General features: G+C 32.6%; 9 protein-coding genes and 1 long non-coding RNA gene across 28 annotated transcripts; 8 read left to right on the forward strand and 2 right to left on the reverse strand.

Moving 5' to 3' along the window:
• Positions 1-31,452: 31,452 nt before the first annotated feature.
• Positions 31,453-40,465, forward strand: LOC133783328 (uncharacterized). Of its 5 annotated transcripts, none has more exons than XM_062222933.1 (11): positions 31,453-31,700; positions 31,827-31,903; positions 37,063-37,305; positions 37,992-38,177; positions 38,304-38,430; positions 38,543-38,623; positions 38,731-38,927; positions 39,624-39,719; positions 39,819-39,912; positions 40,027-40,146; positions 40,237-40,465. In XM_062222933.1, the coding sequence occupies exons 3-11, from the start codon at positions 37,114-37,116 to the stop codon at positions 40,338-40,340; spliced, it is 1,197 nt and encodes a 398-aa protein (XP_062078917.1). In that variant the 5' UTR covers positions 31,453-31,700; positions 31,827-31,903; positions 37,063-37,113; the 3' UTR covers positions 40,341-40,465. The 5 variants fall into 5 exon arrangements, with proteins under 5 accessions (XP_062078917.1, XP_062078916.1, XP_062078918.1 ...); XM_062222932.1 differs by having other exon boundaries at positions 37,080-37,305; XM_062222934.1 differs by having other exon boundaries at positions 37,085-37,305.
• A 1,775-nt stretch (positions 40,466-42,240) lies between these two features.
• LOC133783325 (mediator of RNA polymerase II transcription subunit 32-like) lies at positions 42,241-45,334 on the forward strand. 10 transcript variants are annotated; one of them, XR_009870853.1, is made up of 4 exons: positions 42,374-42,933; positions 43,142-43,774; positions 43,876-43,924; positions 44,100-45,334. XR_009870853.1 is itself a non-coding variant. In XM_062222926.1 (3 exons), the coding sequence occupies exon 3, from the start codon at positions 43,158-43,160 to the stop codon at positions 43,605-43,607; it is 450 nt and encodes a 149-aa protein (XP_062078910.1). In that variant the 5' UTR covers positions 42,278-42,367; positions 42,873-42,933; positions 43,142-43,157; the 3' UTR covers positions 43,608-43,826. The 10 variants fall into 10 exon arrangements, 6 of the variants coding, with proteins under 6 accessions (XP_062078911.1, XP_062078910.1, XP_062078909.1 ...); XR_009870854.1 differs by lacking the exon at positions 43,876-43,924 and having other exon boundaries at positions 44,100-44,275; positions 44,768-45,334; XR_009870855.1 differs by lacking the exon at positions 43,876-43,924 and having other exon boundaries at positions 44,100-44,208; positions 44,768-45,334.
• Positions 45,335-48,664: 3,330 nt separating this feature from the next.
• LOC133783326 (serine/threonine-protein kinase D6PK-like) lies at positions 48,665-52,372 on the forward strand. Of its 3 annotated transcripts, XM_062222930.1 has the most exons (4): positions 48,665-48,834; positions 48,934-49,062; positions 49,647-50,698; positions 51,296-52,372. In XM_062222930.1, the coding sequence occupies exons 3-4, from the start codon at positions 49,782-49,784 to the stop codon at positions 52,167-52,169; spliced, it is 1,791 nt and encodes a 596-aa protein (XP_062078914.1). In that variant the 5' UTR covers positions 48,665-48,834; positions 48,934-49,062; positions 49,647-49,781; the 3' UTR covers positions 52,170-52,372. The 3 variants fall into 3 exon arrangements, with proteins under 3 accessions (XP_062078914.1, XP_062078913.1, XP_062078915.1); XM_062222929.1 differs by lacking the exon at positions 48,934-49,062 and having other exon boundaries at positions 48,665-48,933; XM_062222931.1 differs by lacking the exons at positions 48,665-48,834; positions 48,934-49,062 and adding an exon at positions 49,078-49,225.
• A 6,349-nt stretch (positions 52,373-58,721) lies between these two features.
• Positions 58,722-62,507, forward strand: LOC133783329 (SEC14 cytosolic factor-like). Of its 2 annotated transcripts, none has more exons than XM_062222939.1 (11): positions 58,722-59,046; positions 59,141-59,166; positions 59,772-59,855; positions 59,955-60,008; positions 60,134-60,211; positions 60,444-60,497; positions 60,717-60,776; positions 60,881-60,976; positions 61,462-61,563; positions 61,684-61,764; positions 61,867-62,507. In XM_062222939.1, the coding sequence occupies exons 1-11, from the start codon at positions 58,992-58,994 to the stop codon at positions 62,185-62,187; spliced, it is 1,011 nt and encodes a 336-aa protein (XP_062078923.1). In that variant the 5' UTR covers positions 58,722-58,991; the 3' UTR covers positions 62,188-62,507. The 2 variants fall into 2 exon arrangements, with proteins under 2 accessions (XP_062078923.1, XP_062078922.1); XM_062222938.1 differs by having other exon boundaries at positions 58,723-59,046; positions 59,138-59,166.
• A 946-nt stretch (positions 62,508-63,453) lies between these two features.
• LOC133783330 (uncharacterized) lies at positions 63,454-66,996 on the reverse strand. Its single transcript, XM_062222940.1, has 5 exons — positions 66,447-66,996; positions 65,148-65,233; positions 64,707-65,012; positions 64,463-64,546; positions 63,454-64,181 (listed from the first exon to the last, which is right to left on the reverse strand). The coding sequence occupies exons 1-5, from the start codon at positions 66,837-66,839 to the stop codon at positions 63,725-63,727; spliced, it is 1,326 nt and encodes a 441-aa protein (XP_062078924.1). The 5' UTR covers positions 66,840-66,996; the 3' UTR covers positions 63,454-63,724.
• Positions 66,997-70,272: 3,276 nt separating this feature from the next.
• Positions 70,273-74,658, reverse strand: LOC133783331 (WEB family protein At5g55860). Of its 2 annotated transcripts, XM_062222941.1 has the most exons (4): positions 74,282-74,658; positions 74,041-74,101; positions 72,808-73,018; positions 70,273-72,310 (listed from the first exon to the last, which is right to left on the reverse strand). In XM_062222941.1, exons 3-4 carry the CDS (start codon positions 72,979-72,981, stop codon positions 70,520-70,522), a joined length of 1,965 nt encoding a protein of 654 aa, XP_062078925.1. In that variant the 5' UTR covers positions 72,982-73,018; positions 74,041-74,101; positions 74,282-74,658; the 3' UTR covers positions 70,273-70,519. The 2 variants fall into 2 exon arrangements, with proteins under 2 accessions (XP_062078925.1, XP_062078926.1); XM_062222942.1 differs by lacking the exons at positions 74,041-74,101; positions 74,282-74,658 and having other exon boundaries at positions 70,273-72,356; positions 72,808-73,020.
• An 11,216-nt stretch (positions 74,659-85,874) lies between these two features.
• On the forward strand, positions 85,875-93,187 carry LOC133783332 (protein GAMETE EXPRESSED 1). Its single transcript, XM_062222943.1, has 9 exons — positions 85,875-86,562; positions 87,586-87,614; positions 88,546-88,623; positions 89,865-90,384; positions 90,841-91,428; positions 91,518-91,644; positions 91,740-91,926; positions 92,009-92,156; positions 92,728-93,187. Exons 4-9 carry the CDS (start codon positions 89,903-89,905, stop codon positions 92,993-92,995), a joined length of 1,800 nt encoding a protein of 599 aa, XP_062078927.1. The 5' UTR covers positions 85,875-86,562; positions 87,586-87,614; positions 88,546-88,623; positions 89,865-89,902; the 3' UTR covers positions 92,996-93,187.
• Positions 93,188-97,173: 3,986 nt separating this feature from the next.
• LOC133783333 (cellulose synthase-like protein E6) lies at positions 97,174-104,130 on the forward strand. Its single transcript, XM_062222944.1, has 8 exons — positions 97,174-97,504; positions 100,826-101,150; positions 101,529-101,669; positions 101,765-101,896; positions 101,984-102,196; positions 102,305-102,529; positions 102,624-102,971; positions 103,398-104,130. The coding sequence occupies exons 1-8, from the start codon at positions 97,197-97,199 to the stop codon at positions 103,941-103,943; spliced, it is 2,238 nt and encodes a 745-aa protein (XP_062078928.1). The 5' UTR covers positions 97,174-97,196; the 3' UTR covers positions 103,944-104,130.
• Positions 104,131-106,037: 1,907 nt separating this feature from the next.
• Positions 106,038-109,838, forward strand: LOC133783335 (putative disease resistance RPP13-like protein 1). Its single transcript, XM_062222945.1, has 2 exons — positions 106,038-109,441; positions 109,539-109,838. Exon 1 carries the CDS (start codon positions 106,116-106,118, stop codon positions 109,398-109,400), a length of 3,285 nt encoding a protein of 1,094 aa, XP_062078929.1. The 5' UTR covers positions 106,038-106,115; the 3' UTR covers positions 109,401-109,441; positions 109,539-109,838.
• Positions 109,839-113,849: 4,011 nt separating this feature from the next.
• Positions 113,850-115,852, forward strand: LOC133784507 (uncharacterized). 2 transcript variants are annotated; one of them, XR_009871374.1, is made up of 4 exons: positions 113,850-114,191; positions 114,407-114,550; positions 114,646-114,730; positions 114,808-115,852. It is a non-coding gene; the product is annotated as an uncharacterized LOC133784507 (long non-coding RNA). The 2 variants fall into 2 exon arrangements; XR_009871373.1 differs by having other exon boundaries at positions 114,813-115,852.
• The last annotated feature ends 28,327 nt before the right edge of the window (positions 115,853-144,179 follow it).

The raw sequence follows: 144,179 nt of genomic DNA on the forward strand, positions 1-144,179 counted from the left end.
TTTTTTTTTGGACTCTGTGCTTTTTTTATTACTTGTTTGGACTCTGTGTTTTGACAAATTATTTTTTGGACCTTATGTTTTGTAAAATGGTTAAAATAGAACCCTAAACCCGATTTTGGTCAATATTTTCTCAACTAAAATCATAAATAATTTACCAAACTAACAATTCAAAACAAAAATAAAATTATTCTGCTTAAAAACGGTGTTGCTATATTCAATTTTTTCTTCATCAAAATTGAGTTTAAGGTTCTATTTTAACCATTTTACAAAACATAGGGTCCAAAAAATAATTTGTCAAAACACAGGATTCAAACAGATAATGAGGAAAAACACAGGGTCCAAAAATGTATAATTTTTTTTTTATATTATTGTTATAGCATGTCTGCTATCAAATCTATTTTTTAGAATTTTTGAATAATTTATTATGTTGAAATTATGGTTCAAACAACATATTTTACACCAATATAAAAAAATATATATAAAGTAAGTTGTTTTAATCATAATTTTAGCACAATAAATTATTCAGAATTTTCTAAAAACTAATAAAAAATTTACTATGTACATTGCCATTTAAAAAAATTATAACATGTCCACACATACTAAGACATAAAGGGGTACATAGTTGGTCACTTTTTGAGGTTACCACTTAAAAATTTCCTATATTATTATATAAAAATAATAATTATCGTAATGGTATTAGTATTTTATGATGTAGTACCCAAATTTTTTAATACATGTTCGAATAAAATTTAGATTTTATTTGAAAGCCAATAAACTCTTTAGATTTTATTCAACAACAATTATTGTGGTAGACCAATATGCAACTTGATGAAATTAATTTTACGAAAAATAAGATAAGATTCAAGATAATGAAAATCAAGTATAACCACCAACTAAGGTTGTACATTAGTTGGTTTGGCCGAGTTATAGTTTATTTTAAGTAATCAAATTAAATATTGGATTGCAAACATCCAACTAATGATTTTGATAATTTAGTTGGGTTAACCTGTTTAAACTAATCTTTAATGTTTCTTTTTTCTTTTTTTAATTTTCAAATAATCAAATTCAATAAACTAAAATTATAGTATACATCTTTCAAGTTTAAAAATATTATATTCTAAATTCATTGACATTTCTATTTAAAAAGAAATATAATTTATGTAATATTATATAATATATATATAAACAAACTCTTATTTAGTTTATTTTGATGGATTGGAATATTTTCCAACCCGCCTAATTAATAATTAGATTGGGAGGTTTGAATTTGTGTTGGGTTATTTGAGTTTTTTACTGGGTTATTCGATTTGGTTTTGGTGGGTTATTCGATTTGGGCGGTTTGTGAAAATTATTGAATCGCCCGACCACCAACTACTTGGCTACTAAGACAATACTCCCTTAATTTTCATTACTTATAGGCACTACAAAAAAAAATTAGTTTTAGTCACAATAAATTTTGTGACTAAACATAAAAAAATTGTGACTAAAGGAAAAATCATCTTACCTATGTTATCACTAAAAAGTCTATGACTAAAATTATTAGTCACAAAAATCACAATTTGTTGTTACTAAATGTATTTTTAGTCATAACAAATTTTATCACTAAAAATAATAGGTTGTGACTAAAACTACATTAGTGACAATTTATGATTAAGTATAATTTTTTATTGTTACTAAAAGTGACATTTAGTGACACAAAATATAGGCTATCACTCAAAAAAAAAAATTATAAGTAAAGTTACCTTTATTTTTAGTGAGGACATATCAATTAGCAGTGAATCATCATGCTACAAACCCCAAGAATTTCACTAGTTTATAGTTGACTATCATTTTGAGGACAATTTTTTCTTCAAAGTTTGTTGGAAAATAAAAAGAAAAAAGTCATAATAATAAATTATGAAGGAGTCATTCAAAGGTCAAAATAACAAATAAAACAAAGTGTATCCACTATACTTGCCTTGGTGGGTCATGTTATGGGCATGTGTTTAAATAGGACCAAGTTGTAAAATAGTGAAATGGACAAGACCTAAAGTTTGGGATATTTTTGACTAAATTAAATAAATACTTCTAGACATTATTGACCTATTGTGATACATGATTTTTTATTTCAATAATGCAAAATAATTCCTTAGATTTAATGGGTGAGGTGAATTATATATATATCCTTCTTTTTTATGATAAGATAAGACACCAACAATATAGACCATCATTTTGGATACAACATGTGTAGTGGATTGTAGTGTGAAATGATATGAGTAATGCTATTAGTGTTGAGTTGAAAACTTTGAATCCATTCATAACCAATGAACAAAACAATGAAAGATAAGATTTTTATTCATTTGTTTTGTTTTGTTTGTTTCACTCCAAAAATGATTCATGGTTTTTGTTCACACTTTAGCAAAAATGTTTATGGATATCTACTCCTAAATAGTTACATAAATTTAATAATTATATATTTATACCATGATTGTGATGTTTAGTAGTCTTATAAAAAAAAAATTAATGAATTGTGATAACTTAGCAACTCGAATTAATAATGATCTTTATTTTTAATGTAATCATATGGTGGAGATGTAATCTTTGAAAATAATTTGTTTGTGTATGTTTATATGATAAGTTTTGACTAAATATAGATGTAGATACAAATTTATAATTGATGCTTAAAGTAGTGATTCTGAATATATGAGCCATGACCCACTTTTGACTTTGATTTTATAATTGTATAACGTATTAGAAATTATAATACACATTAAAAATTGCTCAAACTTGGAAAATATACTTTTATTAAAAATTGAACAATTTTACTAACATCACGTGTCTAATGGACTGTGTGCATGAAGCCCATTTTTATTTAGAGATGGAATATTGGGCTTTGAGCCCCTACTAGTAGGTATCCCTAATAATAATAGATAAATTATAGTAAATGATGCAAAATAATAGCACGAAGAAGGTAATGTCTTTATTTTTAAAATTGCAGAAAAATGATATTTTTATATTGTTGATTACCTAAGTTATCATTTTGCACTAAGCCCCAAGTGAATATTAGGGTTTACCTAAAGCTAAAAAAGTTAAAGAGGGTAAGGGTAATTGTAGAATTTCTCTATATTAATTTGCTGTATTGGGTTGTTTGTTGATTTTTGTTTTAAAGTGGGATATTTATCTAAATAGTGGTTATTTTGGGGGCTATTTTGCTCGTTGCCCCATAATAATATGGGGAAATTATATTTTATATGATATTTTTAATGAAGTTTGTAAAATTATTGTATTTTTTCAAAAAAAAAAAGTTATTTTATGGTTTTTTTTAAGAATTTTCACTTTTATGAGTTTAGTTTCTTATATTTTTGTACAAAAGTTGGTTTATGTCATATTTTTACTTTTAATCAAGTTTTATTAATTTGGAAAGGTATTTTGGTAATTTAATTTTTTTTTTTTTTGCTTATTTGATTTTTTATATTAATTTTATATAAATATTTTAATTTAAAAATTTTCTTTTGGTTGTTTTGCAATTTTTTTTAATATGGATTGTGTTTATTATTATTTTTATTTATTATAAATATTTTTTCCTTATTTTTAGATTGCACGTTTTTTTTTTCAATGTCTAGGTAAGGTAACCAGTTACTTAATTGATATTTCACTGTTATGTAAAAAAAAAAATCATAGATCTAGGTTAAATAACATGTATGAGGAGGGGTAACCAGTTACCCTGAGAGGAATAACATTCTGCCATAAGAGACCTAATCAGTTACCATAAGAGGGGTGACAGGCTACTTATATTAAATGCGAAAATAAACATTACATTTGAAGGGAAAAAAGACATGATATGATCTTATAACCCAGAAATATGCACACATATCAGAACGTGGAGGTAACCAGTTATCATAAAAAACCCAGAAATATACATACTTATCAAAACGTGAAGATAATCGGTTACCATAAAGAACTCATAAAAATACACATATCAGAACGTTAAGGTAACTAGTTAACTATTACAGATCTGAAGATAGAAAAAAAAAAACAAAAAAAACCTACATGGCTATCGACGATCTCAATCGTCGGCATCAACTCGTATCGCAGCTTTAGAGGCTGGCAGTAGCCGTTGTCGAACAACTCGAAGCTATTCCTCTCTCCCTCACCCGAACCACCGCCACCATGGGTTGAAAATGGATCGACAATAAGACCCACGGCGAACCTTGAGCGAACTCGAGAACCCTGCGCAAACTCGGTGAAGAGTTCTACAGATAAAGAAAAGGAGAGAGAGAGAGATAGAGGAGTGTTTATTCTCTTGCCCGAGGGGTGGTTGCTTGAGTTGTGGTTGATCGAAACTTGAGATGACGCCAGAGCTGGGGGGGATTTGCTGGCTGGGTTTCGAGAGAGAAGAGGGTTTGTGCGTGGGTTTTGAGAGAGAAAGTGGGTTTGGGAGAGAATATTGGAATGCTAATTTACAATAGTACTGTTTAACGCCCAAAATGTGACTACACTAAGCGATAGTTGTAGTAAGATCGGGCGGTCGATCCACAAGGAGGTAACCTAAAATCAAAAGGTTAGTAGAAAATAGCACAAAAAGTTAGTAACAAGAAGTAAATAAAATAGTAAATGGAAAGATGTTTGAGATTTTGGTATTGTATTTTGATAAAGTGATGAAATGAGATAAGTGAAATAAAGGTAAGATGTAATCAAGAGTTTGAGAAAATGAAAGGTTTCAAGAATCATCCATATGCTTGTTTAGTTACTTGGTTACTTGATTTACAAAAATACACAAGTAAATAGTTCACATCCCAACATTTACTTGGAAAATCTAACATTAAAGTCCATAGTTTTTCTAACAAAAGTTCATTTGAGTTATAAAGTTCTTTACTTTAAAAGCACAATGTTAATCTTATGAAAAATTCTAAAAATGACAAAATACCCAAGGGCAATAATGCAATAGAAGATTAGACATAAAATTATGTATCAATATTACTTTTACTAATTAGAAGCACATAGAAAGAGCATGACTAATCCTATATACTATTAGCATAAGTAAATAGAGATAACAAAATAAAGATAGAGATGAAAGAACATAAATAACTCAAATATATTACATTAAGAACATAGTAAATCAAAGTAGCAAAATAACATCACTTGCATATGGAATCATCCCTAACCTTCCTAGGAAGATTAGGCCATTATGCTCATGATTCTCACAAAATTCTAAGAAGAAAATATGAGAAGAAAGTGAGTGGAAATTTTGCTATAGTTTCTCTACTCTAAAAATTACATATCAAATGTGAAGAAAGTGTCCCTATTTATAGATGGGGAAAAGGACTAAAAAGAAATTAAACAACAAAATGGGGTTTACAAAATAAATCTGAAATATTAATAATAAAATATGATTTTGAAAAATCAAATCTTATTATCAATATTACCCTAGCTATTTTTGTGTATAGTCAAAATGCTCTTTTTCTAAAATACCACAAAAACATAATCTATAAAGCTCAAAATAGCAATTTACAAAGCCCAATACCCACAAAACATGGCTGGTGACACAAGAGGGTTTTGACCCATTTTCAACCAATGAGAGAGTGCCACGTAGGCAGCCTTGGCTGAAGAAAATGCCTTGGGCCTTGACTGGGTCATTGGGTGCTTTGGGCCTTTGGTGATGAATGGCTTGGGCCTTTGCTGAAGGAGAGTAGGAGCTCACGTTGGAGCTTTGCTGAAGGAAATCAAATATGCATATATGCATATATGTGGATTTGGTGGCTTGCGTTGGCCTCAGCAAAAGAAGGTGAAGGCAAGATCATGTTGTACATGATATATGATATGCATATATGTGCATTTGGTGGCTTGCGTTGGGCTTCAGCAAAAGAGAGAGCTTGTGCTGGGCTTGGGTCAGAGCTTCATTTCTTCCAAAAATACCACTTTTTTTCTTTTCTTTTTCAGTTTTAATTATTTCTCTATTCTCCATTTTTATTAGTGCCCAAATGCAATTTATTTCCTGAAAATTAAACATAAATTAAATTAAATTAATATTTTCAATTATAAAATATATTACAATAAATTCATGAAAATATTAATTAAAAATTAATTTATTTTACACTTTAAAACTAATAAATTTGCATTTTTGAGCACTAATCAGGTGGCAACCTTGGCAAATCTTCTCGAAACACATCTAGAAACTCACATGTGTATTGCGGGATAATGCCCGGACATGGTGGGAGGTAGTATCCCAGACACAAGATACAGCTGTGATGGACTGGAAAGAGTTTAGACAGCTGTTTAATGAGAAGTATTATTGTGATGTAGCTAAGACTGCCAAGATGAATGAGTTCCTGAATCTTGTTCAGGGCAATGCGTCAGTGACTGAGTATGTTACTGAATTTGATGAGTTGGCCAAGTTTGCCTTAGACATGGTACCCACAGATATGGTTCGGAAGAAAAGGTTTATTCAGGGGTTGAATCCTGGAATAGCTCAGGGCATTAGAGTTGCCCCAGTGCATGAAGTCTTTACCTATGCTCAGGTGGTAGAGAAGGCTCTTGCTGTTGAGAGCATCAGAGATGAGGAAAAGAGTGCCATGAGGCATGGAGCTCAGATAGTGGTACCTCCACTTATTGGAGCAAGTAAGAAGAAAAGCTGGCAGACTCGTCCAGTATGCACGCGGTGCAAGAGGCGGCATTTGGGGGAATGCCGAGCAAGGTCATGTTTTGCTTGTGACATGGTTGGGCATTTCAAGAAGGATTGCCCAAGGCTAAGAGAACTTGAGCGAAAGGGGATAGACAACTCGACTCCAGCTCGAGTGTTTGTTCCAGGGCAGTCAGAATCTGAGACCGAGACTAGTTCGTCGGGGATGACAGGTCAGTCTTTTGGTTCTGAATTATGAATTATGCTGGTTGGTTTTGGTGCCATGCTTTTTCCTTGTTTGTTGTATATAGAGAGGCATAGAGTTGCTATGCAGATCACATGGTTATGATGTGATGAGGAATGTAATACATTATTGGTGATCCAAGGGACGAGTTAGATTATGGAAAGGACTCATCGTTGGTTTAATGAGTTAGTTATGACTGGCTATGGTTGATCTAAGGTGTGGATCGGTTAAATAATTTTAGAACAGTTTTGAATAGCAAGGAAAGTATAGTAATTCTTGAGCTTGTGAGCAGAAAGTCTTGTGACAATTGGCACTGTGCATGGATTCAATATATTTATGATATCGGATGTGAGGGCTGAAGTTTATGCAGGGAGGTGCATGAAGCTCTTAGCCAGTGTGGTGGATACCACCTAGATTGTGTTAGTGAGATCAAGACAGACTGGACTAGTCTGTGAGTTTTGAATGTGTTCTCAAGTGGTCTGCCAGGGCTCCTTTTTATGAAAAGGGACTAGAATGGTATTTAATTCAGTGCCAGAGATGGAATGAGATGTAAACACAGTTTTGAGTGGCTCAGTGGGGTTGTAAGAATTAAAGAGTTAGTGGCTGAGTAAGATTGAATCCTTTAGGGTGGATCTTGGATCTGGTTAAGACCAGTTACAGACCAGAGTGAGAAAATTATGTAAAGGATTGTGCTTGTATCAGATTAGAACACTGTGAGTGCTGAGTATATTTTGGGAATTGGGTTGATACTAAGTGTTTGTGGATCAGATGAATAGTGCATTCAAGGGTGGATTTGAATGGAATTTGAGATCGTCTTGGACGATGGTATAGTGGTGTTTTCTCTGTGGAGAATTGCCAAGAGTGAAAAATGCCTTGGGGACAGGAGTGTCCATGAATTGGAAAGATATTTTAGGTGCCTTGGGGAGAAAGTGCTGGGTCTTTATAGACCAGAACCAGTTAGTGGGTTGTTATGACCTCCTAGTGGCAGAGAAAAGGTGATTGCCTATGTAACATGTTGATTAAAGAATCAGACCAGGACTGGATAGAGTTTCTGGCGGGCCGAGTGGCCAGTTTATTGTGTGAGATTATTATCTCAAGAATGATAGAAAGGAAAGATAGTTGAGTGAGCCACAGACGGGCAAGATTGAATGGAAAGCTTTAGCTGGATTAGCTAAGGGTTGTATAACGACAGACGTGGATTTATGGTGGTATAGAGATCGGACTTGGGATCCGATGGACAGTTAGATTAACTGGGAGATTCTGGATGAATCTCATGCTATTCTTTTATTCGTTTCATTCAGGCATCGTGAAAGGGTAACATGATATGGAAATTTTATAGTGATGGCCTGAGATGAATGGGCATATATCCAGGCATGTATAAAGTTCTTAACCTGTTAGCAGGTCGAGACAGTGTGTCAGGAAACAGCAAGGCCATTGCAGCCTTTGGGTGTTTCATAGTGGGAATGAGTGAGCATCGCTATGGGTTTCGCGGTGGGATTCCCAGGTTGATGGATTGAAATGATTTGGCATTAAGTCATTGTGGACTGGTAGTCCAAGTGAGTCTAGTGTATCAGTAAGGACAGGGGAAAAGTATAGCTGATCTATATTTGAATCTCCTTGTGAGAAGGATAGAGAGCCTTCGTGAACTCAAGGTCTATCTTATCAGATGAAGACTCTAATGTTACTTCCAGGTTATGGAAGGGTGAGAGAAGGCAATGAGTATATAAATAGAATTTTGTACAGATCGTTATTCTCGGGCTGATTATAATCAGAGGGAGAACTGTCCAGTGTTGAAAGGGTACCTTATGAGATAAGGTATGGTAGAACATGTTCATCACATGTACATTGGAATGTGATGGGTGAGATGTTACATCTGGATCATGAGATGGTTCAGGGGACCATAGAGGTTACTAGAGGTTGGAGCAGGGATGCTCATTTCTCAGAATAAATGGAAAGTGATACTAAACTGAAAAGCAGGAACATGGAGTTCCAGGTAGGAAGTTATGTCTTCCTAAAGAATCACCATGGTAAGGGGTGATGAGTAAAGGCAAGTTGAGCCTAGATTGGTATGACAGTTTAAGTCCTGGATAGGACTGGTCAGATTATCTTTTGTTGGACCATAGTTTGGGTTCCGATAGTTGTACATTGTTTTGTGCATTTCCATGCAGTGGACATGGGTTGAAAGAACTCATGAGTTGAGTTATGAGGTTCTGAGGAACAAAGTATACCTTGATTTAAGGTATGTTGCAGAAACAGTGAGGTCAAGAGAATGACCTGGGAAACTGGAATTGGTTGTGCGGAATTCTTATTCCGGGCTGTTCAGATAAATTTCGATGACGAAATTTCTGTAAGGAGGGGATAGTTGTAATGCCCCAAATTTCCTAATAAGGTTTAGGACCTTGATTAGGAGGCCGGGAGGGCCATAATTGATTTAATATGTTATAAAATGAACATATGCATGTTAATGTGAATTATATTATTATATGATGATAAATGCATGTGTATGGGAGTATTTAAAATGATAAGGGCATTTTGGTAATTTGGCCTATTGGGTGCATATTGTAATATGTGAATGAGATTTCATTATTATGGAGATATATTCGAGCTATTCGACATGAGACGGTCATATATAATGGATTAGCGGTTTTGTCATAACGGGGTCAATTTTGGGGTAATAGAAATGTTTATTTGGTGATAGATTGGGAATATTTGAGATCAGGGTGAAATTCTAGAACTTTTGACTATAGTGTCCCCGGGGGTGTTTTCGGGACCCCGAGCACTAGGTTTTATTTAAGGTTACTTAAGCTTGAAGTAGCTTGACAGATAAGAACATACGTTAGAAACTTCTCGTTCTCTCTCAAAACAGTCCGTTTTACCGTTTGAGCCTTTTTGAGGAAATCTTGAGTTCTAGGAGTCGGAATCAAGCGAGGGTCGAGGCATAGCGATCCTAGGAAAGATTAAAAGCTTCTTAACCGAAGGATTTGACGAGAAACAACCCAATCGAAGGTAATCTAAGTTTGAAGTTTTAAGTCTTTAAAGTTTTAAAGCTTAGAATTGGACTTTGTGAATTGTTGAGTTTTTGGTTGGTTTGAACCTTGGGTTTTGGAGTATTTGGAAGCTTAGGAACTTTGATTTGATTATAGGGGAATGTTTGGGTATGTTTTTTGAGGATTTGGAGTGTTTAAAACGCGTTTGGGAATGGCCCAGGGTTGGGGGCCGCGGCCCTGTTCTTGTGCGCCGCGGCCCTAGTTCGAAGAAGCAGGTGTCAGGAAGTGAGCCTTGCTGGGCGCCGTGGCCCTAGATGGAGGGCACCGCGGCCCCAGCCTCAGAGAACCCTGGGGGCCACGGCCCAAGGTGCTAGGGCCGCAGCCCTTGCCCTGTTTTTGCCCCGTTTGCTCGTTTTGACCCCGGGAACTTAGTTATGGGCCTCGGGAGTGTCCCTACTACTTGGATTAGTTTGGATTGATCTCTTGAGGGCTAGATATTGGTGTGGAACCTTTGATTATCATGTTATTAATGGTGTTCCATATATGGTTATGATTAGGTGACCGCTAAGGACTTAAAGGTTGATCGTTCTCAAGGATCGTTCTTATATTGGTACTAGCTCGAATTTGAGGTAAGAAAACTGCACCCTGTGTATATGTGACATGCATGGCTATTATGGATGCATGTTGGTTGATTATTGAGCATGACATGCATGGATATTATGATGCATGTTGATTGGCTATTGAGTATGACATGCATGGCTATGATTGATGAATGTTGGACGTTTAAATGTAAACATTGTTAGCATAATGAATGCTTGGCAAATCTTGCCCATTTGCATATGACTGTTGTTGAGGCATGTTGGATAATTAAGTGTGATGCATGTAATGCACGAAAAACATGTGATAGAGCATGCCATGAACGATGAATATGAGATTGGTCAGAGCTTGAGTCTCTGAGTTTATGCATGATCATGACTGTGCTAGAAACTGTTTAGTAAGCATGCTGAATGCCCTATTCTTGGATAACTGGCATATGATACATATTGATAGCATTGCTTACTTGTGTATGGACCGAATACAGAATCGACAAAAGTGTTAGTATCAGCTGTGAGGCTGTGACTTATTTGTCAGGCTCGGCAGTGTTACTGGACACAGGTCAGGAAGCGCTGACTTACTTGTCAGAACGGCCTTAGCGTGAATCACGCAAGCCAACAGAGATTAGATCTAATCGATTACTAGCATTGAATGACTCAAGGAGCATTAATGCCTGACCGACCCTGAGGGTCGATGAATAAACAGAGCTTGAAGGCCAGTGGCTTACCTATCAGCCACTCTCTTGCTAGAAAACAGAGCTTGAAGGCCAGTGGCTTACCTATCAGCCACTCTCTTGCTAGAAAACAGAGCTTGGAGGCCAGTGGCTTACCTATCAGCCACTCTCCCGCTAAAAGACAGAGCTTGGAGGCTGGTGGCTTACTTAACAGCCACTCTCCCGCTACGAAACAGAGCTTGGAGGCTGGTGGCTTACTTAACAGCCACTCTCCCGCTAGAATCATGTGATGTGCACCCATTGGTTTGAAAGCTTTATATTAAGTGTGATTATAATGATAATCATTTGATAATGTTTATGAAAAGTGTTATGTTTTCTTGCTGGGCTTCGGCTCACGGGTGCTATGTGGTGCAGGTAAAGGCAAGAGGAAGCTGGACCACCCTTGAGTTGGAGAGCTTAGGTGATGACGTGTACATATGCAGCTGCTCGTCCATCACGGCCGAGGTTTAAAGTGGAACTAGGGTTGAACCCTGTTTTGCCGCTTAGAACGGCCTGTTGTAAATATTTTCTGTAATAAACTCTTAATTGTATTTTCGGGATCCCAACGTATATGTTAAACGTTCTAGTGAAACGTTATATCTTAACCAAAATGTTTAATCCCTAAACCTCTAATCATACTTAGATCACGATTTTGGCCAAATGTCTCGATTAGCGAGTTTAGCACTATTTACAAGGCACACCGTAACGGTCCCAGGAGTTGGGGCGTTACAAGAAGCACATAACTATAATAGAAATTACAAACCAAAAATTACAAACATAAATAGGAAAATTTGGAGGAGAAACCTCCAAATTTTCCCTCTAAAAACTCATAGAAAAAATGACCAAAAAGAATAAAAAGATTAAGAGAATTGAGTGATCTTAAAAGTGTAGAAATTTTGTAGTGTGACATCCTCTTCAAAAAATGGTCTTTAAATCCCTTATTTATAGCAAAAAAAGGTCTTCAAATTAATTAAATTTTAAATGAAGAATAATATGGCATGTAGGGGTAAATTTTAGGGTGTAATGGTGAATTTTGTAGTAAAATATGTAGAAAAGTTGGGTAAAAAAGTGACATATTTGGACATAAGGGGACAAGAGGACAATAAAACATTTGTTGGGCTCAAGAGAGCCAAAGCAAGTGGCTGGTGGCTTCTGAGCCTCGTACTGTAGCGGGAATAGTACTCGTGTAACTGTAGCTTGGGCTAGGCCGAAGCTTTTGTTTTCAAATTTGCCATTTTTTATTTCTTTCCTTGAAAATGCCACTACTTTCTTCATCTTTCTTGCTTTTCAAGAGCAAAAATGCAACAAATTCTCTACAAAATAAACATAAATTAAATCATAATTAAATATTTTCAATTATAAAATAAATCATATTAATTCTTTGAAAATACTAATTAAAACTTAATTTAATTTCACATTTAAGATCAATAAAAATGCATTTTTTTTACTTCTAACTTAACAACAATAATTAAAATAATTGAACTATAAAAACACACAAAAATATATAAAATCATGATAAGACTAATAAATTCAAAATTACTTAAAAACTTAATAAATTAATCAAAAACTTAAGAACTTAACACTAATTAGCTTATAAATAGTGGCAAAATAACTCTATTTTGTAGAGTTATCGGTCATATTTTGTAGAGTTATAAAATAAATCATATTAATTCTTTGAAAATACTAATTAAAACTTAATTTAATTTCACATTTAAGATCAATAAAAATGCATTTTTTTTACTTATAACTTAACAACAATAATTCAAATAATTGAACTACAAAAAAATAACTATAAAAACACACACAAATATATAAAATCATGATAAGATTAATAAATTCAAAATTACTTAAAAACTTAATAAATTAATCAAAAACTTAAGAACTTAACACTAATTAGCTTATAAATAGTGGCAAAATAACTCTATTTTGTAGAGTTATCGGTCATATTTTTTAAAATTTCACAATAATAAAATAAAATAAAAGATGTATTATTAGGGATTATAATTTTTTGGACTTGTGTTTAGTTCTATCACTTGTTTGGATCATATATTTTGACAAATTATTTTTTGGACCATGTATCTTGTAAAATAGTTCAAATAGACTCTTAAACCCAATTTTGATCAAAGTTTTTTGAATTAAAATTACAAATAATTCACCAAACTAACAACTCAAAATATAAGTACAACTATTATGTCTAACAACTGTGTTGTTATATTCAAATGCATATGTGATAAATTAAGAGGTATGAAATAATCATACTTTATCAAATTAAAAGGTGTAACAAAATCATACTTTGTCAAAATGTAACATTTATTTGAAGAGTACAAATTTGGTTATAAATTTGTAACTCTTGTAATTCCTAAAAAGAATATCAATTAATGTGCATAATAAGAGTTACACATTTCTAATTTTGAATTTCATGAGCTATTATATTTAATAGATGTATAGATGTGATTTTTACTATCATTAGGTGAGTAGAAGTTACAAAATCAGAAGGAATTGAATTGGGACGTTTTTGTGGGAAAAAAAATACAAAATCGGGAGGTTACTCAGCACGTCCAGGGGGAGGCCAAGAAAGTTTTAGGGCACGGCCTTGGAGGTTGATAGCTGTTGTGAAAATTATATGCACAAGTATACACAGTTCAACACAAGTAATACAATGATAAGTGAATCGTCTCCACAAGGATTGTTATTAAAAAGTTTAATGTAAACACCAATTACTTGCAAAATTTAAGAATTGAATTTAGTGGTAGTTGAAACTAAAATAAAATGGAAGAAATTAAAATATGCTTAAAAGTAACCACAATTTCCAGAGAAATGACAGCAAGAAGAATTATCAATGGAAAACTTGAACTTGAATAGCTAAATCCCCCTATGTCAAAAACTGTCTAGAATGCTATAGCATTAAATTTAGCAAAATGCACTAGTGTTAACTAGAATTCCCAATATAGTTCTACCATCCAATTAAATATATTCCTATATCAAATCAGACTTAAGAACACAAATACACACACCAATTCTCAAAAGTTATGCAAGGTCAGTAAAATACTCATATTCTACTCACTAAGAACAACCTAACAATGGTTATACTCTTGCATCATTCAAGTACAAACTACTACATTCAACCTTTCCAGAATTAAATCTAGCTTAATAATTTGCCATTGTTGGCCAAACAATAATCATGACAACACTTGAACGAACAATGGTGATTTTACACAAATATGCATTTAAACTTTAATAACTGTGACATAGGGTTCTTTAACCATTCAAGTCTCAAAAAGTTTAGCTCATAGCTAAATTAGTATCTAAAATCTGAAATAGAGAATTGATATCCATGGGTTCTAAAATAGCTATTTGAAATTAGAAAATACAAAAATTAAAGAAGAAGAATTAAGACAAATCCGATATATATGATGTGTGAATCCTTCTTGTCCTTCTCGTTCTCCTTCAATGGTTGTACTTCCTTTTTTTCCTCTTTTTTTTTCTGTACTTTTTTTCTTCTGATGATAAGTCTTCAATGGCTGCCACACTACCAAATACGGCTGGTACTTCTCCTCTCTCCCAATTAGGGTACAAAGTATGATGCCTCTCAAAATTAGACAGCCCACCTTCTTTTTCTCCACTTAGGCCCACTAATTTGGACCACCTTTCTATCCAAAACACTCCAGTTGGCGCCACTATTGGACCCCTGCCACCTTGGCATGAATTAAAAGAAAATGACACAGCTGGCTTTAATTTTCCACGTCAGCAAGTGAGCTCCAGCATGTTGCAGCATGAATTTTAGCAATTTGGAAAATTTCAACTTTTGCTTCCAAACCAAACTTCCAATTTTTCTTCTTTAATCCTTCCATGGATCGCTTGATTCATTTTTTACACAGAAAACTAGAACAAGATTAGTTAGTTAATTTCAATTTAAACCCAAAACATTGTAAGACTCCAATATTAGATAAACTAATTATATAGATAGATAACAACTTAAAATTAACAAACAAACACCAAAATCATCACTCTTTTTATGAATAATTAAGTTTAAAAGTCAAATAAATAACTCTATATCATAGAGTTATCACACTCCCAAACTTAAGACATTACTTGCCCTCGAGTGATGACTCAAAAAGAAAGAAAGAAAAGACACAACAAAATCGACTCAACAACACACACACACAATTGAGAGGGTGTGTGTTCTTAGGATTTAACTTAGCAAAGGAAATGCTCTCAGAAATTTATTAAAATGATGGAGGAATATGATGATCATAGTGACGAGTGCCTCTTGCCAATGCTTTCAATCAAATCTCGAGAGCTAATGATGCCACAAATGCATATGTCAAGTGTTCCCACCAATAGAATGTGCATAAACCTTCCCAAACAATCTTGATTCCCTAGAAAAAAAAATACCTCGATCCTAAAGCTTAATGCTTGCTTCAATATGTTGACTTAGTGAGACCCTCTCCACTAATGTAGACTAACACTACACCTAAGATTAATAGGACTTTAACTAGCTTATAATGTTTGGCTTAGGTTAGGGTAGGATAAAAGGTAGTATCTTTGGCTCACAATACCCTAAACATCTCAATTTATCTAGGATCAGTTACAAGCTCACAAACAATTCCCCACAGATTCACCCACAATATTATTGACCTATTGTGATACATGATTTTTTATTTCAATAATGCAAAATAATTCCTTAGATTTTATGGGTGAGGTGAATTATATATATATATATATATTTATATATATCATTCCTTTTTATGATAAGATAAGACACCAACAATATAGACAATCATTTTGGATACAACATGGAGTGGATTGTAGTGTGAAATGATATGTGTAATGCTATTAGTGTTGAGTTGAAAACTTTGAATCCATTCATAACCAATGAACAAAAGAATGAAAGATAAGATTTTTATTCGTTTGTTTTGTTTTGTTTGTTTCACCAAAAATGATTCATGGTTTTTCTTCACACTTTAGCAAAAATGTTTATGGATATCTACTCCTAAATAGTTACATAAATTTAATAATTAGATATTTATAACATGATTGTGATGTTTAGTAGTCTTATAAAAAAAAATTAATGAATTATGATAACTTAGCAACTCGAATTAATAATGATCTTTTTTTTTAATGTAATCATATGGTGGAGATGTAATCTTTGAAAATAATTTGTTTGTGTATGTTTATATGATAAGTTTTGACTAAATATAAATGTAGATACAAATTTATAATTGATGCTTAAGGTAGTGATTTTGAATATATGAGCCATGACCCACTTTTGACTTTGATTTTATAATTGTATAACGTATTACAAATTATAATACACATCATTTTGCTCACACTTGGAAAATATACTTTTATTAAAAATTGAACAATTTTACTAATATCACGTGTCTAATGGGCTGTGTGCATGAAGCCCATTTTTATTTAGAGATGGAATATTGGGCTTTTTGTGAGGCCCTACTAGTAGGTATCCCTAATAATAATAATAATAATAATAATAATAATAATAATAGAGAAATTATAGTAAATGACATAAAATAATAGCATGAAGAAGGTAATGTCCTTATTTTTTAAATTGTAGATAAATGATCTTTTTATATTGTTGATTACCTATGTTATCATTTTGCACTAAACCTCAAGTGAATATTAGGGTTTACCTAAAGCTAAAAAAGTTAAAGAGGGTGAGGGTAATTGTGGAATTTCTCTATACTAATTTGTTGTATTGGGTCGTTTCTTGATTTTTTTTTAAAACTAGAATATTTATCTAAATAGTGGTTGTTTTGGGGGCTATTTTGCTCGTTGCCCCATAATAATATGGGGAAATTATATTTTATATGATATTTTTAATGAAGTTTGTAAAATTATTGTATTTTTTCAACAAAAAAAAAAGTTATTGTAAAATCCTGGTTTTGAGGGATTTGTTTCTATTTTTAGTTTATTGGCATTTTTGGTTTTAGTCAAAATTAATATTGTATTTATTGATTAAATCATGTTTATTGTGTAATATTCTCTGCTGTAAATGTCTCTTTCTGTATATAGAATAAATCTGGAATTATCTTGGAAATATTCTTGTCATTTATTCTCATTGTCTCGGTTAGGAAAGTCTGGGTATCTTTTGTTTCAGCAGAATCCGGTTCTGTCGAAACAGATGGATATTTACCTTATTTAGAATTATCTTGTGCATCAAGTAATCAATGGTGAATATTATTTATTTATGCTTTTGTTTCTCTATAAAAGCTTCTGTCCTGTGCGATTAGGTCATCACTTCAGAGATTGATTTCATATTTTGTTGAAGTGCCGTTTTTCATGTGCAAAGAGCTTTTGTTCTAGAGCTCTTTGTGTTTTGTTTTCTGTTTTTCTTGCATATGTTTTGTTAACTGTTTTGCAGGTAAAACTCTCAAGGACACCTTGTTTAAGAGCTTCGGGAGAAGCTTGTAGTGTGAGTCACTCTTCGGGATGATTAGTGCACGGACCAGAAGTTGAAGGGAGTTCAAGTTTCTGAGTCATTTGGAAGTGTTATTAGGAAGTGTCAAATTGCTGGGATTGCGACAATTTAAAGAGGGAGTCTTTAAGATTGTATAAGTCAATTGGTGATTGTAATTTGAATAATTCTTATCTAATAAACTTCATTCTCTGGGCGTGGCCCCGTGGATTAGTAACAACCTGCAAAGGTTGTTGATACCACGTAAAAATTCGTGTGTCCTTTATTTTTACGTTTCTGATTAAGTAATTATGTTTACACATATCATACATCTGTTTAAGCATTTCCGCAATCTGTTAAAACGTGTTTTACATACATTCTTGGATTAATTATTTGAATTAACCAATTAATTTAATCCAAATAAGGGAATTTCAGTTATTCTATGGTTTTTTTTAAGAATTTTCACTTTTATGGGTTTAGTTTCCTATATTTTTGTACAAAAGTTGGTTTATGTCATATTTTTACTCTTAATCAAGTTTTATTAATTTGGAAATGTATTTTGGTAATTTAATTATTATTTTTTTTGCTTATTTGAATTTTTATATTAATTTTATATAAATATTTTAATTTAAAAATTTTCTTTTGGTTGTTTTGCAATTTTTTTTTTAATATGAATTGTGTTTATTATTATTTTTATTTATTATAAACATTTTTTTCCTTATTTTTAGATTGCACGTTTTTTTTTTCAATGTCTAGATAAGGTAACCAGTTACTTGATTGATATTTCACTGTTATGTAAAAAAAAATCATAGATCTAGGTTAAATAACATGTATCAGGAGGGGTAACCAATTACCCTGAGAGGAGTAACATTCTGCCATAAGAGAGCTAACCAGTTACCATAAGAGGGGTGACAAGCTACTTATATTAAATATGAAAAGAAACATTACATTTGAAGGGAAAAAATACATGATATGATCTTATAACCCAGAAATATGCACACATATCAGAACGTGAAGGTAACCAGTTATCATAAAAAAACCCATATATATACACACATATCAAAACGTGAAGGTAATCGGTTACCATAAAGAACCCATAAAAACACACATATCAGAACGTTAAGGTAACCAGTTAACTATTGCAAATCTGAAGATAGAAAGAAAAAAAAAACAAAAAAACCTACATGGCTATCGACGATCTCAATCGTCGGCATCGACTCGTATTGCAGCTTTAGAGGCCGGCGGTGTAATGCCCCGAATTCTCCGATGTATTTAACGGCGTGAACAGTAGGCCGGGAGGGCCGTACTTACTTAATTATGTTATTAATTGATTAAATGCATGTATATGCTGATTATATTATGATATGATGTGAAATGCATGCATATGTGTCCATATTTCTTTATATAGGGGTGTGATGGTAATTTGACCCGTTGAGGGTAAATTGATTATTTATTCACATGTTGGTGATATAATTTGAGACCACATTATAATGTGGGTTTGTTCGAGCTATTTGGCATGAGACGATCAAGGAATGTTAAATATCGGTTTGGTCATAACGGGCTTAAGCTCGGGGCTCGGAGTGAATCTCGGGGTGCTTTTAATGTTTAGAGTGTTACCGGGTATTAAAGGGTAACGGAATGTGAAATATTGGTGTTTGAGAATATTGAGATTAACGGGAATTGGGAAGCGTTAATTATCATTGACGGTGTAGGTGGAAAATGTCAAAATTGCCCTTGAGTGGTTTTAGAGACTTTCAAAGACCTAGGGGTATTATGGTCTTTTGGTATATGGATATATATGATGTAAGGAAGGTTGTAAAACAGAACCCAAAACAGAGTTCCCTCCTTGTCTTTCCCGTACCTTCTTCTTGCCTCTTCTTCCTTGTGAGTTTTGTGAACTTGTTGAAGGTTTGAGCTTGGGAGCTAAGCCTTGATACTTTGGGAGAGTGTTCCACAATGGAAGAGCACCATAACTTGAACTTGAGGTAAGATTTAAGCCATTAGTTTCCATGTATGCTCTGTTTTCGTTCATAGCTTTCAGCTTTGGATTTTGGTATGGAAAGTTGGAATCAAGAGGAGTTCTTGGGATGTTTTACTTGGGTTATGATGAGGGATAGTTATGAGTGATGTTTGGAGGTTTCAATGGGTGTTTGAGAGAGGTTTGGGTGGTGTTTAAATTGGGTTTGAAGGGTTGGTTTCAAGGGAAAACGTAAGGGAAGAAAAACAGGGGTTTTGGCTGAAATGGGCATTGCGCCGCGGCATGGCCAGGGTGTGCCGCGGCCCTTGGGAACTGCTGGGTTTAGCCGCCTCTGTTTGAGGGGCGGGCCGCGGCATGGCCAAGGAGGGCCGCGGCCCTTAAGGCATTTTTGGCCAAAGAGAGCTTTTTGGCTCGGAGATGCAAGCCTAAGGCCTCGGGATTGAACCTACTACCCGGTTGAGTAGTGTTTGAGGTCCCGGAGGTTAGGTTTTGGTTTGGGAACCTTTTATTGTTCATTTTATTGATGGAATCCCATGATTTGGTTATGACCAGGTAACCGCTAAAGGACCAAAAAGTCTATCGTTCTCAAGGTTGTTCTTTTATTCGTTCTTGCTCGAACCAGAGGTAAGAAAACTGCACCCCATTTGTGACATGCATGGTTATGTTTGATGCATGTTGGATGTTGAAATGTAAACATTGATAGCATAATGAATGCTTGGCAATCTTGCCCATTTGCATATGATTATTATTGAGGCATGCTGGTTGGTTAAATGTGATGCATGTGATGCATGAGAAACATGTGATTAGGGCATGCCATGAATGATGAATATGAGATTGGTCAGAGCTTGAGTCTCTGTGTTTGTGCATGATTATAATTATGCTAGCAACTGTTTAGTAAGCATGCTGAGTGCCCTACTCTTGGATAATTGGCATATGATACATATTGATAGCATTGCTTACTTGTGCATGGCACTGACTTATTAGTCAGGTTTGGCAAAGGTGCTAGTATCAACTGTGAAGCTGTGACTTATTAGTCAGGTTCGGCGGTGATACTGGGCACTGGCCACTTTGTGCTGTCTCACTAGACATGACAACCCTAGTGAGTAGTGCAAGCTATGTCGATTGGACCTAATCGACCCTCTGCATTGAATGACTCCAAAAGCATTAATGCAGGACCGACCTCAAGGTCGATGAATATAAACAAGCATTTATCTAGCCGAAGGCTAGTCATCTAGAGCCATTGCAGGAAATGGGCACCGGGCCCCTAGTGACTTGGTTGTCAGTCACTCAGTGTGGTTTACCAGAACCTCAAAGTGATATTCACTCATTTGATCAGAGCTATGAGCTCTGCATGATCATTTTGATCATCATATGCATGGCTTGGGCACTGGGGCCCCAGTGACTTGCTTGTTGGTCACTCAGTATGGTTTACCAGGACCTGTTGAAGGTTAGAGGCTTACCCAACAGCCAGCCTTCCATTTGAATTAGTGACGTGCTTGTCAGTCACTCAGCATGGTTTATCAGAACCTTTAGTGTTACGACACTCATCTGATTAGGATTGACTTGATAGTCCTCCAATCAGAAGGCCAGGATTTCTTATCCTGGATACCCCAGCATCTGTTTGAATTCATTTGCATGCTGAGTAGAGCTATGAATGCTAGGCATGCCAGATATGATTTGATATCATGATATGACTGTTTATGAGCATATGAGTTTTCTTGCTGGGCTTCGGCTCACGGGTGCTTTGTGGTGCAGGTAAAGGCAAAAGGAAGCTGGACCATCCTTGAGTTGGAGAGCTTACGTGATGACGTGTACATATGCAGCTGCTCGACCAATGCTTGGGCGAGGTTTGAAAGTGGAACTAGGGCAGAACCCTGTTTTGCCGCTTAGTACGGCTTGTTGTAAATAATCTTTTGTAATAAACTCTGAAAATTATATTTTTGGGATCCCAATGTATACAGTAAACGTTCTAGTGAAACGTTACACCTCAATCGAAGTTTTTAACCCCTAAACCGCTAATCACACTTAGTTACACGTTTATGGCCAAATGACTCGATTAGCGAGTTTAGCACTGTTTGCAATGTGCACTGTAGCGATCCCTGGAGTTGGGGTGTTACAGGCGGTACTTAGACATACTCGTCGGAAGAGGTCGAAGACCCGAACCAGCAACGCCGTCGTCGAACAACTCGAAGCTATTCCTCTCTCCCTCACCCAAACAACCACCACCACCATGGGTTGAAAGCGGATCGACAATAAGATCCACAGCGAACCCTTAGCGAACTCAGGAACACCAATACAACGAACCCTGCGAACTCGGGAACCCTGTGCGAACTCGATGAAGAGCTCTACAGATAAAGAAAATGAGAGAGAGAGAGAGAAGAGCGTCTATTCTCTTGCCCGAGGGGCGGTTGCCTGAGTTGTGGTTGATCGAAACTTGAGATGACGCTAGAGCTGGAGGATTTGCTAGCTCGGTTTGGAGAGAGAAGAGGGTTTGTGCGTGGGTTTCGAGAGAGAAAGTGGGTTTGGGTGAGAATATTGGAATGCTAATTTACAATAGTACTCTTGTTTGACTGATGTGTTTTGGTTTTAAATTTAGCTTCCATATTTAGTTAGTTAGCAATTGTTTTTCCCATACTTAATTTTTTTATTTAATAAAATTTCTCATACAAATTAGGAAAAGTATAACCTCCATATTTTTTAACAATAATGGCATAAAAGTCATTGATGGATCCAAAATTGGTATGTTTTAAATATTTATATCGCAAGTGCACGAATCATTCATATAGAATAGTGATCATGTAAGCAAGGATGTTGAACCCAAATGAGTTGTTTAAAACCAAAAAGACAATTATTTTAAACCAAAATTAATAAATTATAACCTAGATCCAAAGATTGATGAGATTTAATGTCATGAACATAAAATAAAAGATTTAAAGTAAAGCTATTTAAGAGGATAAAAATAAATCAATTATGATTTAAAAATAAGTTGTAAAAGAAAGATTATTAAGATACTAGAATCCACAAAATGTAAGTTTAATAATACTTATTTGTATATTGATTCCCAAGTTTTAGTGATAGTTAAAATAAGTCAAACTATCATTTTCCAAAAATATAGGATTTTTCTTTACTTTTCAAAAAAATATAAATTCAAAATATTTAATGTGAATCAACCTAATGAAAAAAAAACATTATTTATAAGGCAAAACATAATATTTTTGTTCTAAGCATTGGATGTGTGCAATTTAATGACTCATCTTACACAAAGAATATTATGTGTTGCAAAATGAAGAACATAGTACAATATTATCTAACAATCCAAAATATAAGATATTAAAGATGAAAGACATATATGAAGAAGAAAAATTCATAAACTTTGTTGCATTACAAGGGAAATCAACATACAACATAAATATTATCTAATTACAAGTTGTTTCATCATGATCTTAATAATCTTATGAAAAAAATTAGAAGCACATAACTAGAGTATAAATTAGGGCTGTGCATAAATTTTTACAACCCGCCCAACTCGAATAATCCGCCCAAACCAACCCGAAAAAACCGCCAAAATACGCAACCCGAATAAACCGACCAAAATTTAAACCGCCCAATTGTTACATTGGGCGGGTTGAAAATAATTATCAACCCGCCCAATTAAGAATTTATTATTTTTAATGTATTCAAATAAATATATAAATTAATTAAGTTTTGTTTTAATTTTTTTACTATAATTTAAAATATTGTTTTAAGCTTAAAAAAATAAACTTCACACTATTAGTACTAGTATTTAAAATAAAAAAATTGCAAAAATGTAAAAAAAAAAAAATACCACTTTTGTTTGGGCGGGTTGACCTGACCAACCCGCCAAAAAAAAAAAACAATTTCGGTTTGGGCAGGTTAACCCGACCAACCCACCCAAATTATTGGACGGGTTAAAAAAAAAAATTTCTTAATTGGGCAAGTTACAGTCACTTTTGCTAACCCGATTATGACATTGGACAGGTAAAAATGCCTTGTAACCCGACCAACCCGTCCAATGCTTAGCCCTATAAATTACAAACATAAATAGGAAAATTTGGAGGAGAAACCTCCAAATTTTTCCTCTAAAAACTCATAGAAAAAATGACCAAAAAAAAGAAAAAGATTAATAGAATAGAGTGATCTTGAAAGTGTAGAAATTTTGTAGTGTCACATCCTCTTCAAAAAATGGTCTTCAAATCTCTTATTTATAGCAAAAATAGGTCTTCAAATTAATTAAATTTATTAAATTAAATTTTAAATGAAGAATAATATAACATGTAGGGGTAAATTTTAGGGTGTAATAGTGAATTTTGTAGTAAAATGTGTAGAAAAGTTGGTAAAAAAGTTGCATTTTTGGACATAAGGGGACAATAAAACATTTGTTGGGATCAAGAGAGCCAAAACAAGTGGCTGGTGGCTTCTGGGCCTGGTATTGTAGCGGGAATAGTACCTGCGGTACTGTAGCTTGGGTTGGGCCGAAGCTTTTGTTTTCAGATTTGCCATTTTTTATTTCTTTCCTTGAAAATGCCACTACTTTCTTCATTTTTCTTGCTTTTTAAGAGCAAAAATGCAACAAATTCTCTACAAAATAAACATAAATTAAATCATAATTAAATATTTTCAATTATAAAATAAATCATATTAATTCTTTGAAAATACTAATTAAAACTTAATTTAATTTCACATTTAAGATCAATAAAAATGCATTTTTTTTACTTCTAACTTAACAACAATGATTCAAATAATTGAACTACAAAAAAATAACTATAAAAACACATAAAAATATATAAAATCATGATAAGACTAATAAATTCAAAATTACTTAAAAACTTAATAAATTAATCAAAAACTTAAGAACTTAACACTAATTAGCTTATAAATAGTGGCAAAATAACTCTATTTTGTAGAGTTATCAGTCATATTTTTTAAAAATTTCACAATAATAAAATAAAAAAAAAGATGTATTATTAGGGATTATAATTTTTTGGACTTGTGTTTAGTTCTATTACTTGTTTTGACCATATATTTTGACAAATTATTTTTTGGACCATGTATCTTGTAAAATAGTTCAAATAGACTCTTAAACCCAATTTTGATCAAAGTTTTTTTAATTAAAATTACAAATAATTCACCAAATTAACAACTCAAAACATAAGTACAACCATTCTGCCTAACAATAGCGTTGTTATATTCAAATGTATATGTGATAAATTAAGAGGTGTGAAAGAATCATACTTTATCAAATTAAAAGTGTGACAAAATCATACCTTATCAAATTAAAAGGTGTAACAAAATCATACTTTGTCAAAATGTAACATTTATTTGAAGAGTACAAATTTGGTTATAAATTTGTAACTCTTGTAATTCCTAAAAAGAATATCAATTAATGTACATAATAAGAGTTACACATTTCTAATTTTGAATTTCATGAGCTATTATGTTTAATAGATGTATAGATGTGATTTTTACTGTCATTAGGTGAGTAGAAGTTACAAAATCAAAAGGAATTGAATTGAGCGTTTTTGTGGGAAAAAAAAATACAAAATTGGGAGGTTACTCAGCACGTCCAGGGGGTGGCCAAGAATGTTTTAGGGCACGACCTTGGAGGTTGATAGCTGTTGTGAAAATTATATGCACAAGTATACACAGTCCAACACAAGTAATACAATGATAAGTGAATCTTCTCCACAGGGATTGTTATTAAAAAGTTTAATGTAAACACAAATTACTTGCAAAATTTAAGAATTGAATTTAGTGGTAGTTGAAACTAAAATAAAATGGAAGAAATTAAAATATGCTTAAAAGTAACCACAATTTCCGGAGAAATGACAGCAAGAAGAATTATCAATGGAAAACTTGGACTTGAATAGCTAAACTCCCCTATGTCAAAAACTGTCCAAAATGCTATAGCATTAAATTTAGCAAAATGCACCAGTGTTAACTAGAATTCCCAATATGCTCACCAGATTTTTCCAAAGCTCGTGAATATAGTTCTACCATCCAATTAAATATATTCCTATATCAAATCAGACTTAAGAACACAAATACACGCACCAATTCTCAAAAGTTATGCAAGGTCAGTAAAATACTCATATTCTACTCACTAAGAACAACCTAATAATGGTTATACTCTTGCATCATTCAAGTACAAACTACTACATTCAACCTTTCCAGAATTAAATCTAGCTTAATAATTTGCCATTGTTGGCCAAACAACAACAAACAATAATCATGACAACACTTGAACGAACAATGGTGATTTTACACAAATATGCATTTAAACTTTAATAACTGTGACATAGGGTTCTTTAACCATTCAAGTCTCAAAAAGCTTAGCTCATTGCTAAATTAGTATCCAAAATCTGAAATAGAGAATTGATATCCATGGGTTCTAAAATAGCTATTTGAAATTAGAAAATACAAAAATTAAAGAAGAAGAATTAAGACAAATCTGATATATATGATGTGTGAATCCTTCTTGTCCTTCTCATTCTCCTTCAATGGTTGTACTTCCTTTTTTTTCCTCTTTTTTTCTGTACTTTTTTTCTTCTGATGATAAGTCTTCAATGGCTGCCACACTACTAGATACGGCTACAAAGAATGATGCCTCTCAAAATTAGACAGTCCACATTCTTTTTCTCCACTTAGGCCCACTAATTTGGACCACATTTTTGTCCAAAACACTCCAGTTGGCGCCACTATTGGACCCCTGCCACCTTGGCATGAATTAAAAGAAAATGACACAGCTGGCTTTAATTTTCCACGTCAGCAAGTGAGCTTCAGCATGTTGCAGCATGAATTTTAGCAATTTGGAAAATTTCAACTTTTGCTTCCAAACCAAACTTCCAATTTTTCTTCTTCAATCCTTCCATGGATTGCTTGATTCCCTTTTTACACAGAAAACTAGAACAAGATTAGTTATTTAATTTCAATTTAAACCCAAAAAATTGTAAGACTCCAATATTAGATCAACTAACTATATAGATAGATAACAACTTAAAATTAACAAACAAACATCAAAATCATCACTCTTTTTATGAATAATTAAGTTTAAAAATCAAATAAATAACTCGATATCATAGAGTTATCACACCCCCAAACTTAAGACATTACTCGCCCTCGAGTGACGACTCAAAAAGAAAGAAAGAAAAGACACAACAAAACCAACTCAACAACAACACACACAATTGAGAGGATATGCTTTCTTAGGATTTAGCTTAGCAAAAGAAATGCTCTCAGAAATTTATTAAAATGATGGAGGAATATGATGATGATAGTGATGAGTGCGGCTCTTGCCAATGCTCTCAATCAAATCTCAAGTGCTAATGATGCCACAAATGCATATGTCAAGTGTTCCCACCAATAAAATGTGCATAAACCTTCCCAAACAATCTTGATTCCCTAGAAAAAAAAACACCTCGACCCTAAAGCTTAATGCTTGCTTCAATATGTTGACGACATTTTTATATTTCTCTTGCCATTATTTAATTCCACACGACTAGTAAATAAAAAAAAACTTCAACACAACTTCTTCTCTTTTTTTCAAAGATGCTACACCCCCACTTAGTTTCAAAACCTATTATTATTTTTTTCGAACTTGTTTTCTCTGCTTTTTTTTTTCAATGGGGATGCACTCTTTATATTTTGTTTTATATAGATTTTTTTTTTTTAACTTTAATTGACAAAACATATACACAAGGCAAGAGAAATATCACATGAAACTCACTCTCCCCCAAACTCAAACCCAACATTGTCCCCAATGTGGCCACTAAGAATAAGAAACATGAAATGACTCACCACAATAGTTGAAGTGCTCGCACTCCACACTCACCTACTCTCAAATGTATATCCTAAATAAATTGAGATGGTTAAGGAGGTAAATGAATAATTATGTGCTTTAGGGAAGAGGATCATAGGTGAAGAAGAAAATAGGAAAATAATCTCAAAAGGGGTGACTAGGGACGAAAATATAAAGGGTTAGTTGGAAAGGTTCAAACGTCCAAAAATGGCCTAAATCATGTCCGTGGTGTAGTGTAATCTAGGATTTTGCCTCAAGGGCCACACTAAGCAATTCTAGAAACTTAATCTTTCACAAGGCATTAACTAGCTCTAGAGGGTCAAGAAAATGTGGGAGAAGGAATGCACACAATATTGAAAACAACACAAGCAACACACTTTCAAACATCATTAACACCAAAGAAAAGCGCACAAGATGCAATGACAAAAGGCAACGAGGATGGAGTAATATGGATGCAAGTGATCATCATCGAGCCCTATGCTAAGCACTACTAAACAAACATAATTCTCTCAATACAACTAAAACATACTGACAAGAACAGAAACAGCAACAACAGAACATACCAAACAAGATAGAAAATAGAAAAACATAAAACATAAAACTATTTAAAATAAATTCAAAAGGTAAAAGAACGAAGAAACCCCCTCGCAACTAATCAAACTCCTCAGCAGGAGAGTCCATCGCATTATCTTCAACAGCAGCCCATGGCTCCAAAACCTGCTCGGGGAAGGCAGGAAACGAAGGTGCAGTTTTGGGGAGATTCTTCTAAAGTGCTCGATGCATCACCACATCCTGCTATTGCTCGTACTTCCAATAAACATGAAGACACTCACACAACTGAGTTTGAAGAGCCTCTTGCCTAGCCAACCGGTCTAAAAGTGCATCATTCATAGATGAAGAGGCAGCACCTTATTGAGCACGAGAATCGTGAAAACGGATAACACCTTTGTTTGGCAGGCGCTCTTCATCCTTCAACATAGGAACACCAACGGCCTTACACATTTGAGTCACTAAAGACGGAAGAAAAATCTTCCCACTCGTCCGGTGGGCACAAGCAAAAATCTCTTGGGAAAGAATACTACCCACATTAATAGACCGACCAGTGAGAATACAGTAGAGCATAACCATGCGCTCCTGGCTAACTGAAGAATCGTGAGATGTGGCAAAAACCGAGTCTGAACAAACATATACCAACATATAGCTTGAGGCTGTAAATCAATGCGCTTGAAATGAAATGTTCCAACTCATGAACCCTTAGTTCATTGATCACAGTGTTGAGATTCAAAATCAATAAGAACACTAAGTGAATGTAGGTCATTACCATCCAATTAGGGTCGAACCACTATAAAGCATCTATGTCATTTACTTTCCATTTGATTTTCTTCTCGCTCTCATCTCATTTTCTATCGTTTATCTGAATCCGTGTTGTTGGCCAATTTGAGGGTCAACACACGTTTTCTAACTTCTTCCCAAAATCCTTGAAAACAAAATCCACTTATTCTCTCTCTTTGCTCCCCTTCCCTCCACCATTCGTGCAAAACAAACCATCTCCATCTTTCTCCGCTCCCTGCCCTCGACTGTGTGGGTTTGTTGTAAGCTCAACGGCGACACCACTCTATCTCATCAGATTCAATCAACCACCCGCCCCTCCTAACTGCATAGTAGATTCCAACTCCAGATCTCCCTATCTTTTGTGTTTGTTGCACCAGCCACATAAGGTATCACTAAGCTTTGGGTTTGAAGTTCAAATCTATTGTGAGAATTCTTTTTTTTTTTTTTAAGTCTTTATGTAAAATCTTCTCTGAATATATATGTATGTATATATATATATACTAGGTAGAAGCAACATGCAATGCACGTTTGCTTAGTTTTAAAGTTTTATAAGTTTTAAAGTTGTAAACATTGTCAATAATTTTAATAAAAACTAGTTCATTATTTTTTTTAAATATATATAATAGAATGAATTATAGTTCTATAGTATATATAAATATTTATATCAATAATCTCTCATATATGACATCTAAACACAACATTTATATATATATATATACATAGTTACATGACATATATTAAAATACAACAATATTTAAAATAAAATTAATAATATAAATAAAATAAGAATAGAAAAAGTCATAGTGTAGACAGTAATATATGTGCATCAACTATTTTTAGTTTATAATGTATCTCGTAATGTCTTTGGGTGAATTTGATGAAGAAAAATAGTTACAATCACTTGATAGAAAACAAACTAACATACAAATTTATAAGATAAAAATAATGATATGTATGCCTTTATTATTTTTAAATAAATATGATTTAATTATTTAAATTATCATAAAAATATCCTATATATTTTAGTTAATTAATTAATTTATTTTTGTTTAAGTTTATGTTTGTTCTAGTTTTTAAATTTGGCAGTGACAACAAAATATTATATATTATATGTTTAATATAATATTAAGTTTAAGTTTAAGTTTAATTAAAGTTTATTTAAGTTAAAAAGATGTATGGTTTTAATATTTTTAAATAATTATCGTTGTCAAATATATCAAAAATATCTTATTTTAATTATTTATTTATTTAAGTTTAAGTCATATTTACAATCTACCGTTAAATATAAAAATATTATGGTAAATATAAAAATATTCAGTTAAAGTTAGCGAAAAAAAAAACCGTTAAAACCAATAATTTCTGTTATCTATACACTTCTTATATAGAAGAGATATGGAAATTAATAACAATAATATTTATATACTTATTAATATATATAATTTGTTTATTATGAATATTATTATTAATATATATCTAATTTATTATTCAAAATAACATAATTATTAATATTATACAATAATAATAATATCTTCTAAATTTTATGTACCTAGTTTATTTAATTTTAATTAATTTAAATATATAAATAAAAAATTTGTTTACCTAAAGTTATAGGGCCTAATTGGTAGTGAATTCAAATTTAATTTTATGATTTCTAAAACTAAAAAATGATAGGACCCACATGAATACTTGATTGACTGCTTGTTTTCAAATTTTCAATTCAAATACTAATTCTAATTTTAAGCTACGAAATAGAAAATACTATTTTCATGTTTTCTCCGAATCAAAATCATTATATTCTAAAATCCTACAAATCTATCACTTTTTTATATTTTCAGATTCTTTACCAATTACATATTCAACTTTTTAAAATTAAAAAATACTTTATGGATTTTGAACCAATCACATTTTCAAAAACAGTTTACGGATTCTTGATTTTTATTTTAGAAACACACTTTTTGAAAATGCAGTTTTATAATCACGAACCATTCAGACCCTAAATTTTAGGTATAAATTTTTAGTTATTAATATTTGGGATTTTTTCATAATTATGATTTTTTAACCGTTAATATGCAAAAATATGGTAATTAAATTTTTCTTGGTTTGTATGGACAAATTTAATTAAAAAAATTCAGATTATGGGAAAAAAATATAGCATAATAATGATTTTTTTACAAAAATGTGGTATAATAATGATTTTTTTACAAAATTATAAGGGAATATAAGTTTTAAAAAGTCATAAAATAATTTTTGTAAAAAAAAGTCATATTTTTTTAAACTTTATTGAAAATCCCATAGTAATATTTTGTAGTAACTTTTAGGGTTTATATATTTTTGGATCCTGTGTTTTTTCTTATTACTTGTTTGGATCTTGTGTTTTGATAAATTACTTTTTAGACCGTATATTTTGTAAAATAGTTAAAATAGAACCCTAAACTCAATTTTGATGAATAAAAAATTGAATATAGCAAAATAGTTTTTAAGCAGAATGATTTTATTTTTGTTCTGAATTATTAGTTTGGTAAATTATTTGTGATTTTAGTTGAAAAAATATTGACCAAAATTAGGTTTAGGGTTCTATTTTAACCATTTGACAAAACATAAGATCCAAAAAATAATTTGTTAAAACATAGGTGAAATCAGATAAAGAAAAAAAACAAAGCTACAAAAATATATAATCCCTACATTTTAAGATTAGTGGTAAAAATTAAACCATTATGTCCCAAACACAAACAAATTAACTGAAGCCACGTAATCAGACCCTCTACCAAAACCCCTAACTTTCATTTCTAAACCCCCAAAACTCAACACAGCCACCTTCTTCGTCAGCTCCATCTCCCCTCACCCAAAAGCGCTCAGCCGCCGTCGTCCCTCCCTCACCATCTCCGACGACCCAAGCGCAAATGTCGGAGTCACCCAGGCCCATCTCCCGAAGCTAGGTGACCCGAGCTTAGCCCTCGCCACCATCTGACCACCCTTGCGCCACCTCACCTCGCCTGTTCCCACACCAAACCCAGACCAGAGCAGGTGTGATTTCTGCCTCTCTTCTCTTCTTTTCACTTTTTATTTGTGTATATTTTTCCCTAAACTCTGACTCCTAAATCATTCAATTTCCTCACTTTTCCTATACCCTCCGCGTCCCACGTCTCATAGTCGCTGCTCACGGTGGAGGATTTCTGCTCTTTATGGTCGACGACGGAGACTTCTCTGCTTTCCTTCAACGGATTTTGGTAATGCCCCTCGACCTCCATCTTAGTTTTAAATATATGTAATATTTTTAATTTTAAAACTATAGGCAACTCTCTGTTTTGGGCTCTGCATGATACAATGATAATGCTCTGTCGTTTTTGATGATTTGTATGTGAGATTCATGTGTTGTGGTTGAATCAATACTATGTATCTTTATTTGGGGTGTCTCTGATTTGTGTGTGAGGGTCCTGTGTAGTGGTTGGATAAGCATATGTTTTGGGCTCTGCATGATACAATGATAATGCTCTGTTGTTTTTGATGAGTTGTATGTGAGATTCATGTGTTGTGGTTGAATCAATACTATGTATCTTTATTTGGGGTGTCTCTGATTTGTGTGTGAGGGTCCTGTGTAGTGGTTGAATAAGCATATGCATTAATCTCTTTTCTTGAGCCGTCTCTGCCCGAGCCCTCCCATCTCCTCTGTTTCTCTCTCTGTGCCGTGCCCCCGGCCACAAGAGATAACACCGTTTGTCCCCTCTTTTTCTCTCTCGGCAAAGGAACCCAACACCACTTCACCAGCTCCACCCACCCACGGCCGCCGGCTCTTCCTTTTTAACTTGTGATGATGTAGTTGCCTTTTTAGTATTTTTTTTCTTCTTCTTTTGCTTCCACACTTCGTGCCTTATGTATGTGTATGCATTTATTATTGTTAGGTATTCTCACAGGGCTTGATTTTCTTCCTTGATGGGTTTACCATAGAAGTTTAAAATTGATTTGTTTTAGATTCGTGTTTATGGGAGAAAAGGGTTCCTACAATTCACTTTAATGTAATTTACAAGTTGATAAACAGCAAAAGTGAAAGAGAAAAAACCATTTTCCTGTTTTCTGGTATAATTGCTTGCAACATGTTTGATATAATGTCTCTTTCAAGATAAGAATAAACATATATAATTTTTTTTGTCTAGTTTTATAAATTTTATTGTATCCATTTAAATACTATAAATTATAGATAGTTTATACGCTCGTTTAGTCTTTGTTTTGTACTTTTGAGAGAAGTGCTTTTGTTTTGTATTTGCTTGATTAATTTTGTGGACGATAGTGGTTTATTATTATATTTTCTATACATTTTTGTATATATGAGTTCTCCAGCTTATATTGTGAATGTTGAACTCTAGAGTCTACACCATGAATCCTTAGTTAATACGTTCTGTTATGAACTCATCAATTGGATTTGTTGTTAAGCCTTCTGTTATGAATTCTAAGTCTTGTGCGTTAAGCTCTATTATGCAGTTAATAATTTTTGTAGTTGAGATTATTTCTTTGTGTCTTCTAGTTTTTTACATCCTTGATGATCATTAGATTTTTGAGATTCATTGTACTTTTTCTGCATTTTTATTGATTGTAGATTTGTTGTGTGGTTAAATTTTCTTCCTGGTCTTTGATTTGAATTTAAAAAACATAGGTCATGTTTAAAGATCTCACCTATTCCTCTACTCTAAACCCCATCTCCAAAATGTAAGTCTCACTCCCTTTCTTCTCTTCTTTAGTGTTTATAGGATTTATATGTAACTATATTTTTTGTGTGTATTAATGTGTTAGTATAGGTTTTAAAAGTTTTTCTTTTTCTTTTTTAATGGCTGCAGAGATTTTTTAATAAGATTATGCTAGATTTTAACAATCTCAAGTATTAATGGGTTAGCTTTAGATCTAAGTATTTTATTTATGTATTATTAGCATGATTTGTTTGAGTATTATTTAATTTTGATAGTTAATCTAATCAATCCTAAAATCTTATTAGTGCTTGTAGGTTTCCTTCATAGTTCTCTATCTATTATTATTGTTTTACTATTTTATATTGTGTTTGGTTACTAGTTTTAACATTTATTATCATAGCAATTAATGGTTTTATTTCTCTATTTACTATTTGATTGTGTTACTATTTCAAACTCACTAAATTCATGTACTAAAAACATTTAAAATATTTTTACTCACATAGCATAATATATTAATTCATAACTGAATTTGTATGTGACTAATAGAGTAAATTATAACTGAATTTGTATAAGATGCTACATTGTGTTTTGTTGAACTTTATCTTATATGAACTGACTAGATTTGTAAATAACTACCAGATTTGAGAAAAAACCAAATTTATATAAGATGAATATGGTAATAACTACCTTGAATTTGTGACTCTGTCTGATTTGAGATAAAAATTTATTTTGAATAAGATGAATAGAGTAATTTGTTTAAAAATTTTGAATTTGAATTACTTTTGTGTGTCAATTTACCTTGGAACTTTGCGTAGATTAACCAACCTAGTTTAAGAAAAAAAATAGTTAGTAAATCAATCATGTATGTTTATAAAGAATTTGAGATTGTTTGAGAAAAAAATGGTTAGTAAATCAATGATGTATGATTATAAAGAATTTGAGACGAAATTTTGTGTGTATAAGATGAAGAGTAAAGATAACTTAATTTGTATAAGATGATACCTATGTTTTATTAACTACCTTGTTTGAGAAAAAAAAAACAAAATTTTTATAAGATGAATATAGTAATTTATAATTGAATTTGTATAAAATGGTATCTTGAATTTTTTACTCTTCCTAATTTGAGATAAAAATATATTTTGAATAAGATGAATAGAGTAATTCATAACTAAATAGGGTAATTTGTTTAAAAAATTTGAATTTGCATTATTTTGGTGTGTCGATTTATCTTGGAACTTTGCTTAGATTGACCACCTGAGTTAGTAAATCAATAATGTATGAATTTGAGGAAAAAATGTTTAGTAAATCAATGATTTATGATTACAAAGAATTTGAGATGTAATTATTTGAGAAAAAAATGGTTAGTAAGTCAATGATGTATAATTATAAAGTATTTGAGACGTAATTTTTTGTGGCAAAAATGATTTACCTTGATTGTATTTTGTTGTTGAACTTTAAGTCTACTATGTAGTTTCAAAATTGGTACTGTTTGGAGAAAGAAATTCTACATTGATAAAAATAATTGGTATGATAACTCTTATATAAGAGCACAATTAAATTTGAGATATTTTTAAAAAAAATTAAACATGATATTTTTTTTGGAAAGATCTCAACAAAATGGATTAAACACGCCATGACTATATTAACTAACGTTTTTTACAAATAAAAAAAATTAAATTAAAAAAATCAAGCCCTAAAATAAAAATATCTAGTTTAAATTATGTTTTTTCAAATTAAAAAAAAATTAAATTAAATATTTAGTTTTTATTTGAACTTTCAAATAAAAATATCTCGTAATTAAGTTCGGTAAAGTAATTGCTTTAACATGTTTTTTTTCAAATTGTGTTATCACTAAACTAAAATAAAATAATCTCTTAAACTTGACAAAATTTTAAAGTAAATCCGTCAAAACAAGAATTGCTGTTATCTATCCACTTATTATATAGAAGATATATCTCTTCTATATAATAAGTGTGTAGATAACAGAAATTCTTGGTTTTAACGGTTTTTTATTTTTTTTATGTTAACTTTAACGGAATATTCTTATATTTAACGGTAGTTTGTAAACATTTAAACTAAAATAAAATAAAATAAATAATTAAAAAAAATAAAAGTATGGTATTTTTGAGATAGTTTACCATGATAATTATTTAAAAATAATAAATAATAAAACAAATTAAAATATGATATTTTTTAGATATTTTACAATAATAATTATTTAAAAATAATAAATAATTAAACAAATTAAAATATGATTTTTTTTTTAGATAATTTACAATAATAATTATTTAAAAATAATAAAATTAAACGTTTTATAACTTAAATAAAATTTAATTAAATTTAAACTTATTTATTAGAATAATATCATATTAAACATATAATATAATCTACTATGACATATTATTTTTTTTAAACTAGCAAGAAACTTATTAAATTTAAAATACACGTATAATATTTAATATTACATTAAACATATAATATATAATATTTTGTTTTCACTTTTAAATTCAAAAGTTAGAACAAACATAAACTTAAACAAAAATAAATAAATTATTTAATTAAAATATGATATTTATTTAAAATTTATATGATATTAATATAAACTTAATAAAAATAATTAATAAATTCTATAAATAAAACTAAACAAAGGAGCATATTGCACGTTTGTTTGTACCTAGTATATATATATATATGCGTGTAAAATCTTGGTTTGTATGTCATTGTTGGGGGTTGAAATGGAGGCTCTTGTGTTAGGGTTGAGTCTAATTCTAGGTACTTTCTTGCGTTTGGTTTATAGTTGTAAGAAAAAGGATTTTAGCATAAATTTTAGAAGTTGTCAAAATTTGACCAAGTTAATAGTTGTATGATATTGGAGTGATTGTTGTTGTTAATGATTCAAGTGAAAAGATTATAGTAAGAGCATTATTGAAATATGCACCAGTTAACAGAGTTGCAAAAATGCAAAAGTAAAATTGGACAATTTGTATGTATATATGTATATGCAAAGAGAGGAATCCCATATTACCTATTGTCAATCAATAGACAATTTATACGGTACAATTACTCAGTGGTTTGTTTTTAATTTCTAAGCAAGTTTCTTAGATAGAGAGTTGCATTCTTTGGATGCTTATAGCAGTGTTTACTTGCACACAAGTACACTATCTCAAAACTAACATACTAATTAGCAAATGGTGTGTAGACTTGTGCTCATTATATGTTATTACAATTTAATCAACTCTGTAGTTCACTGGTTTTCTGGTGCTGGCCTCTTTTCTTAAAGTTGGGATTTTGTTGTATTGTATCTCCCATCACATAACATATATATGTTATGTTATATATATATTTATTTATCAGGCTTACTTTTCTCTTGACTTTTAACTGGTCTTGTGGTATGCTTGGTGGGTTTTGCTTCCTCTCTATCTTGTTTTTTAGCATCTGGGTCTTTGTGGGGGCTTTTGGATCCAAAGAGGTGGGTCTCCTAGTGTTTGAGATCTGTATGAATCTCCTTTACTTTGTTCTTATCTTTTGCTCTTATAGACTTTTGGGTGTGAAGTAAAAGATGATAGAGAAGGTACATTTGGGTTGAGAATTGATTTACTACAAGACAAATGATTATCCTTAATTGGGCTGGGCTTAGGACTGCCTAACCTAGTCTTCAACTTACCTGTAGTCGTTCCGGAACCTTAAACCCTAACAAAATCTTACAGTATTCAAATGATTGTAGTGTAGCTGTGGTGGAATAGAGGAAGAAGACAGTAATGGCGAGTCGAAGAGTGAGAGTAGAAGCAGAGTCAGAAAGCACAACTGATACACAGACCAAGTCAGAAATGTCGAAGAATGACGACTTGAAATGGTTAAAAGACCTTCCAGACGTTCCAATGGGAAAACTTTCACCCCATCTCGAATTCCAGAGAACCCGGGTTGAATGCAAGGCTGATGCTCCCATTCACGTACGTATTTTTTCTTGTGTCCTATTTTTGCTCATAAAAGATAATTTAAAGGGGATTACTTTTTTTTTTAAGTTTTAAAAGAGACAATATTCGAAGAAATAAATCTACAGAGAATTCTTTGTTTATGTTTCTGTCATAATCTCTTCTTTTTTTTTTGTTTATCACTTTTTATAAACAAAAAGTTTGGTTTAGTTTGATTGACGAGTCACAGTTTAGTTTCTTTTTTTTTTTTGTGTTAAAAAAACAATCTTTGAAGATAAAGTTGTTTAAAAAGAGACAATATTCGAAGAAATAAATCTACAGAGAATTTTCCCAGGTTTGTTTATTAACTGGGTTATTGAAAATTTATAAACTTTTCATATTTAGGACTTGAAACTATAGGAATTCTTAATTTGGTTTATTTGATTTGGTTGGTTTTTGGTTCATATAAGTTTTGGTTAAAGTGGGAAGCAATGAATGAGATCACATTGAAAATTAAGAAACTTTTCTTATCTAGGACTAAAAATGTGTAGGAATTTTTAAGTTGGGTTATTTGATTTGGTTAAAAGGTGTTTTGGTTGAAGTGGGGAACAGAATTTTAACTTCTTTACTCAGCTAAATCGGCAAAACAATTGAAGTGGAAATGGATAGCTCTAATCTGTCTCATGTGTGATTTTCTTCTTTCTTGTATTTTGGTGCTTTTGCAGACTGATACCATACAGTACTCTGGTGCATACGCATCTGTGGGTTATGATAATAGTGTGCGGTTGGATAATTTCTGCGACAATTTTAAAGTTAAGGTGATTCGACTGACAGAGGAAGATATGGAGTTTGATATGATTGGTATCGATCCAGCACTTGCAAATGCATTTCGGAGAATCCTTATTGCTGAGGTTCAATAATTTTTGCAATGTTTTGACAGAACTGTTTTTGAATGCTTACAGAATTGGCAATTTTTACTGTATTTTATGATATATAATGTAACATTCTGATCATTTCGCGGAGTGATATCGGTTCAGGTTCCAACAATGGCTATTGAAAAAGTTCTCATTGCAAATAATACATCAGTTGTTCAAGATGAAGTTCTTTCCCACAGGTTGGGTCTCATTCCAATCAAGGTTGACCCGAGATGGTTTGAATATGCAGGTTGGACTCTAAATGTTTTCAGTAGTTTAATTTTTATGTTCTTTTGTAAAAGAAGGATTTTTTTTTGGACTAACGTATTTTTATTCATCTTGTTTTTCTTTTATGATGTTAGACAATAATACACCAAATGAAAAGAACACTATTGTTTTTAAGCTCCACGTTCGTTGTGCAAAAGACATGCCTCGCACTTCAGGTTTATCTTTTTTCTTTTTCTTCATATTTGATAATTGTGATAAAGTGACAATTAAATCTCTTTGTTCGGTCTCTTATTGGGTGTAGTTTGTTTTTGTTGTAATACAGTAAAGTCAAATGAATTGAAGTGGTTACCCCATGGAAGTGAGTTTCCTTTGATCTCAGAAGATTCGAAGTCTGGTTCATCATCAAAACCAAGAACATACACATCATTCGCTTGCAGCCAGGATTCCTTTCCAGAGTTTTCCAACAACCCAATCACCACTATGGAAAATATTATTATATCTAAGTTGGGCCCTGGCCAGGTAATCTTGTGTATGTTTGATTATTCTATTATACTATCTGCTGATGCTAAAAGGCATAGATTGTTGATTGACCATTATGTATAGATCTTTACAACTTAAATACATGTCTTAAAACACTAAATGAAGAAATTTAGCTCATTATAGTTTACACGTACTTTAGTTTCATAATTTCTGGATAGCAGCTTAGTTGGTAGATGTTTCTAGGCAAAAACCTACAAGTTATAAGTTTTACCGATTGCTAGGATTGGCACTGGAAAATTTCTTTTAGGATTAAACTTGGAGACTAGCGAATCAAGTACATTATTTTCTTGACGAGGTAGGTTGATGGAAAAAATGCCTTAGCTTTTGTAGGAACATGATATTATTTTCTGAAGCTCTAGGGTGTTATTGTGGGGTAAAATTGTTTTTTCGCTCCTATTTTGAATAAGTTTTGTCAATTTTTTGCTGATTCTTAACTGAGAAACCCACCAAGACTTCTTTTTTTAATGAGTTTCTTTTCTTATAAATAAAAAAACCGTTGGTGGAAGGATATTCTTTGTTTTTGCATGAATGATGATCATTCTAACTTATATGCTTCTCTTAGTTTCAAGTGCTCTTGGTCCATTCTCGTCTCTATATGTAAAAGTCATCTTCACTTGTTTCTTAATAGACTGAAAAGTTATTTCTCTATAACAAAATGATTTCTTTTTCATCTAGGAAATTGAATTAGAAGCACACGCTGTTAAAGGCCTCGGTAAAACTCATGCTAAGTGGTCTCCTGTGGCTACTGCCTGGTATAGGATGCTTCCTGAGGTATATATGATATGTTTTTTATGCGACTTTTCAATTCTTGATTCTAACTAGAGTTTTGGAAACATATGTTTTATCTTTTTGTTATAATTTTCTTTTTAGGTTGTATTATTGCAAAAGGTTGAAGACGAGTTAGCTGTGGAACTAAAAAATAAATGTCCGGTCAATGTCTTTGATATTGAAGATATTGGCAACGGTAAACTGATGTTCTTTTCTCTTAATTCTTTCTCAATATGATTATAAATCTTTCTTCTTTTTGTTGGACTTTTTTTGTCTTTCTTTCTTGATTGTCAAAACAAATATTCAACAGGCAAGAAACGAGCTACAGTAGCACGTCCACGAGATTGCACTCTTTGTAGGGAGTGCATTATAGGTGGTGAAGAATGGAAGGATCGTGTATCATTACGCCGAGTTAAAGGTCATTTCATATGTAAGTTGGCAATTGCAAAGATTTTGATTAAGAGTGCTTATAATTTCATGATATGATCCATCTAATTCGAATGGTTTTCACTTTCACTAGTTAATATTGAATCAACTGGAGCCTTACCTCCTGAAGTATTATTTACGGAAGCAGTAAAGATTTTGGAAGACAAATGCGAACGAGTGATTGCTGAGCTTTCATAAATCTGTTTTGTTCACTTGATAGAGAAAGAGAATGCAATTTTTGTAAAACCCTTTAATCTTAGAATCTATCTGTGTAGAAGCTACTGCTAATTCATTATCATCAAGAAAAGAAGCCATTCAGGCCATTGTTGTCTTTTTTAAGCAACTTTTTCAGGCTTAGAGCTATAATTGTCCATTCAGGCATAGATATTTTTTTTTGGCTATTTTATTTAACGAGGTTGTTGCATAGCTCTGCCAGGGGGAGAGCTTAGAACACATTCAAGAACTAGTTGAAGAAGATATTAAAGTTTGGGTTGCTGGTAATTATGAGATTGGGGTGGCTGGCACTATGATGCTGTTGCTAATTCAGCAGCCTTGCTTTCAGCTGGTTTAAACTATTGAGTCCATGCATGTTTGGTGTTATGACTAGCACGACATGGATCGGGTGTCAAACCGAGTTGGTGCCTAGATGGCATGCAGCAATTGAGATGGTGTCGTTGTTCGAGCACCATCTTTAAAAACCAAATTGGGGTAGTTCAAATTGTCAGAGACTAATTCGAGTCGATCCTAGGCACCTTCATAGTAGTAGGTTTGTTCTAGTTTCATGGGAACTAAAAGATACTCCTTGCAAGGTGAGATTTGCAAGGGCTTCTACATTCAAGTTTTTGAACTTCATTGCTGCATATCAAATATTACATTGCATAAGACTATATTCGTTAGTGCTTTAATTTGATTGAACAAATTGACATTAAAACTACCCAAATTAGAAATCAACTTTGAAATCTCTTTTCACCTAATCCACCCAAATAACAACTCAAGGAATTCCAATTTTATTTTTAATAAAAAAAGGTGCTTGATTAAGAAGTGCTAAAGAAATTTTCAATTATATTCTTCTTCATTGATAAAAGTATATTATAAAGTGAGTTTAGCATTTCTATTTGATTTTTTTTTTAAAGTAGACAAAAAAAAATTCTCTAGAAAGTAAAACGGATCAACTTACCTAGGGATGACAATATAACTTATGATTACAGGTACCCGAATGAGGCAGGGAAAAATCATTAAAGCGAGCAAAATAATTGGGATAGGGAATAACCACCTCGCATATATACAGGTATGGCGCGGGTACAATATTAGCATAATATATCCCATTCTCGCTCTGATATATATAATAATTTATTTATGTAATTTTATATTTTATAAATATATAATTTTATTGTATTTATATATTATTAAATATATAATATACTTATTGAAATATTAATAAAAAAACTAAGAATTTTTCTATGTTTTAACATATTTTACTTAAAATTTTGAATATATAATATTTTAAGATTATTAGATTTTAAGTTTGATACTGTTTAAGATATTTTATTTTCATATCTAAATTATAAAAATATAAAATTGAATCGATAATCATTTCATTTAATCAATAAGTTTTGTTTTTCTTTTTTATTTTATTATTATCAATGAATACAAGTAACATTGATTATTTCTTATTATTTATTGATTAATACCTGCATCATCTCCGATAGTTAATTAAACAGGTATAGTAATTTAATTAACTTATGGGGATAGAAATGTTAATTGAAAAACGGTACCTGATCTACACCATTCACATTCCTAAACTTACCCACTATGCTTAATATTAACACATGTTTTTGGCTTAGTGGGTTGAATAATCTTAAGATGCCCTTGGTTTTGATAACATCTTTAATGTTATATTAAAATCTTAATTCTCTAAGAAAGAACAACTTATAAACATGGCTATAATTAAAAAATAATAATTGCTATTATAAAAATATAAATTTTATAATTGTTATTATTTTTTATTTAAAATTAAGTTCTCAAACTTTGATTTACACCCAAAAAATCAATTTTTTTGTTTTATGTCTGTATAATTTTTTTCTTATTTTATTTTGGTGTTATATAAATCTTAGTAATTTATTTTTTTCTTATTAAATTTGTTGATTTTTTTTTTTGTGTTACTCACTCTTACGCTGGCTATAACTGAAACAGGACTGTACGTTTCTCCTCTTACGAGAAAAGAGGTTTATTTCTTTCTTTCATAAACCTCTTATGATCAAGAATCAAGATTATTATTTTTTAGACTTGTTATGAAGTTTCAGTTTCATGGAGTTTGGATTTTGATTCGGCGGGCTAGGGTTAGGGTTTTTATTTTCCCTTGTCTCTCTGTTTGATTCTTGGTCAAGCAATTTAACTTCTCTGTTTGATGTTTCAGACAATACACCCCTCTTTGAAAAGTCTTTAAATTAGGTACAAGCCTGGCCCATAGATTCGTTTGTATGTATATATATTTCTCTCCAGAATCAAATATTCTGCCAAGTTCAAAACTTTAACCCAACTCTCCTTGTATTTGAGCTTTTTGAACCCAAACACCCAATCCTTATATTCAAAACCAATGCAATCAGCCCATCTTTCTGGTTAGAAGATCGTCCAGTATCAATTTTTATACTTTCCCAGATTTTTGTTACTGAATAAGGAGTTAAGCAATCAAGGACCCGGAGATTGATATTGCTTCGCTCAACTACGCAGGTTGTCTGGTTCAAAGGGATTGCTTTCTGTTGATGTTCAAGTAACACTTTTGGCCGCTCGGGTATTCATAACCTGGAGTTCAAGGATTATGGTTTTTATTGTTAGGGTTCTTAACCAAAAATTTATGTATATATATATATATGATGATGATGATGATTATATTGCTATTGATGAGTTTTATTAGATAATTTTATATGGAATTTTATCTGGGAATATTCAATTTCCGTAGTTTGGTTGGATTTTGACTCGGTTATTGCTTTCAATTTCAGTTTGTGAGTCCACACAATGGACAATATAGTTGATTCTTTACAGAATGCATACCAAGTGTTTGTTGCTGCAGCTGCTAATGTTCTTGAAGCTAAGGAAAGTTGTAGCGCCCAGAAAACAGTAGCCACTGATGCAGCTCTTGAGAATTTCAAACAGAAGTGGGAATTGTTCAGAGTGGCTTGTGATCAAGCTGAGGAGTTTGTGGAGTCTGTCAAGCAAAGGATAGGATCAGAGTGCCTTGTGGATGAGGCCACAGGCTCAGTGGTTGGAAAGTCTGCCAGTGGCCCTGCTGCCACTACTGGTCTTCCACCAATTAGTGCTGTTCGTTTGGAACAGATGAGCAAAGCTGTTAGGTGGCTTGTCATTGAACTTCAACATGGTTCTGGTTCTTCTGCTAATGCAGCCGCTCATTCCCACCCACCAGGAGCTCCATTTGATGCTAGATTTTCTGAGGATCCAGCTCAATAGCTCTGCATTTGTAGAGTTTTTATTTACAAAATGGTGATTAGATGTAGTGATTCAACTGTTGTATCTTCGAGGAGAGTCATTTGTTCATGTAACTTGTAGAATTTTACTAGCTAGCCAAAGGGAAGAAAGGTTATGATTCTGGCTCTACTTTACCATGGAGTTCACATGTATGAATGATTCTATTGCACCTTAATACTTTCATATACTGTTTCTCATTTATGCCTGTGATTTTGTTACATCTGATGTAGTTGTTACTCTTTTTTTGAAGTTCCATCGAGCTTGGTAGGTATCTTCAATGGTGTAGCCTCATGTTAAATGTATTAGTACCTGTTATTCTCCTTGTTAGAACAGTGTGATTTCTTTCTCTTTAGATAAGCTTTTCATAGTTGATCTGCATTGTAATTTGAAAGTTGGAGAGGAAAAGTTTAATTCTTCTTAAAAAAATAATAGAATAGGAGAATTGCCAGAATTCACCAATTTTTTTTTGTTCAGGGTCTTACAAGATCAGGTGAAGATGTATATCCATGTAGTTCATCAAGCTTTGGAAATTGCTTAATCATCTAGCAGACAGCTCTCGGAGTTGCTAAAGAAAAACAAGAAGGTAGAACTTGTTCAACAAATACTATTGCTGCCAGGGGTGCACACGGGTCGGGTTTCGGGTGCTTCAGGTTCGAGTTTTGCGGGTCCGGTCCGTAATTTTCGGTATTTGGGTTGATTTCGGGTTTCGGGTTGGATTGGTCCAAAAATGTGCTTTGGGCCGAAAATGGGCTTTGTAAAAAAAATTCAAAAATACTATTTTTTTTATAATTTTTTATTTTATTTTTTACTTTTCACATGTTTTTTTTTTACTTTGTTGTTTGTTTGGAAATGTTGATTTTTTACAAATTGGGTCTTGTTAATTTTTTTTTTAAAACATTAATTTTTTCGATTTTTTTTTTTAATTATGTTCGGTTCATGTGTAACCCGAACCCGTGTACCCTTAATTTCAAAATTGAACCCGATCCGAACCAGGTCGGGTTCGGATCGGATTTCACCCGAATTTGACGAGTTTTGCAAAAATTTGGGTTGGTCGGGTCGGGTTTGGTCAGATTTTCGGGTTTTTCGGGTCAAATGTTCACCCCTAATTGCTGCTGCTGAGTTGTGTTCATCGTCGAATACAGGTAAGGTTTCTGGTCTTTTGGATGCTAAGGTTGTATTGTATGAGACTATCCCCCCATTAGTTTGCTGCCATGAGGTAAAGCTTTTTCATCCAAAGACCATTAACACCATCATCCATACTTGAATGAATGGATCTTGGAACCATTGCTCGAGCAGGACACTGGGACAGAAGAGCAAAGCAACATAGTCATTCCGAAGTGTAAGTTAAATCTCATCACTTCTTGTAACAAGAATATTATATCAAAGAACTGAAAGAAGTCCAGCCGCACAAATGAACAACTTCTTTGCAGAAAACTTCAACTCAAAGACAACAAAAAACCATGCTGCAATTTCATGTGAACTCCAATCTCCAATATCCCATGGATGTACTGAAATGATTCATAGAATTGTGACTTGAGAGTTTTTATCACATAGCCTTGTTCTTTTGAACATTGCCTTTTCTAAGCTACTCCTCTTAGGTTTGTTTATACATTAGCTTTCTTAATGGAAGCAAGCATCTTATGATGTTTACATACACATGCATTCACATATACATGGCTTGCTTCTCAATGCAAATGTACTTTTGAGAACTTTTCACTTGGTACAAAATATTCGTTTAGGTTCAAACATTCTTGAGTAATCACTCTCAATACAAAAAGGGTTGGTTTTATTATTACACCAACAATCATAAAACGACAAATATGTTTCATACAAACATTGAATATCACCATATTCCAGATCACCAAACATTATCTGAATAACAATGGCTTTTTTTCACATATATATTCAATTAAACGAAATAAGTAATGATGTGTGACCAACCAACCAAAGCCCAATGAAAAACCAACATGTTTTTAACTACAAAACTATTCCCAAAATTTCTTCTCATTTTTGGATATGAAACTCCACCATTTTATTTGGTGAATGTTGGATTAGAATGTGACCCAATTGGGTTTTAAACCTTACTTAGCTAAAATGTCTTACTCAACTTAATTTCTTCAACTAAAAAATTTGATTGGACCACAAATTACAATTCATCTTACTCTTTTGGATCTTAGTCCTCTCACTCTGCCCAACAATTTCTAGTCAACAAAGAATATTGAAATATTAAGATATTTCCCTTTGCAGCTTTTCATTTTTAAGTCTCATATTGTTTTTATTATAAGATAGAAATTGAAAATAAAAACAAAAACCTTGAAGTTGCTTCCATCATTATCATCATTGGATTATCTTGCCACACAAATTTTGGTAGTTTGTATTAACAAATGATAATATGTGTTCATTTCAAATCTCAATGTGTTCTTAAAAAAAAATCATTCAATTCCACTAACCAAACTCTTAATAGATTTAAATTAATATCCTTGATTCATTCTTTAGGTTGGTGGGTGTGGTTGGTGGTGGGGTTAATCAATGTTGTGTGTTATGAGATTATTAGTGGGCACAAATTAGCACAAGTCATTAAGTTCCACACAACACCACAAGATACCCTTATTAAAGCCATTCATGATCTAAATATTTCATGAGAAAAAAGGAAAAGAAAAAAAAAAAACTTAGAAAAAGACTAAACAAAACATTATTAATGCTCCTAAATGTTGTGCCCATTCCTTGTTGAATGCACTTGATTAATTTGGATGACCAACATAATTTGTTTAATAACTAAACTTTAATGCAATTTATTATATTACCAAACAAAAAGTTTGAATTTAACTTATGTTTTTAGTGTATATTGACCTAGTATTAATGAGTTTTATTTTATTTTTTAATCTTTCAACACAACTTAGTTATACAATAAAAGAAATTTACTCATTTGGTACCTTTTGTATTTACAAAGTATTATTTTGGTACCATCTGTTTTCAATAATGCTCATATGGTACCCTGTATTTTGAAAATATAGATATTTAGTATTCTAAATAATAAAAAAAATTCAATATGACCAAATTGTCAACAGTTATATATAATTTGTAGTTCGTATGATTGAGAGTAATTTGATTAAATTAGTAAAATTTTATTAATTAAATTTGAGTTTAGGGTACTAAATATGTACAATTTTAAAATACAGATACCAAATATGTACGTTTTTAAAATATAGGGTACCAAATATGTATGATTTCAAAATGCAGGGTACCAAATTTCGAATTTCAGAAAATTTTGAATAGTTTCAAACATGTTGTTTTCCATGCGCATAAAAAAAAAATTAGTCACGCATGCAACAACATATTTGAAATTAGTTTTTGATACTGTAAACTATTCGAAATTTTCTGAAAATTTGCAGGATGCTTTAAATAGTTACAATATACACGGTCATAAAAAAATTCCCCAAAAAACTGCTCATGGGTCGAGAACACTGAGAGACTACTAGTAAGGCTTAAAATAAAACCACTATAAGAGAATTCTCCACAATTTATTATATTACCAAACAAAAAGTTTGAATTTAACTTATGTTTTTAGTGTATATTGACCTAGTATTAATAAGTATTATTGTATTTTTAAATCTCCCAACACAACTTAGGTATACAATAAATCAATCATATTATACTATTTGGTAATTATAAGTACAACAAGCAAATAATGATGAATCGAAATTTACAAATATTCAATCATAAAAATACTAGTAAGATTAGTATTTCGAGTTTAATATTTTTATTTTTAACTATTGGGGAACTTTACTATCCAATTACTTTTCATGGATATGCTTTTTACTATGAGTAAATCTCATGAGTTAAACGTAAGGTTGAAGGTGTTGAAAAGTAAGAAAATGGGTATTTAAGTGATGTTGTCTATGGAAGAATCAATCAAAATGGAAACATTATGTGTTGTTTGGTATGTTTTGTACAAAAATTCTGAGACAATACATTCTGTAGAACACCACGAGTGCTCATTTACTACTTATTATTTTTTTTATTATTCCACAACTGTTTTTTTTTTCATTAATATCCTAAATTTAATTTACATCTTTGAAGTTTGGTCTATTCTATGTCTATGAAATTATTATTTTTTCTTTTCTTTTCTTTTCTATAAAAAGTGCCTTTTTTCTTTGTTCAGAAACTCAAGGAAAAAAAAAAAAAAAAAACAAATTTGACCCCAAACATAGCATCCAAAAAAAATAAAAAATCTAAGCCATATTTGTGAGTTATATAAGTGACCAAATTATATATATTGTACACTACCACAATTGAACTTGAAAACAAGAACCCCATTTCCAAGAAAGATCAAATTTTTATAAATCAGATCTACTTTGGTCAAGAGAAAAATTTGTAAAGATGAGATTTTTTTTTTAATGAAAAGGGTTTTTTTTAAAAAATTTGTTATATAAATCTTTACTCTTTTTTTTTTTTTTTTTGTGAATTATCAATTATTTGCCAACTCCTATCTCCACCCATGACAACAAATGGAAAATGGGCCCACTTTCTTTCAATATTTTTCAGTAATTAATTCCTCACCGTCAGATCTGATCATGGTCTCATCAACTGACATGTTGTGGACCATTTTGTCTATAATTTATCCACAAACCAAAATATACATAATATATATATATTTATGTTAAGGCAGCTCACTCTTTTCAGGACCACTCACTTAATAATATTGTATCAATATTTTTTAATTTTAATTAAAAGTGAGGGACAACTCTGGATATTCCCAAGAAATTGAAGCCCCAAATGCAAATTAAAATAAAATTATAATAATAATAAAGTGACCAAAGCATGAGAGACAGATTGGAGACTTTGGAGGCCCATATGTTGCTGATTCAGACTTTTGTATTTTGGACAAATACTTTTTTTTTTTTTGTTGAGCAATTTGGACAAATACATTGAAATAATTGAACCCAGAAAAAAAAAACATTAAAAAGAAAAGAAATTTAAAAAAAAAAAAAAAAGCTTCTTCAACTTTGACCCCTCACTTTCTCTCTCTTCATGGACCCAACTCTTTCTAAAAACACACCAGAAAGCTTTACTCTTTCTTTCTCAATCTCTCTCTCTCTCTCTCTTTCTCTCTTCTTTGTTCTTTCTTTTTCTCTCACTCCACACATTTTAGGGGAAAGGAAAGAGTTCTTACACATTGCTCTTTCTTTCATCTCTCTCAACAGTAGCAGTGAGTGATATTTGTGCTCTCGGAAAAATATTTAATTGTTTTAATTTTCTTCACTCTGCTAAAGCAAAGTTCTGATCTTTGTAGTGACTTCTCTCTCAGGTACCCTTTTTGGGGCTTACTTTTCTCTTGGCTTTTAATTGGTCTTGTGGTATGCTTGGTGGGTTTTGCTTCCTCTCTATCTTGTTTTTTAGCATCTGGGTCTTTGTGGGGGCTTTTGGATCCAAAGAGGTGGGTCTCCTAGTGTTTGAGATCTGTATGAATCTCCTTTACTTTGTTCTTATCTTTTGCTCTTATGGACTTTTGGGTGTTTAGTAAAAGATAATAGAGAAGCTACATTTGCGTTGAGAATTGATTTAGTTTCATCCATATCCTTGGAAATTTCTTCTAAAAGGTTTATGCTTTAATTGAATAAAGGATCAACATTTTAAGCTAGATAACATAATTATTCTCTGTATTTTCATCAAAATCTGAACTTGTTCTTCCTTAGTCATTAATTTTGCTTTTCTTTCTTCCTATTGTATAACTTTTGCTTAGAGTATTCATGTGAATGATCTATTGGGGTTTCTTAGTGTCTTCCAAATTGGTTTCTATGATTTACTTTTGGAGTTTTTGATTTGATGCTTGAGTTTCTTCTTCTAGGGCAAAATTTTTAGGTATTGTATAGCCACTTAGATTTGTTTCTTTATTTGCTCAAATGTTGTTAATTGATTTGTGTACATCTTCTTCTTTATTTGGGTTGAATGAGTTTTTATTTTCCCACATGATTGTAGTCTGATTTTTTTTTTTTAATCTTTCCTTCTATTTTCTGTTAGCTGTAGAAAATTACTTGGCTTTTGATGAACTTGAAGATGAAAATAACTGAGACTATTAATGGAGGGAGTGAAGGATTGAAATCGGGATCTGAGTAATGGGTTTGTTCAATTTGATCTGTTTATCAAAACCAGTTTATGTCAATGGCATCAAAGTCCAGTACCAGAACTTCTCCTGAAAGGCAAAGGAAAATAGTTTCTAGTCAGAAAACAGAAGGAAACTCCAGAAGGCCTCCCCCTATACAGATTTCCAAGACTAGTAAATCAGAGCCAGTTACCCCAAGAGAGCTACTGCCCAAGAGTGCTCCACCAGTTGCTGCAAAGAAGGGTTCTCTAGAAACCATTGAGAGCAAAAAGTATTCTCCAAATTCTCTAGTAGATAAGTTAAACTCGAGTTTATCACTGCAAGACCCAATTGGAACTAAAAATCTACCAGAAAATGGTGGTGATCAAGAAAAGAAAACATTAGAACATGGAGGAGTGAATCAGGCTTTGGCGAAAGTCAGTGATGGGGCTAGCAGTCTTGCTAAGACCAGTGGAAGTGGCAAAGTTAGCGAGCGAGCCGAGTTTGTCGAGAGCGGAAAGAGTAGTATTTGTAGGGGGAGCACAAGCAGTGATGTGAGTGATGAAAGCACTTGTAGCAGCTTGAGTAGCAGTGTAAACAAACCTCACAAGGCGAACGACATACAATGGGAAGCCATACAGGCTGTGAGAACAAAGGAAGGTGTATTGAATTTCGGTCATTTCAGACTTCTGAAAAAGTTGGGGTGTGGAGATATTGGCAGTGTCTATCTTTCAGAGCTGAGGGGAACCAAATGTCATTTTGCAATGAAAGTTATGGACAAAACATCTTTAGCTAGCCGGAAGAAACTACTTCGGGCTCAGACAGAAAGAGAAATATTACAATCCTTAGACCATCCTTTCCTTCCTTCCCTGTACACCCATTTTGAGACAGAAAAGTATTCATGCTTGGTAATGGAGTTTTGTCCTGGAGGTGACTTGCACACACTTAGGCAGAGACAACCAGGGAAGCATTTTACCGAGCAGGCCGTCAAGTATGACACCTCTCTCTGCCTTATATTCTTATTATAGTTCATTAACTGAAATGGTATTTATAGAGATTACATGTGGTATGTTTGTTGAATTTGCCTCATTGGTGTGCTGATAATATATTCATATAAAGCATGTCTTCAGTTTATAATAGAGTATCAATTAGTCTCAGTTGATAGTTCATGTCAAACCGCTGTGATTTGTCTAATTTATAATGATGTAAATTATTGATGAACCAGCTGTAATATGGCTGTATGGGCAAATTTTTGGTTAATATGTTGTGGACTATTAAGGTTAGTTAGGTACTGTTGTATTAGTTATGTGTTAGTTTAGTTTGTTAAGACACTCTCAACTAATAAAACTAACACTCAACTAATCAATTAGTAACTAACTACCCTTAATATGGAGGATACTCGATCATTTTTGAAACGTCGGTAAAAGTCAGCTTGCAAGCTGGCAAATGAAGGGAATAATCTATTGTCACTACTCAAAGATTCATTCTTTTTTATATAAAATAATTAAGTCAATGCTCATTGGACTTGTGCTGGATCTGGAACTGACTGTGATTGCCTTTGCTATTGTATATGACCTTGAATTTGCAGGTTTTATGTGGCCGAAGTTCTTCTTGCTCTTGAATATCTCCACATGCTTGGGATTGTTTACCGTGATCTCAAGCCGGAAAATGTCCTTGTGAGAGACGACGGGCACATAATGCTTTCTGACTTTGACCTTTCTCTACGCTGTGCTGTTAGTCCAACACTGGTCAAGTCTTCAGCACCCGAATCTGATCCGCTGAGAAGGAACCCGGTTTATTGTGTGCAACCAACTTGCATTCAGCCCTCTTGTATTCAACCAACTTGTGCAGTGCCTACAACATGCTTCGGTCCTCGTTTCTTTTCGAGCAAATCAAAGAAAGAAAGGAAACCGAAAAATGAAATGGGCAACCAAGTCACTCCATTGCCAGAGCTTATTGCTGAGCCAACCAACGCTCGTTCGATGTCATTTGTTGGAACCCACGAGTATTTGGCACCAGAGATCATCAAAGGTGAAGGGCATGGTAGTGCTGTTGATTGGTGGACTTTTGGTATCTTTTTGTACGAACTATTGTTCGGTAAGACCCCTTTCAAGGGATCAGGAAACCGCGCTACTCTGTTCAATGTCGTGGGGCAGCCATTGAGGTTCCCAGAGACACCAGTAGTTAGCTTTTCAGCAAGGGATTTGATAAGAGGGTTGCTTGTGAAGGAGCCACAGAATAGGTTGGCATATAAACGAGGCGCCACAGAGATTAAACAGCATCCTTTCTTCGAAGGCATAAACTGGGCGTTGATTCGATGTGCAAGCCCGCCTGAGATACCAAAACCAGTTGAGTTTGAGCGGATGTCATCGCCGGTAGTATCAACCAGCGACAAAACCAACGGTGCTGCCTCCGCCGCCTACCCTGATCAAAACAATTATCTGGAATTTGATTTCTTTTAAATAGTCTCAAATCTAATATTGTTATTTTTTTTTTCTTCCTTTTATCTTTTTTGCTTGAGAAAGATGCATAGATTCAGCTTCTGAAATGTTGGTCATGTGGAAAAAAAAATAGTGTTTTTATGTTTATAATGATCATATGTTTGATGTTGTGATACATTTTCATACTTTGTAATGCAGAAGCTAAAATGTTAGTGCTCTCAAAATGTGAATCCAGCTTCATATTGGCATATATATATATTTATATCTATATATGTATAGCACTTACAGCAGCTGTCTCATTAAATATAGTCACTGTAGCTTTCCAAACTTCCACAGGAAATACTGCTGATATGGCTATAAAGTTTCTTTTTATTGGTTTTTGAATGAAAAAAAAAATTATCAAATGCAAAATTTTCACATCAATTGTGGATGAAAATTCCACTATGACTAATCATATTTTTTTTTTGTATATTATAAACATATAAACTTAAAAACCATAAGGATATAGTTGGATTTTACAAATGAGTAATGATATGGACACCTAAAATATACACTCAATTATTAAACACAGTGATTTAGTTAATCACATTTATTAAAATTGGAACCCTTATTTTAAAAAGCAATGACACATCATTGTGTGTAATATTTAAGGAGAATTGCTAAGGAGCACTACTGGCGTCCAACACCACAAGAAGGTGGCATATTGTTATTGGTGCAATTCAATATCGAGTCCCACTTATTTGAATTTAACAATTATTATGGGGTATCGCTAACCAATCATGGGGACCACCTAATGTGGTGTTGGGCACCTTGACATGTCAAATAACAACGCTCATGTTTAAGTGCATATTTTGAGTGTACATACCATTAATGTTTACAAATTGTAAGTTTTTTCTCAGCATAAAATGGAGATTATTTTTGCCAAAAGCTTCATGTGAATGCTCTATAGAGCTTCTATTCCAGCTATTGGTGATATATTTGTGGCTTTTGACTAAATACACTAATAGATATGAAAGCTATCTTTAACATCATGATCATCATGGACTAATAATGCTTTGCATCCCAATACTCAATAGGACCAGATTGCATTAGGATTAATTGATAAACATAGAATTTTATGACTCACCAATAAGGAGACAAATAGTCAAATATACCATAAGATTAATTCAACTTTATTTGAATGAACATTTGGCAAAACTACATTTGTCAAAGCTATACACCAAATAGAGTTGAAAATACTAGATTTTTTTTCTTCTCTTTCTCCATAACAAAAATATATTTGCTGATGTATAGGTGGATTTGGCTCTAGGGACAAGTGTATACATTTTTCCAACTGGATTTGCCTGATCTTAAATGCAAAATGATGTAGGAATTATTTTCTTACATTTGTTTTGGTTTGGTTTGGTTTGGTTACTCTAACAAGAAAAAAGTCACTTTTGTTGAAAATGATGTGTCTGGTTTTTGAAATATACCCATCTCTGTCACTTATTAGCTACCCTCCAAAATAAGTGGAATGTTATATTTCAGGATCAAAATATTATTCTTCAATCTTCTTTCTCCAAAGGGTATAAATTAATACACATATATAAATGATATTTTTTTTATAGATATAATTGGCCTATGGATGAAAAATAGTCAACAATATTGCTAATTTGTATAGTTTGCATAGAACAAGTTGAGTAGTTAACTTTTTATAAAGTAGAATTCTTCTTGCTGAAATTTTTCTTGACAACTTTTTTCTTTTTCTTTCTTTGAAAAATGAATAAATTAAAGTGACTTTCATTTTATTCTTTAAATGATTGTGTTGTTTTATAAGACTCAGACAACCATTTTGTGGAGGTGCCATATAAATACTGCCGATAACTCGAGAGGATGAGGTATGAGTCTCCTATAATTAGTATGTGGTCTCCGAAATTGCTAATATAGCTAAAGAGGTGGGAAAAGGATTTGCACTATGAGATCGCCTTAATTTCGAAAAAAAAAAATACCACTTGAAATATTTCTTTGAAATTCCCTATTGTAATCACTAGTTACAACATCACTATATATTCACTATTTAAAATTTAAGGGCCAAAAAAATAAAATAAAAAGTTCAAGAAAGGTATATACTTTGTGGTCCTTTGCACACCCTTATATCCTTGGGACCATTTTAGATTTATATAAATAAAAAAATTAAATTTAACAAAGTCTTGATTCTTGAAGAAATGATTTAGAAATATGATAATAATTGCACATTGATCTTTTTTTTTTAATTGAATAACTATATATTTTTTTCCCATGTTCCAAAAAAGGCTCTTCTTTTAATATATTTATTATATATAAATATATATAATCAATCTAAATCTAGATTCAATTCATTTTCTCATCAGAAAAGAAAAATGGCATTTGACATGTTTAGATCTTTACAATTAGGCCACACTCTCTATACCTAACAGAGGTTCACAGCTTTATGTGACCATCACTAATTTGAATAATTGACTGAACTTTTTTTTTTTTTTTTTAAATTGCCAAAAAAAAAAAGATACCCCAAATTTTCATTTAGAAGAAATTAATTTATACAATAATAGTAATGTCAGAAGAATAATAAATATGTAAATCAATAAAAATGTGATTATAGTTATTGTGGATGGGGTGTACCATTTTTTACTTCAATAATTAATGCACTTATTCCAAATTCTGCAATTTGGACAGAACAATATTGAATTATTTGATTTGAGAATCTTTCACATGAAATGACATTAAATAATATTATTACCTTTTGGCATGATATCTGTCGTTCTTTAATTATATTTAGAATAAATATAATTATATAAATCTTCAATAAAATTAACAATTAACAATTAGCAAATTTGATTTGAGTAATTATAATTCAATTTCTAATTGACTTTCAACTTTAAAATGTTATAATTATATATATATTTGAATTTAACATTAAGAAGCAAAAAGACAATACCACTTTTATTTTATATCTTTTCATTTACAAAAGGCAAAAATCAATAAATAAATTAATTAATTAATATAAAAAAGGGATCCATATGTGTTCAATCATCATCAATCTAATGTACTACTAGCTAGAATCCATAAAAGAAGAAATCAGGTCACCAAATTTGGTCCCATCAAATTACTTTAGATATGGCCAATATTAAAAATTAAAGAAAAAAGTATGCAAAAATAAATTTCCTTTGAAAAGTGTAAGATATGTATATTAATATACAAATATATTAATTGAATTGAAAATATATTGGTGGTGGATTAAATTGACAATTAATTAATAAATTTCTATTATTCTTCATTCTATTTATAGTTCTTGATTCTTAAATTGTCCAAAACTATTGACCTCTAATTAACACATTTTTCTTTTCTTTTCATGATTTGTTTATTTTAAACTACTCACTAGAATATTGTCCTCTAATTCCCACCAATCAATTTTCACCAAGAAGGCATATATGATAAAAAAATGAGTGGGAGAGAAAATTGCCAAAAAACTTTCTTTTCTTTTCTTTTTCTCTCCATTTGATCATATTTTAAAGTATGGGCCCCAAACAAAATTTTAATTAAATAAAAAAAACCCACAAAACATATATAAATAGGGTGGTAAAATCAATTTTTTAAAATATTATTATTATTATTTTTAATAGAAGTAGTGAAAGTCCCACATGAAAGCTCAACCAAAAGAATAAAAATAGAGGGAAAAAACAAGCATAGGACACTTGGGAACATTCTTGCCACATTGAGATTCTACAAAAGAGCAACCAACAAAGCTTCTCTAAGCACTTTCTATTCATTGTGTTTGGAATCATGTGTCACTTTGCTTTGTTTTCTTTGTCTAATTTATTTAATTCAACAGTAATACCAATAACTCAGAATAAAGCTATTATAAGATATTTCAAAGCATAGTCAAGAAGATCTAGGAAAGAAAAGAAAAGAAAAAAAGTAATAGGCTAATTCCATTGGAACCTTTCTATAACTTCATGATAAATAAGGTTGAGGAGTATTCTATGGTAGGGGCTTCAAAAAGAGCTCTATCGGTGGGGTTCTTTATTATCTCCGACTCATGAATAATTTTTAATGCGATTTTTTTTGTGATTGCGTATATTTTAGTTATTTAAAGCATCCTGCAAAAATTTCATAAAATTTCGAATAATTTACAGTGCTAAAAACTAGGTTCAAATATGTTATTTTCCACGCGCATAACAAAATTAGTCGCGCGTGCAATAATCTGTTTTTAAACTAGTTTTCACTATTGTAAATTATTCGGAATTTTATGAAAATTTGCAGGATGCTCTAAATAACTACAATATACACGATCATAAAAAAACAAACCATGCTGAAAACTATTCACGAATTAAGAACACAAAAAAGTTCTTTTAGAAACTCCTGTCATATAAATTTCCATAAGTTAGATATTATAAGCAAAAAGAATGACAGTTCATGGCTTTTCTAAAATTCATAGATTTTCTAATAATTCATAGACATTTTAGTAATTTCAACACCTAAGGATTTAGATTAAATTGTTTGAAAGATAGTTGGTTATTTTGATGAATAAATTTTGAGAGCATTCTTGATTTTTTTTTTTTTTTTTTTGTGATTTTCTCTAGTTTACTAGATGCATCTCTAATATATGACTAATTTGTATTTGAAATGAAAAAAAAAAATAGAAATTTTCCTGAGGTTATTATTGTCAAATATTGGTGACACCTAGTTGGGAATTAATTAAATTTAATTGGGTTTATTTTTTCATACCAAACCAACACATGAAGTTGCCTTCTTTGACACTAACATGTCACATGGTATACACCAAAAATTTTATAGCCACACACACATATATATATATATATAAATTTTTATATATATGTATTAATATAAGCCATTTAATTTCTCCTATAAAAAAGTCCTAAAAGCTTTATGTTTCTCTTTAATATCTTTTTCTGGCTTTGAATTGTTTCTCATGATGAATAAGAAAATTGGTAAAAAAGCATGCTAGGTGGTGAATGCTCACATGATGAATACACTTTTTCTCTAACTATTGAACAAAATCTTACCATCTAAGAAAACTTTTTCTTAAAAAAAGATTATTAGATGTATGAAAAATCTTCATATTGAAGGTTTGAGAGTTAGTTTCAATAAATTATGGCATTTCTATTGTTATAAAATACTTTAAAATTTTCCCTATTATTTTTGGATAAAATTAGGATAAATGGATATATAACTTGAAGATATATTTTTTTTAATGAAAAATCTTTTTTTTTCAATATAATTTATTACTTAATCATATAATGATAAAAATGGCAAACAACCTATTAACTATATAATATTTAAAATATAAAAATAGTAAATAGAGCTTCCCAACAATTGACCAAAAAATTAGTTGGGATATATCTTTCTCATTAGTTAATATGCTATATAATAGCTCCATAAAATCTTTGATTTGGATCAAGTAACAATTTTTTACTTTCGTTTTTAAATTGTCCATTTTTAGGTTTTTATTTTATTCTATTATTATTATTATTATTAAAGTAGCTTTGAAAAGAATGGTAGGATGGCCCTAGTAGGTTTGTTGCCATGTCATCCAACAGATGTGTGGGGCCACACATTTGATCAAATAACAACCGTTAGATGAGAAATTCTTTTTTTTTAATATGTAAAAAGAAAGAATAAATTGCGGCTAAAATATTCAATGTTTTCAAAATGTTGCATTTTCATACCCAATTTTTTCAGCGGTAAATATACTCAATGTCTTTAAAACATTGTATTTTTATACCCAAATTATTTTTTTTGCGATAAATATATTCAATATTTTTAAAATGTTGCACTTTTATATTTATTTTTTTTCTATTTTGAGAAATAATAAGAAAGCTAAAGAAAAATATAGGTTTTTAATTATTTTTTAAATTTTAAATTATTTTATGTTTCTTATTATTCCTCAAAATAAGTATTTTAAATTAAAAATTAATAAATAAATTATTGAAATTAATAAAAAAAATTAAATGATTAAAAATGATTTTTTCATCAATTTAAAATATTAGTTTTTTAAAAAAAGTGAAGGAAAAATATAAGTTTTTAATTATTTTGAGAAAAATATAAGAAAGTGAAAATAATTTAAAATTTAAAATATAATTAAAACTTTGTATTTTTGTTTAACTATTTTATTATTTCTCAAACATAATAAAAAATAAGTATAAAAGTGTAATATTTTAAAAACATTAAGTATATTTTTTGAAAAAAAATTTAGATACATTTCAAAAATAAATATATTTACAGCCAAAAAAAAAGATTAGAAATAAAATAAAAATGCAACATTTTGAAATCATTAAATATTTTAGCCGCAATTTACTAAAATCAAATAATTGTTTTTTGAGGAATCAGTTGAGGAGGATAACACTAACAATCCCCCAATTAGAATTTACATTTTTGTATAATTTTGTCAATTTTCCATCTAAATCTTTTATATTTCTCACCACCATAAGTCACAAACAAATATATATAAATATTATATTTTTATAATAATAAACCAATGGACTGAAAAGCTAATTGAAGAGGTGCTTTACATTTCAAGTTTTGATTTTTACACACACCCCAGTTCATAGGGGCACCCACACGCCTCTCTCTCTTAAATGTTCTCCCTCTAAAACACTCTCTCTCTCTCTCTCTTTCTCTCTAGCTTGCATGTATGGGCGTGAAGTTTATTAGTTTAAAAGGTTTGTTATTTAGAGCTCTGCATAAGTGGAGGGAGAGGTTTCTGAGATTTCAAAGCAGACCCAGACCCAGTTTGGTTTGGTCCCAAATTTGTGCTGATTTCTTACTATATTGATTAAATTACTGTAAAATAAGCAAATTTGCCAAATGGGTATTGTAAATCAAGAAGCGATCAAGCAGTTTCAGTTGCTATTGGAGCAAGGTTTGCTTTTCATTCCCTACAACCCATTTTGTCTTCTTCTTTGATCTGTAAATTTACTGACTTTATTTTATTCTTTTACTGAGTTTTGCAGCAGATGAGCCATTGAAGAACTCATTCAAGGTTAGACCAGACCAGACCCTCTTATGTTTATTAGTATATTTGCTTGATCTACTACATGTTTGGATTCTGAGAAAAATACAAGAAAAGATTTGAACTTTGAGTTGACTTGCAACCTTGGGAAAGAGAAGCCTTTATAGAGCTTAATACAACTCAAACATCAGCTTGCTTAAATTTGTGTACTGTTTTTTTATTATTAACAATCTAAGATCTTATTTTTCTTGGTTATTAATTCTTTCACGTCGTAGGGGAAGCTGAATTTGTATGTGAAAATGAAAGGTTTATAATATAGTACATATCTTTTTCATTAGATTGGTTGATTTGAATTTTCTCAATAGCAGTATCAAAGTAAAATTGGTATTAGTTTGTTGCCTTTTGACTTTCTGCAAGAGCCCCACCTGGTTGGCTAATTGGTCCATAGAAAATAATAAGATATTTAGTAGGTAACAAGAAATGATAGAAGTCGGTTCGCTAGTTTTTACTTTTTTCTAATGATGTATTTTTGAAGTAAAGTGGATCTTGTTTGAAAAACATAAGTTAAAGTGAAAATAATTTTGTCTATGCTTTGCATAAACTAAGTGCTAACAGTAAGTGTGTGTGATCTACAGAATGTGCATCAGGGGTATCCAGCTGAAGCATTGGAGCGTTTTCTTAAAGCAAGAGATTGGAATCTTGGCAAAGCCCATAAAATGGTTAAATATGTTTCCTTAATCTATGGGAACTTGTTAATCTCCTAAAGAAATCATTTGTACATGGCTGGAATTGTTTTACTAACAGCAATATTGTTTCAGTTGATTGATTGTTTGCAATGGAGGTTGCAAAATGAGATCGATAATATATTGTCGGTGAGTGAAAAGATTCTGATGAACGAGACATACCTCAATATGGATAGTGTTTCTTGCTTTGAAACCATTATGTGAAGTCATTCTATGCTTAGGGTAATGATTGGAGATTTATTAATGATTTACAGAAACCTATCGTTCCTGATGATTTGTACAGAGCTGTTCGGGACTCTCAGCTTGTGGGATTGTCTGGTTACTCAACAGAGGTATTCCATTGCTCTCATGAAATTATTTCGCCTTTCGATCTTTAGCCTTTACTATATTTTATTGCCACCATTGCCACTTTAACCTAGTAATTACGAGTATTCTATTTCGTTATGTCAAATATGTGTGTTGATCTTGAAATCTCAATCGTGATTAAGAGATGATTTTTAGTGATTAGCAGAATCCTGCAATCAAATTTATGAAATTCTTAATTTTCATGGTAATGTTTTTCAGGGTCTTCCTGTCATTGCTGTTGGGGTCGGACTCAGCACCTTCGACAAAGCATCTGTAAGGATAGTGTAATTTATTTACTGTTTAATTTATTTTATTTGGGGTTGGAAAGAAAAACAAAGTAATGTTAAGGTTAGCTTTAGTAACACTATAATGCAACTGTGGAAAACATTTACACAAGCCTTCTTATAAATGGTAGCGAAAATGTTTATTTAAAATACTGTGATTTGGGAATTTGTTTTCATGATATTTGCTTTTGTGATTCTCTCATTTCAGGTAAATTACTATGTGCAGTCACACATTCAAATGAATGAATATAGAGATCGTGTAGTTTTGGTGATTACCTCACTTTTGTCTTTTGTCTTTTTTTTTAAAATAACCTTCTCCTAGCCTCAATTTTTTTCATCTCTCCTATTCTCATTTGCTGTTTTTTGTTTTAGCCTTCTGCTACGCGGAAGTATGGACGGTATATTGGTACTTGTCTTAAGGTTTTGGATATGACCGGTCTGAAGCTTTCCGCACTTAACCAAATAAAGGTACTCATCCAATGAACACAGCTGTTGCAGTGGATGTTTTTTCAGTGAAAACTGTTGTGTTCCTTTCTTATACCACTTGTGGACATGATTATTCCTTTTATGTATTCTCCGATCAATGACAATCTTAGTCTTGAAATATAATTCCTTGGAATGAATGTTTTATTGATCATCTATCCGCTGAGGCCGTTGACATAAAAGTATTTTCAGTTTCTGTCATTTAAATGTAGCAAGGAAGTAGAGAAGATGGTATTTTTATCTTATGTCGTTCTAAAATCTACTGAAGTGGAATAGTGTCTTTCTATATGCATTTTTGCAACAAAGGCCCTGTTTTTCAGTTCTTGTTTATCGTTTCTGCTTTGTAGTAGCGTGTTACATGTTCCATTCTATTTTGTTAAGAAAACTCTGATTTGCAATCACCTAGCTTTTTTAATGTTTTTCTCCATCTGACACCGTGATTGATCCATATCTCCAACCTTCTGTTGCAGCTTTTGACAGTCATATCTACAATAGATGACTTGAACTACCCAGAGAAGACCGATACATACTATATCGTCAATGCCCCGTACATATTTTCAGCGTGTTGGAAGGTTTGTGCTTTACTGTAAAAGGAATTCCCATTGCTTCTTCTATAGCTGCTGTAATCCACAATTCGCTCGTCCAAGACACTGACTGAAAGGCGGAAATGCATTATCTTGAATTTCATGCAGGTTGTCAAACCTCTATTACAGGAAAGAACCAGGAGGAAAATTCAGGTGCTTCAGGGTTGTGGAAGAGATGAGTTACTGAAAGTGAGCATGTTTATCTTTGAATGGGGATTGAGCTTGTTCTTAAGATTTGGCCTAAAAACATGTTCTTTTGTTGGTTGATCTGACTTGGAATCTTGTCTGCAGATAATGGATTATGCATCCCTCCCACATTTTTGTAAAAGGGAAGGATCTGGGTCTTCTCGGCATACTGGGAATGGAATCGCCGACAATTGTTTTTCCTTGGATCATCCGTTCCATCAAGATCTCTACAATTATGTCAGGTTCCAAGCTGAGTCATTGGAGACTGCTCAACTAACCAAAGAAGGGTCGTTTCATGTAAAGTTCCCTGAGCCAAACCCCGATGATGCTGAGATTGCAAGAACGATTGAATCCGAGTTCCAAAAGTTTGGAAACAAAAACGGCCTTTCCAAGTCGATGAGCAACCTGAGAGTTAACGGTTCATGAAAAACTTGCACAACGACAGATTACCACCACCACACGATGAGTCCGGCCGTCGATGATGTTGAAGCCCTACTAGTAGATTGGTAAACACACACAAAACCATCGTTTATAGATGGAGAGTTCTTCAATTATTAATGTAATAGTATGTATTTGCTTGCATCAACTCGATGCAGGTGTTATAGGACACAATACTGATCTGGTTTAGTTTAAACACCACCAACTTGGGTGGATGATCGATCATATGTATCCTTGTGTTGTTAGAACATGTAGGAGAAACGATGGAGCAAGTTTGCTCATACACATGCTAATTGCTTCTTGACTAATCCAGCCTTATACAATCTATATAGCCTTTTTTGGGCAACTCCAGCTCCCAAATGGGACCAATTTTATCTAAGCATAACAATATATTTTAATAGCCAACGTACAATGGATGCAAAAAAAAGCTACAACTTGATAAGAGCAGAAAAAATAGTTAAGTAGCCTTCCATTAGAAAAAATAGTTAAGTAGCCTTCTATTGGATAATGTAAAATTATATTTTTTTTACCTAAATGAATAGTATTTCTTTATATGTAGTGTAATACTATTCATCAAGCTATAAATATTTTATTATTTTTTTATAAACTTTTGTATATATATATATGAGTGTGATACTATTATTTTAATTATTTTATTTTTTAAAATAAATAAAATATTTTTAAAATTATAATATATAAATAATGTAAAAAAACAGATGTATGGTATAATGTAAAAATTTTGAGGTAAATTATAAAAATGTATGTTTTTGTGATATATTTTATACTACACTTTCTTTATAATATTTAGCTAAAACTCATAAAAACATCTTCTATCAGCTCCTTTATACATATATTTATAATAGATATGCACAAACTCCAATTAATCTATATCCATATCTACATTTACATATCCTTTATATAATATTTTAATTTTTTTTTCTTTTTCAATTATTTTATTTTACTTTAAGTAATAAAATATGTTTATGATGTAAAGAAATATATAGAGAAGCTGATATATGGTATAATATAAAACTTAGAGGTAAAATAGAAAAATGTGTGTTTTGATGAGGTATTTTAAAGAATGGACTAGAGCACCCAATGTGAGGTAAAATCAAATGCATATTGGCATAGTTTTTCTCATTAAGAAAAATGATTTGCTAAAGATGGGCAGCCTTAAAACAACTCTTCAAAATTAGTGAAAGGTGAGTTTCTGATGTAAGTCACAATATTTGTTAAGAAGCAACTAGTGTGTCATTAAGGAATACTAAAACCCAAATTTTTTTGAAGAAAAGAATCGGTGGAATTCATGTAATTTGGGAAAACATTCATATATGCACAAGTACAAACTTCTATGGGTACATAGGAACAAAAGAAAGAGAGATCAAACCAAATGCATCCCCAGCCCACATTTTACAACACCTGTGGTAAGTTTTCTGGGGAAACTATCTTCTTCCATAATCAGTATAGTTCTTTGTATTGGTGTATTACAAAATATTTTAGCACACCAGTGAGTGAGGTTTGTAGACTATCTCGACTGTTTGTAGCAGCTATAAGCAACGGCCACTGATAGAGCAGCACAGGCAACAGCTAGAGCTGCATATGTATCTTCACGCTCCCAGCTCTCCAACCATGTCGGCATAGAACAAACCCTTCGTGTTGAAGACCCTTTGCCACTATTTATCCGAGAGACTAAATTTCGGCTGTTCTTTTTCTTATCAGCTATCACTTTCTTTGATTTCTCGTTTGCATCAGAACAATGCTTCTTCTCAGGTAACACAGGGTTTTGACAGCACGAAGAGCTTCCGTACTCCTGGCAGCAGCTCATAACCTCGGCTGAGGATCTAATAGCACCATTGTTTGAAAGAGTTCTCTGTGTTTGTACCAGCTCACTCATGTCCTTTCCGACATTAGCTTCGCCATTCAACTGGAGTCTCTGGTACTGAGATTCTTTTTGTTCTTCCTCCGATAAACCCATCTGACCCCTGAATCAGGACTCACATTCAATGGATATTTTAACAATTAGGTCTCGAAAGAACAAAAAAGATGCTAGAAATTTTAGAAAGAGTAATCATTTTGATCAATCACGCGTTCAACTCTACTCAAATTCAAGTTATGCATCCGATAATTCTGTTTAAAGAGACCATAAAATGATCATTCCTCAAAGCACATGAGGTAAAACATTGGATTCAGCCACTTTGACAGCGAATATATACACCATTTAAAAAACTATGAAGTAAAACATTGGAAAAAAAAATATTACTACCTCCAAAGCCTATCTACAATTTCTCCTTTCCCAATATGCAGTTCAAGTAATGCAGATACATCATCTGGACTAACATATCCATACCTGTAGAAACATAATCAATGTAATAGCATTGATCAGCTACTGGTAAATATAGACATTTAAGACTTCCACTCGAAAAGGAATAAAACTACTATTGAATCTTGCAACAAAAGGAAACATAAAAGATAAATTAATGAATTGACATAAAAAAATTCTCTCTCACCAGTGTCCAGTTACTTCTCCCTTGACATTTGGTCCAAATATAATCACATTTCCAGCATATTTATGCCCTCCAATGTGTGAACATGGGCTAACGGAAACTTTTCCTTGCAACGCAAGCATTTCTATTTCATCCCTGAATCTACTGACCAGCGCTGGCCCACAAACTCCACATCGGCGATCTCGGGATCCATGAGAACATACAAATATATATGAACCTTTTAGTGTTTCTGGAGTCCCAGGCAGCCATTCACCATCCTTCACTAAAACTTCTTCAACAAATGTGTCAACATCAAAATGTGTCAACCTCCTGCATTTTGTGTGTGTGTGTGCGCGAGTTTATGGTCAATATTAACTATCAAAGAATGGGGTTAGGTTGCCTGTGAAGTGGAGTTGAGTGGAAACTCCAACCGGATTAACGGAAAAGGAGGAGCTCGTAAATAACCTGTATCTGATCATGTCTGGAAAGATCAACACATCCCCATTTGATGTTTCAGTTCCATCATGTCCCTCGCATATTGTTAACCGAGTCTAGAAAAAAAAAACCAAAAGACGATGAGAAAAGGTTAACCCCAAAAGAAACTGAACCAAAAAGAAAGAGAGAAATCAAAATTTATGTCATACTATTGTAAGCTGTAAGAACATAGAAAAGAAAGAGAGAAATCAAAATTTATGTCACACTATTGTAAATGTGTAAAAACATAGAACAGCTTTATTCCCAAACATCTGTAGATTAAACTTATCTGCCGACTGATTCTTTTTCAAATTAAAACAAACTTCCATAAAAACATCACTATCTACTGACAAAGATTTGATGGTGTGATTCCTTCTGAAGCATCAGGGAAGTTCCTTAATCACATATTTAATATAAAGGGATCATGTATATAGTACAAGTTCATAAGCATGGACAGTGGCACTGATATCAAGCCATAAAGATGAGTGTGAAAAAGCATCCAGGTTAGACATGAACATAGAATATACTTTTTGATATGTTGAACGGAGAATAGACTTGTGATTCGTTTTTAAAGATGGAAGTGAAATAATAAGCCTAATAGACACGTAGGTCAGGTATCTCCATAAACGGAAGATCCTAACTCTAAAGCCAATGCCTTAAAGTTTTAATTCTACACCATAAAATCAACCAGATAAAAAAGGAAGAAAAAATAAAAAAAACAAAACCATAACAAGACAGTTCATCTTATCTTAGTAGTTATCTTTCTAGTTCATGATCAGCTCCCACCTTTTCCTCATTAATTCATTCTATAACGAACAATTAATTTGTACAAACAAATTGTTTATTTCACTCATAAACTTCTCTACACCAAAATCCCAACTTTACAAGAGAGGCAACTCAAACGGTGAGACTTGTGGTTTGAGGGAATCTAGCTTCGAAAACAAGCAAAAGCCTTACAAAAACAAAGGCCATTCAAATTTACCAAAACTAAGGAACTCCAAAAGTAACTCTATTTAAGGAATGTTCAAATCTTTAGTCATTCATATTCCCTAATTACACCAAATAGGAATGAAAACAAAATCAATCACAAAGCTTGTAAAACACAGTAACATACACAAACTCTTCAATCACTTTAACTTAAATCAATCAATCCATGAAAGAGCAAATACCCATTTCGATTCCATAAATTCAAAAATCAAATCTTAAAACACAAGCAATGAATAGAACAAACCAAACAAACCCATTTGAGTGATCGAAATCGAAAACCGACCCGGATCAAAACCCACAAACCTCTTTCTTCATATCGGACTTCCTAGCCAAGACAGCGGCGGAGAGCAGCCTCGGCAAGCGATCGAACTCGGCAGCCTCGATGCGAGGAGGCCAAACCTGGGGATTCTTGTAGCAGAGGAAGACATGGCGCTGGTACAAGTCGACGGTTCCGACGAGTTGGGTGGTTCGGAATTCAGGCCGGGAGAATCCGAACTCGGCGTCGCTGTTGCTGCCACTGGTGTCGGCGAGTAAGCCTTCGTTCTGAAAGCTTCCGGAAGCGCTTCCGATGTGGGAAGTTGGGTCGCTGAGGAAACTGTCTAAAGGGTCGGAGGAGACTGTGATTGGTGAGGATGATGATGATGGGTTGGCATAGGTGAGGGGACCGTCGTCTCTGTCTCTGGCGCTACCCATCATAGGTTTGAGCAGTGAAAGAGAGAAGTTGTCCGTTCCAGTGGTGTGGGAAGGGAAGTGAGGAGTGTTGAGTGAGAGAGAGTCTTTGGTCTCCGCCGAATCGAAGAATGTGACACACGTGACCTCTCTCCTCTCTCTTCTCTCTTCTCTATGCCTCACTCTCTACACTCTCACAAATCACTATTCACCAACTTTACTATATTTTTCTTCTTTGATTCTAAAACTTAGAGCATTTGTTCAACTATAATTTTTAAAATACATTTTTAAAACACATATTTTTCTACTTTAATTTTATTTATATTACAACGTACATCAATTTTTCTATATAATTTAAATATTATATCTTAATAAAGTAAAATAAAAAAGAAATAATAAATATATATACTAAATAAGAAAGAAAGAAAAATAATAATATTAAAATGATATATAAATGTAGATGTGAATTAATTATAGTTTATGCATAACTATTATAAATATATATATAAAGAAGCTGATGGAAAATATTTTTATGAATTTTAGCTAAATATTATAGAGAAAGTGTATTATAAAATACACCACCAAAACATATTTTTTTTATAATTTATCTCAAACTTTTACATTATACTATACATTAGCCTCTCTATTTTTTTCTCTACATCATTTAAATATTATATTTAAAAAAAATTATTTTATTCATTTTAAGAAATAAAATAATTAAATATAATAGTACTACACTCATATATATACAGAAAAGTTTATAAAAAAATAATAAAATATTTATAGCTTGATGAATAGTGTTTCACTACATATATAGAAATAATATTCATTTAGGTAAAAAATATAAGTTTACATCACTCATTGGAAGACTATTTAACCATTTTTTTTCTCTATATTACAAAGAATTAGACATTTTAGCTCCTCCATTGGGAGTGCACTACAAGAACACTTCCAACCACCGATATTCTACTTCATCTTTTAAAATACCTCACCAAAACATCAATTTTTCTATTTTATCTCTAACTTTTACATTACATCCTATATCGTTTTCTTTATATTATATTTATAAATATATTTATTAATTGAAATAATAAAAAAAGAGATAAAGACTAAAATAATAATAAAAATTATTTGAAGGAAAGGTAAACCTTAACTACATATGTAGTTGGAAATATAGTGAGTTAAAATAAAAGAGTGATTTAGTTCATCCAATGAAGTGTGTTTTTTATGATTTTGAGCTAAATTTTATTACTTTAGTTATTATAGCTCATTTATTTTAAGTGTTTTAAGGTGTCCAACACCACAAGATGAGTCACCCTATAATTGATTAGTAATACTCCATAATAAATATTAAATTAAAATGTATAGACCCTATATTGAATTTTACCAATAACAATATGTCACTTTCTTATTATATTGGACACCAATAATGCCCCTTAGCAATTCTCGTAGTTTTTATGAGCTTATATCATTTTCTTCCCACTATTAAAAAAAGAAACCTTTAATTCAAATTTAGTCAATAATATGAATTTTCATTCCACTTTGGGGTTGAACAAGTTTGTGAGAGGCTTTTATCAATTTACAAAATATATAGTTTTGTTTATAATTTAAAACTAAGGTAGCAAAAAATGTATAATCTCTATATATTTATTTATAAGGACATTTGTAAAAATTATTTAAATATTAATCTTAAGATAATTTTTTACTAAATAAGTTTACTGACACACTTTATATCTTAATGAATTTAATTATATTATGGGAATTTATTGGACAACTTGTCTTGAATGGTAGTTTATAAAGAACTATTAAATTATTACAAATGTAAAAAAATGTCTTTTCTTATTGGTTACTATAATATATGAACTGCCAACTTTATAATTTTAATTTAATAATATTTTTTTTATATACAAGGTTGTATTTGAGTAAGTATCATTCTCATTCAAAATATATATATATATATATTTATACTAATAGTTGATTTGATTGAATGAATTCGTATTAAAATTTAAAAAATATATTAAAAATTTATATCGGATTCGATTAATTCGTATTAAATTAAGTTATTTGAATTATTAAATAGATGGGTTAGACTAGGTTCTTTACGTATAATTATTGTTAACTAATTCATGATATTGTGATTGATGGTAAGTGTGTAGAAATAATAATGTTTTTATATATTATAATCATATTTTATGTTAATTTTCATTGCTTTCCAAAGAAATTATCTTTCATTATTATTGTTTGATTTAGCAAACAAACCAATGAATTAGATATGATTGACCAAAGTATGTGTGGATTAGTATTGAAATGTTATAGATGAAAATGAATGAGAAATCTTTAATAAGGAATATGTATTAATCAATATTTTTTTAATTAGGAACAACTCAAAAGCTTGGTAAATGGACAATTTTTTAGAACTTTGAGCAATGAAAGTGAGATTTCACCATTAATACAACTTTCTTTTATGACGGTTTGTTTTGACTAGTTGAGTAATATTGGAAAGTATAAAGAGACTTATGATGGATGTAATATCAAACTCAATTGTATAAAATTGTTTACTTTACTCTAAAGGTGTTTGTTTTGAGTAATTGAATGACATTGGAAAGTGTAGAGGGACCTAAAATAAAAATAATATTAAACTGAAGTATATAAAATGATTCATTTTACCCTCAAAATACATGTGGGGCTTATAAAAATTATTAACTTTACCCCTAAAAATTTGAACAGAAGTGTTTTAGATTCTCATTCCTACATTCACTTTACCACATACCAAAGGGGCCAAAAATTATTAACCTTACCCTTTAAAATTTTGAACAAAATGAGAAGTATTTTAGATTCTCATTCTCACATTCACTTTACCCCGTACCAAACAACCCCCTAATGTTATCTTACTTGCCAACCTAGTGTTCTTCAATGTCTTTCTTAATCTAAGTACTTCTATTAATGTTATCTTGCTTACCTAATCTAGAGTTATTCCATGTCTTGAGTAATTTTGTTTAAATTTTACATAAAACATTAAAGTGAGGTCTTAATTTTTTTATGAAATATTAAAGTGTAGTTTTATCAAGACATTAAGATCCCCTTTATTATCCTAGATGTTTAGCACTATAGATTTTATAACATTAAATTATGTAAATTATTACACATGAGATCTACCTAGATACATAGATGCCTCTTAGCATTATCCACACTCCATAGTACCCAAAGTTTTTAGATATGGTAAAAAAAAATTAAGAGAATCCCATCTATTCCTAAATATGCTTTCATCTTAAGATTGGACACACTTAAGTGAATCCCACAAGTTTTTTTTTTTTTTTAAATAAAAAAAAAAAAAAAAAACCTCTAATGGTTTTCAAGAGGTAGTTGTTGTCATTGTCAATCTCTCATATGTATTCACAAATAATTTAAGTTGGTACACAAATAACATAATGATATGACCAAAATGGAGAAGAAGGAACACTATCACAAGAAAATTTCAATCAATAATCTACAAAATGGCTGTCTCATATACAACAAAAAAATCACACTACCCCTTTGATTGATCACTTCCATCCCAAACTCAACTTTTTTTTCCTTCTGCACAGATAATAACAAATTTGTTTTAACTGCAAACTTCTAAAATGCAGACACAAACAGACATCTTTCCTGTCTTCAACCATTTATTCACAATCTCATAAAAGGTTGTTGTTTTGCAAGATCAAAACATCTCACAGGGCTTGCTCACCAGGGAGGAAAGAAGGAGACCCACCTTCAATCTGATTCTTTTTTCGATTGAAAATGCCGCTGAGATTAGGCAAGAGTGCTTTCTTTGAAACAGATGACTTCTCTTTGTCCAACTTTCGCGTCTCGATGACTTTGGTTGGAGGGTTTGGATTTTGGACTCGGTAGTGGTGTGGGGATGATGATGATTCTGTTGACATCTCTGTTTCTGCTAATATGCGAGATGCAGCTTCGGCTGCCTTCTTTTGCTCGCGATCCCGCCACCTTTTCAATTCTCCCTCTACTGCCTTCTTGGCCGCTTCAGCCATCTGTGCCTTCTTCAGTGCATCCTCTGTAGCAGCCTTCGTATCCTCGATCTCTTTCTGGATTGTCTCTAACCTCTTCAGAGCCTCATTTTCACTAGCCCTCACAGCTTCCACCTGCGCCATGGCAGCAGCCACTTTCATGTCAGCTAATTTGTCAGACTCCTCAACTTTGCGGCTCAAAGAGTTGAACTCTTCCCTTGAGATTGTGATATTGGCACCAGACTCAGAGGTCGAGGCTCGTGCAGCATTAGTTTCATCGGATAACGCCTTAATCTGATCAAGGGCTCTTTCCTCAGCCACTTTAGCTTCCTCAGCTTCTTCTAGAGCAATCCTGAGATTCTCTTCTGCTTCTTTTACAATAACTTTGGTGGCTTCAGCTTCCTTCTTCAATTCCTCGGCTTTATTCTTCATTTCTTCTGCTTCCCCTTTTGCATTTCGAGTTTCCAACGTTAACTGGTCCAGCGTTGATATCAAATCATCACAAGAACCTCTGGTTTTGGACTCTTCTGCAAGGCAAGCTTCAAGCTCAGATTTATATTTCCGAAGTTTAACATGCAAGTTACCAGCAATGGATTCTGTTTCCGCTTCTTTTTCCTTCAGTTCAGCGTGCTCTTTCTTCACATTCTCTAGTTCCACCTTCAGAGACTCAACCAAGCTTCGGAGTGAGTTTTCCTCTTCTGCAACTTTCTGTAGCGACCCTTTTGCACCGTCCAGCTCCAAAGTGACAGTTCTCACAGAATCCAAATCAGAAGCTTTGGCATTCTCCAGTTGCTTTTCCATAGACCCAATTTCATTCAATGTTTCAGCAAGCTGTGCTTCAAGACTTCTAGAAAGCTCTGGATCAAACTCCTTTTTCAAAGCACTTAATTTTTTAGCTGACTCCTCTAGTGTGGCTTTGTGCCACTGCCTCTGTTCATTCTTCTCCGAAAATATCTTGGCTTGCTCCTGCTGGGCTTGCAAGGAAGCAAGTTTAACTTGCCCTATTGACTCCTGCACAGCTGAAATTTCCTTCGCGAGCTCACCAACTCGTTCAACATTAGCTTTTGCAGCATCTTTGGCCTCTGCTTCTTGTTTGAAGGCAGAAACTTTTGCATCCAATGACACATCACAGTCCTGACGAAGTTTCCTTAATTCTTGTTTTGCAGCGTCAAGTTCGGTAATTACTGTCATGTACTGAGTTCTTGTTGTTTCTAAGTCTTGTTTCCAGGCACCATCTTTTCCCAGAACGCTGTCGCTGTCTGCTTCTCCAAATTGCTTCACCTGATTCTTAGCAGCTTCAGTTGCCTTGATTGTAGATTCCTTGGATTCAATCAGAGATTTCAGCTTCTGGGTCAGATCATCAACTGTGACCTTAGCCCTTTCAAGCTCAGCAAGTGCCTGTGATTTAGTAGTTTCGGCACTCTTTAGTTGTTCCTTCAACTTGTTCAGTTCTTTCTGGGTCAGATGAAGCTGTGTCTCCTTGGCCAATACCCTCTGCATTGAAATCAATAAAATATTGAATCAAACAGACTACAGACACCTACATTCCAGAAGTAAATATAAGCAGTATTTTGGAGAGCAAATATTTTTTGCAGCACTTATAATCTCAAGAGTCAAGATGCATAAGCTTATCAATTGATAAAATAAGAGAAAAATCAAAGATTTCATCCAAAAATTAAAAAATGAGAGAAAGCCACTTTTCCCTCTCTTCCTTTCATATGTAAATCGTCAGTTGTATCTAATACTTACATACATAATTCTATAGAAATGATTATACATTCAAATGCCTGAGCAAGGCATGTTACAAAAAAAACTTGGAATTGGAGAACATAAACATGAATTCCGCGAGGGTCACACCCAAACTATGATCTAAATATAGGTTCTTGATCACTTGATGGCAAGAACTTCTCTATTGATTGTGAGGAACCAGATAGGTTTACTTATATCAAGAAACAAACATGCCTGTAAATGCTTAAAAGAAGCTAAAGTACCTCCGCAGAATAAGGTTTTGTCTTCTTAATGGCAGGTCTCTCCCCAGAGAAAGCACCTTCACCAAATAATGTGACTGCATCTTTCACAGATTGGAAAGGCGCCCTGGTGTCTATCTCTCCCACCTCCACCTTATTAGGAGAGTCTGTAGCATTCGAACGGTCTTTTGCAACCATACTGGTTTCTTCGTAATACACTTAAACCAATGTCCTCCTGTTGAAAAGTACAAAGGAACTATAATTTTGAAAAATGAAGATAAATACAAAAAGGGGAAAAAAGCACAAGAGGGCAACAAACACCATAGATTAAACAACAGCGTGCACATCAAACTCCTTATCGAAATCCCCCTCATGACTCACACTCAAACAAACAAAAGTAATAACAGTTTTCGTTTATATCATTGTGATACAGAGCACAGTAGGTGACAAAGTGAAAACAAACTATCACAAGCTTTTCACCGACTATCTCGTCGTGGAACTGAACTGATACATCTAAAATCATAAGAAAGTCATATACTATATAGCATGTTCTAATTCCAAACTTGTTGAGCATACATGTCAGAAACTTTTTACAAAACCTTATACCTTAATCATTTAAAAGTTTATCATATTTTGATACCAACTCAAGCTAATCATGTCAGCAATCCTAGGTAGGTAGTTAAGAACCAAAGTCCTACTGAATACCAAATCAATGAGTCTATGGCTTATCCTTCACACCATCAGCAATTGCAAAGATAGTAATTTCTAGCTTAAAGAGTGAAGGTTTTATAATTCGTATTCTGACAATGTATTGCTACTGCGAATAAAAAGGCTCAACACTAATCAACCAAAGATAGAGAGTTTAATTCAAGTCATTAACTACTTGTAACGACACAAATGGCATAACTAACTCCATAGCTTCAACCATACATTAAAATAAAAATTAAAAATTAAGAAGTACACACCTACCAACCAAAGAGATGTTAAAAGTAAATTATAAAGGGTACTGTTTAATGATTTTGAAAACAATAAAAATCCAATTTTCATTTTCATCTGTCAAAATCAACCATTATATCAGGAGAAATAACCTACACCCCCAAAACCTAAAACAAACAACATATGAAAATTAATGTTCACCAGCCAAACAAAACATAATCTAACTCTGAGCATTTATTCAATGAAAAGGTTCTGAAGTATCAAAACTAATGCTTTCAGAAAAAAAAAAAATAAAGGTACTGAACTATGCAAATACCATACCTATGCTTTTCTGATTCTTGAAGCAAATGAACCCAATTATATCTCAATCACTCTTCCAACGCTGAAACAGAAAATAATAGGAAAAAGAAAGCCAACTTTTCAGATGATGATAAAAAAAAACACCTTTAGTCTCAACAAATAAAGCTAATATATATAAATAAGCAAAGATATTGAGCTTAAATAGTGAAATTAATCAAACCCAGAAACCCTAATAATCAAACCAGAGAAAGAAAGAACGCACCACAAACCCTAGAATCACCAGAGCTCAGAAGGGGCAGACACCATTAGAAGAAGTCACATGCAAAGATTTTGAATGATCCCTCATGGATCATCGTGCGCTTGAAAAGTCAAAACCCTCTCAAACACGTCTTCCACCCAAGAAGACCAAAACCCACCAAGAAAACACTTTCTAGCTCCACAGAACTCCCACAAGACCCGAAAATCTTACCGACCCAGATAACAAAAAGGGGTCTTTCTTTCAAAACTCAAAACAAAAATTCAAAGCTACAAACACATTCAAAAAACAAAACTTTTCCTTTGACGAGTTGCTTCTAATCGGCCAAAGAGAGTTTTTTATAGTGTTTGAAAGAGAGATACACACAGAGAGAGGAGGAGAGAGAGGAAAGCAAGAAAGAGAGATGTTTGAAAATTCGAAAGCTGTTTGAGACAAATTTATATCATCAGCAACGATGTTCTTGAGAGAGAGAAAGAGATGTGGATCAAGTGTATCACTTTTCCCTGAGCTCTCTTTATCATTCATTCATGCATTCAAAGGTTGTACCTTTATTACTAAAAAATTACCCTTGACAAAGGTACAACAATGCAATTCAAAGTTGCCACCTTTAGGAACTATAATGCCATATTATAGTGCCACGTCAGCAAATGGCACCGTTCAATGCGTTAGTCTGACTAGTGACCATGACCCAAAACAAAAGTAAAGTGAGAGAGAAATAGTTTGTATTACTATATATATAATAGACTTAGTTTGGCTTCTAGTTGTGTCTCTCACTATCCCCTATATATCTTTATCTATGTGACTATATCTATATATATACATAGTTTCTATTCATATTCATATGTGACATGTCACACCACTTGGATTTTGATCTTTCTTTTCAATTTCATTTGAATAATTGAGTAGAGTAGTAATTAATGACTATGTACCATTGTGCTAATGTGGGGCTTTTGTTATTCAATAATTGATGCTCTAAAAATGGCTTCAAGAACAAAATCTACTCATAAGATATTTATTGTAACAATACTATACATTTAATTGAAACTTATTTATGTATTAGAATAAATCTAAGATTTTATTTTTATTTCATTTGATTTTTTCCAATTAAAGGAGAATCATGTTAGATTAAGTATAAAATATAATAATAATCTCATAGTGTTTTCTTTTCTTATCTAAAATTTTCTTAAATGTGTAATTGTATTTATAAAATATAATAATAATAATTTCATTTGATTTTTTTCCTTATTCGGTTTGTAAATTACTTTATCGAGGTTCGATTAAAGAAGAATCGTGCTAGATTAAGTATAAAATGTAATAATCTTTTCGAAAATTCTCTTAAATGTGTAAAGTGTAAATCACTATTCATAACTATAATAAAATATGTTTTTTTAAACAAGTATTTGAATTAAAACTTTGATTAAACATAAGGGATCAATGTTGTATTAACTATTTTTATAAATAGTATTATTTTCTTATTTTAAAAAATACTTATTGATATACTTGTTCAATGTAAGTTTATAGATTTGGTTCACAAATCATTAAAGTTCTCTTTTCTACTTTTTACTTTCAAAGACACATTACAAAGACAATTTTTTAAGAGTTTAGGGTTGAAAGTTGAAACACCAAAGATTGTTTTTTTTTTTTTTTTTTGTCATAATGAATATTACATTATGTATGAAAAAAATATTATTATTATTATTATTATTATATTTAGTTATAATAAAAAAGTCATAAAATTGTGTTTTAATGTTGATTCTTTTTAAAAAAAACTTTGTAAACAAATTAAAAAATGCTGTCATAGAAAATAAAAGGACAACATATTATAAGTGTTCATTGTATCATTTTTCTTCATTTATTATTATTATTATTATTATTTTGTTTTAGTTAGACTTTTTATATATTAAAAAGAGACAATAAAGGAGGTAATAATTTGTCCTTTTGTGTTCTATTCAATGGTAAGGTATAGTAGATGCTTTTATGTTCTCTCTTGTATTTTACTCATTGGTGGTTAAAAAAAATTATGTGATTCTGTGAACGGTGAGAATAAAATAATAGTATACTATATATAGGAATCTTTGTTGCATATCCAATGGGTTCAAATTGCAGGAAGTTTCATAATTAGTAGAGATGTTATAAAGCATCTATTCATTAAAACACAGGCCCATTTCCACATAACCAATCCCATTAAAGAAGGATATTAAGTATTAATTAACATATTAATATAAAAAGGAAGCAAAATAAATACTATTTGTTGGTAAATACTATTTGTTGGTATGTATGTTCATGAAGCATTTTAATCCAATACTATATTAAATTTAAATATGTGGGGCCCGATATTGGATTGCATCAATAACAGTACGCCACCTCCTTGTGTTATTGAGTACTGTTAGTTCCCTTAGCAATTATCTTATAAAATTATTATAAATGTTGTCTCTATGGATTTGGTAACTTGGTGAATAAACCAATTTAATTAACTTTTGGTTACATGGGAATTACACAAACAAATAGCTCAAAATTGGACTAAATATGTATTTATTTATCAAAATTTTATAACAATATAACCATTATTATACTAGTAAATATTTGAGCATATTATATGTATTTTGGTGCTCTAATATATTCAAATTGGTCATCGTTGTTATTACACATGATTTGATGAACACTATGTATATATTTTTTGTGATATGCTATATTTGTTTTGGTTATTATTATTATTATTATTATAAGAGGATTCTCCGGTGCACCCAAAAAGAGGCACACCTTAGTGTTTTTGGCTCATGAAGTATTTTCGGTGATTTTTTTTTATGAATGTGTACGTTATAGTTATTTAGAGCATCTTGTAAATTTTCATAAAATTATAAATAATTTACAGTGTCGAAAATAAGGTTTAAACAAGTTAACTTCCACATGCATAAAAAAAAAGGGTCACACATGCAACAAATTATTTGAACTTTCTTTTTTATAAATTATTCGAAATTTCCAAAAACTTTGCAGGATATTCTAAATAACTACAATATACACAGTCATTAAAAAAAATTGTGCCGAAAATATTATATACTTATTTACTTACATATCTCATGTTATGCTCTTTTTTAAGAGCTAAAAAGTTTATTATATACATTGTGATTGATTATGCAAAATGTGTCAACCAAAAAGTGACAAAGGTTTTAGGTTAATTCAAAAGATTTTTCTTGTATAATCAATCACTCCTGGCCAAAAGGGCATGATGTATCCTATTTAATCCTTCTTCTCAAATAGCACAAGTGCCAAAAGCAAGATATTTAAAAAAAAAATACAAGCATTCTATGCTCTCAAAGGATATTAGCATGGTATTTTTTGGGGAAGAAACTTAATTGTCACTTAAAAGACTTGGTGTCACATTGGAAATGGAAGAGAAATAAGGGTTTCCAATGATCCTTGGCCACCACATTTGCCATCTTTTCTCCTAAAGATAAGGAATATAGTTGATATATTAACAATCTCAAATTTCATTTGTTTTGTAACCCAAAATTTTAATACTAGCTGCTCACTTTGATTGTATTTTGCCTATCCCTTTAAGTTTTTTTTTTTAACATATAGACTCATGTCGTGGTACTTTATAAATGTCTTTACCCTTCTCAATTAGGGAAGTTTTCGCCGTAATGTTTCCACTAATAGTTCGTGTGCCTTGTGCGATTTTGGCCATGACTCAAATGCCCACACAAGTTTTCTATATTAGGAAATTTTGTTGAGTTAAGTTACACCTCTTTCTAATTTCAGAAGATTAGCTTTTCTGGTTGTCGTATTATAAATTAATATTTTTGAGGTTAAGAGACATTGAAATTGTTGATGTAACAAATATGTCTTTCTATAATTGGAGGTATGAGCCGACACTAGGTGGTTTTTTTATCCTGCTCCGGTGATGAAGATCGCATTTTGACTCGTCGGGGATACTTGCAAAAAAGACACTCTGATGCCTAAGTCAGTAAAAAATAATTTTAATGCCTTTGTTTGGATAAGAATCTCACATTTATAGAACAAAAATGTAAAGTAGTTAGTTGGTTCAACCGAACCCTTGACTGGTGGAGGAAAAATAACTGAATTTCCCTCCAAAATACGTTGATTTTAAATTATGTATTCGGAGATCAAAGGCGCAGACCGCCTCTGTCCCGTAACTTCTGCCTTCGAAGCTTCTGCAGATCAAAACGATCTGTTTTGAATATTCGGTAAATGAGGAAAGAACTTTGGGCCAGATATTTTGGTCCCAACAGAAATTAAGTTGAGAAAACTAATGTAGAGAGTTCAAAAAAAGTCATTGTGAGATTAGAGCATTGGTTAGCTCCAAGAAAGTTGTTCTTAGACATGTAGAACTTTTGTAGCAAAGTAAATTTTGGTGTTCCTTGTGTAATTCAAGCGATCATTGGTGATTTTCATTGTGAAAAGATATTCTTAATATAATTGTGCATGTTGTTTATCTTTCATTTTGATTGTTTTAACATTAATTACTTGTTTTGTATTCTGTTTTTTTTTTTTTTTTGACTATTTTGACATTGTTGTGCCAGTTCTTATAATTCATATTATTATAAATGTTAATATTCTATTTTCATATATTCTTTCGGTCTTTCGGCAAAAGCACTTGCTCTTTTAGGGCGACTTAATTTGGCTCAAGGTTGTTAACTCCCAATTCAAGCCACATTCTTGCACTCCCTTTTCTTAGTTTTGACTATTAATAATAAAATTGTTCATGTAAATGAGTTGGGTGTCTTGTTCTCTAATATACAAGTTTTATTGTCTAATTTTTCAAGGTAAATCTATTCCATTCCATGTCGGTTGCCTTGATAATAAAGTGGCGCATAAGCTAGCTAAGCATGATTTTAGACTAAATAATGAGCTTTCTTAAATAGATTAGATTTCTCTATTCATCTTTGACATAAACGCTTTGCAATCTTAATGATGATTCATATCTCTCTTTTTTTTTTTAAATATATAAATAAAATAACAGAAATATTTCTTTTAAAAAAATATAATATATATTTATAGGGTGTATTTACGGTGCAGCCAAAATGGGATTTCGTCACCTAAATAATTTTTTTTCTAATTGTTTTTATGATGGTGTACATTGTAGTCATTTAAGACATACTACAAATTTTCAATAAATTTGAAATAATTTACAGTGTCGAAAACAAAGTTCAAACAACTTGTTGTACTCGTAACTATTTTTTTTGTATGCACGTGTAAAATTCAACTGCTTGAACCTTGTGTTTCGGTATTGTAAATTATTTCAAATTTTTCGAAAATTTGTAGGATATCAGGTCTGATTGGTTTACGATTGGAAAACTGCATTTTAAAAAGTGTGTTTCTGAAATAAAAATATGAATTTATAGTCTGAAAACATGTTTTTGAAAATATAATTGGTTAAGTATCTAAAAATTATTTTTGAGTTTTAAAAAACTAAATAATATGTGATTGGTAGAAAATCTGAAAATATAAAAAAGTGATAGGTTTGTAGGATTTTAAGATACAATGATTTAGAAACAGAGAAAACATGATTTTATTGTTTTTTATTTTAAAACACAAAATTAGAACACTGATTTGAATTTTATTTTCAAAATCATCATGCCAATCAATTATTCTTGTAGGTCCCACTGTTTTCAAGTTTTCAAAATGATAAAATAAGATTTGGATACTATACCAATCAGATTAAAATGACCACAATGTATACCGTCATAAAAATAATTATTTAGGTACCAAAATCTCATTTTGATTGCACCGTAGTCAGTCCATATATCTATACACGTGGTTAAACAAATCACAACCTCACTACTACTATTTCCTAACTTTCCGAGTCTATCACTCAATATATCTCATTTTCGCCCTGCACCATAGTCGTCCCCTATATTTATGTATGTGGTTAAACAAATCATAATCTCACTACTACTATTAATATATTAACTATTTCCAAGCTCTCCTAATCTATCACTCACTATATCCATCTCAAATAACTAATTCATTACATAATAGTCATGTTGGTGACCCCATTGTGGTTCCCTCTTTCTTGTCCTAGAGGAGACTAGGACAAAGACACACAAGTGCAACTAACTTTTTTTGCCCCATTATTGGGGTTTATGGCTTCACCAACATGATTTAAATCATTATTTTTTGTTCCTATGAAAAAAAATAATTGCTTGGTTTTGGAATATTATTTTATGAACATCATATCATGTTTTCTTGTATATTTATATATATTCTTACATTTGTTTTGGTGTGCTTTGACATGTACTCACCATGACAATTGGTTAATCATAAAAAAAATTCTAATAAAAGTAATTTAGTTAATATATACTCAACATGCATAATAATAATAATAATAATAATAATAATAATAATAATAATAAAGAACTAAGGATAAATTCCTATGATTTATCATAAATGAAGTGAAATTGGATATATACAAATATCCACAATATTTGGCTTAAATATCCCCTTACTTTGTGGTATCAATAATACTAATTTACATCTTTTGTAGTTTTACCAAATATAACAAAATACCATCTTTAACAAATTTGGTCAAAATTAATTTTAATAAGAAAACTATATATTTTCTTTATCGACTTGATTTTTTTTTATATATATTTAAATACTTAATAAAAATATTTAAAAATTTTATTTAAATAAAATATTAAATAATATTACTTTACTTGTTAAGAAAGTGAATCAATATTTAAAAAAAAAATAATTATGCTTTATATAAATAAAATATTTATTAAGATTTTATAAGATGTTAGAGAATATAAAAAGAAAAAAAAAATCAAGTAACTAAATAGAGGGTATTATAGTCTTATTAAAATTAATTATGGAAAGGTATTTGATACTATTTGGCAACTATTTGGCAATGACTGTGTGTCTTAGCAAGTTGATCACTATACTTTCTTTTGCAAATCGATATCAAAATTTATTGTTTTGATGCAACGACAGTTCTATGATTAACATCGTTTAAAAGATCCGTTAAAATACTTACAACAAAATAATTTTTTTAATTTGCAGTAATTTTTTTTAATTTATTGCAATACTTTTTAATTCTATATTTAAAAATTGAAATTTAAAATATATTAAAAATAATAAAATGGATGACCAATTTGTCAATACAAAAAAAATATATGGACCAAATTTTATTTATTGAGGCAATTTTTCGTCAACTAAAATAAAGAATAATTAAGCAGATAAAATAAATAATTAAGAATAGAAAAAAAGAACATTGATTTTTACATGATTTAGTAGCTAAATCTATCTAGTACACGAGTCACTTTTTATTAATAAGCTTAGCAATATTGAATTATTTTTGTTGTAAATATTTTTAAACACATTTTTGACAATATTAATCGTAATGATATTTGGATCAAAATAATAAGTTTGAAGAACGATTTACCAAATAATAGTAATAGTAAGACTAACTTGTCAAGACAAATAAAATAATTTTAGAACTATTCTTATAATAAGTCATTATTAAAACCACAAAAGTATTAGTGAGTATTTAAGTAAAAACTAAACAAATAAAATAGTGGGAATATATCATTTTGCTCCTCTAAGTTTATGCAAAATATCATATATGGCTCCCAATTTTCATAAATACCAAAATGGTATCATTTATATATTTTTAGAGACACTTTAACTTCACTTATATATTTTGTTTATAATTATTTCAATAAATTAAATAAACGTAAATAAAGTGTAAATAATAATAAAAACTTAAATAAATAATATTACTATAAGTTTAACTTAAAATCAAATATTAAATAATAATAAAATGTAATAATTAATTTTATTTATTTAACTTTATATGTTTTCAAAAATAAAGTTTAAGTATTATTAATTTATTAGAAGTATTAAAAATAATATTAATTATAGAAAAAAAATATGTAAGAGAGGTTAAAGGGTTTTTGAAAAAATAAATTTGACTAAAAATAAGTTCATAAGTACTATTTTAGTATGAAGAACAAATTAGGATGTACTATTGTGGTATTTGTAAAAACTAAGAGACATATTTGATATTTTGTATAAAACTAGAATGCTAAAATAATATACAACCAACAAAAAATCACCACCTCAAACTTCACACTATATTTGATGGAAAGGAGTGAAATTAAGAAAGATGGAAAAATATGGGAGAAAGAAAATCTATTGGATGGAAAAGAAAATATAAAGTGATATGATCTCTAAAATAAACAAACAAAAATTTAAAGTCATCATAATAGCCTAGCCTAGGTCTAGGTAGCTCTCCACTAATTGGGCCACACATATGAAAGCCCACATAGGGCCCATTACAACTTGGGGCTTTCTAATTCTACTAGCTCCATAACTGTCAATTGGGTGTCTCTTTGTAATGAACTTGTTGTTGAGGTTATACAAGAATTTAATTAGCAATTAGTGCTTAATGATATCAGGTCCCATAGTCCATACATAAATTTAGTATTATAAGCCCTAGAAAATGAAGAATCATAAACAAAAAAGATAATAATTAACAACTAAATATTATTATGTTAGGTACAATAATAACAACAAAGTATTAAAAAATGAAAGGCATTATTGTTTGTAGGCCACTATGCATGATATGATATGATATATATATATATATATAATAATATTCTTACGTATATTGCTTTGCTATAGCAGCCCATGCATGCACTATATATAGTATATTAATTCTAGATTAATGATATCTGCCTCAAAATATCTGTGAGGCAGATATCATTAAACACTATACAGTAACATAACAGTTTTGTGTGTCTTACTATTTTAAAAAACAGTGACATGTCATTAGGTATAATATTTTGGGTGCACATATCATTATTCGATTTAGAGTAATGATATATGCACCCAAACATTACACACACTAACGCGTCACTGCTTTTTAAAACAGTGTGTCTCAATTTTAATAAATGTGATTGGCTAGGTTAAACGGCCACATCACTGTGTGTAATGTTTGTGTGTATATTTTGGGTACACATATTATTACTCTTCGATCTATTACATTCCATACATAAAATATGTACCTAAACATTACACACAGTGACGTAACAATTTTCTCTAGCCAATCACATTTATTAAAACTGTGACCTACTGTTTTAAAAAACAGTGACACGTCACTATGTGTAATATTTGCGTATATATTTTAGGTGCATATATCATTACTCATTCTTTATATTACATACGTAAAATAAGTAATCTAATCATCACATCTCTGGAATCGGAACAAACTTTACAGAATTATTATTTTACGAACAAAATGATGATCATAGAAAGGCAAAAGAAAAAAAAAATCAGACTAATAATTATATTATGTAGAATATTATAAAAATAGATGGGATTAAAAAAGAGATCAAATATTAATTAAATCCGTGGCTGTTATCATCAATATATATGTCATTATTAATTTTGTGGTAGCTAGTAAGTAATTAATCTTTGGAGAGAGAGATGGGCAAGGAGGAGAGTGATGAAATTCGAGGGCTGTATGAGACAAAAGAAGCAAGGTTTAGTGGAGCTCTGAGGGTGTTTTCAAGTACAATAATGGCAGACATATGTTTGATATGGTATTACAGGTTGACCAATATTATATCATCATCTTCTTCTTCTAATCATAGATGGGCTTGGATTGGTATGTTCATGGCGGAGCTTGTGGTCGGGTTCTACTCGATTATCACTCAGCCCGTTCATTGGCTCTCACTCGTTTTCACCCTTTCAAAGAAAGGCTCTCTTTAAGGTACTACTTGTTTTTAATGTATTTTGTGGTAAAGAAAGTTTTGTTCATAACGTTTCGTTGAGTGTATTAAGAGTTATAAATATGGGCCAGACTAGCTCGTCTTACCTTTTCGTGTGTTCGAGAAAATAAGACTTACTCGAACTTGAATTCAAGTTCAAGCTCGGCCTAATTATAAACTCGTATTCAAGTTTAGTTCATTGTTACAAAAAAAAAAAAAAAGTAAAATAGGGAGATTTGAACCTCAATTACTTCTTTAATAGTTAAAGGGTCAACCACTAAACTATATATATGTATATTATTTTGTTTAAATTATTTTTATACATTTTTTAATGATATTTTATACATATTTATACTAACCTTATTTATAATTATTAATTAGATAATACTCAAATTTACAAAATCACAAATCTAAAAACAAATTAATATAGTTTTAATTTTATAATTTATAAATGTTCTAATTATAGGACTAAAAATACTCAAAAATATATTACTCTTAATATTATATTAATTTAGATATAATTTACAATTAAATATTTATGAATAAATCTCAAAAATTGATCATCAATGTGAAATCGTTTGATCAACGAAATAGCTCTTGATGTTATAATAATTTAAAAGTTATTACGCTCATTGATATCCACATTTATTGATTAAAAAGAAAAATAACAAAATTTTTACCTTTAGTTTTGGCATAAATAAAGTGTTTCAAATATGTTAAGTTTGATTTATCCTTAATTTTTATATATTTATTTTATATTTTAAAATTAAAAATAATATTTAAGACTCAACTTATATGATTTGAAAAATATTGGGACCCAATTGATAAATAATCAAATTTTTAAACATAACTCATATAATTTTAAAAAATTAGAGAATCGACACCTAAGTGTTACAAAATAAGTACTCAAACCTCAAAAGACAAGACTCAAAGGCAAGACTTAAGCCTTGGTTAGCTGGACTTTAAAACTTCAAAGTCATTTTAAGACTTGATTGGATATACATGTACTTTGGCTTATACTCTAAAAAAACCACTTTGAGAAGAAGCTATTCTTTCTTTGTAGCTTCTTGAAAAATAATACTTTTTCAGAAGTTCAAAGCCCAAAATCAAAGCTTAGAAAACTAAGCACTTATTACATTTGTCTAAGAACAACTTAAAAAAGCTTTATTATGTCATTGATGTAAAAACTACTTTTTGTAGTATATTAAAGGGGATATATATATTCATTTAGTATCATATGTTTTATTGAAATACAAATTTGGTATCCTATATTTTCAATAATGCTGATATGATATCCTGTAATTTGAAATCGTATATACTGTATCCTGTACTTAAATTTAATAAGTAAAATTTTATCAATGTGACAAAAGTGTCATTAATTATATGTAATTAAATTTGAATTTAAAACTCATATAATTGATAACAATTTAGTCATATTGATAAAAAAATATTGACTAAATTTAGGTTCGGAGTACTAAGTATGTATGATTTTAAATTAGATAGTAACATATGACTATTATTAAAGATACGAGGTAATAAGTTTGTATTACGATGTAACCGTACAAAATGAATATTTACCCTGTAATATATTAAATATTTCTTATATATAAAAGCTTTTTTTTATAATCATTTTTGCTTGAACTAATAATGGTTGTGATATAAATGTAGAATAAATATCAAGTCTCACGTAGTTCAAGTAATAAATATAAAAGAAATGAGTGAAAATGACATATTTCTCTTATCTATTTTGGATATTTTTTTGCAAAATCACAGAGGTAGTTGTCTAACTTTATAAAATTTTCGAATATTTGAATATTTTGACATTTGACTAGCTTAAATTGTGAATTGAACTTCATAAGCAAAGATTTTGTTGAAAGACCAGAATCTTGCCAACTGAAAAATGAATTTCTATAACAAGCTCCCACAAAAGTCTTCCAAGATTCTTACGAGTTTTCAAATTGCTAAAAGTTTATTTTCTTATGGATTCATCTTCATTTTTGGATCTTATGGAGTTTAATTTTCCCTTATGGACTAATGCTTGCTTTGCTACTTGTAGTCTAGTGAGTAGGAGCATGGCAACGAGACAAGTCTCACCAGAGCTCGTAGAATCGAATCGAATCGATCTTATGCCGATTGCATTCGATTCCGAGTCGTCTGTCGGAGCTAACCTCGCAAGAGGAGGAATACCCAATGTGGCGAAAAGAGCCATGGCGGCGTCAGCTTTGACTCCAAGCGGTGTTGCTAGCGACGGTTCAGGAGGGAGCCTTTTTCCCCATAGACTCGTATCATCGTATCGTTTTAGTTCAATGGATACAAATTATACCGTTTCGCTGTCGATTCGAGTGTGAATTTAATGAAAACATTTATTAGTTTATTTGTTAAGCTTGTCTCTCCTCACGGTTCATCACGATTATTGACCCTTGGAGTCGGACTAATCGGTATTTCACGATACCCATTTCCATTGAACTCAACAACTCTCTTCCTTGTTTACTGTGTCATCTCCGTCGACCATCCCCACCCGTCGTCGTTAGTCATCTCCAGCCATCGTCACAGGTAATGATTTTGTGATTCTTTAGATCAATGTACGAAACAGACTGATCATAATATGTTTTCGCCCACATTTGTTTTTCTTTGCCTTTGAAATTTGTTTGCTAAAGATATTATCTGGATATTACTTGTTGCAATCGTTGTTTGATTCATTGACAAGTCAATCATCAAATGCTTTACCCCTTTTGGTGCACATCATATTCCATAATAAACTAATTGAAAGAACTATTATCTAAAAGATTGATTGAAGCTATGCAAGTCTTTTGGTCGACCAAACTACTAGATTGTGGGATTCTTTTGCCAATTTAAATGACCGAAACCATATGAAAGTACTTGGTCAATGTATTTGGAGGACTTTGTCTTTGTTGCAAGTGTTGAAAACTTGTTAAAATGCCTTAAAGTGCTAAATTAGATTGTGGGATTCTTGCATTATGTGTTTGATAAATTAGCATACTTGTTATTCTTTCTTTTTCCAAGTTTACTGTAGTTATTGTTTTCTCATTGTTTCTGTATAATCTTTGTAATTTCAGAAAATTGAGAAGGAAAATCTTGCACGCAAGAACTTATGACTAATCTATGGCTTACAATTAACTTGTGTATTTTCATTGTTATTTTTTAATTCTGTCTGCATGTTTCATATAAAAGAAAAATTAGGACAATCATCATTTGTTCACTGAGATAGTATATCATGCCATTTCACAATTGGATGTAGCTGTTCAAATATAGGCAATAAATTTTGGTGGTTGCTGAATGGAGAAAGAAAATAAAAGTTTTATCTACTTGTTTTCGAAAGTTGAGAGAAGTCTGTTCTGTCTAGACTCTTGGAGGAACTATTTCTAGTGCTTATAGGTGTTTCGGAATCAAACCTTGAACATATGACATTCTCCTTTTCTAGAATTTAAATGGAATATGTGAGTGAAAGTTATTCTTTTGACTCTAACAAAAGGTCAATTTTCTTTCGTTTGTTGTATTACTAAATCCTTTCTGTTTGCCATTCTAAGAAGTCGTTATGCTTTTGTTTTGAAACAGTGGTTATGCATGGCTTGAGGTCCTTACAGGTGAGTGTTCGTCTTTTCTATTTTTGTTTTATATATATATATATATATATATATCTTGGAACTCTGCATTTGGTGTATAAATGTAGTATTTGATTTGCTAGTTTGCTCTTATTAGTTCATTACTAGCTAGTACTTTTGCCAACTTTTAAATTAATTAGTCTGGTTTCTATTTCACAATTGTTCCTGTGTCAACCAGAGGGAGAGAAGAGAATGGCTTGTTTATGGCAGAGTATGGGTTATTTGGTTGGAGAGAAAAAGCAGGATCTTTGAAGAGTTCTCTTGTTCTGTGGATTCTCTTTGGGATAAAATTAGATTTTGGGATGCTACGTGGGTGTATAGGTCAAAAGATTTTGAGGGAATTTTCTTTTCGGATCTTTGTAGGGAATGGGTGTATTTATGGTTGTAGTCCTTGGGTCCGGTTTTTTCCCAGGCTTTGTATCTCTCTTAATTTTTGTAACCACGGTTTTCCTCCGCCAAAAGCGAGGGTCTTAATGTTATTGAGAGGAGGTCTCTTTTGACCTCTGTCTCTTTTTAAAAAAAAAATTAGTCTGGTTTCTATTACTAGTTGTAGAAACAATTAAAAATCACTATTTCTTTTCCTCTAAATTATATGAATTATTATGTTGTCGTGGAAGGATTTCTATGCTTGATTTGCATATATGTCATACATGAAGCCTTTAATGGGCTGTTACTGATGGTGCTCTTTTGTTTTATTGGCTTATTGCTTATACTGATGACAATGGATAGCAGTGTTATAGAAGGTTATGTTTCATCCTAGTAAAAGTAGTTTCTCTGCACGTTATCTTGGAACTTTTGCTGGCACAAGTTTTCTTTTGAGACAAGCTTTGAAATGATTAGCTAATTGCTCTATGTTAATATTTTTTCTGTAGTTGATTGGAGTAAACGACATACATACATTTTTTTCCGGTAGGATGTGAAGCCAATGATCTCCAATGATCATGTATATATTCTTCAACTATCTAGCCTGAGCACTTTTGCATTGAGACAGGTATTTATTACTTATTTTAAAGAACTAAGACTAACTATTGAAGCCACAGGGAAGTGTCTTTATTCTTAGCAATAAATGCTTAGAATTTAAAACTCAATTTTGAACAACATTCTGTCATTTTTATTGGGTATTGTTTTCTTCTCCAGCCTCAAGTTCTTTATTATTTATCTTATTTTTGGTATGATTTTAGTGGTGTTTATTCTATATTGTAGGCTAAAACTCTACTTGGATATTTATTCAGCCCTTTTTCATTTTCAATAGTCACTCTTACAATTTATTTTAGAGTTCAATGATGATAATTCTTAATAATTTATGCTCCAGGTCTAGTCTTGCAAGCTATATTTTTTGGCATTATCATTGATTCTGAAAGTGCACAGAGAAGAAAGCATGCCAAATACATGTTTTCTACAGTTTACACAACATTATTTGATGCCCCTTTTTTTGCGTGCTTAGGTCTCTTCATTTTGATTTTCTTGTTTTATTTTCATTCCTCCAATAGGCAATTTGGCTAGTTTATTAGTTTGTGGCTGGATACTCTCTTTCATATTTTAGGCATGCCGTGGCCTCCTAGTTGATTCCTTTTCAAAGGATTAGATTAATTAATCAAAATTCTTTTATAATACTAATTTGCACCGGGGACAATATATGTATTTTTATGTTGTTTTTTTTTGACATTATATAGTTATTTTTTTAAGAGATTAGTTGGTTGTACTGGTAGAAAGTTTAAAAATAGATATTGTATTGTACCTTCTTTAACAGCACATAGGATAAATTCTGGTTTCTTGAACTGCAAGTAAAATAGAATATGCCAAATCTGTCATATTCATCAGTTTTATATATCTGAATTTAATTAAAAAGTAATGTAAAAAACTAATATTTTTCCATTGTGAAATTCTGGTTTCTTGAACTGCAAGTAGGATAGAATATGCCAAATCTGTAGTCATATTCATCAGTTTTATATATCTGTATTTAATTAAAAAGTAATGTAAAAATCTAATATTTTTCTATTGTGGCTTTCTTTTTCCTTCTTCTCATTTTCTATATAAGACATTATTAACAATAAATTCCTAACTCGGTTTAGTAGTCTATTTCATTATTTCACATATGGAACTCCCCCACTTTCTTTTTGCATCACCATTTAAAAGCAGTTATTCTTTCTTTCTAAATTCGAGACCTTTGGTATTGGCAAAATCCAAACATAAATACATAACAACCAGAAATTCGTATTCATTGTAACGCAGGAGAAAGAGCAGATTATTACTAGTGAGCTCAGAAGAATATGGGACAATATGATAGGTCTCTGCTTTGTCTATTAATCATATTGTCTATGTCAACCACTTCCATGTCATGGCTTTGGTCCTCGCCGTCGTCTTCCTCATCAGCAAACACAGCGTTTTCCGGTGAAATCTACACAACAATAGCGGAATTGTCGATCGACGATCTCAATGGTGACGACAAGGGAATCCAAAGGGTCAAGAATGCAAAAACAAAACTAAAAGTGGGTTCTAACTCATGTTGGTATGAAGCATACCAAGGAATTTTTGCAGCGTGCTCCGAAATAGCAGGGGACGACAACGAGAAGAGGAAGAAGTTTGCTTGGGATTTAAGTAACTGCTTTCAAAAGGACTCTGGAAGACCCTCTCTTCCGTCGTGCCGGACCGGGTCTTCCATGAAAGAGTGCCTTCAAAAGCTCGACGACAATGCTATTCATACTTACCGTGGATTCTTTCTTGAAACTAACTCCATTTGTCATCAATTACAGTTAAGTGCAACAATTCTATACTCAACTTTCCTTTTTGTCTTATCATTTGTTTTCCTCTGCTAGGAATATTGTGATAAGTTGTCGAGTATTTATTATATCTATATCTATGTATATACATATGTCAATTAATATATGATTATGGAATATGGAGATTTTTTTTGTATAGAAGTTATTACACTGTATATCCAGGTATGCTTGTGTGGCCGATTTCAATATTGTGCGTTTTCTAGTCGAAAGAATTTATGGTATTAAGAGCGTTAGAATGGGACTTAATATAATTCCTAATTATTGTGTACTAATAAATTAGGTGTATATTAGAAATCACTGTAACCAGATACTAAAATAGTTTTAAATGGTAATTATTGAATTATAGATTAAATAGGTATATATGAGCATATATTTGAGAGATCCATTGATAGAAAATTTTATGCACAATTTTGTTTTTTTTGGTTCAGGTCCGATATATTCAGGCGCCAAACAGAGAGACTAGTAAACGATTTGAAAAAATCAGCCGAAAATGCAGAGGAAAGACTGGAAACCATACAAGAGAAGTCAGAGCATTTACTGCAGGACACAAAAGACATTCATAATTCGATGACTTCTATCGAAGAGCAAACACAACAAGTGCTTTACTCCACATCGGAAATCGGCACCAGAATCACTGACATTTCGAAGCAGTCCGAGGCGGTTTTCGAACAATCCCAGAAAATTTCTGCTTCCCAAATAGATCTGGAGAAGGGTCAGGAAGTGATGAAGGTAAAACTAGAAGAAGGGATTGCAATGCTTCATGAGTCGTACCATAATCTAGACAAGGAAATTGGTGGGTTGAGAGATGGGACTGTGAAAATTGAGAAAGAGATTAACAGAGTTGGAGATTCCATGTCTAGCAAGATGAACATTCTTCAGAACAAGGCTGACGATATTGGAAATGTAGCAGGGGTTTCTCTGGAAAAGCAAAAGGAAGTTCTTAAAGGGCAATCTGAAGCTCTCAATGGGCTTCAGTTGCTCACTCAGTTTCAGTCTAAAGCTCTAGAAGAGAGCAGGTATAACAATATCATTATTCATGATAATATAATACATATAGTTTTTTGCTCTTAAAACACAAAATTGTTTTGGTTTTTGTAAATTGCAGGGGAGTTATGCAGCAGTTAGCGAATTTCGGCCATGAACAACAGGAAGAACTTCTTCGGCGACAGGAAAAGCTTCAACAAGCACATGATCATCTTGTTGAGAATTCCAAGTCCATGTTGGCTGCTCAGGTAAATCTACAGAACTTGTTTTAAAAGAAATAACAATTTTTTAAATTTCTAAGTCACAAACTCACTCTATATCACTCTTTCTTAATCATGGACAGGAATCTTTCGAACAGAAACAAGCAGCCCTGTTTGTAGCTCTAGATAAGTTATTTGCCTTGCACAATGCCTTGTTACTCGAGTCTAGGCTGATCAAGGCTTTCTTCATTTATTCAATTTCAATGTTTGTGCTCTACCTGTTCACTAGCACTAAGCAAACGTACCCAGTGAGACACCGGCTTTACCTTGGTAAGCACATTCATTTTCTTTCAGTCTTTTCGAATGAATGTTTGTATTTATTATATTCATATATTTTCAATTTTATTTACAGGTCTTTGCTGTACTTTCTTGATGGAATTCGCAATACTACGTATTACAACGAATGGTATCGAGCAACAAACATGGTTGATCAATCTAGTGAGACTTCTTTTTCTGCTTGTTGCAACTGTTCAGATACTGCATGCTATTTTCACATTCAGGTAATGTTAAACTATATGTAACATCATAATATAATTAGGTTGTTTGTTTTGAGTAATTGAGTCATCTTGGAAAATGTAGAGGGACTTAGGACTGAGTTAATATTAAACTCTTGGGTACAAAATAGTTCACTTTACCATTAAAATACATGTGGGGCCTACACAAACTATTAACTTTAGTCTTCTTAAAATTTGAATCTTAAAATTTGAATCAAACATAAGAAGGATTTTAGATTCTCATTCCCACTTTTACTTTATCCCATACTAAACATCTTCTGGGGTATTTGTTTTGAGTAGTTGAGTGACCTTGAAAATTGTAGAGTGACTTAGTATGGAGGTAATATTAAACTCAAATATATAAAATGGTTCACTTTACCCTTAAAATATATATGGGACCCACAAAAATTATTAACTTTATCTCATAAAAAATTGAACCATACATAAAAGTGTTTTATATTCTCATTCCTACATTTACTTTACCTCATACCAAACACCCCATATAATTATACAGTAACATTTACTTCTTCCATTTCGTCAAAAACATCCAATTAACTAAAGCTTGTGTTTTGTACAGAGATTATGAAATGCTGAACTATGGTATGCTAAAACAGCTAACAGAGGAAGTTCGTAGCCTACGCAAAAATGCAGAGTTGAGTTGGGAAACAGAGAGCGACGTTGACTGGTCAACGTGGGTTGACCATGAAATACCAGATGGGATAGACAATATTATTCAGGATCCAGATTATATGATTGGATTTGAAGAACGAGTTGGAGAAAGTTCTCATGAAACTTCTTCTTCAACTGGTTCTAGATATAATCTCCGAAGTCGCCGGCGTCCTTGATTGAATGGTCTCGCCAATATTGCTTAGTTTTATAACTTTTTACTATGGTTCTTTTCTAGAACATAATATGTAAATAAAATGAAATGGACAAAACAAGTTCTTGGTTCTTTTCTAGCACAAGTTTACTAAGCAAAGCTAAATTTGCTAAGCAATGAGCGAAATTTACTGGACAAGTTTACTACAAATTTACAACACTCCAATTGTACAAAAAGATGAAGTACTTAATTTTTGTGGCACTCTCATTTTAAAATATCTGAGCCAATGCCAACTTTATAACCCTTCACCCTATATTCTCCATTCTTTATGTTATAAGGTAGGGTTGTGCAAAATTTTTTGAACCCGTCCAACCTGAATAAATAATGGTAGGTAATTATTTGGTACCTTATATTTTTGCAAAATATTATTTTTGTATTCTCTGTTTTCAATAATGTTCACATGGTACCTTATATTTTAAAATTGTACATATTTGGTACCCTAAACTCAAATTTAATTAATAAAATTTTATCAATTTAATCAAACTGCTGTCAATTATTAAGTTTCAAATTTAAATTTAATTACTTAAGTGATGACAGTTTGAACATATTGACAAAATTTTATCTATCAAATCTGAGTCTAGGGTATCAAATATGTATAATTTTAAAATACAGAGTACCATAACTATATGAGCATTATTGAAAACAAATGGTACAAAAATAATACTTTGCAAAAATATAGGGTACTAGATGAGTAAATTTCTAATAAATAATTACTACTTAATATCTAAACACATTTTGTATTTTAAATAATAGTATAATTGCTAGCATATGTAATTACTACCTTAGTAATTATACGGTTTAGTAATTACACAGTTATTTCTAAACACACATTTAATAATATTTCATTATTTTTTTTTTGATACATTGAGTTTTATATATGTATAAAAGATGGTGGAAACGAATTTATTGAATATATAAATATGTAGTTAAGATTATGAACAAAAAAATATCATATTTATATTTATAGTCTTAATTAAGTAGTGAAGTAGTTGACCCACTCAATATTTCTCTACAAAAAAATATTTGTTGTGACTATTTTTTTACCATCATGAAAAATTATCTTTTAAATTACTTTTTTTTAAGTCAACTCCAAATATTCTGAAATAAATTAATAAATATAAATTAATAAATTTGGGCTTATTTAAAGATGGAAACTAGTGCACAATATAGACTGTACATTGTCATTTATGATACTCCCAAATCAAAAGTGCACAAATCCATATTCCCATCAAATGCCAAAAACTACAGCTAATACTCTGTCTTCATTATTAAAGCATAAATGTTTTTATTAATAATACCAACCAAATATTTTGATAGAATATGTATAATACATATACAAACAAATTGTTTATAGAATGATTCTCTCTATATGTACTTTTTTAATAAAAATATATATTTTTTCTCACACATTTAAAAAAAAATTATATAAAATTTTAGAATTTCTTCCACACACTTTTTTTTTTTAAAAACAAAATTGGCTATAAATAATTTAAAACACATTTATTTTCAATCTTTATAATTTAATGTGTATAAAAATTAAGAAAACCAAAATACTTTATTTTTTTATACACATTAAATTATAAAGATTGAAAATAATTGTGTTTTAAATTATTTATAGCCAATTTTGTTTAAAAAAAAAGTATTTTGGTTTTCTTAATTTTTTTAAAGTTTAGAATAAAATTAGTATACTTTCCTCAATATTAGTATACTTTTTTTTTAGATGAAACAAAATTGAAATAATGAACACATACTTACTTAGAACAATAATACACATATTAATTAATTAATCAATTAGTCCTACTCTCCTACAATTTATCGAAAAGAAAAATTAAAAAGAGAGATTTAAAATATCATTCTTTGTTTTTTTGTTGTTGTCAAGTAAGTGATTCCAAAATGACATACAACCAATTAAAATAATGACAAATTATTTTTTGGACTCCATATTTTATAAAATAGTTAAAATATACCCCTAAATCCAATTTCGACAAACAAAAACTTGAATGCAACAACACAGTTGTTAGACAAAATTGTTGTATTTTTGTTCTAAGTTGTTAATTTGGTAAATTATTTATGATTTTAGTTCAATTTTTTTTAATCAAAATGAAGTTTAAGGGTTTATTTTAACCATTTTACAAAATACATTTAGTCCAAAAAATAATTTGTCAAAACACATAATCCAAAATGGTCCAAAATAATATAAACCCTTAACAATAAATTTCAACTATTTTCTTTTGTTTATATATTTATAGTCCACCTCTTAAAATGCAACTACTCCATGAGAAAGTTTTAAAAAGAGTTTTCTCCTTTTCCTTTTCTTCTTTCTGTCAAGTTATTGCCTGCCTATAAATATATTATCAAGATCTTTATTTATTATTATTTTTTTTACATCAAATAACTTGTAGAATCATTAATGGAACATAAATCAGCTTCTCTGTTTTTTTTTCATCATTTAATTATATTAAATAATAATTTAAAATAATTTTACATTCTAAATATAGAGTAATGAGGATAAATAATAAATGAGAGAGGAACATATACTATATTAAAAAAGAATTTAAAAATGAATAGTAATACATACATATAAAGATTATTATAGTGATGTGTAAAAAATATGTATTTGAGCTAATTAAAGCTGTGTTTTAAGTTTACTTTATATTTTACATAGAAATACATTTTCATAATAAGTCATTATTAAGAGTACTCTTATATAAAATTCTTATATTACAAATCATGCAGCAATTCGACATATATATAGGACAATTCTCCTATAGGGGTTTCATTTTAATCTTTATTGGTGGGGCTCTCAGTGTTCTCAACCCGTGAATAGTTTTTGACGCAATTTTTTTTATAACCGTGTATATTGTAGCTATTTAGAGCATCCTATAAATTTTCAGAAAATTCTGAACAGTTTACAGTACCGAAAACTAAGTTCAAACATGTTGTTGCACGCGTGACTAATTTTTTTTATGCGCGTGGAAAACCCTTTCGGCCATGAAGGGAAATAGCTAAGCGAATGGCAACACAATGAATATGGGTGAATCCTTGTGCAATCCACTCGGGAATAAATTCAAGAGGGATTTGTAAAGTAACGAATTGGACCTCAGGAGTAGGTCTTAATTGACACTCGCTGAATTTAGAAGCTTGAATATATTCTTTTGGGGTTTTGTAGGATGGCTTGATGAGCGCTTTAATGGACTATGTAAAAGGAGTAATGGATTTTGGGAAGATTTGGTATGGGTTAATCAAAAGAAGGTTGTTATTGGTATTCTTGTTTTCTTTAGGAACATATGATAGTTCATAAAGAAAGTCAAGTTTGTTGGCTGTAGACTTACGGAATGATGGAGAAGGAATAAGTGACAATGGCGATTTTATGGGAGCACTAGAGTTTGTAGAACTTGTAGATGAGGTTTCATTTGCCATGATTTGAAATAGAGATTCATTGGTAGGATAGGGTTGGTAGGATAGGATGAAGTATAAACTAAGTCCAACATATATATTAAATTTAAATACATAAAATAAATGATTTATATTTTTTTGGACCCTGTGTTTTGTCCTATTATTTGTTTGGACCCTGTGTTTTGACAAATTACTTTTTAGACCCTATATTTTGTAAAATAGAACCATAAACTCAATTTTGATAAAGAAAAAAATTGAATATAACAATACAGTTTTTAAGCATAATAATTTTATTGTTATTCTGAATTCTTAGTTTGGTAAATTATTTGTGATTTTAGTTGATAAAACATTGACTAAAATTGAGTTTATGGTTCTATTTTAACCATTTTACAAAATATAAGGTCTAAAAAGTAATTTATTAAAATACATGGTCCAAACAAATAATAAAACAAAATACATTGTCTAAAAATGTATAAACCTACAATAAAATTTAAAAAGGTAAATATAAATACAAATATATAATTATTATATGGTCCCGTAACAATTGATCTAACCCTATATATATATATATATATATATATCTCTAGAACTATCCATTATTCTATTCTCAATTTATTATCTCATTCATTGTTTGCATGTCAGCCATATATATAATATAATATAATATAATATTATATGTTATATACTATCTGAGTCTCACTTATTTATACACACACAACTCACTGACCTGACCTAATTAGAAAGAAAGATATCTAGAGAGAGATAGAGAGATGGGTAAGGAGGAGAGAGATGAAGTTGCAGTGTTATATGAGACTAGAAAAGCAAGGTTTAGAGGAGCTCTGAGAGTGTTTTCAAGTACAATAATGGGTGGAATATGTTTGATATGGTATTACAGATTAACCAATATAATTCAATCACTATCATCTTCATCTTCATCATCTTCTTCTTCAAATCATAGATGGGCTTGGATTGGTATGTTCATGGCTGAACTTGTTTTTGGCTTCTACTGGATTATCACTCAGTCTGTTCGTTGGACTCTCATTCGTTTTCACCCTTTCAAACAAAGACTCTCCCTCAGGTATGAAATATATATATATATATACATATTTATATATGTGTGTAGTGAACTAGTACTTCCATATATCATTATACTCTTAAATCTCTCTCTCTATATATATATATGTTTGTATATAATTCTTCTTCTTCTGTAATGAATTAATATAATACTAGATGAGACTATAATATTTTCATATATACATATTATGACTTGAATCTAATTTAATCAAAGTTGAGGACTTTTTCATTTGTTTGACTGAGCTATAATTATTATATATCTACATATATATATATAATTAATTTTATATTGATTATTATATTATCTTTCTACATGTTTTTGGTCAAAACCTTTAATTAATGGTCCCTCCCTAAAATGATTTATTTTTTAAAAATTATTTTTCACTATAGTCTAATTTCAATAATTTTTTGGAAAATAATATTTTATAATTTAGATAGTTAGTCAAAAATTTAAATTGGTGATCGAAAAATTCAAACAGTCAGTTAAAAATTTTAGACAGCTGATCGAATTTTAAACGGAAACAGTTTTGCAAAAAATTATCAAAAATCGGCCAGAATACAAAATTATTTAAAAAAAAAAAACATCTTCACCGATTTCTCTTAATTAATTCAATTATTGATGTTTTTTCATTTCCAAGTATTAATTGTGGTGCTTTGCTTTGTATGGGTTTATCAAGTTTTTGTAATAAAGTTTATAAATATAGTGATTCTTGTTAAAAGTGTCCTAATCAATTGTTGATCACCCCAATAATTATCCTTAAAAAAAATAATTATAAGTGCCAACTTTTTATGGTGGAGATCTTTTAAGAAATATTTTTAAAGATTTGGGTGACTAAAAGTAAGGCTTTCTATGGCAGTCGCAGTCGGTTCATAGAAAATGTTATTTTTTCAAACTAAAACTCATTGAAATAAGACATTTTTGTTTTTTTTGTATTGCTTTTTCCTAGTGCATGTGTTTGATTTTTGTTTTTTTCTTAAATTCAATGACTACGATATATTTAGATTGATGAGACTGATTCTCGTCTCAGATCTTAATAGTTATCCATAATTTTAAGAGAAATAGGTTACTTTTACTTTTACTTTTTTTTTTTATAATTTTTTTTTGTTTATATTTTTTTTGACTTTATCTGTTTAGATTTTTTGTACACTGTATAAATTATTTTTTAGACTCTATATTTTGTAAAATAGTTAAAATATAACCATAAATTTAATTTTGATGAAAAAAAATTGAATATAACAACACAGTTTTTAAACAGAATGATTTTATTTTTGTTTTGAATTGTTAATTTGGTAAATTATTTGTGATTTTAGTTAAGAAAACATTGACCAAAATTGAGTTTAGGGTTCTATTTTAACCATTTTACAAAACATAGAGTCCAAAAAATAATTTATCAAAACACTGAGTCCAAACAGATAATAAAAAAAAATACAAGATCTAAAAAATAAAGAATAAACTCTAAATTCATTGAACTACGATATATTAAGACTGATGAGACTGATTCTTGTCTCAGATCTTAATAGTTATCCATAATTTTAAGAGAAATAGGTTACTTTTACTTTTACTTATTTTTTATAATTTTTTTTCAAATAATATAAGTCTAAAATTCGATTAGCTATCTAAATTTTTTGATTCCCTATTTAAATTTTTTATTAACTGTTTAAATTATGAAAGAATATTTTATAAATAATTATTAAAATTAAATTAAAGTGTAAAATAATTTAAAAAAACAAATCATTTTGTCTGGTACCCTAATTTAATTTGACTTAATTACTTAATTCTTTACTTAATAATAAAAAAAACTCTCGTAATAGTGATTACACGTGTTATAACATTTTTAAATTATTATTGGACCAAATTTTCTCACCATATAAAATGTTATATAAATATATATTTTATTTATTTGGTTCGGTTTGTGATTGTCGATTTTTTTTAAGCTGCAATTTTTGTCTTCATATAGATGTAAATATATGTATATATAATAGATACATATATATTTAATATTCATTGGGTTTGTGATTTTCAAGATTTTTTTTAACACCATCACCAATCTTCTTTTAATTAATTTCCAATTGTATTTTTTTTCCTCAAAAGTCTCAAATCTTTATAAAAAAAATTAAAAAAAAATCTTTATTTTATTTACCTTAAAAAATTTTCTTTTGATCTATTATTATTTTTTATTTTATCATCATTAATTTTTTTTATTTATTTCACCTTACTATAGAAAATAGTTGATCTTTAAACCAAGCAATATATATTCTCGATCCGTGAACAGTTTTGAGCACAATTTTTTTTATGACTGTGTATATTGTAGCTATTTAGAGCATCCTGAAAATTTTCAAAAAATTCTGAATAGTTTACAATACCGAAAACTAAATTCAAACATGTTGTTGCACGCGTGACTAATTTTTTTTATGCGCATAGAAAACAACATGTTTGAACCTAGTTTTCAGTACTGTAAACTATTCAGAATTTTCTGAAAATTTGCAGAATGCTCTAAACAACTATAATATACATGGTCATAAAAAAAATCATGCCGAAAACTATTCACGGGTCAAGAACACTGAAAATTACCGGTATAACTTAAAGTGAAGCCCCTATATAAGAATTATCATATATATATATATATTTATATATAGGATACTATTATAATAGTGATTGTTTTAGTATTTTCAGTACATAAGTTGTAATGTAATTACATGATATCTCCAACAAATTTTTAAAAAATTCCAAATAATTTAAAATGTGAAAATCAAAATTCAAACAATCTCAAAAATTTACTTAGTTGAAATCATCTCTACATTCATGTATATTTTGAGATTTAAGTGTATATTAATTCACTCATATATATATATATATATAGTAGTGATTGTTTTTAATCACCATATATATATACTTTTAGTATTTTCAATACATAAATAAATTAAAATTCAATTTTTTTTTACATAACGGTATATAATATAGTAACAGATCTCTCATAAATTTTTTGAAAAACCTAAATAATTTAAGATGTTGAAATTATGATTCAAATAGTTTGTTGCATGCCTAATTATTTAATTTATACGCACATGCAACAAACTATTTGAATTATAATTTTGGTAGTCTAAATTATTCGAAATTTCTTTAAAATTTGTAGAAGATCTCCTCTCACTGCATTATATATGCTTATGTAAAAAAAAATTGAATTGTAATTTATCTAAAATACTAAAAGTTCCTATATAGATTGTGATTAAAAACAATCAATATCCAAATTTTTTCCAATATATTTATGTTAACTACATGATATGATATAATATAAAGTGTATTATTATGCATGGATGTGTATAGATACGAGGAGAAGTTACCAAGAGTGGACATTTTCGTATTCACAGCAGACCCAAAAATGGAGCCACCAACTTTGGTGATGAACACAATTTTATCAGCAATGTCATACAATTACCCACCTCACAAGCTCTCTGTGTATCTCTCTGATGATGGTGCTTCCGAGTTCACTTTCTATGCTCTCATGGAAGCCTCTCGTTTCTCCAAGTTTTGGATACCCTTTTCAAAAAGATTCAACATTGAGCCAAGAGCACCAGATGTCTACTTTTCCCAACTTTCTTCTTCTTCTTCCCAAGATACAATTTTTTCTCAGGAATTGTTCACCATCAAGGTAACCCAACTTATTTATCTTCTTGATCTTGTTTGCTTAGTATTAGTATAAAAATATCTGTTTAAATTAAGACTAATCAATAATGAAAATTGATTTTTTTTCATTAATGGTATTTTGCAAAATACCATGTATTAATTAGCTATGTTGTATAATTAAAATAGAGATGTTTTAGTGGTATTCAAAATAAATTCAACTAAAATTATGTTTAAGTGATGATTTTATAATGTTAGCTAATGTTTTGATATTTATTGAATGGAAATTATTTGAATGTAATAAAGTAGAATAATCATAAATATAAATGTGTATGTTTCTTACATATTGCATCTGTAGAGTTTGATCATATATATATTTACATTTTGCTTGGTATGTTATGCACAGGAAATGTATGAAGAAATGAAACAGAGGATTGAGTCAAGTATTGAATCAGGAAAGATTCCTGTAGAAACAAGGAAACTGCACAAAGGATTTGCTGAATGGAACTTCAACGTAAAAAAACAAGATCATCAGTCCATTGTCCAGGTGATACAGTAATACTAACAGTTTAAGCTTATTTATATAAATATATATATTCATTAGGTTCTCTTTTGTTGAATTTGTTTTCTTGATTTTCCCAGATCTTGATAGATGGAAGGGACACAAGTGCTGTGGACAATGATGGAAATCGATTGCCAACATTGGTATACATGTCAAGAGAAAAGAGACCCCAATGGCATCACAACTTCAAAGCTGGAGCATTGAATGCTCTTGTAAGTTTTACATACAAGAAAAGCTCTTTTTTGGTTATTTTTTTTAACAATTTATGTATTGAACTGATTTACTTTTCTAATATGCAGTTAAGGGTATCTTCAGAGATAACCAATGCACCCTTGATTCTCAGCTTAGACTGCGACATGTATTCGAATAATGCAGATACAATTCGAGAGATATTATGCTTCTTCATGGATGAAGCAAAAGGAGATGAAGTTGCATTTGTCCAATTTCCACAGAACTATGACAATCTTACTAAGAATGATATGTATGCACATAGTCCCCCTGCTATTAATGATGTAAGGAAAATATCATAGCTGTAACTTTGTCTTCTGTGTTCGAAAACCAGTAGATGATCATGGGAATGAGTACTGATACATGTTTTTGATTCTCCATAATGTGTTAAGGTTGAGCTTGCTGGAGTGGGTGGATATGGTGCAGCTTTGTACTGTGGCACTGGATGCTTTCATAGAAGAGAAAGTATCTGTGGAAGAAAGTATTTCAAGGGTGGCAAAGTGGAATGGAATGTTCAGAGTGAAAAGAATGCTGACAGAACTATTGATGATTTGGAACAATCAGCAAAAAATGTTGCTAGTTGCAGCTATGAGAAGGGTACTGAATGGGGAAAAGAGGTTATTCTCTATATCCTTTATTCGATATCCCGCCAACTCTTTTTAAATTTTAGTCCTAATAATGATTTTATAATGTCTATGAATGAATACACAGATAGGATTGATATACGGCTGTCCTGTTGAAGACATTGTTACTGGCTTGGCAATCCAATGTAGGGGTTGGAAATCAGTTTACTACAATCCAGAGAGATATGCCTTTGTAGGCGTTGCCCCAACGACGTTAGAGGTAGCTCTTGTTCAACATAAAAGGTGGTGTGAAGGCTTGTCTCAGATATTTTTGTCTAAGTATTGCCCATTTATATATGGTCATGGGAAGATAAAACTTGGTGCCCAAATGGGATACTGTATATATCTTCTATGGGCTCCTATTTCATTGCCAACCATTTTTTATACCATTGTTCCTCCACTTTTTCTGCTTAATGGAGTTCCATTGTTTCCAGAGGTATGTATCTTTGTTCACGTATTTCCTTAATCCTCATTACATTACCAACATTATAGGAAATTGAAAAAAAAGAGGGAGAGGAATAACACTTTGACATATTGAAAGTTTTGACAGTCCTAATTAAGATAAGAAACCAAGGTGTCAAACTCTGTCTTAGGTACAGTTAAGTTTTTGATTTGAAATGGTTTCTGATTTCAAGTTTTCTAGACTAGAAAGGTTTGAGCACTGTGCATATTACTCATATCAGCATGCACACACACTTAAAAAGGAAACAACTCAACAACTAAGAAGTTAGACAATGTACTACTAAGCTTCAAGTTTAGTGTAGAGGTTTAAATCAAACGAACAACTTCGGTGAGGAAAAATAGGTAGTCATATGGTCGTTTGATTATATCAGTTTGACAAATCCATCACTTCCAATTTCAGGTGTCAAGTCCATGGTTCCTGCCTTTTGCTTATGTTTTCATAGCCAAGATTGTTTTCAGTTTATCTGAAGCAGTGAGCCATAAGAGTACTGTCAAAGCTTGGTGGAACACACAGAAGATGTGGTTGATTCGAAGGACTACTGCTTACTTCATTGCCTTAGTAGACATTATTAAGAGGAAACTGGGTCTATCTGAAACACAATTTGTTCTCACTGATAAAGTTGTAACTGAAGATATCTCAAAGAGGTATGAGCAGGAGGTAATGGAGTTTGGAAGCTCAAACTTAATGTTCACCGTATTGGCAACATTGGCATTGCTTAACTTATTCTGTTTAGTTGGTGGAGTTAAAAGGCTCGTCTTTGATCTCGATTCCAAGGCTATAGAACAACTGATTATGCAAGTTGTGCTTTGTGGGATAATCATTGTAGTCAATTTGCCAATTTACCATGCTCTCTTCATTCGAAGGGATAAGGGCCGCATACCATCTTCTGTTATGCTCAAAGCTTTTGTTTTGGCTTCAGTTTTATGCCTTTTGCCTGTATATTAGAACATATTTCTTTGTAACATAGATGATCCATAAGCCATGTGTGTCTAGACAGACCAATGATTTCTGTGTATCTAGCAGTATCAACTCAACATACAGATTTGACAAAACAGCTTCAACTAATTGAGGCCTGTGTATAATAAAAATTTGCACTTGATATTGAATAAGAATGATCATATATTTTTCCTAATGATATAGTTACTGAGTTGTTATCTTTTTGGATAGTAAAATGTCTTGTGATATAGAATGACTCTGTACATGAATATTAATGCTTTCTTTAGTTTCTTCTTCTTTAGACTATAAGTATCTAACTTTAAAATGTTTCTATATCTTGGTTTCCATAGGTATCAAGTGTTTTCCTTTATAACAGAATAGAGATTGTAGGGAAAGATAGAAGAATATCACAGGCAGAGGAAAAACACTTTATCTGAGATATAGTTGACTTCTGACCACTTTTTGGTCAAGATTAAAGGTGGCAAAATAGGTTAAACATGCTAATACGACTTGAAACTTGCATTAATTTGGCCGGTTTGGATTTTAATTAAAAGGGGGTTGAATTAGTTTTAAGTTGAGGTTTCTAACTTGTATAATAAATGGGTCTTTACAGGGTTGACTTGCCTAATTCAAAAATTATGTGTTGAAAATTAAACACATATTTGTTTATGACTTTGACTTTATGGATTTTATGTATTTGATTATGAGATTATATTTTTAGTTAGATATAATTTTTTGTGGAGGTATTTTTGTTTTAATCCTCCATGCTTTTCAAAGCTAACAACTTTACTTAGAAGTTAGAATTTAATTGGTTAAATGAGTTTCAAAGCTTCAGTCTAAGACCTAAGATTCATGTCCAGCTACTAGAGAGAAATGTTTGCTATTCTAATGAGTTAGCCATTTACTTAAAGATTATCTAAGTTGAATATGTTTGATCATGCAGAAATAGTCTTGTACATTTTTGTGACAGTAGAGTATAAATGTTTTTTGTTTTTTTTTAGTTTTATTCAACCTTTTTCAGTTTATCTAATAAGAAAGGACAATAGTTATTATTACAGCTTCTGGATAGTAAAAAGCCTCACCTTCTCTCCTACTAGTCAAGCACAAAATCAATACAGAGTAAATAAATTTTTGAACTTTTCTAAAATATAATGAAAAAATGGAAAAAAATAATAAAATAACGTTCCAACGGATGTTTTATTATACATATATTTTTAGAGAAAGAGACAGTAATATGCTACATCTACAGAATACTGTTTATTTTATTAGTTTAATTTTTATGTTTAATATTTTATTAGCTTATCATTCAATTTTTTTATTCGTAACTAACTATTGAAGCACATGCAAGAATTGGACCTTCTCCGAACCTCCTCCCCACTGATGATTTTTTTTTTTTTTGAGAATCTCTTTTTCTTATTTATTTACTTTATATTTTTGTAATAAATAAAATATATTTAAAGATATAATATTTAAATGATGTAAAAAAAAATTTATGGTGTAATGTAAAAATTTGAAATAAAATAAAAAAATAAAGTTTATGTGATATGATATAATATAATTATGTGATATGATATATGTGTAGATTTTATAAATATTAAAAAATATTATAATAGCATTGATAGTTAAAAGAAAATATTTAAAATTAATAGAAAATATTTAAAAATATAGTATTTAGTATATAGTATAATGTAAAAGTTTGAAGTAAAATAATTTTTTTTTTTAAATATTTTAAATAATGAAGTAGACTACTCTATCGAAACTTTATCAGTGATTGATTGAGAATCATCACATACTTTAATGAACTTGTGAAATATATCAAAAAATATGTAACCATAGTAAACAAAACATATTGAACTTTTCAGCTTAATGAAAAAATTCTATATATATAAACGTGTCTTTACCTCATTCACAAGTTGGCTTAGATATTTAAAAAAAAAAATAGAAACACCGACATAAGGTGGGTCAATTGATAGCAAGTGGTAGCTGCCAATAGTTGATAAAGACCCTTTAAAGAAAAAGTAATCATTCCCAACCATTGACTGTAAAAACGAACGAATGAATCATTAAGTGCCTTTGAAACAGGGTAATTTCCTAAACAAAGACTTTTGTTCAAAACTGAGCTTTTGTTTTCTCTCTTCTCATCTGTTATTTTTCATAGAAAGCTTTTCAAGTTGAAAAACCATGGCTGCTGCACTGGTGGGCGGAGCTCTTCTCTCTGGGTTTCTTAATGTTTTGTTTGATAGGCTGGCTTCTAGAGAGGTCAGGGACTTCTTTGGAGCAAAGAAAGTCAACCGCAAACTGCTCAAAAAGTTAGAAACTAAGTTGCTGTCTGCTGCTGTTCTGCTAAATGATGCTGAGGAGAAACAACTCACAGAGCCAAATGTGAAGAAGTGGCTTGATGAGCTTAAGCAAGTACTTTATGATGCAGACCATGTGATGGACAAGATCAATTCTGAAGCTTTGAGACTCAAGTTGGAGAAAGGTCAAACCGGGTCAGGAAAAGCAAGTAAGTTGTTGAAGTTTGTCCCAACTGTTTTTATTCTATTTGAGAATAATGTAAAGCGTGAATTAGAGGGGATTCTTGGTGCATTAAACTTTCTTTTAGATCAAACAGTGTTACTTGGTTTGAAAGAAGTTGACCAAAAAAGACCACCACATAGATTATATTCCCCTTTGGTAGAAGAATATGGTGTTTTTGGAAGGAAGGAAGAGAAAGAGGCTATTGTTGAGTTATTATTGTCTGATGATGTTGGTGGAAATGGCTACAGAATATCTATTATTCCTATAGTGGGAATGGGTGGTGTTGGCAAAACCACCCTTGCTCAACTTGTTTACAAGGAAAGTAGTGTTCAAAGACATTTTGACTTGAAAGCTTGGGTTACTGTCTCGGAAGAGTTTGATATTTTTAGAATAACAAAGACAATTTTGGAGTCTGTCACTCTCAAGAAATGTGAGATTGAGGACATACATCAGCTTCAAATTGAGCTGAGTAAGGCTCTGACAGGGAAGAAGTTTCTCTTTGTTCATGATGATGTTTGGAACGAGAATTATCAGCTGTGGGATTTGTTGAAAAGCTCGTTTGAATCTGGTGCGCATGGAAGTAAGATCATTGTGACCACGCGTAGTAAAGTTGTGGCTTTGAAGATGGGAAACATTCCAATGTATGACCTTCAAACTATGTCTGATGATGATTGTTGGCAGTTGTTTTCAAAGCATGTCTTTAACAATACAGGCTCAGATGTACAGATGGAGTTGCTGGATATTGGCAAGCAAATTGTTAGAAAGTGCAAGGGCCTTCCTTTGGCAGTGAAATCAGTTTCAGGTCTTTTGCGTTCTGTTTCGAATTTAGAGGAATGGAGAACAATCCTACAAAGTGATGTGTGGGAGTTGCAATTTCAAGAAAATCAGAACAACAACATTCTTCCAGCTCTATGGTTAAGCTATCACTTTCTACCTCGGCACCTAAAGCAATGCTTTGCCTACTTCTCAATATTTCCTAAAGATTATACGTTTTATAAAAGTGAAAGGGAAAAGATATTCTTGTTGTGGATGGCAGAAGGTATTCTGCAACCCCAAGAAGGAAAAAGAATGGAAGATGTTGGAGAAGAGTATTTGAATGCCTTAATATCAAGGTCTTTCTTTCAACGGTCTACTCGAGATGAATCAACTCTCTTCATGCATGACCTTACTCATGATTTAGCTATACGTGTATCTGGTGAGTTTTGCTTTATAGATCACACATTTGAAGATCTACATAGCCTGACAAGCAAAACTCGCCATTTATCTTACATGAAAGGTTTTGATAACTTGAAGAAGCTAGAGGGTTCATTCGAAGCCAAACGTTTGCGCACCTTGCTGTCATTACCACTGTCACATAAGAATCTGTATTCCAAGCCAATGTTGACACAACAAGGGGTTCATGAGCTACTTCTAACAACAAGAGGATGCTTGAGAGTGCTCTCTCTGTCTCAATCTTCTATAGTAGAGTTGCCTGATTCTATTGGCAATTTAAAGCATCTAAGGTATTTGGATGTATCCGAGACAAGAGTTGCAGAACTACCTTGTTCGGTTTGTTCGCTGTACAATTTGCAGACATTACTGTTGTCAAGTTGCAAAGCTCTCACACATCTGCCAACCAATATTTCTAAGCTAATCAACTTGCGTCATCTCATGATTAGAGACACGCCTTTGAAAGAGATGCCACCGCAGATGTGCAACCTGACCAATCTTCAAAGACTAAGCGACTTTGTTTTATCCAAAGGTGATGGCTCTAGGATTAGTGAGTTAGGAGCATTACAATTTTTGTCTGGAAGCTTGTGTATTTTTGGATTGGAGAATGTGAATGATGTGAGGGATGCTGCAGAAGCCAACTTGGGGAATAAGAAGCATCTCAGCGAGCTTATTTTGATATGGGATGGTGAAACTAATGATTCCACAAAGGACAGGGAAGTACTTGAGGCACTCCAACCTCATGTGAACTTGAAGAAACTCAAAATCAGTGGTTATCCAGGTACAAACTTGCCAAATTGGGTAGCTCATCCATCTTATAGTAGTTTGGCCACAATCTCTCTGACTAGACTGACAAATTGTTGCTTGTTACCATCATTCAGCCAGCTAGTTTCATTGAGAGAGCTTCAAATATATAGACTGGATAGGTTTCTCACCATAGATGATGAGTTTTCTTCTTGTACTTCTCCCTTGGCTAATCCATTTCAATGCTTAGTAACCTTAGAGGTGTCTAGAATGAGCAAGTGGGAGTGGTCATTTGTTGATGGTGGTGACAATGAAGGCAGTGCTTTCCCATGTCTTAAAAAGTTTAGTCTAAACAGTTGTCGAAAGCTGAGTGTTGGACTGCCTGCTTGTTATCTCCCATCATTGGAAGAAATCACAATCAGAAAATGTCATGACATGGTTGCTGTATTTCCAACAAGTCCACACATTGACACTGCATATCCCTCCCTCGAAATCCTGCAACTCTCTTCTTGTTCAAGGCTAAAGTCATTTTCAAGAATGGGATTGCCGTCGAGCTTAAAATCAGTTGATTTTCGCGACTGCAGTGCGCTCTTTGCGAATCGCATGTGTTGGAATCTTCAAAGAGCCTCATCCCTTGTTAACTTCACAGTCTATGGATCACCTTTTGGTGGAAATGATGAAGTGGACATGGATTCATTCCCTGAAAAAGGCCTACTTCCATCTACTTTGAGGTGTCTCAGCATCTCAGGCTTTGAGAATCTTAAAGCTCTGAACAGCAAAGGCTTTAAACACCTCACTTCCTTTCAAGCATTGACTCTTCAAGAATGCCCCCAACTACAATGCTTACCAAATAAGGGCCTGCCTCAAACTCTCACTTCTTTGGAAATCTACAAGTGCCCTTCTCTAACTCCTAGATGCCGAAGAAAAATAGGACAAGATTGGTCCAAGATTCAACACATCTCTTCGATACGAATTGATCGAAAAGAAATATGATGAGCCAATCTCATCATTTCTGTCCTTTTTTTTTCTCAAAGGTACTTGATTTTTGCTCTTTCATTTACTCATTTTAGTGAAGAAAGTTCTTAGACTGTCTTTTAAGTTCTCATTTTTTTTAAACCAACAATTTTGCAGACCTCTGATCAATGATGCAAGAGTGATGAAGATGGAAAATGAGAATGCTATAATGGACTCTCGAAGCTTAAAAAGAGTATTGTTGTAACATAGAGGAAATGTAACTTAGTCTAGTAAGTAATCAGTGAGATTTGTTTTTTGTTTCATGTTTTATTTTCTAGGTGTTTGGTTGGTGAGAAAGTGAGCTGTAACTGTCTCTCTCTCAGTCTTTATTTGAGTGCTTTTGTTGCTCAAATGTAAACCAAAGGAATTTGACAATAACAGAAATAAAAAGCTTAAGGTCCAATTGTTTGATCTGAAGCCAATGGCTTCTTTTGAGTGTATATGAGTGTTATAACCAAGTGCAATAGAATGTTTTCCCTCATTGTAATTAGAAAAAAAAAATCATGAAATAAGCCAAATCAGTTGAAAAAATAATTTGTTAATCAAATTTTTTTTTCCTGAATTTTCCTCTGTTTTCAAATGTTCTCCCCTGTTTGTTCCTTTTTTTTCTCTTTTCCTTCCATTGGTTTGTATTTTCCTACCCTTGTCCACTGACCACTATTCATCTCTCAATTTCTTTTCTATGTCTGAATTATTTACTTATTTGTTTTATTTTATATAAATATTCCATGAATTTAGCTATTATTATAATCCTTTCCCACTTTTATCTCTCTCATTTTATCATGGAGTGGAATAGTAGTTTATAGGCAAATACTATTTTTAAATAATTTTTTTTTTCAATAGGAAAATATCAGTTTAGCCCATATATTTTGTTAAATAATAAAATTGATTGAAATAGTTTTTTATACCCAATTTTGGTCAAAAATTTAAATATAATATTTCATTCATAGCTTATTGACCACTTTCTTCACTACTCTGAACTCATCGTATCACTAACAACTCGATAATTGATCTTATAATTGAAAATATTTTAATAAAAATTAAATATAAAATATTATTTTAATTCATTTTGTAAAACATAAAGTTTTATTCAGACAAAACAGAATGTATTTTGCTTATTTCTTTTCTTTGCAATTTCTCAAAGAATAAAGGCATTAATTCAAAACATAAACTAGTCAATTCATGAAGGTCCACCACTACTTTTTACTCTTCACTTATCCAAATCAATTTGTTTCTTCTTACCTTCAAACAACCAATGACAATTCAATAAATTAACAATATAGGAACAACTTCTATAGACTTGTCAAATCAGCCCTACCTATCTTTTTTTTTTATATTAAATAACATTATATCAAATCAACCCTATCTATCTTCTATAGACTTTTGGACCATACAGGAGTCAATAAATACTTGAAATTTCTATGTAGTTTCTATGAGACAATATACTTTGAGTAAGGTCACCTATTTGTATTTTCTATCATGCGATGATGCAATCCATAAATCACACAAAAATAATATAAACTTAACTTGAGTTAAAATGCACTAGCTTGTTTCACATTGTTTTTTCATTTAAATGGCTGTGAAAGCCAATCACTTTTGTATTGAAAATTACTTATGCATTAGTAGAATTATCATATATATTTTTTTTCTATACTTTTGCTGCTTTGATTATTTTTACAATCTTAGTTTGTAGTGAATATTGATAAAGCAAAGTGGCTATTATAATGGTCATGTGAGAATAATATCATTAATTTCACTGCTACATAAAAAAAAAAAAAAAACCATTAATTTCACTCCAAATGTGGGGCTACTGGTAGTTACACTTGGGGCTGGGCTCCTCAACATATTCATATAGTCATAATCAATCACATGCTTCTGTTTGGGTGTTATAATTTTGGCAGTGTTAGCTCCTTCTTGTGATTTTTCATAAACATATGTGCATTTGTTATAAACAACTTCCCAAAGATGTAAGGTATAATAATTTTCTAAACATGATATGTAATATATATATATATATATATAGAAGATTTCTCCATCGTTATTATCATGGGTACTAATAATTATGATGATGTGGCAACATAGTGACTTGGTATAGCAAGTCACCAAGAGGTAAATATTTTTTTTCTACAATAATTTCGAATTTAGTTATTTTTTTTTTGTCATAATTAATGTTGTTTCTAACCAATGAGAGACACATGCTATATTTAGAAATTGACATACATTTGAAAAATGAAAAAGTTTACAATATTATATTTTCATCATAAGTACACGTTTTTCATTAGGAAACAATTCCAAAAATTTAAAAAAATTAAAATTTATTTTTAGAAATATTAATTAATACTATAAATATAGACCATTGATCTTAATTCAATGGTTAATATAGTAATCATTAAAAGTTCACCCATACATATATATACATAGGGAGCTGCTTTCTGTAGAAGCATTTTCTATTTTTGGCATTTGGAGAATTATAACACAATTTTTTTCTTGCTTTATGACATAGATTATAGTTATAACGTGTATCCCGCTAATTTTTAAACAATTCCAATAAATTTATAGTGCCGAAATAAGAGTTCACATGGTCTGTTTTCCATGCGTATAAAAAAAATTAAACACATGTGTAACTGACTGTTTGAATTCTGATTTCAGCACTGTAAATTATTTGGAATTTTTCGAAAATTGGCAGGATGCCTGTTATAACTATAACATACGTCATCATGCAAAAAAAATTAAGTTATAATTTTTCCAAGTCCAAAAAATAAAAAAATGTTCCTACGGTAGGGAGAAAAGTGATATCCCTACCTAAGAAAATCCCTATACTCATTTATATAGATTTGTTGCAACTATTTAACATTTCAATTTTATTGGGATCTCATTGGTGTATGACAAGAATTATGAGGCTCTATCTAAAAATCAATTGGTGATTAGTAGAGTTACTCATGTTCTTATTGGCAAAGAGACTAATATGATGAGTACTTTTCAAGGCTTTTTCAGAAATTCTTCATGACTGTTTATGCACTTGTAACCACATACTGGAGAGAAGAAGAAGAAGAAGAAGAAGAAGGCTTCAAAGAATATTTTGTAGCTACTCTTGGATTTTAGAATCTAAGAGTAGAGTATGTATTATGTATATCTTTGTTATAATAATAAAAAAAATGGTGATATATTAGCTAGTGTGTGAAAGGACTTCTCTTGTTTTGAGGGTGTATTATTGATATTATAGTGGATTTGACTAGGGTCTAAAACCCTGCCGTGGTTGTATGATTATATTGGTCCGAACCAAGTAATCTGGTGTTTATTCTGTGGTTGTTTTGTTCTTGCTGCCATATCTTGACTCTTAATTTCTACAATGCCTTAATCAGTAGTTGGACCACTTGGAATGTTCACAGAAGAAGGTAACTAATAGTTGAAGCTGCTCTATATTTCTTTCATTAGGTTTTCTCTTTAATTGTGACAATGAAATCTTTACCGCCCACCAATTTTCATCAAAGAGCTAGAGTTGAATATACATATATATATATATATATATGTGTGTGTGATGATCCTCGTATGAACCTTCATATCCCAAGGACAAGAAGGGTGTCTTCTCCTTAATTTCTTGCCAATTTTTTTTTTAATAAATAATAAAAGTCATGTATTGCCTTTTGAGTCCAACTTAATATTTTACTCTTCTATAGTGTGAGAGCCATCATGACCGTCAAAGGTTGAGACCAAATTTACAACGTCCTCTTAATTCAGGACCGCTACATTGTGTAATTAAATAGTGCTTAACTCGCTAAATGAGTCATTTGGACTTAAACTGTGTAATTGAAACTAACCACATGTTTAGGTATTAAAAATTTCGGTCAAAAGTCAACCATTTCATTTAAAAGCGTTTAATCTTAATACACACTACTACAAAAACACCATTTTATGACATTTTTTTAGGATACTCACTTAAATGCAAGTATTGAAAACATCTCCTGGACTTTTTAGGACTCACACGAGTTCTTAAAGAATTCCGCGAGCCCTAAAAACTGATGCGTGTTCTAAAAGTTTGATTTTTTTTTAAAAAATACACCTCTTGGACTTTTGTGAGTCCTAAAAGAATTCTTTGCGCGAGCCCTAAAAACTGATGAGTGTCCTAAATTCTAGATTTTTTTTCTACATTTTTAATATTATTAACTTTTTATTTATAATAATTTTTGTATAAAAATTTAATTTAATTATGATATAAAGAATAATATACTTAAATTTTATTTTAAAAAAATTATAAGTTGTTAGTTTTTAAATATAATTAGAAAATAAGAATTAATAATATATCATTAATATTTTATTGTATTTTTTTTCTTAATATCATTAAATTTTGTATTTAAAATTAAAATAAAAACTAAAAATTCTACCCAAGCCACGTTTTTTTCCTATTCCCCTAAACCTTATCTCTTTCTCTTTCTCACTTCTCAGCCGCAACACTCACCCTCTCAACTCCCTCTCCCTCACGCTCGGCGAACAGCACGAACGACGAACGATCGTGGGTATTGGGAAAACGGTGGGGGCTTGAGGGCCGGTCATGGGCATACGACGCAAACGATAAGGGTTCAGGGGTCTTGGCTGACTCGGTCTTGTGCATGGGTCGTGGGTGGCTCAGTCTCGCAGAGGGGTCGTGGGTGATGGTGTAGGTAGCGGCGTGACAATGTGGCTGGGCTCGACGTCGTGGATGTAGGCGCAAGCGGGGGGCTCGACATCATTGGCTCAATCGACTGTAAGGCGTGGGGTGTCCATGAGTGCTGGGTAATTTTTTTTTTTCTCTCTGTTGGGGTAGATAGGGGGAATGATGTGGTATTATATTCTGTTTGTCCTCCTTTGGCTCTTACTGTTTTGGACTTTGAATTTGGTGTTGGAATATTACTTTATTCTAAAATTTTAGTCAAATTTTATCATCTTTCTTTAGTAGAGAGGATGATTAATGATGATGGTATGAATGTTTTGTTTTGGATATTATTTAGTTGGTAGGGGATGAGGGCATTGGAGGGTCACCAACAAAATAAACCCCTCATATGTTCTGCAAAACTCTTACAACTTATGATACCAGTACGCATGGAGGGTTCTCTGTTCCTCGAAGAGCTGCAGATGACTGTTTTCCTCCACTGGTGTGTTTTATTTTGCTGTTTCCTACAGAAAAAATTAGTTTATTGGTTCTAGTTTAACTATGGCATAAATCAACTATATCTTTTCTTTTTCAAAGGATTATTAACAGAGGAAGCCCTCCCAAGAACTTGTTGCGAAGGACCTGCACGGGGTAGAGTGGAGATTTTAACATATTTATAGAGGTAAGTTCTATACAATTCTGTTGTATGATTTGATTGATGAAAGAATGTTGAAATCTCAGTATACATTTACTTGTCAGGTCAGCCAAGGAGACATCTGTTGACTACAAGATGGAGTATTTTTATAAACGAAAAGAATCTAGTTTAAGGGGATGCAATGCTCTTTTTGAGGTAATACATGCTTTATAGCTCTTTGTAACATTGCTACAGAACACTGGTACCATTATTGTTTGAGTTGCAAGCTTGGTCCCATTCTTTATATTGTAAGATTCAACCAAAAAAGAAGGCATTTTTGAACTTAAATAAGCATGTTCTTGTCAAGTAGGAATATTGGTGTTTTTTTCTTCCATGTATTAAAAGTGTTGTTGTGCCTTGTAGTACTTGTTTTCTTTCCCTTGTTTTTTTTCTGTAGTTTTTTTTTTTGTATATATTTAAGAGGAAAAACACTTATATCTCAAATGTAATTAAGTGTCAAATATTAATTGTATCTATTTGTAGCTATTCTTATAATCCTCTCTCCTCATGGTTTTTTCAATATTTTTGTGGTGTTGTTGATGTTATCGTGTATCTCTTACTTGTTGCCTTTAGTGGTTAATTTTGATGTTTCATATGGTAACTTATTTTATTTTTCACTCTGAGTTTGGGTTGGGAAAGACTTGTTTTTTTTTTTTATCCACAGTCTTTGGTCTTGCTGGTAAGGATAGTGTGAGTTTTTTTTATTCTAGAGTGGCTTATGGTTGTTTGGGAGTGAGAGATTGTAGCAAAATACTGTTTTAGTTTGTATCTGCTTTTCACTACCGAGATCATTATTTATCTCTTTGGTGTAAGGTTATAGATTTCGTCTTGTTGTTTTCTTGACTTTTTCTAAATTTGGTTTGACCAAAAGTTTTGATATCTCTATAGTATTTTAAAAGAATTCAAATTGTCTCAAATAATCACATATTAAACAATAGTTGACATAAATAGTCTACAAGAAATAACTTGAAGAAATGGGTTTTGTATTCTTTTAAGAGTATGGATCATTGTGTATTTGTTTTCCTCAATTTAAGCTTATATTATGATGATTCATTTTGTCCAATTGAGTCTTGTGATGGACCCAAAATGAGTATGTTTTAAATATTTATATCGCAAGCGCACGAATCATATATGAAATATAGTGATCGTGTAAGCAAGGATATCGAACCCAAAGGAGTTGTCTTAAAATCGAAAAGAAAACTATTTTAAACCAAAATTAATAAATTCTAACCTAGCTCCAAAGATTGATGAGATTTTTGTATAAAGAAAATAAAATAAAAGATAATAATAAAGAAATTAAAGACAATATATAAAAATAAATTAAAATAGAAATCAAGATGGTAAAATAAGATTATTAAGGATTAGAATCCACAAAATATAAGTTCAATAATATTTATAAGTATATTGATTCCCAAGTTTTAGTGATAGTTAAAATAAATCCAACTATCATTTTCCAAATAGATTAATAATTTTAAGCACAAATTACTTCTAAAAAGATAAGATTTTTCTTCACCTTTCAAAATTATAATTTCAAAGCATTTAGTGTAAATCAATCTAATGAAATAATAAATAAAACAATGAACATTATTTATAAGGCAAAACATAATATTTTTGTTCTAAGCATGGATGTGTGCAATTTAATGACACATCTTACATAAAGAATATTATGTTTTTTGCAAAATGAAGAACAAAGTGCATATTATCTAACAATCCAAAATATGATATTTAAGATGAAAGAAAATATTTGAAGAAGAAAATCCATAAACTTTATTGCACAAAATGGGAAATCAACACACAACATAAATACTATCTAGTTACATATTGTTTCATCATCACCTTAATAATCTTAAAAATATTATGTTGACGCCGTTTTTCGTCAACAGTGAATAAAGAGCACGAAAACAATAAATAGTTATGGCCAGAAAAATACAATAAAACAAATGAGATTTTTTATGTGGTTCAGCAGTTAACTCTGCCTAGTCCACGAGTTTTTGTTATTAGAACTTAAGGTGATTTCTGGAAATTCTTCAAGAATGAATTCTCCAAAGTTTCTCCTCAGATCACAAAATTTCCCTCCTCTACAATGGTACATGACTTCTCTATTTATAGAGGAGATCTCAGAATACTATCCCACACATTTCGGGAAGTTATTCTCTATATGTAAATAAATTTAATGACATTAAAAGCCTGTAACTCCTATATACAAGGAAACGTCCCCTGAAGACCAGGGGGCGTATAACTGAATAATAAATACCCCTTTATTATAGGGGATTTACAACAATGAATGTAGATTGCGTCTCTCCAAAATGACTCACTAAGATATTCAAAGTTATCAATCTACATCGTCAGTGTCGTGCCCACCCATGTCTCTTAACGACTTTCGAGTTGTAGCATTTTCCCCTAGATCATGTGGCTTCGAGCTCATACTTATGTCAGGCTCGGAACCCTTGATCCGAGGTCATCCAAGAATAGACGTACTTCGATGTCTGTCTTTCGAGCTTGTGAGGATTTCGAGGCTACCATCTTTGAGGTTGCCCCCTGCTTTGTAGGTTCGGTGCCTAGGTGGCGGACACGCGTTCCAGACATTACAAGCCCATTCCTGACGAATCCAGCTTTTGAGATCACAATTCTTAAAGCTCGAAATCTGGGTGTAACATTTTGTCCCCTCAAAAGTATTTGTTCGAATCCTATGAGAAGGAAACTTTTGAACTACTTTCTTTGGGAACCGCATCGTCACACATACTTGAGGGTGAACACATGTCAGTTGGGTATTGCTCATCCAAGGTACTCGGGTACCTTGGAAATCCGCCCAAGATCGTTCGCCTGCCACCTTTTTGGTGCCATCTTGTCATTTGTCCCTGGCCGTCGGATTTTATAAGGATTCTGGCCAATGGCTCAGATTAATCCCTTTTTATCACTTTTACTATCTATATATAAGGCCCTGGACATCTTCTTCCTCTTATTTTACACTCATTAGAGAAAAAAGAAAAGAGACAAACCCAGAAGCCATCCCAGAGAGCTTTTTGCTTTTGCATGTTCTCCTAGCCGAAGAAACAAAGGACCGCCAGTTTGTTCGAAATCGTAAGGTTATACCTGCAGCCTCTCCTTCAATCAATGATTTCTCTGCAATCGCCATCATTGTGTAAGTATCTGATGATCTTTTCGTTTTCCTTTATGTCATTTTCTGTCTGTGTTGTTCTTTTATTTTTGGGAATGTACTGGCTTATTTTTTAGTTTGACATGCTAGGAAGCTCTGGCCGATAGGCATTTAAGTTTAAGTTTCCACGCTAGGTTTAAGTCACTGGTTCCAAATCCTGTTTTGATGTAGAACAAGCTCAAACAAGGTCTCTTTTTTCTGGGTTTTCAAAATTTAAAAGACATATCTTGCACACCAAGATATCTGGTACAAAATCTTGGTTTTAAAGAATGCACGATACCCAAGACTACCATTTCAGAATAACCGTCACCTTTTCCCCTAATATTTCGGGATTCTAAAAAATTAGATCCACTCCCCTCCTTTTCCTCGTAGAATACACGTTCTGACCCTTAATCGGGTCTCTAGGATCGAGCTCGTTTCGTACCCAAGCACTTTCCGAGATTTTCTTGCCAAGCTCGTAATTCTTGAATCCTTGCATGCATGACCCTCACCATTTTTTCTTTCTCGCTAGATGTCACAGAATCTGGAAAGACGGTGGGGGTCGCTGCTGGCAATTTCATATTTGCCAAAAACTCCGAGCCCAGAATCGCTGTTTGCTCGAAACCAACGTCTGATTCGTGAATACGATCTCGCGCGCAAACAGGAAGAAACCCGAGCTCACTATCGCCGCCAAATCGTCGAGGTCATAGAAAAGAAGAGGAGAATCCTTCGAGAGGCTCTTTATCCAGAAACTGATTCAGGGCCCAGGCTGATCCCCCTCGACCCTAGGCTAAAAGTGACCATCGCGTACAGCCCGGGAGAGCTTCAATTCTCATTAATGGGGGAGCCCTCTACCTCGCAGTCGAGGAGGAAGTTCTTCGAGGCCGAGCACTACTGGAACTCGGTTACCTCGCTAGGTCAGATAAATGATATTCTGGCCTTCCATGGTCTCAGACTGTTCGACTCCTTGAGGTGCCGAGCTCCTACCTCCCAAGAGCGAAGCTGTCGCGCCCCAGGAGATGGAAATCCTGATAACAAGCTGAGGTATGTGGCTTGGAGCCAGGAGCATATAAAGGCAAGAGCGTTGTTGCCTTTGAAGTCTTTCTTCAAGGACTTCGTTGGGCTGGCTCCATTCCAGCTCAACCCCAATTCGTACAGGGTTCTGTCTGCCCTGAAGTCGATTTACAACAAGCTGAAGTGGGAAGGACCCACGCCAGAAGAGATCTTGTATCTCTTTTGTTTGAAAAGTAATCCCTCCCGAGCTCGGGGAGGAGGTGGCTTCTATTACCTCTCGAGCTACCCAAAGGAGAAAAAGATGTTTGAGGATCTTCCCAACCATCCTCCTGATTTTAAGAAGGCCTTCTTCTGGATGGATGGCCTATCTCCGTCACGATGCTATTCCTTAAGACACATCCATAAGTACCCCAACTTCCTTTATCTCTGTGTTCGAACTTTTATCTATAGGCTTGCACTTAGTTGAGTTGTATTTTATTTTCCAGCCAACTATCATCGCCCCACTCCTTCTGACGAGATGAAGGGGCGTAGGGAGACCCTACTCCAACTACCTTATGGCAGGAGATCACTCTCATACCTTTTGCATGAAGGTAAACTTCGAGCTTGCGGGCTCTTGGAAGATGGCCAGTCCACCTCGGACTGGTCTAACAAAAAATATGAGTGCTGGGATCTCGTGCCCTTGCCAACAGGCGCCCTTCCCCCGAGAAGTGAGGTGAGGCCCTCGCCTCCAATTCGCCGGAGGAGCCCACAATCAGGGAATGAGGCCAACGATGAAGCCTCGAGCTCGGGCTCGGATGATCAAGGTACAGTCATCCTAAGCTCAAAAATGTGGTCCCCCACCTTACTAAAACACAAACCCGATAGGTAAGTGTTGTGCCAGGACGATAGGAACCACTTCTATGTGTGGACTTGGGTAGATGAACGGGTTCATAGGTTCGATAGCTGGCTTGGGCAATACGATACTATGTATAGTCTGAATGAGGTATGGAACGGAATAGCCGTCCAATACGAAACCAATGATTATAGGGACCTTTTGACATCCACATATGGGGAAGGTACTCCCCCTGCCTCTTCTGAAGATGGGGGAATTTCATGGTCTCCGAGCTCAAGCTCGGGGGAGAATTCCAGTTAGGTCTTTCTCTACTTGGTTTTTTTTTTATTTTTTTTTTATATCTTCAAAGTTTGTTAGCACTATGCTTAACCTCGATTGGAACTGTGCAAGTGCTATGGATTCCGACCTTGACAATATCCTTGAGAGTGGCGGTGCCAAGAGGAGCAAACACCCCAGGGGGTCGCGAAAGGTTGACCGGCCTACCAAGGTCCTTAAGAGGACCAAAAAGACACCTCCTCCCCCGGCTCCGCCTGCCACGAGCTCCACTGTGGTGCCGACTTCACAGGTCGGTGCCTCTGTTATGGCCGAGCCTCAACCTCCTATAGTGGTTCACCCGACACTCGGTCCACCTCCTAAAAAGCCTTCTGCTTCTCTAACTCACAAGCTGTCGGTTTCTACTCACGTTGAGGAGTATGTAATTGGCAATGTTGTTGGATCTCATGGGGCTACGCTGGGCTCGGACGTCTTGTCCCGAGTGGGCCAGATTTTTAGCAGTTTCGACGCTCCCCAATGGCAATTTTTGAACAACGCTCGAGACTGCACTGCCCTCTACGAGAAGAGTATCGAGCTTGCTGCCGCGGTAACTTTTCTTCCTTTTTTTTCTTAGATATATTTATAGACGGTCCGAGTGTTAATGATAATTTTTTATTTTTGCGTGTCAGATTCTTGCTGTTTCTGCCCAGCTCAACTATAAGTTGAACAGCGAGATCCATTCAAGCAAGTCCTATGCTCAGGAGGCGAAGGATCTTCAACTCAAACTGAGTGATGACCTAAGGGCACCAAATGCAAAGCTTGAGGCAGGAGCCGAGGAGCTTAAGGCCAAGGCATCTGAGCTTGGGAAGCTGAATGCTAGGCTCGCGGAGCTTGAGAAGGAGAATGCCAGGCTCGAGGAGCTTGAGAAGGAGAACACTCGGCTCCAAGAGGCTAATAAAAAGCTCGAAGAAGACCAAGCCGCCACTTTTGATATAATTGAGGGTGAAAAGGCTCGCCTCCTTGCCGAGTATAAAGAGAAGAAGGACCAGGCGGTCGATCTGGCAATGTACAGAATATGGGCCAATAACGACGACCTCGATACCAGCTTCCTAGGCCCTCTTGAGGCAAAGCTCCTAGATAAGTGGAATGCTCGACTTGAGGCAGAGGAGGCTACTCGGGAGGCCGCCACCGAGGCTACTCAGAAGGATAGTCATGCTATTCGTCCTGAGGGGTCTAGTGCCGCTGATGCTGAGAAGGCCAAGGAAACTGCTCCTTCTTGAACCTCACCTCGGGGCTGCGTCCCTTCATTTTTGTAATTGTTTTATTTTATGCCTGTAGGGCTGATACAATTTCTTTTTCTTTTGATACTCATGCTTTTCATTTCTTGGTTTGAAATATTTTGCACATTTTATATTAAAGAATCGCGTATGTTTATTTATTTGTACAAACATAGTTTGGATTTAGGCTCGAGGCTCAATGCATTCATGCACCGTTTGCTTGAATTATCCGTTTCCGATCTCATTATTCATCAAGGTCGGATATTACTTTAACCATGAACCCGAAAGTATTCGTATGGTGTGTAATGCAAACAGTTTAGTTATATCTTATTGTTTAGTTACTTTTTCTCGTCCTCGGTTATCTCTCCAAGGTTATGAGTTCGAAACTATTTTTTATGAGATACTCCAGCCTCGATCTCGACTTATCTCGAAGTAGGTTTATGTTCCATCTTATCGTCGATTAGTTTTAGCTGGTTTGCTCCAAACCTGTTAAGGTTGTGTTTGGTTTGTAATCCATACACTCATATTTTTAATCTAGTTCGCATATTTGGTTACATCCAAACATATTTATCTTTTGATAATTTGGTTACATCCAAACTATGTAAGCTCGCGCATCTGGAGGAAGCAAAGGGACGATGGCCCGAAGAATTGCCCCAAGTCCTATGGGGATATAGGACTACAGCTCGAACATCAACGGGACATACCCCATTCTCTCTAGCATACGGTTGTGAAGCTATGTTACCTATCGAGGTCGAAATCCCAACAATTCAAACTCACATTTATGACCAAAGCTCGAACCACACTCAGCTCGAAGAAACCTTAGACTTGATCGAAGAAAGAAGAAACGAAGCTTAGCTGAGGAACGCTGCCTACTAGCAACGAGCTACCAGGTACTTCAACAAAAGGGTTCGAGATCGAAAGTTCGGTGTGGGAGATCTGGTGCTAAGGCGTGTATTTTTGGCAACGCGAGACCCAGCAGCTGGCGTGCTCGGGCCAAATTGGGAAGGACCCTACCAGATAGAGTCAGTCATCCGACCCAGTGTCTACAAGCTAGCGAGATTGGATGGGAGCCTGGTACCGCGAGCATGGAATGGCGAACACCTAAGACCTTACTATCAATAGTGTAGGAAGGATGTTGCTGTAACCATGCTTGGTTATCTGTACTGTTTTGCCTAATTTTGGATTTTATCAAATAAAGATTTATTTTGTCTAATATGGTTTATTTTTGCAATCTCTCTTAATCTAATAACCTATGATCACATTCATAGGATATTAAGGGGGCATTATTGGTATATATAAATACCACCAGCTTAAAAAATAAAGTAACATATACGAAATACATGCAAGTGTTTGGTTATATCCAAACTATCTTAGCTGGGATGATGAGGCGGGCAGTATTCATTTGTAGAACTTTTTATTTATTTATTTAAAGTTTAATTTATTAGAGATTTAATTTACTAAACTACTTTTATATTTTCATGTTTGGCGGAGACAATAAATATTAATAGTTGTAATTTTTTTTATTTATTTATAAAATTTTAATTTTATTTATAATTAAATAATATTACTAAAAAGTTAAATAATTATTAATATATTAAAATTAAAATTTATTAATTAATATTAATATATTGAAAGTCTCAACCTTTACCGGCGCAAAAATGCGTCAATACAAATATCCACCTTTCCCGGTGTAAAAACGCGCCATTAAAAGACACATATTTTGCCGGCGCAATTTTGCGCCACTAAAATAATCATATTTTGCTCGCGCATTTTTGCATCGCTAAAAGTGTTTTCTAATATAACGCGATAAATTTTTTTCCCGGCACATTACGTTTTGCGTCGGTAAAAGTGCCATTATCGACGGGGGTACGTCGTGGCTTTTTGCCAACGCAAAATTGCATCGGCAAAACATACAGGGCTTTTGTTGACACAATACCTGACTTTTGCCGGCGCAAATTTGCACCAGCAAAAGTCTAGTATTTTGTAGTGTAATGATCATTTAATTTGGATTTCTCTAGTATTATGCTGAGCAGGAAAAGTTTCAATTGCATTTAATTGTATATATATACTTCCTCCAAAATACATATGTATACATATATACAAGCAACGTGAAATATGCATGTTTGCTTAGTTTTATTTATATAATTTATTAATTATTTTTATTAAATTTATATTAATATTTTTATCCTTAATTCTCAATAATCAGATTTTTGGTCTTAAAGTACCTAATCCCAAGTCTTGCAGTAACTTTCTAAAGTTTTGGGACCAAATACCACATTTTGTCCCATTTGGTTACAAATCTGTAACTATTTGTAACCTGTTGAACACATGCACACTACCACATGCACATGTGACCATCGTGACCCCATGGTTCAACATCAAGGCAATCATGGCTTCTCCTCTACACCACCACAACCATCTTCTCGGCCACCACAACCAACCCATCACCACCACCAACCTTAACTCTTCTTCCACGTCAACCATTGAGCCAACTTCCATGTCCGCATCTACCATTCATCACCCATCACCAAAACATCACAAACTTCAAGCCTTATCATATTAAACCATTTCTAGCCCCTTAATGACGGTTTCTGGTCCCAAAACACAGATTAAATCCATATAAAATGCCTCACAAATTCATAGCCATCCTAGGAAATGAAAATATAAAATCGGAACCGTAAACTACGAAGGAAATCTATGAATATATACCTCTTACTGTGGCCGGTTCTTGGTGTGTTCTTTCTTTTCCTCAACTTATTACACAACACTATGAACATAACAAAACCATTTTACATGAATTTGGTACTCAGAATCTAAGAGAAAAATCAACGCAAAGGTATGTTCGGACTTAATTATTACTCACTCTTAAATAAAAAAATTCACAGAATAATGTTTACATAAAAGATAATAATAAAAAAAAATTCCGGGTTATTATAGGAGTATTGGCTCCTGATTTTACTGTCGACTTACCAGAACATGATCCGGACGAGGACGATGATGCTCACGGGGGCGGGGATGATGAGGCGGGCAGTACTCATTTGCAGAACTTTTTTATTTATTTATTTAAAGTTTAATTTATTAGAGATTTAATTTACTAAATTACTTTTATATTTTCATGTTTGGTGGAGACAATAAATATTAATATTTGTAATTTTTTTTATTTATAAAATTTTAATTTTAATTTTATTTCTAATTAAATAATATTACTAAATAATTAAATAATTACTAATATATTAAAATCAAAATTTATTAATTAATATTATTATATTGAAAATAGAATTAGTAATATTATCAAAAAATTTATTTAAAAAATACTTTTACCGACGCAAAATTACGTTGGCAAAAGTCTCAACCTTTACTGGCGCAAAAATGCGTCACTACATATATCCATCTTTCCCGGCGCAAAAACGCGCCACTAAAAGACACATATTTTGCCGGCGCAATCTTGCGCCACTAAAAGAATCATCTTTTGCCGGCGCATTTTTGCGCCGCTAAAAGTGTTTTTCACAATAACGCGACAAATTTTTTTCCCAGCGCATTTTTTCATTGCCAAAAGATACAATTGCCGGCGCATTACGTTTTGCGTCGCCAAAAGTGTCATTATCGACGGGGGTACGTCGTGGCTTTTTGCCGGCGCAATTTGGCTTTTGCCGGCGCAATACCTAACTTTTGCCGGTGCAAAAAGTCTGATATTTTGTAGTGTAATGATCATTTAATTTGGATTTCTCCAGTATTATGCTGAGCAAGAAAAGTTTCAATTGCATTTAATTGTATATATATACTTCCTCCAAAATACATATGTATACATATAGACAAACAACGTGCAATATGCACGTTTGCTTAGTTTTATTTATATAATTTATTAATTATTTTTATTAAATTTATATTAATGTCATATAAATTTTGAAATAAATATTCTATTTTTATTAAATAATTTATTTATTTTTTGTTTAAGTTTATGTTTGTTCTAATTTTTGAACTTGGGAGTGACAACAAGAGATTATATATTATATGTTTAATGTAATATTAAATATTATACGTGGATTTTAAATTTAATTTTATTGCTATTTGAAAAAAAATTGTTGCTAATTTAAAGTAGATTATATTATATGTTTAATATGATATTATTCTAATAAGTGAGATTAAGTTTGAGTTTAATTAAATTTTATTTAAGTTATTAAACATATGATTTTATTATTTTTAAATAATTATCATTATAAAATATCTCAAAAATATCATATTTTAATTTGTTTAATTATTTATTATTTTTTAAAATAATTATCATTGTAGAAAATATCTTATTTTAATTTGTTTAATTATTTATTATTTTTTAAAATAATTATCATTGTAAAAAATATCTTATTTTAATTTGTTTAATTATTTATTATTTTTAAATAATTATCATTGTATAATATCTCAAAAATATCCTAATTTATTTTTTTAATTATTTATTTAATTTAATTTTTAATTTAAGTGTTTATAAACTACCGTTAAATATAAGAATATTCTGTTAAATATAAAAATATTCCGTTAAAATTAACATTAACAAAATAAAAAACTGTCAAAACCTAGAATTTCCGCTATCTACATGGAAGAGATATAAATGGAATTACACATGTTTCTACTCTCAACATTTTATCTAATTACTTCTTACAAAAAAGATGTATTGTAGGCCTTGTAGCTATAGCAAATCACCCTTTGTTGTCTTTGTTTGCCTGCAAGAGTTTCAATAAATATATATATGAGGATTATTATTAGTTTAATTTCATTATGATTACATTAATATGTGAACAAAATCATGAAAAATTAATACACAATAGAACTAGAGATTAGGTCTAACCTCCTCCTTGATCGATCTTTCACCAAATGCATTTTTACAATTCAAACACCGACATTTATCGGAACATCCAACCGATTCCTTAAAATAAAAAATAAAAATAAATCAATATATATCACGCATGCATGCAATATCTATTATAACTATATATTAATAATTAATTCATGGATAATAATTCTTTACCTTCCAACATTTACAATAGCCTACCACACATTTTGACTTTTTGCAAGTGCAACCATCCGTGGGCTTTGCTTCTATCTATTATTTATTTATATATATATATATATATAATTATTAGAAATTATTACTTGTATTAACATAATTTAAAAAAAAAATGAAGAGAATTGATAAGTAATATCATTGGTGTCCAACATCACAAGTAGGTTGCATAGTACAATTCAAAATTGGATCAAACTCATTTGAATTTAATAAGTATCATGAGTTATCACTAACTAATAATGATATGATGCAATCTCATGTGTTTGTTGGACAACTTAAAGTGCCGAATAACAACACTAAAAAAAATTACATACCAAAAAGGTCTTTGGTTGAAAGGTATGGTTTGGATGTAGTGAACGTGCCATGTCCACATCATTTTTGTAATCTGCGGTATTCAGATTACAAAAATCAAGCTTTGAAGCAAGAACAATAACTACACAATATATTTATATATATATCAATTTTCCCATTTCAAAAATATCAATCAATCGAGAAAATATTATAATAAATTCAGAAGAGTACAAAACAATAGGGTTGAGTTGTGATCACACTTACAGTTTCAAGCATTTAGAGGCTTTGCAAGTGCAACATATTTCTTGAATACTTTTAGGTTTGAATCTGAACAATATACATTAATTAATTAATTTCAAACATAATAATAAAATTATTAACAAGTATTATCATATACATATTAATATATATATATATATATATTGGAAAAAAAATTATTGTCTTATAGTAGTTATATATATAGTACCTTTTAACTTCAACGAGAACACGCTCATTATTGTCAGTGGTAGTACTACTACTAGCAGGTGTTCCATTGTTCCCTTGAGAACTAAAATTATTAATATTTAAAAGTCAATAAAAATTTATATAAAATAAAATGAGTAGCATATATATATTTATTTATTTAATACTGTAATGTAATATTACGTACCTGATGAGATTAGTATTGATTTGCAGTGTAGAGTTATGATCATCTTCTAATTCAGATAATGGGCAAACTCTCTTTGTCGTAAGAAATTTTGGTGAAATGAGATCCTTGAAACTTGTTACACGAATAGGTTGTTCAAAAACTGGTCTCATCACACTTTTTTTACACTGCATATATATATATATATAAATATATAAATGTTTATTCCGAAAATATTACATTAAAACATACATAAATGAATTTAATGAAAAATGATACCTGAAACTCTGATCGAACGTTGGAATCAGTCGGAAAATCAGGAGAAGACGGCGTCGTGGAAATAAAGGGCAGATCGCCATGTACTTGTGTTGAAACGGCGTCGTTGGGTTGAGTGGGACTGGGACTGGGACTGGGACTGGTCGTCGTCGTCGTCAACAAGTTCAGATCATCGTCGATGGAGTTCTGTACGTTATTACACAGAGAGTCTCTTGATCATGATCATTACAAAAAAATATCCGTATAATAAATAAATAAATATGGTTAATGAAAAATGATAACCTGTTCTTGGACGATGATTCTTTCATCGGAGGTTATGGAGTCGTGATCATCTCCGTAAGTGGTGACAGTGACGGTGGAAGTCGGAGGAGGAGTAGAAGAAGGAGGAGTAGTAAAAAAATAATCTAATAACTCGGCCAAATCTTCCTCTGTGAAAGAAATCAAATCGTCTAAGTTATGGGGAGTGGACGTGGTCGTCATCTTCGTCAAGCTTTTCCTTTCTTGTTGATAATCAAAACAGAACGTTTATTGTAACACAAAGTGGCTATATATATATATAAACATTATTGAATTTTATTATATTTAACAAATATTATGTAAACATTTAAACTTAAATTAAATAAATAACTGAAAAAATTAAAATATAATATTTTAAATATATTTTATAATGATAATTATTTAAAAATAATAAATAAATTAAAATATGATTTTTTTTAAAAATATTTTATAATGATAATTACTTTAAAATAATAAATAATTAAAATATAATATTTTTGAGATATTTTATCATGGTAATTATTTAAAAATAATAAAATCATACATTTTATAACTTAAAAAAAATTAATTAAACTTAAACCCACTTATTATAATAATATCATATTAAACATATAATATAATCTATTGTGAATTAGTAGAAAATTGATTTTTTTTCTGTATATATTTAAGAGAAAAAACACTTATATCTCAAATGTAATTAAGTGTCAAATATTAATTGTATCTATTTGTAACTATTCTTATAATAATCCTCTCTCCTCATGGTTTTTTCAATATTTTTGTGGTGTTGTTGATGTTTCTGTGTATCTCTTACTTGTTGCTTTTAGTGATTAATTTTGATGTTATGCATATGGTAACTTCTTTTATTTTTTACTCTGAGTTTGGGTTGGGAGAGACTTGTTTTTTTTTTTTTATCCACACTCTTTGGTCTTGCTGGTAAGGATAGTGTGAGTTTTTTTTTTGTTTTTTTATTCTTGAGTAGCTTATGGTTGTTTCGGAGTGAGAGATTGTAGCAAAACACTGTTTTGGTTTGTCTTTGCTTTTCACTACCGAGATCATTATTTATCTCTTTAGTGTAAGGTTATAGATTTCTTCTTGTTGTTTTCCTGGCTTTTTCTAAATTTGGTTTGACCAAAAGTTTTGATATCTCTATAGTATTATACAAGAATTCAAATTGTCTCAAATAATCACATATTAACCAATAGTTGACATAAATAGTCTATAAGAAATAACTTGAAGAATATGAGTTTTGTATTCTTTTAAGAGTATGGATTAATGTGTATTTATTTTCCTCAATTTAAGCTTATATTATGATGATTCATTTTGTCCAATTGAGTCTTGCTCAGATGTCCTAGTTTTTGAGATAGTGTATAAATGGACATATTTTAATATAAAAGCTAAATGCACCCGAAATGTTTGTTGCATTGTTTCATACAACCAAGAAAATATGTATTAGATAAGGGAACATAGTGTGGAAATTTTGTTCTTACTTCAGAGCTTCTGAGATAGTTAATTAAAGTACAAATTTAAAGATAAAACTAAAACTAAAAGCTTTTGAGACAGTTAACCATGTGATTTAAGATTTATTGGTTTATGTTTTCGGGTCTTTGTCTCTCCTGTGAGCAGTAATATAATTTGATCTTAAAGCTTATATTATGATTGCTTGTTTCTTTCTTGAGAGTGCAACTTAAGAATGGGTTTTGTGTTTCACTCTTTACTCATCTTTATTATGTATGATATTGATCTAATTTTATTACGCAGGGTTGCAAAGAGCGCTCTATCATTGGGAAATGTATAACAAAAAAAAATGTCATGACGCCGCCATAATTGATTATTCCAATGTTTAAAGTGGACAAGAAGTAGTGTTCATTCAAAGAAAGAGATTGAGAGAAAGGTTGCTAGTCATTGATTAATTTAGTCAATTTAGTTATATATGTTCTTTTTTATTGTACTAAGTAGGAATTTATTCTATTTTATATTGAATCATGTTGTCGTTTATAATACATGTTGAGAAATTTGAATTTCTTTTAAAAAAAATTGGCATTTTTTCAGTATTTTCTTTTTAAATTTCTTTTAATACATTTTGGACACTCAAAGGGATATATTTTTTTTTAAATCAAAATGAAAATTGTAGCTGCATTTAAAAAAAAAAAAATTACTTTTAAGGTCACGCAAAGCAAGTCCTAAAATCTTAATTTAAAGATACTCAACGAGATCTTACCCATGTGCCCCCCAAGTGATCGAGGGTAGAAAGATCCTTAGTCACTTGCTACTTGACCAAATCTGTTCAAGCAGTTAATTACTCGTGAAACACATAGAATATATGGAAAATATTCGAGCTGTTGAACACTGCTTGAATGCATCGACCAGTTGAACACTGTCCGATTTTACCGACCAGTTGAACACTGTTTGAATAATTAACACACATGCACATTTGTAGCAAGAATCGACCACGCTGCTCGTAATCTCTTTTATTACTCGTAAATTAAAAAAGGACAATACGTGTCTAATAACGAGTCTTAAACAACAAAAATTGTTCAAAAATAGATGACTGGTCAGCAAATAACCAGCTCATAAACCAAATTTAAATAACAAGTTAAACAACTTGAAATTAAACTACCACTATGAAAGCAGTATTTAGAAATAGTATATTCATAGACGCTCGCCGCTCCAGTGGCTCCTGATCCTAGCACTCCCGCTCAGCATGATTCTCCCTTGCTTCGTTGCTTTCCTCAGCCAAGTGTGGACCTCCACATATAGTGTCTAAGGTAAAGTCCACAGGTCCAGGCTGCAAGGGTTGAGATCTTTGTCGCTTGAAACTAGGATTGTTGTTGCCTCCTTCTCCTTGGGGTGTCTCTGCCCAGTACTTTCTCAACTTGCCCGACCAGATAAGAAATTCTATCTCATCCTTGAGGTGATTGCATTCATTCGTGTCGTGACCATAATCTCCATGAAAACGACAAAACTTATTCATATCTCTCTTCCTCATCTCTTTCCTGGTGGGTGGAGGTTTCTTGTAGGGAACCTCTTCATGACTAGCAAGATATATTTCTGCTCGGCTGGCCGAGAGAGTGGTGTAATTAGTGAACTGAGGCTCATACTTGGTCGGCTTTTCATTTGAACTCAACTTTGCTTTATTTTCCTCATGGTGGTCAGACCCGTTATTTCCACGTTTCTTTCCACCATCCTTAGGAGGGTCAGTTGATCCGCCCGGATTGTTTATGCCATTCTCCTATTTCTCTATTGCATCATCCAACTTCATATACTTGTCTGCTCGGTCAAGAAATTGTTGAAGTGTTGAAATTGGATTTCTATGTATGCTATCCCACAAAGGGCTCCGATAAGTTATCTCAGAGGATATTGCAACCATCTTCCCCTCGTCTCCTACAGCAGTTGCTCTATTGGCTTCTCTCATGAATCTCTGTATATAATTCTTCAGAGACTCATCTTTTCCTTGTTTGATATCTGCCAAGTGGTTGGCATAAACTGGTGGAGTCCGGGCAGTGTTGAATTGTCTACAAAACTCTTTCCTGAATGCTTCCCAAGAGGTAATGGAGTTCGGCTTAAACTTCCAATACCATTCATGGGCGTATCTGACAAAGTAGTAGGGAAAACTCTACACCGATAATCGTCACTTACTCTGAGCAATTCCATCTGGTCCTCAAATTTCCCAACATGTCTGATGGGATCTGCCTTTTCTATATATACTGGCATAATCGATCCTTTGTATTTTGCCGGAGGCTGGGCTGCTCTAATCCGGGCACAGAATGGGCTGCCACTCCGGTGGTCTATCGCATCTATCCCGGAATCGTTTTGACAAACCTTGCACTGCATCTGTTAGCACATCAAGCTGGGCTTGGATGGCTGGTGCAACTGATGAAATTCCAAGGTCTTGACTGCCTGGTCGGGCATTACCATCTAGTGCACTGTCGTCAAGTATTTCTACTCGACTGGCAGGGCGGTTCAGATTTTGCCCTTCGACCGGGACGGTCCTTCTCTTGTTGGTGATAACGTCCCTCAGATCCTTCCGGGAAGCATGCTCTCCTGCCCGATCGAGCACTGTGCTTTTTGATTTTTTAAAGGGCTTACTACGAGGGACTTGCGCTCTCCCACTACGTTGCTGGTGGGGGTGTAATGGAGGCCTTTCAGTACGCCCCGAGCAGTCCTTTCCTCCTTGTTGGTCGTGGCCCTCCTTTTCCTTTCACTGGTCGGTGTGATGACTATCAGCCTCATCACGACCATGCCCATCTTTGAATTGTGAAGTCCTCTTCTCTCGAGGAGTCTTGGTCTGATCCTGCCTGGGTGGAGTCTTTTTACTGCTCGATCGGTGACTCCCTGATCTAGAAGTTTCTGATCGGTGGCTCCTGGAGGGGGTTCTAGAGTGCTCCCTTTGCGTCGAGGCAGTTCTGGATCGGTCCCCATCATCTTCCCGACCAGGGGGTTACTCCTGCTTCTGTCCGGTCCCCGAGAATTGGCTCTGTCAGTGGTTCTTCGACCAACATTATTATTTCTTGCTCCCTGGGTGGCTGCTTGTGCTGCGGCTTGAGCATTGGCTTGGGCCAATTGGGTAGCCGCTTCTAGAGCAAGTGCTGCTTCACGATGTCTCCGGTTGACCTCCTCCTGTTGTTGTCTGAGTTCTTCGCTTATGGCCTCCATATCGCGCCTTTGCTGCTCTAATGCAGCTCTCTACCTGGCCATCTCTTCAGCAAAAGACTCCTGCCGAGCATTGAATTGCATCATCTCCTCTTGGAAAGTGCCTATTGCTTCTTGGAGTTGTTCAACTTCTGGAGTGGTCTCCTCGAGAAAGACCCTGGGCTTAGTCTCTGGGTTCTGCGGTCCAGGACCTTCTGGTCTAACAGGCTCTTTTGAGGTGCCTGACTTTTTGGATGCCACATTGGTATTTTTGGGCGCCATCTTGGTATGATAGTCGTGTGTTTCTTCTCTTCAGGCTCTCACTGAAAGCACCAAAATGTTGACCACGATTTTGGCCAACAACGAGTAGACGTCAAAACTACAATGAACCTTCAAGAGAAAAATACGACACAGATCATTTTATAGTGGTTCAGCCCCAATTTATTGGTAATAGCCTATTCCACTTGGAGTTGTGATATATATCCTACACTTAAGATCAAATGAACTTGAGCCAACTGAGTTTCTTAAGTGTAAGTAGGAAAATATATAGTTTCTCTCTCTAACTTTCTTAGAAAATGCCCCAAGAATCCCCAAGTAACAGTCCCAAACTAGAGAGTTTTTCTCAGTCTCCAAAAAATCAGATCCCTCTAAATGATTCCATGAGCCCTTTATTTATAGGCTCATGGATCGTACATAAATATCTCCCTTTTACCGGGTCTTTGGTTCTTCCAACAGACTTTAATTAATACAATATAAATAAATCTAATATTACAACAATATGGCTATTATTCCGGGATATCTGAGAGATTCCCGCGCAGGTATGACTGATTCTTGTTGATGCCGTTATTGGGATCTTTTGCGTAGCCCTGCTCTGTTTAGTCGGTCCACACCACACCCAGGAGGAAGATTGAAGGGCCAAAGCACTCCACTAGTCAGTCAAACACTTGACTGGTCGGCCAACACATGTCTGGTCGGCCAAACACTTGGCTGGTTGGATAAGCACATGACTGTTCGGCCAACAAATTTCTGGTCGGCCAAACACTTGGCTGGTCGGACAAGCACATAACTGGGCGGACAAGCTTCTGACTGGGCGGACAAGCACATGACTGGGCAGACAAGCACCTGACTAGTCGGACAAACACATGACTGGGCAGACAAGCACATGACTGGGCGGACAAGCACTTGACTGGGCGGACAAGCACCTGACTGGTCGGTCATGACACTTCTCTAGTCTAGCATGACACTTGACTGGTCAGTCAAAAATCTTCACCGGCCGGACAGAAATTCTATCAGATCGGTCAGATCACTTTATCACAACTCCGAAGAGCCAACACATTTATTGACTATTAATGTGCCATTTACTGACCATGCATTGCCACTTGTCACTTCTAATTGCCACGTCATCGGACTCCAATTTTTGGGGATAACAATTGTATTTTTTAATTTTTTTTTAAATTTATTTCATGATTTTTTTATAAATTAAAATCTAAGAAAAAAACTTGTAATTTTTTAAAATCACATTTTCTTTATATGATTTTACTATATATTATTTTGATAAAATTCTATTATTATATTAATTTTATAAATGATAGTTTTCATAAATACACATGATTTTCACTATTTTACGGTCCTTAATTTTTTTTCTTTAAAAAATACGAATATTAAAATTTTCTAATAATAAAAATACGGTGCCAAAAAAACAATTAAAAGCAGCTATACATCAACTCGACATCAATCGAGGACATAATAAAACAAGCAAAAAATAAACTCAAAGTATACATCATAATAACTAAATATATACCCAAAATAAACTACAAAATAACTAAAAAAAATAACTTCAAAAAATTACAAAAAAACACAAAGATTGTTTTTTTTTTAAAAAGACAAAATATATAAACTAAGGTATACCCAAAATAAACTACAAATATACCCAACATATACCAAAATTGTAACGTCCCAAATTTCCTTATAAGGCTTAGGGCCTTGATTAGGGGGCCAGGATGGCAAATTATGGAATTATGTGATTATATGATATTTATGTGTATTATTATGTGATTATGCGAGTTATATTATAATATGACTTGATATGTATGTTTAGGTGTATTAAATATGCATGTGGACCCATTTCTGTTTAATTGGGCAATTTTCATAATTTGGCCCGTTTTGGGAATATTTGGCATATATGTGATATATGTGTGTGTGAGACCACATTATTATGTATGTTTGGGTTACTCAGCACGACGATCCTAGGGAACAAGCTAGTGGGAAAGTCACAATGGGATCCATACTTTACTCGGAGTGAGTCAAGGGGTATTTTGGGTATTTAGCGCATTACCGGGATATTGGGTGATGGGAGTGATTATTTGATGATAAATTAGGAGTTAGTGAGATCAGGAGGGAATTCTGGAAATTTTGACTATTTTACCCCAGGGGCATTTTTGGGACCCCGAGCGTTAGGATTTGCTTGAGGTTACTTAAGTTCGAAGTAACCTGTCAGAAATAAAAAGAACGTTCAGAACGTTCTTTCTCTCTCTCGTTCCCTTTTTGACACCCATTTGCACTTTTGTAGGAAACTCGAGTTTTAGGACTCGGATTCAAGCAAGGATCAAGGCATAGCGATTCTAGGGAAGATTATAAGCTTATTAGCTGGAGGATTTAGTTGGGAAACGACTCAATCAGAGGTAATCCGAGTTTTAAGTATTAAGTTTTCAAGTTTTTAAGCTGTGATTGGATTTTATGTTTTGATGAGCTTTTGGATGGTTTGAGATTTGGGTTTTGGACCATTGGGATGTTTGGGAACTTTGTTTTTGGGATTTAGATATGTTTGGATAGATTTTTGGAAGGTTTTAAATGGGAGAAAACGGAGAAAATGGCTAGGTTCGTGATCAAGTCGCGACCTTGTTCTAGTAAGTCACAACCTGAGTGAACCCAAAACAAGGAGGGTTCTACCTGGGGGGCGCGCTGCGACTCAAGAGGGCCAAGTCGCGGCCCACACCCTGAAGCCCAAGCAGATGGCTCTCTGTCAGGGAGGCAAGTCGCGACCGGCCTGTGCATCTTTGACCAAATTTGGTTTTTAGTCGTGGGAACTTAACTCTAAGGGCTTGAGATCGATCCTACTACCCAATTGGTTATGATTCGACATCCCGGAGGCTAGGACTCAGTCCGGAAGTATTTATTTACTCATTTTTATGGGATTTTATATTATGGTTGTGACTAGGTTATCGCTAGGGGCTTGGAAACAGGATCGTGCTTGAGGGCCGTTTATTGGTAACCTATGCTTGGACCAAAGGTAAGAAAACTACACCCAGTACGTGATGCATACGATACATGTGGTTATGGCATGGCATGAATGTTGAATATGGAATTGATCAGAGCTTGAATCTATGTAATTGTGCATGATTATGATCATGCTTGTGATTATTGATTAAGCATGTTGAATGCCTTTTATTTGGATATTTGACATATGATATATGTCTGCTTGCATTACCTCGTTGAGGAAGCACTGACTTATTAGTTAAGAAACGAAAATGGTGTTTAGTACTTGTCATGAAGCTCTGACTTATCAGTCATGATCGGCAATAGTACTGAGCGCTGGTCATATGGAATTGACTTATGAGTCAAGAGTGGCATTAGCGCTTTTAATGTAGGCCAAAATGATTAGATCTAATCAACATGAGCATTAAATGCTTGACCGACCTATTGGTCGAAGAAAACTAAAGCGCTTCACTAGCCTAAGGTCAGTTACTCAGTGCGAGAGATAAAAGGGTCAAGTGACTGGAAAGTCACATTGTTTAGGGCGCAGGTCCCCAGATAGACTTATTAGTCATGTATTCAGAGCGCAGGTCCCCAGAGAGACTTATTAGTCATCTGTTCAGGGTGCAGGTCCCCAGAGAGACTTATTAGTCATCTGGTGCAGGTCCCCAGAAAGACTTATTAGTCATTTGTTCAAGGCGTAGGTCCCCAGAGAGACTTATTAGTCATCTATTCAGGGGGCAGGACTCCAGATTGACTTGATAGTCATCTACTCAGGGCGCATGACTCCATAAACATTTATTTGTACTTGCATGCAGGCATGAATAGGGTTATTACTACTAGGCATGCTTATTATGATTTGGTGACATGTTATTGTCTGCTTATGAGCATGTTTGAGTTTTCTTGCTGAGCCTCGGCTCCGGGGGCTATGTGATGCAGGTAAAGGTAAAAGAAAATTGGACCATCCTTGAGTTGGAGAGCTTAGGTGACGATGTGTACATATGCAGCTGCTCGACCACCACGACTTAGGGTTTAAAGAGGAACTAGGGTTAAACCCTATTTTGCCGCTTAGGTCAACAGGTTGTAAATCTTTTATTGTAATTAACCTTTAAAATGTATTTTGGGATCTCAATGTATACAGTAAATGTTCTAGTGAAATGTTGTATCTTTGACCAAAAATTTTTAACCCTAAACCATTAATCACACTTAGTTACACGATTATGGCCAAATAACTCTTTTAGCGAGTTTAGCACTGTTTAAAATACACTGCGTAACGGTCCCTGGGTAGTAGGATGTTACAAAATTAAACCAAAAATATACTCAATTAGAGATCAACTAGATATTAATCCAAAATATACTTTAGAACAACTAAACATATAGCCTAAAATAAACTAAAAAAAACACAGAAAAAATAAATCTACTGAACATATACTTAAAATAAACTAAAATTATATCCAAATTATATCAAAAGTATACTTAAAAGAAACTTAAATCCACTACATATTAAAATGTTTCAAAATGATACTTAAAATATAACTCAAAACAAACAATCATATACCCAAAAATAAAACTCAAAAACCAACTAAACATCAACCCAAAATATATCTAAAAAAAACTAAACATATAACCCAAAATAAACTAAAACAATCTATACAACAACTACAAAAATAAACATATCAAATTATCATCAACCAAACTTGACACAACAACTATTTCTAAATTTTTACAATAAATAAAATAAATCATAAAACACATAAACCAAAATAAATGTAGCAAATGCTTAACATCAAATAAAATTGACACAACAAATAAAAAAAACACATCAACTAAATACGAAAAAAATTGAATTTTTTTGTTTTCTCGAGTAAATGGGAATAAAATTTTCATACATGTTTATACAAATATATATATATATATATATATTGTTAGAATAAAATGTTTATCTATAGCAAAATTCACCAATCATAACTGATGATTCTTGATGACGGTATTGTGTTTATTCTCACCACCACCCACCCTGGACACATGTCCACTACAAGAATCAACAACAACTAAATATATCATATGAGGACTAGGATATTACATGTAACATGGAACAAAAAGCATTGCCCACCATTAAGTCTCTTATGTTTTATATTGTTATATATAAGGGAAATTTACGTAGAAATTATCTAAGGTTTTTGGCTTGTTATACTTAACTACCCAATCTTTTATTTACCGCAAAACTACCCAAGATCACAAAACACAATTTTTGTAACTTCCCGTCCTTAACACCATTAACTTTTGCTGACATGGAATATAAATTTTGCAGTGAAACTGTAACGTCCTCCTAATCCAGGACCGTTATACTGTGTACCTTAAATAGTATCGCGTCACCACCGAAGCTCTCCAACTCATGGCTGGTCAAGCTTTCCTTTTCCCTTACCTGAACCACATAGCACTCGTGAGCCAAGGCTCAGCAATAAAACTTCAGCATGTACATGAACAGAAAATACAGATTTCCAGATACTTATCTAGTATGCCCAGCAGTAATAACCTACTCATCCAAGCATATAATTACAAATAGATGGCTACTGGACCATTCTAAGGTCGCTGTTCTGAGTAGTTGACCATAGAGTCAACCCCGGGGCCCTATGCCCTAACTATGTGACCATAGAGTCACCTGGGCCCTTGCCCTTAGCTCTGAGTAACTAACCATAGAGCTAGCTAAACACTTTGTTTTCCAACGACTATAGGGTCGGTCAACGTAACAGTACGTTGCTGATTTGGGTCTATGCCTTTCGACCAGCATGCAGCGCGCTATTGCCGCCATTGACTAATAAGTCAAGCCCTGAACCAGGTATTCAGAGACAGATACAGATAAGCATATGTGACGCCCCACGTCACTATGGCTGCTTTCTGGAATGACGACTGGCCCTACAAACCAAGACAAGTCTTTTCAGCGTGCTTTGTCTTCACTCGCACACTACCTGAGAAAACTTCCCAGGAGGTCACCCATCCCTAGATTACTCCAAGCCAAGCACGCTTAACCATGGAGTTCTCAAGTGATGGGCTACCGAAAAGAAGATGCACCTTCCTGATATAGGTAGTACCCATCAATCCATTTAAGCCCTCTTCAATTGTGTAGTCCCATACCTACACAATCTTAGAATCATTACACTTGACCTTCCCCAGGCGGTGTGGGATTGCACAGCTTACCCGGTCTTTCCCCTTACGGATCACGGGATTTTGACTGTCACAATCACCCCCCCTTACGGGCCCGACGTCCCCGTCGGCCACACTTCCGGCTGGGTCAAGGCTCTGATACCATTATGTGACGCCCCACGTCACTATGGCTGCTTTCTGGAATGACGACTGGCCCTACAAACCAAGACAAGTCTTTTCAGCGTGCTTTGTCCTCACTCGCACACTTCCTGAGAAAACTTCCCAGGAGGTCACCCATCCCTAGATTACTCCAAGCCAAGCACGCTTAACCATAGAGTTCTCAAGTGATGGGCTACCGAAAAGAAGATGCACCTTCCTGATATAGGTAGTACCCATCAATCCATTTAAGCCCTCTTCAATTGTGTAGTCCCATACCTACACAGTCTTAGAATCATTACACTTGACCTTCCCCAGGCGGTGTGGGATTGCACAGCTTACCCGGTCTTTCCCCTTACGGATCACGGGATTTTGACTGTCACAGCATACTTCAAACAATACAAGTATGCATACATATTAATCATATAACACCATCAATTAAATGCAAACACAGTAATAACCATGTTCCTTAATAGGGCCGAGCCCTAGCTACGCAAACCATGCGAACAATCATATAACACTTAGCCAGAAACGGAATATTCAAGTATGTTAAATCAACAAGCAAAATCATAACTCAAACACGTACATTCTCAGGGGCCCGATGTAACTCCCCAAACTCCAGGGACCGTTACGGTGTGCCTTGTAAACAGTGCTAAACTCGCTAATCGAGTCATTTGGCCAAAATCGTGAAACTAAGTATGATTAGCGGTTTAGGGATTAAAAATTTGGTTAGGATGTAACGTTTCACTAAAACGTTTAATATATACATTGGGATCCCGAAAGTAAAGTTTCAGAGTCTATTACAGAAAACATTTACAACAGGCCGTTCTAAGCGGCAAAACAGGGTTCAACCCTAGTTCCACTTTAAACCTCGGCTGTGGTGGTCGAGCAGCTGCATATGTACACGTCATCACCTAAGCTCTCCAACTCAAGGATGGTCCAGCTTCCTCTTGCCTTTACCTGCACCACGTAGCACCCGTGAGCCGAAGCCCAGCAAGAAAACACAATAAAGCATGATATAATATCAACAACGATCATAATAACCATTCAGGACTATCAGTCCAAACAAATAGGTGACAATAGCCAAAAGTCACAATACTGAGCATCGCTCCTTCTAGCCATGTGACGATAGGGTCACCAGGGCTCAACTGATAAGTGATCCTTTCATAAGTTTGATTAGGACAGGTGCAAGGTGAATGGTCACCAACATAACCTTCCTCCCGACTCTAGAGTCGTGCTATGGACAGCGTCCCTTGGCCATGTGACAAACAGTCACCGGGGTCATATACCTTGGCCATAAACATCTGGTCATAGACCAGGCAAGCGCTTATAAGTTCTTCGACTTTAGGGTCGGTCTAGCATTAATGCCATAGAGCCATTCAATGCGTGATTCTCGACTTTAGAGTCGGTCCCTGACTAGTCAGTGTCTTTCACCAGTAAGACATGCCACCAATCACATATCACATATTCCATATCCATAAACGAGGTATTTATCATGCTTACTAAACAGGTATTAGTACCATTAGGGCCATGCATCAATACAGAGACTCAAGCTCTGAACGATATCATACTCAATATATAAGGCATGTCCCAATCACATGTTTCTCATGCATCATATGCAATAAATCCAGCAATCTAACATGCACCAATAACAGCCATGCATGTCATGTTTAATAGTCAACCAGCATGCGTCAAGAATAGCCATGCATGTCATACATAATAATCAACTGACATGCTTCAATAATAACCATGCATGTCATACTCATTAATCAACCAACATGCATCATAATAACCACGCATGTCATACATAACAATCAACCGACATGCATCAATAACAACCATGCATGTCTCATATACACAAGGTGCAGTTTTCTTACCTCAGATTCGAGCTAGTACCAATATAAGAATGATCCTTGAGAACGATCAACCTTTAAGCCCTTAGCGGTCACCTAATCATAACCAAGTATGAAACACCATCAATAACATGATAATCAAAGGTTTCACACCAATATCTAGCCCCCAAGAGATCAATCCAAACTAATCCAAGTAGTAGGGACACTCCCGAGGCCCATAGCTAAGTTCCCGAGGTCAAAACGAGCAAACGGGGTGAAAACAGGGCAAGGGCTGCGGCCCTAGCACCTTGGGCCGCGGCCCCCAGGGTTCTCTGAGGCTAGGGCCGCGGCGCCCAGCAAGGGTCACTTCCTGACACCTGCTTCTTCGAACTAGGGCCGCGGCGCACAAGAACAGGGCCGCGACCCCCAACCCTGGGCCATTCCCAAACGTGTTTTAAGCACTCCAAATCCTCCAAAAACATACCCAAACATTCCCCAATCATCAAATCAAAGTTCCCAAGCTTCCCAATGGTCCAAAACCACCAAAACCCAAGGCTCAAACCAACCAAAAACTCAACAATTAACAAAGTCCAATTCTAAGCTTAGAAACTTTAAAAACTTAAAACTTCAAACTTAGATTACCTTTGATTGGGTTGTTTCTCATCAAATCCTTCGGTTAAGAAGCTTCTAAACTTTCCTAGGATCGCTATGCCTCGACCCTCGCTTGATTCCGACTCCCAGAACTCAAGATTTCCTCAAAAAGGCTCAAACGGTAAAACGGGCTGTTTCGAGAGAGAACGAGAAGTTTCTAACGTACGTTCTTATCTGTCAAGCTACTTCAAGCTTAAGTAACCTCAAATAAAACCTAGTGCTCGGGGTCCCGAAAACACCCCCGGGGACACTATAGTCAAAACTTCCAGAATTTCATCCTGATCTCAAATATTCCCAATCTATCACCAAATAAACATTTCTATTACCCCAAAATTGACCCCGTTATGACAAAACCGCTAATCCATTATATATGACCGTCTCATGTCGAATAGCTCGAATATATCTCCATAATAATTAAATCTCATTCACAAATTACAATATGCACCAAATTTACAAATATGCCCTCAACAGGCCAAATTACCAAAATGCCCTTATGAGTATAAATACACCCATATGCATGCATTCACTATCATATAATAATATAATTCACATGAACATGCATATGATTATTAAATATCATAATGAATCAATTATGGCCCTCCCGGCCTCCTAATCAAGGTCCTAAACCTTATTAGGAAATTTGGGGCATTACACCCGAGCCCTAATCAAAGTTATAATCAGCAATTGGGCCAAGCCCTTTTCACATATATCATGTATTGTGTGTAGTCTTCTCACCTCAGGTCCGAGTGTAGCATAAAATAAGGAGGACCCTCAAGCACGATCCCGGTTCCGAGCCCCTAGCGATAACCTACTCACAACAATAATATATGATACCGTTAATAACGAGCAAATAAAGGCTTCAGGACCAAGTCCCAGCCTCCGGAACGTCGAATTCCACTAAACCGGGTAGTAGAATCGATTCTAAGCCCTTAGGTTTAAATTCTCTTCACTCAAGACTTATGGTGGCTAAAACAACCCAGGCAGGTCACGACTTGCCCCTATGGGCTGCGGTGCGCCTGCCAAGTCAGAGGCTCCCTTCTGCCTAGAACCTGGACACAGACCGCGACCTGGCCTAGAGGGTCGAAACGCGCCCTCGAAGCAGAAACCCCCCCTCTAGCCCTAGGTTCAGTTTGGTCGCGACACCCCAAGAACAAGTTCGCGACCTGACCCTGCGAACCTAGATTTCCTCTATTTTTCTCCAGCCAAAAACTTACCAAAATCTACCCAAATCATTCCTAGAACAACAATTAAATCCTCATAACAAATTCAGCTTAATATCAGTAGCAAAACCCAACCTAGAACTTGATTAAAAACCCACCAAAATTCACAATCTATCACTTGAGCCACAAAGCTCAAGAACACCTCAAAACTCAAGGAAAACATGATAGAAATTCAACTAAACACAAGGATTAAAGCTTTACCTCTGTTGTGAATGATTCTCTCCTAGCCACAACCAATCCCAAAACCTAACCCGAGCCTTCAATTCCTTGGTTTCCGCAAGATTTCCACACCAAAGTTAAGAGAGAGTGATGAGAGAGAGGGAGTCGGTTGGGAGTGAGGGAGAAAACTGAGTGTTTGAGATTTTTTTGTGTTTTGTTTGTTTTCTTAAGGCTTAAGTAATCTTAAGCTAATCCTGAGGCTGAGGGTACCAAAAACGTCCCCGATGGCAAAATGGTCAAAATCATCAGTGTTCCCTCCTAATATTACTAACTCTAAATATATCATCAATTACACATTCATGTTACCTGATAACCCTATAATATATCAGTTACCCACAATACCCCTTGACTCACCCCGAGTCAGGTATTAGGTCCCGTTGTGACTTTCCCGCTAACTTGCTCCCTGGGATCGTCTCGTGCTGAGTAACTCAAATAAATCCACATAATAATGTGGTCTCTTACATATATCACATATATGTACATATATACAATTATGCCCATCACAGGCCAAATTACAAAAATTGCCCTTCTAATAAGAAACGGGCCCACATGCATATTTAGTCATATTATTATACAACTCACATAATCACATAATTACATACAAATATTACTCATATAAGCATATAATTCCATATATTGTCATCATGCCCCCCTAATCAAGACCCTAAGCCTTATTAGGTAATTTGGGATGTTACAGAAACTACCTAAGGTGTTTTGTTTATTACAATTAACTACCCAACCTTTTTTTTACGGCAAAACGCCCAAGGTACTAAAACACAATTTCTGTATCTACCCACCCTTAACATTGTTAACTTTTTGTGACATGACACTATAACTATACAAGTGTCACATGTTTATTTAACCTAAAATTTAACTATATAGGTATGACAGGTGTCACTATAACAAAACTAAACCTAAAATTTTAACTAATAATCTTAACTAATTAAAAAGAACTAAAGTAATTTTTTTTAAAAAACATGGGTAGATCTGATCAATGACCCAACCCAGAACTACTCGTGATTTTTTTAATTTAGTTTAATTCTTTTTAATTAGTTAAGATTAGTAGTTAAATTTTAGATTTATTTTTGTTTAGTTTTAATATTTAAATATTAATTAAATTATTTCTTTTTAAAAAAAATTAATTTTGTATTTTAAATTGTTTTTTAAAAATAATTATGACATTGACCAATAAACATGTGACACTTGTACAGTAATAGTGTCACGTCAACAAAAGTTAACAATGGGTAGCTACAGAAATTGTGTTTTAGTAACCTTAGACAGTTTCGTCACAAATTTCTT

This window comes from Humulus lupulus, chromosome 6 (genome assembly GCF_963169125.1).
Source record: "Humulus lupulus chromosome 6, drHumLupu1.1, whole genome shotgun sequence".
NCBI classification, from domain to species: domain Eukaryota; kingdom Viridiplantae; phylum Streptophyta; class Magnoliopsida; order Rosales; family Cannabaceae; genus Humulus; species Humulus lupulus.

Excerpts from the sequence above, each read along its gene's own strand:
- LOC133783328 (XM_062222933.1), top strand. The coding sequence starts at position 37,114 with ATGGCGAGTCGAAGAGTGAGAGTAGAAGCAGAGTCAGAAAGCACAACT. Across the intron at positions 37,306-37,991 it reads AGGCTGATGCTCCCATTCAC|ACTGATACCATACAGTACTC; the intron begins GTACGTATTTTT and ends GTGCTTTTGCAG. Across the intron at positions 38,928-39,623 it reads CTAAGTTGGGCCCTGGCCAG|GAAATTGAATTAGAAGCACA; the intron begins GTAATCTTGTGT and ends TTTTTCATCTAG.
- LOC133783325 (XM_062222927.1), top strand. The coding sequence starts at position 43,158 with ATGGACAATATAGTTGATTCTTTACAGAATGCATACCAAGTGTTTGTT.
- LOC133783326 (XM_062222929.1), top strand. The coding sequence starts at position 49,782 with ATGTCAATGGCATCAAAGTCCAGTACCAGAACTTCTCCTGAAAGGCAA. Across the intron at positions 50,699-51,295 it reads TTTACCGAGCAGGCCGTCAA|GTTTTATGTGGCCGAAGTTC; the intron begins GTATGACACCTC and ends TTGAATTTGCAG.
- LOC133783329 (XM_062222938.1), top strand. The coding sequence starts at position 58,992 with ATGGGTATTGTAAATCAAGAAGCGATCAAGCAGTTTCAGTTGCTATTG. Across the intron at positions 59,856-59,954 it reads TTGGCAAAGCCCATAAAATG|TTGATTGATTGTTTGCAATG; the intron begins GTTAAATATGTT and ends ATATTGTTTCAG. Across the intron at positions 61,765-61,866 it reads GAAGAGATGAGTTACTGAAA|ATAATGGATTATGCATCCCT; the intron begins GTGAGCATGTTT and ends TCTTGTCTGCAG.
- LOC133783330 (XM_062222940.1), bottom strand. The coding sequence starts at position 66,839 with ATGATGGGTAGCGCCAGAGACAGAGACGACGGTCCCCTCACCTATGCC. Across the intron at positions 65,013-65,147 it reads CCAGACATGATCAGATACAG|GAGGTTGACACATTTTGATG; the intron begins GTTATTTACGAG and ends CACAAAATGCAG. Across the intron at positions 64,182-64,462 it reads ATTGTAGATAGGCTTTGGAG|GGGTCAGATGGGTTTATCGG; the intron begins GTAGTAATATTT and ends GTCCTGATTCAG.
- LOC133783331 (XM_062222941.1), bottom strand. The coding sequence starts at position 72,981 with ATGGTTGCAAAAGACCGTTCGAATGCTACAGACTCTCCTAATAAGGTG. Across the intron at positions 72,311-72,807 it reads CAAAACCTTATTCTGCGGAG|AGGGTATTGGCCAAGGAGAC; the intron begins GTACTTTAGCTT and ends ATTTCAATGCAG.
- LOC133783332 (XM_062222943.1), top strand. The coding sequence starts at position 89,903 with ATGGGACAATATGATAGGTCTCTGCTTTGTCTATTAATCATATTGTCT. Across the intron at positions 90,385-90,840 it reads TCCATTTGTCATCAATTACA|GTCCGATATATTCAGGCGCC; the intron begins GTTAAGTGCAAC and ends TTTTTGGTTCAG. Across the intron at positions 91,927-92,008 it reads GAGACACCGGCTTTACCTTG|GTCTTTGCTGTACTTTCTTG; the intron begins GTAAGCACATTC and ends TTTTATTTACAG.
- LOC133783333 (XM_062222944.1), top strand. The coding sequence starts at position 97,197 with ATGGGTAAGGAGGAGAGAGATGAAGTTGCAGTGTTATATGAGACTAGA. Across the intron at positions 101,897-101,983 it reads CTGGAGCATTGAATGCTCTT|TTAAGGGTATCTTCAGAGAT; the intron begins GTAAGTTTTACA and ends TCTAATATGCAG. Across the intron at positions 102,530-102,623 it reads GTACTGAATGGGGAAAAGAG|ATAGGATTGATATACGGCTG; the intron begins GTTATTCTCTAT and ends ATGAATACACAG.
- LOC133783335 (XM_062222945.1), top strand. The coding sequence starts at position 106,116 with ATGGCTGCTGCACTGGTGGGCGGAGCTCTTCTCTCTGGGTTTCTTAAT.